Source organism: Ornithorhynchus anatinus, chromosome 11 (assembly GCF_004115215.2).
Source record: "Ornithorhynchus anatinus isolate Pmale09 chromosome 11, mOrnAna1.pri.v4, whole genome shotgun sequence".
Lineage (NCBI taxonomy): Eukaryota > Metazoa > Chordata > Mammalia > Monotremata > Ornithorhynchidae > Ornithorhynchus > Ornithorhynchus anatinus.
The window spans coordinates 34714134-34839603 of NC_041738.1; the positions used below are offsets into that span (position 1 = coordinate 34714134).

Below are 125470 nucleotides of genomic sequence, written 5' to 3' on the forward strand. Positions count from 1 at the left end.
AAATACATAATGGGCAATGACCATTTAGAATGCAGATGGAATTCTATTCAATAAAAAAAAGCCTGCAACTCTAATGTGGATATGTTCCGGCCCTCTGAAAATCAAAGGGCCTAATTTTAATAATAACGATAATAATCATAATAGTTGTGGCTTTTGTTAACTGTGTCCTTACTATGTGCCAAGCACTCTACTAAGAGAAGTAGTGGATAGAGCAAGGGCCTGGACGTCAGAAGGTCATGGGTTCTAATCCCAGCTCCATCGCTCATCTGCTGTGTGACCTTGGCCAAATCACTTCACTTCTCTGTGCCTCAGTCGCCTCATTTGTAAAATAGGGATTGGGATTGTGAGCCCAGCGTGGGACGGGGACTGTGTCCAACCTGATTCGCTTGTATCCACCACAGCGCTTAGTACGGTGCCTGGCACATAGTAAGCGCTTAATGCCAGAATAACGATAATAATAATAATAAGCGCTCTTAGGCAGAAGGGCCAGAGAGGGGGAAACTGCAACCTCACTGAAGGCCTGTAAAATTAATTCATTCATTCAATCATATTTATGGAGCACTTACTGTGTGCAGAGCACTGTATGAAGTGCTTGGGAAAGTACAGTACAACAATAAACAGTGATATTCCCTGCCCACAATGAGCTTACAGTCTAGATCAGGGAGGACAGACATCAATACAAATAAATAAAACGACAGATACGTATAGAAGTGCTGTGGGGCTGGGAGGAGAGAAGAGCAAATGGAGCAAGTCAGGGCGACGCAGAAGGGAGTGGGAGATGTTCTCTCTCCTACTCTGTCTGAGAACTCCATGAGGGACTGGGATTGTGTCCAACTTGATTAAGTTGCATCTACCCCACTGCTTAGAACAGAGCTTGAAACATAGTAAGCATTTAACAAATACCATAATAATAAAAATTATAATCCATCCGTGTATTTCAGAATATTTACACCCAGCAATAGGCATATAAAGCTTCTAGCTTAGGGGGCCTTTCCTAAACAGGAAAAAGTCTTTCTTCTCTGCTCCAAACTATCAGCTATCTCAGTGATCTGTGCTTACTCTGGTTCTTCCTCTTCCTCCTCCTCCTCTTCCTCTTCTTCCTCTTGCTCCTTCACTTCCTCCTCCTTTTCTTCCTCCTGCTCCTCTTGTTCCTTCTCTTCCTCCTCTTCTGCCTTTTCTTCCTCCTTTTCCTGCTCCTCTTTCTCTTTTTCCTTGTCTTCTTTCTCCTCTTCCTCCTCCTCCACATTTCCTTCTTCTTCCCCTTTTTGTTCTCCTTCCGCCATCAGTTCCTCTTCCTTCTCCTCTTGAATCCCAGACAACTTTCTGAAACAAAGGGTCAGTGATAAAGAGACAGCATTTTCTCATAACAAACAAGTATGTAGACTAACTCAAACCCTTTTTTCTTTCCAAAAACTAAACCTCTGATAAAAATTCCCAGCTCTGTAAGTAGAAGAAACACAGTTTACCCCTGCCGGGTCTTCCTGTACCTTTCAGGGCTAAATTCAAATCCTTGACTCTCTTTCTTCTGCCCTAAATTGTTACTTTTATTGCAAGAAAATCTTTATAGCAAGATTTGATCAATCACAGGCTTTCCCTATCAAAATTATTTATCAATCACTAGTATTTATTGAATGCATACTCCTTGCAGAGCACTTTATTATGGGAAGCAGCATTGCCTTGTGGGAAGAGCACAGGCTTGGGAGTCAGAGGTCATGAGTTCTAATCCCCCTCTGCCACTTGTCTGCTGTGTGACCTTAGGCAAGTCACTTCACTTCTCTGTGCCTCAATTACCTCATCTGTAAAGTGGGGATTAAGAGTATGAGTCTCATGTGGGAAAGGGATTGTGTCTAACCTGATTTTCTTGTATCTACCCCAGCACTTAGAACAGATACCATAATGATTATTATTATTATTATCAGAAGAGTGAACTAGGGTAAGCAGACACTATCCCTGCCCTCAAACAACTTACATTCTACTGAGTTTGAATTTTTGGAATGTTGCCCTCATGCTTATTCAAAAATGAAGAGAAATAATATTGGCTCCTTTAAAGTAACCCTAAATCCAAGGCTCAGGAAAATAATCCTCACTTGATACAAATGGCAGTGTTTTTGCACCTAACAATCAATCAATCCATAGTATTTATTGAGTGCTTATAGTGTGCAGAGCACTGTACTAAATGCTTGGGAGAGTACAGTAGAACACTTCTCATTTTCTAAAGCGTTTGCGTGGCAGTGATTTCCTTCATCCCTAAAGTGAGGAATCAGCTTATCTTCAGGTTGAGGAAATTAACCCAGAAGAAAAGGGGATTTATTGCCTTCATACAGCAGGTCGTAGCTTCACCAGAACTAGATCGGGGCCTGCTGGCTCTCCACCCTATGAGCTTTCCTGCAGACCAGGCTCTCTCCTCAACCCAAATGACGTAGCAGCTCAGAGGTGATCTATAGGACCTGCGTCTCTCGAAACCGATGCCATGAAGTCCTGTTAAAGGATGCCAACAACAGAGCAGTCTTCTTCTGAACCACACCGAATTGAAAAGTAGCACGGCCTAATGGATCGAACACAGGCCTGGCATTCAGAAGGACCTGGGTTCTAATCCTGGCTCTGCCACTTGTCTTCTGGGTGACCTTTGTGGAAAGTCGCTTCACTTCTCTGTGCCTCATTTACCTCGTCTCAAAATGAGGATTAATAATGTAAGCTCCACGGGGGATGTGGACTGCGTCTAACCCTATTAGCTCATATGTACCCCAGTGCTTAGTACAGTGCCTGGGACATTGTGAGCACTGAACACGTCATTAAAAAAAGAGAACACCTGTAGAGGTGATGCTCACAACAGTCAGAAGAATGAGTTCTTTCTAACCTTGCATTTTGCCTTATCTAAACACTGGAATCAACACTCAGTGACCTTTCTCTTCTTACCGGCTTGTTTCCTCATCCACTTCCTCCGCCTCTTCGTTATGCGGAGATGCCTCTTCAAATATCCACTGAACCACAGCATCCTCTTGCAGGTCTTCCAGCTGCCCTTCATCCTCCCAATTCGAATCCACATCTTCCACCACGAGGTCTGCCTCTGCCTGATCTCCAGGAAGGATGCTGACTGTAATAATAACAATAATAATAATAATAACACTTATTACTCTGTACCAAATGCAAGGCCAGAGTCAAGATAATCAGATCTGACACAGTTCCCATTGCCCAGGGAGCTCCTAGTCTAAGGGGAAGGGAGATAGGTATTTAAACCTCACTTAACAGCTTAGGACACTGAGAAGCAGAGAAGTCAAGTGACTTGCTCAAAGTCACGCAGCAGGCAAATGGAGGAGCCGGGATTAAAACCCAGATCTCCTGATTCCCAGGCTTGGACTCCTTTCACTAGACCACTATGCTTCTCTTACAACAATGGCAGAGAGGAAGGAGATCTGGAGAGAAAGAATGTTCGAAGGAAATTCGGACCCCCATCATCAACAAACATGGCTCTATAATGTCTGATGGACTGCTGTGAGCGAAACTTCCAAATTTGGGGCTTTCCCCTGAATTACAATAAACAGTGATGTGCCGTCGACAAAGACGTCAGATCTTCTCTATTTTCAATCGAGTTTATTGCAAGACAAATTTCCTAGATTCAGACTAGGTATAAAAAAATGGCAAGATAAAATCACAAACGATGCAGTTCTGGAAGTACTTCGTACAATGCTCTGCGCAGAATAAGTTCTCAACGAATACCACTGATTGATCGGAATACAATCAGTCTCCTAAAGCATTGAAATGCCTCTCACCAAAATAATACAGTTATATTGGGTGGGACATGTGGGGAGAATGAGCAACGGCCAAACCCAAACACTTGCTCTATGGAGAGCTGAAACTGGGAAATCAGAACAAGCAGGGTAGAGGTAAGGACATGGTAAATCAAAACAGAGAACTGGGAAACCAGGATGGGAAACCAGGGTGTAGGATATCGGCTTCCTTAGGAGGTTCCTGTGAGGTCAGCTATGAATGGAGTGTAAGATGGTTTAAGACTTTGAAGAAATGTTTTTCTATTATCATATTTTCAGGGTATTTGTTAACCACTTACTCTGTCCCTGGCACTGTGCTAAGCCCTGGGGTAGATACAAGATAATCAGGTTGGACACAGTCCATGTCCCACATGGGGCTCACAGTCAATCCCCATTTTCCAGATGAGGTAACAGGCACAGAAGTTAAGTGACTTGCCCAAGGTCACACAGCAGGCAAGTGGAGGAGCCGGGATTAGAACCCAGGTTCTAATCTGACTCTTATACCTGTGCTCCTCCCACTAGGCCACTCAGCTTCTCAAGGTTTCTTGTAGGGTGTCTTTATCACACTTTCTTTCCAATGTGTAAATGACAACCCACATTACAGCAAAAACTGGTAACCAAAGTTGACTACAACTGGGGCTCCTGGAGAATGTCAGAATTATGAAGACTAAATTTTGAAATGAAGAAAATTTATTTGAATTTCTTCTTTCATGGATTGAAGGCACAGGTCCTCCTAGAGGCTTTCCCTGACTAGGCCTTCATTTCCTCTTCTCCCATTCCCCTCGGCGTCACCCTCGGACTTGGATTGCACCCTTATTCACCCTTCCTTCGGCCCCACAGTATCTATGTACCTATCCATATTTATTTATTTATATTAAAGTGTGCGTCCCCTCGAGACTGTGAAGCACTGCGGGCAGAGAACCTGTCTACTGATTCTATTGTATTCTCCAAGTGCATAGTACAGTGTTCTGCACACAGTAAGCGCTCAATAAATACCACTGATTGATTGATGCATGGATGTTTCTAAAGAGGGATTCTTCTTCAATCAATCAATGGTAATTATTGAGCGCTTACTATGTGCAGGGTATTGAACTGAGAAGTTGGGAGAGTACAAAACAACATAATTAGCAGACAGATTCCCTGCCTATATTTTCCCTCCCTATTAAACCTTGTGATTAACAGATAGTAATATTTCATTATTACAACTACTGAAAACAAATCCATGAGCCTTGGTCTGTAAGAGAATAACAATATATGCCTCCAGTATTGCAATTATTGAGTAGTCCTCACTGGTGGGAAAGAGACAAATAAGGAGCACTAATTGGTATTTATGTTGCTAAGAAGGCATTACATTTACAATCCTTCAGAGGAAGGATTGTATTCCTTTCCTAAATTAGAAAAGGGTTGCACTTTTTTGTTCCGCAACGCAGATAGCAGAAAGTCTCCAGGTCAGCTGCCCATCCTGGCTCAGCTCTGCACCATCACTGTGTGACGGTGTTCGAAACTTAAACTCCAGGCCAGAGAAGGGGGGACACTCTTCCCCTCTATCAGAAGTATCAATCGATGGGTATTTATTGAGGCGTTTACCCGTGAGCAGAGCACTTTACTAACTGTGGGAGGCCAATAGAATGGAGTTGGCAGATCTTGCCTACAATGAGCTCACAGTCTAGCCTCCTTCAATTCATCACACCCTGCCTTCCCTCTCTGTCGTGGGAGGGGGAAGAGTGTTAAACCATTCTTTCCGATTCCTTTCTAGTTAGTTATTGGTTATTCTGGAGACGGAGAAGGCCTCATCTCCGTGGGTTGGACCCACAGTTCATTCAGTTGTATTTATTGAGCACTTACAGTGTGTCGAATACTGTACTAAGCACTTCGGGGTCGTATAATATAACATAAGCAGACACACTCCCCGTCCACAGTGAAGCTTATTCCTCAGGATTGGCTGCTGGACCTGGAATTTGGAAGAAGCATCGATCCATCAAGCATTTCACATCTGTCAGTTTTATAAAGATTTTTATTAAGTGACTAATCACAACCACCCCCCCCCCCCCGTGAGGGGGAGACAGTTCCGTTCCTGCCATTTTAATGATGGAGAAACTGAGGCACAGAGAAGTGCAAAATTTGTCAAAGGCTGACGTTTCGCTTCGGGATCAGAACTCGGATCTAAAACCCAGGGGACTCTAGAGGAAAGCTACGAGAGGAAGTCTGGTTTTCGGGAAACTGGAGCCCTTTGGTTTCACCCTCCCCCATCACGTTTTCTCTTCGGTCTGGTGGCGTTCATCTAGTCTTAGAAAGGGGTTGGCCCCCGTGCCTTCTTCTCCGTTGTTTCGAGCCTCGAACCGACTCCCTCCCTGAAACAAAAGGAGAAGATGGAAAGAATCACTAAGATGTTGGCCGGACGGCGATGGGAAGGGGGGAGAAGATGGGCCACTCTATTCACCTTCCGTACGAGATCCCGGAATCACCTGACACAGCCCAGTGGAGAGAAGACAAGGGCCTCTCCTTCCAGGATGAACACAGAGGCCCCAAGAACGTTTTGCTGAAAGGGAACCAAGAATACGAGCCAGAAAAACCTCTGGTGAAGGACCACAACTCCGAACAATACAACAGCGGGAAGACCAAATTGGCTTTTCGAGGGAGGTTTGGTCAGAGCAGGAGTCTCAGAGCTGGGGTTAAGAAGGGCTAAGGGCTTCAGTTGGCAGCTGGGACGGAGGCTGACCTTTTAAGAGGACCTGATGAAGGGTGGTACTGTCATGCAGTGTAAGAATTGGGGCCCTGGAAGTCGGAGGACCCGAGTTCTAATCCGGGCCCCGTCACTTGTCTACTGGGTCACCTTGGGCAAGTCAGTTAACCACCCCTGCCTCAGTTTCTCCATCTGTAAATAGGGATAATGATACCTGAGCTCAGTGGAAAGAGCCCGGGCTTGGGAGTCAGAGGTCATGGGTCCGAAACCCGACTCTGCCCCTTGTCAGCGGTGTGATCTGTGGGCGAGTCACTTCACTGGGCCTCGGTTCCCTCATCTGTAAAATGGGGATGAAGACCTGTGAGCCTCACGTGGGACAACCTCATTCCCCTTGTATCTACCCCAGCGCTTAGAACAGTGCTCTGCACATAGTAAGCGCTTAACAAATACCAACATTATAGAGAAGCAGCGAGGTTCAGTGGAAAGAGCACGGGCTTTTGGAGTCAGAGGTCATGGGTTCGAATTCCCGCCTCTGCCCTTGTCAGCTTGTGTGACTGTGGGCAAAGTCATTTCACCTCTCTGTGCCTCAGTTACCTCATCTGTAAAATGGGGATGAAGACTGTGAGCCCCACGTGGGACAACTCGATTCCCCTGTGTCCACCCCAGCGCTTAGAAGAGTGCTCTGCACATAGTAAGCGCTTAACAAATACCAACGTTATATTATTATTATATTGCATTGCAGGGGTGTTGTTGAGGGCTGAATTTAAAATAATGGCATAAGGTGCTTTGGTAATGAAAGCACCAAATAGAACTCGGAAGTAGCATGGCCTAGGGAAAGATCAGGGGCCTGGGAGGTTCAGAGGACCTCGGATACTAACCCTAGCTCTGCCACCTGCCTGCTGTGCGATCCTGGGAAGTCACTTGACTTCTCCGTGCCTCGGTTTCCTCCATTGTAAGATGGAGATTCAAACCTATTTTTAATGGTAATCGTTAATCACTTACTGTGTGCCAGGCCTATTCTAAGCATTGGGGTAGATACAAAGGCAATCAGTTTGGACACAGTCCCTGCCCACCCTGGGCTCACAGTCGCCCCTTTCTTAGACTGTGAACTCCATGTAGGACGGGGATGGTGTCTTCCTGATTAAGTTGTATCTTTGTATCTACCCCAGCGCTTAGAACAGTGCTTGACACATGGTAAGCACATGACGAATGCTATATATTACAATAATGATCTCTCTTTCTAACCCCAAGGATGGAGCTCTGCCATCACTGGCCGTGTTTTTAACTACCAAAGTTACAATCATATAAGTACTCTGGCCTGATTTAGTGAGTCTTCTGGCTTTTCTGCTCAGGGCCAAAGTTGTAAGATAAAAGAAAACTCCCATAAGGCTACTCATTACAATGTTTGTTAAGTGCTTACTACGTGTCAGGCACTGTACTAAGCACTGGGGTAGATACTAGCAAATCAGGTAGGATATAGTTCCTGTCCCACATGGGGCTTAATCCCCGGTTTACAGATGAGGTAACTATGGCCCGGAGAAACGAAGTGAGTTGCCCAAGGACACACAGCAGACAAGTGGCAGAGCCGGGATTAGAACCCGGGTCCTTCCGACTCCCGGCCCCATGATCGATTCCACCCGGCCACGCTGCTTTCAGCCTTATGGAAACTGGTTTTTCCTAAGACAACTGTAACAGCCGTGCTCTCTGTCTCTCCGGGAATCATTCAATCGATGGTATTTATTGAGTGCTTGCCGTGAGCAGAACACTGTACTGAGCGCTGGGGAGGACAATATAACAGAGCGGATCGACGCATTCCCTGACCACAGCAAGCTAGAGGGAGGGGGAGATTGTTGAACAGAAGCTCGTGCCGTCCTCCCAAGAGCTCACAGGATGCCTCCAACGGGCAGAGGAGGCCAAAAGGAAATGCCGATATATTTCTGGGCTTCTATCGACACTGCTATTAAGAATTACTTTAATAGTTATGGCATCTGTTAAGCGTTTACTAGCGCTAGGCACTGTTCTAAGACTAGGGTAGATACAAGCAAATTAGGGTGAATACTTCTACCCCCACCGTTTTGAAACCCCTGTGAGAAGGACTCACGCTCTAAGATTTCCCCGAAGCGGCAAGCACTCACCCCCGACCTTTCTATCGGCGTATCTCAGAGATCAACCAGAAAGGCAAGGCTCTTTAATCCAGTTTTGCAAACCAAGTTGGGACAATCTACCAGCCTAAATATCGTTAGCAGCCCAACCTCTCCTAGGGGAAACCCGGGAAATTAAACGAATGAAATCGGTATTCTCGAGTACTTGCCCGGGGCAAGCAGTTATTTGCAGAGCCGCCGTCCCAGGTTGCCCTTTCACGTGAACCTGGATCACACGGATCTCAAATACGCTCAGATTGACACAGCTTCCGGCCCGCCCACCTCTAGGAAGGAATCCAATTGCCTGACTGCCTGAAGGCTCTCTCTCAACTTGGGCAGACAACTCGGGCAGACAGTCAAATCCTCTCAGAGGCCTGAGAGAGGAAGCAAGAAACACGAATTACTTACTAGATCGCCCAGGGCACAGGGCTGCCGCATCCACCGCCTAACAGAGACGAGAAGAAAGGAAAGCGTCGGTGTCTTCCTCGGCTATCCCAGCCCCGTCCTTTTCCTCTCCTGAGGTTCTGTGGAGAGGCCAGCTCTCCCGCTGTTAGCTGCTGGATCTTGTGGTCTGGGAGCCATTAGATCTCCTCAAGACCGCCTGAGGTCTTCACAGACAGAGATGAGTCTCTATGAGATTGGGGCTGGGGCTTGCGCTTTGGTCGGTTAGCTGGTTGGTCCGTCTCCCTTCAGGCTCCCTCAGAACACCTCATCTCTCCATCTCTGATTTTTGATCCTCGCCCTGTCCCCCAGCATGAGGGTGTTGAATGTGGGGAGCAGTCCAGTACTCCTATTTTTCCTCCCTACTGCCTCGCCCAAGCCCTTAAACCCACCCACTGAGGACTCATGCACAAATCCTTAGACTGGGTGACTTCCCTTATCTGAAATTTATTTCAGTGTCTCTTCCCCACTAGATTAGAAGCTCCTCGAGGGCAGGGATTGTGTCTACCAACTGTAATAATAACAATGTAGGTATTTGTTAAGCGCTCACTATGTGCAGAGCACCGTTCTAAGCACTGGGGTGGATACAGGGTAATCACGTTGTCCCACGTGAGGCTCACGGTTAATCCCCATTTTACAGATGAGGTAACTGAGGCACAGAGCAGTTAAGTGACTTGCCCACAGTCCCCCAGCTGACAAGTGGCAGAGCCGGGATTCGAACCCGTGGCCTCTGACTCCCAAGCCCAGGCTCTTTCCACTGAGCCACGCTGCTTCTCTAATGTGATCTCCCAAGCACCTCATGCAGCATCTGCGCAATGACTCTCTCCCTCTTCAAAGCCTTATTGAAGGCACATCTCCTCTAAGAGGCCTTCCCAGACTAAGCCCCAATTTTCCTCATCTCACACTTCCTTCTGTGTCACCCCGCTCCCTTTGCCCTTCCCACCCCACAGTTCTTATGTACATATCTGTAATATTATTTATTTGTAAGGACGTCTGCCTCCCTCCGCCCAGAACGTGAGCTTGTTAGGCACAGGGATTGACACTAGTGTTGTAGTGTACTTTCCCAAGCACTTAGCAGAGTGCTCGGCAGACAGTAAGCGCTTAATAAATACGACTGAATGAACAAATGAATGAAAATAAGCGCTCCATACATACTGTTGATTGACTGATTGCACTCTTCCTCCGCTAAGGACTCATATACATGTTCTTATATTAGGCTACTTCACTTATCTGAAATATATTTCAATATCTCTCTTCCCCACTAGATTATAAGCTTCTTGAGGGCAGGAATCACGCCTGCCCGCCGTATCGTACTTTCACCTCATACAATGTCTGCACAAAATAACCATTCCATAGAAACTATTGTTCGATTGACAACTCCCTTCCTCCTCACATGAAGAGCCCAGCAAAAGGCCGAAGACGGGGCCGACTCCAGGAGGGAAAGGGATTAAACGTACGGCTTCCTAAGGGGCCTGAAAAAGCGGGCAGGCTTGGGTTCTCCCAAGGTGATATATACTCTACCACGCTTTCACCTTGGGGATTTATACTTTCTATCCCACCTGCGTGATTCAAAACAGTCTGTGGCTGCCGGGACACGTCCCCGGACCCCCGACTTTCCCAGAGGCAACGGTAGTCATTCAGCACAAGGACGTTTCCTGGAGAATCCTGGAGGGACTCGCTCGGGTCAGAGCTGCGATGCTCCCACCATGACCGACACGGCCCACGTCAAACACCGCACTTCTGGAAAGGGCAAAGAATGAACTGGGCATAGGGCGCTGGGTGCGATTTACAGATCCACCCGGCGATGGATCTGTGAGACCCTTTAGGGCCCCCCCAGACCTTCTTCCGTCAGTCGGTTGCCCCTAGGATGGCCTGTCCCCAAATCCAGGGTTCAGTCCCCCCCGACGCCTCAGCCCTGCATTGGAGCAGGAGATCAAACAGAAGGAACTCAGGTCCAGGCCCACTTTCAGGTGGTCCTGGCTCTGCAGTTTAAGTAACCCCCGGCCATCCGTACACGTGTGAAAAGTACCCGGGAGCACTCCGTAGATACTACCGATTGACTGACTGAATGCTCTCCAACTGTGTGCTACCGCATCCGTTAGCCAGTTCCCTATTTTTCCCAGTGCCTCTTGTACTGCTGCATCTCCCCATCCAAGCCACTCTGAAAACCCAGCTCTGGAAGCGGGAGGAGGTTTCGGGTCCGGACCTGCCTGCATTTGGCTTTCGTGGGACCAGCCAATTCCCTCAGACTCCGACCTCTTGACCCGGACGGCCGTCAGTGAATGTTTGTACCCTTCGTTTGGGCCCGGCCCTTGGCTCAGTCTCACCAACCCGAAGCCTTATTTCAAAGCCAGGCTGTACTTGCTGGGTCCTGTTCTGGATCTCTACCACCCCGCACCCCCAACCCGGCTCCTTAGGGTCATCCTTCCACGGGGAGAGAGAGGTCAAGGACTCAGGGGTCGACGTGCCTGAGGAGATGGATGCTTGGACCTCTTCGGTCTCCGGCTGCCTGTCCTGCCTCTCGCTGGGAGGTGGCAAAGAGCCTGTCTCCTCCACAACCTGTGCAGCACAAGGGAAGGGTTCCCAAACCACGGGTGCTCCTCTGTAGCCAAGGACAGCGGTCTCACTAACCCCACAACATTTCAGCTGACACCCTTGGGATCCTGCCCAGGCCTGGCCCCACCCGACAACAAGGGTAGGATTTCCCGGAAGCCACAGATTACGTTTAGATTGATTTTCAGTAACGAAACCTGTGCTCCGAGCTGCTCTTCCTCCTCCTTCACCCTCAGGACGGGCTGGGGGATCACCATCTCCAGCTGCTGCTTCAGCCACCTAAAAACCCTGAGGGACAGATAACTCCCGTTAGAGGTGGCTCCGCCGAGTGGCTTCGTCGTGTCCTTCTTTCGCCTTTCTCTTGCCGACTGAATCCTAGATATCCTGGATTTGGGGTCCAGGTAATTGATGCCTCCATGGAAGCAGGGGGAATGGAGTGCATGACCCCACCTTGCCCTCCCTAGGCTACGTTGCCAAACCTGTCTGCTATAGTGTCCGCTAGCCAGTGCCCTGTTTTCCTCAGTCCAAAAGAGGGGCCAGCTAGAATAGAAAGAAGCAGGTCAACCAATTCTTCCTGTCAGATGGAGCTCTTTTCAATCCAGATGATGGACAACAAAGGCAGGTCTTGACTGTCTAAGATATTGGAACATCTGCGGAGCTCCTGTTTCCTTTATTACCACCCTCCTGGTAGTCCAGTAGCTTAAGAGGGGGTCCCAGGCTAGGCCAGACTTCTCCCATGAGGTCTGTGGGCCCCAAGATGGCGGGGATGGTTTAGGCCAACACAGCCAACCCAGTCACACTCAAGCAGGGCAGCCCATCTCCCCCCCCACTGGAGAGTGGGGTCGGCTCAACGTGTTTGGAGCCCCGACCGCTTCTTGGTGGGGCTGGGGCTGACACGAACCTGGTCGGGGAGGGAGGAGGAGAAGGGAAGAGGAAGAAGAGAAAGGAGGGAGAGATGCAGTAATGCCACTCCTTGAACTGCTCCTACTCCACAGCCGTCAACCAAATCTGAAATGATTATATGCAGGAGTGCAGGACAAGATGGTTATTTAACAGTAATAATGATAATGTCGGTATTTGTTAAGCGCTTACTATGTGCAGAGCACTGTTCTAAGCGCAGGGGTAGATACAGGGTAATCAGGTTGTCCCATGCGAGGCTCACGGTTAATCCCCATTTTACAGATTAGTTAAGTGACTTGCCCACAGTCACACAACTGACAAGTGGCAGAGTGGGATTTGAACCCATGACCTCTGACTCCCAAGCCCTGGCTCTTTCCACTGAGCCACGCTGCTTTCTCCTTATTTCTTACTGTGGTCCCGGGGGACCATGACCCATCCTCAAAACCGGCTCTCAGGTCACTCATTCGTATTTGTTCAGTGCTTACTGGGTGCAGAGCACTGTACCAAGCACTTGGGAGAGTACGGTATAACAATAAAACAGATACATTCCCTCGGGTCTTTCAGTTGCTTCAGCGGCGGGGCCCACCTGCAGTCATGGCCTCCAAGCAGCCTGTATCAAAGTGTCCCTGCTGGGCAAGTAAATCCTTTTGGGGTTTGGGCAGGCAGGAGCCCCTCCTGGATGTGGGCCAGAATCAGGCCAGGAAAGACCCGGGCCCAGACTGACTGGTCTCTGAAAAGCCAAATAAATGCAGGGCTGCGCCCCGAGAGTAATTTATTAAAACTCCCATTATCCTTTCTGGCCTATTGTAGCGAATGAGTGCCAAACACATGGCCACATTCCCATTCACAGTGTTGCAAGCTGGCTACCTCCTCACATCACCTCCATTGAATGTTTTTTTCTTCTACTGTTTCCTTCTTTAGCAGACCACTGTGCAGTGTTGAAAACTTGACAACTCAAACCCCCCCCCAAAAAAGACCTGAGAGAGAAGCAACATGTCCTAGTGGAAAGAACAGAGGCCTGAGAGTCAGAGGTCCCGGGTTCTAGTTCCAGCTCCGCCACTCGTCTGCACGGGGACCTTGACTAAGTCATTTAACTTCTGCACCCTCATTTCCTTATCTGTAAAATGGGAATTCAATTTCTGTTCTCTCTTCTAGGGACAGGAACTCTCTCTACCCCCAGCATTTAGGACAGTGCTTGGCATTTAGTAAGTACCTTACAGATACCACAGTTATTATTTAGAGAAGAACTATCCAAGTGAAGGACTTGCGTTTACCTGACACCATCCACCCCTTGGGGTGGAGAAGGGGAAGAGGAGTCCGACTGGCTTTCCGGGGTCAGAGGCTGAATCAGCTCAGGCGGAGTAGGCTGGGCTGGGGGTGGGGGCGTCTCCTGCAACGGAGGTGCTGCTTTGGAGTAAGAACACGGGACCAAAGATAATGGAAAAGATTCCTCGAACAATCAATCAATCACTGGTATTGAGTGCCTATTCTGCGCAGAGTTTGGAAGAGTACAGTCGACACATTCCCTGCCCACAAGAGCATTAACCTGAAAAGTCAGTCAGCCACCACGTCCGACTCCCAGAATTTACTGTTGTCGCCCCATGTCGGGCACAGAGGGCCCAAGTGCATCCTTCCATCTGAGCACCACCCCAAAATCCTCCAGCTTTGACCCACATGCCAGCCGGAGTTGTCAGTGAAATGTGATGGGGGGGTTGACCTACCGTGCCTAGAATGTTTCCCGGTAGTTTGGGTGGATTTGCCTCTTTATCTGTTGTCAAATTGTACTTTCCAAGTGCTCAGTACAGTGCTCTGCACCGGTAAGTGCTCAATAAATATGACTGAATGATGAATGCATTTATTGAGCGCTTACTGTGTGTAGGTACCGTACTAAGTGCTTGGGAGAGCACAATATAAAACATAACAGAAGCATTCCCTGCCTGCAGTGGGCAGTTCAGCTTGCAGTCTAAAGGGGAGAACAGACATTAAAAGAAATAAATGACATCCCTCCAAGGTGCAGTCGCACATCGCCTGGGCAGGAAAGGCTGTCCAGGGATCACCTGCTTCTTCCTCCGGTCTTCAAGCACAACCGCACATCGACCCTTTCTGACTCGTGAAATTCCCATTTCTAAAGACTCCCCCCGCAGAGTAGCAGCCGACAGGAAAGAGAAAAGATCCACTGAACGACGGAGTCTTGACAAGTGAGCAAAATAGAACCATGAACTGGAGGAAAAGGGAGGAAAGAAAATGGAATTCAAAAGCCCAAAAGAAAAAGGACAGGACTGGGAGTCAGGAAGTAATAATAATAACGATGGTATCTGTTAAATGCTTACTATGTGCCAAGCACTGGGGTAGATACAAGCAGCGTGGTTCAGTGGAAAGACTCCGGGCTTGGGAGTCAGAGGTCATGGGTTCGATTCCCGGCTCTGCCACTTGTCAGCTCTGTGACTGTGGGCGAGTCACTTCACTTCTCTGGGCCTCAGTGACCTCATCTGTAAAATGGGGATTAACTGTGAGCCTCACGTGGGACGACCTGATGACCCTGTAGCTACCCCAGCACTTAGAACAGTGCTCTGCACAATAGTAAGTGCTTAAAAAATACCAACAGTATTATTAATCAGGTTGTCCCACGTGGGGCTCACAGTCTTAATCCCCATTTTATAGATGAGTTAACTGAGGTACAGAGAAGTTAAGTGACTTGTGCAAAGTCACACAGCTGACAAGTGGCGGAGCTGGGATTAGAACCCAAGTACTCTGACTCCCAAGCCCATGCCATTTCCATGGGAGACTGATCTGTGCTTCAATTTCTTGATCTGTAAAATGCCGATGAAATACCTCCCTCCCTCCCCATTAGACTGGGAGTCTTGTGTGGAACAAGGATTGTGTCTGATCTGATTGTATTTATCCAAGTGATTAACACACACAGTAAGTTCTTTAGAAATACTACAGTTATTATTACAGAAGTAGGAGGAATGCAACTCAACTTGATTAAAGTCTGGTGCTCAAGGGGTCAAACACATCTGAAGCGCCCTCGGCACGAAAGAGCAGGTGGGTGTTGGGAGACGGCAAACCGGATGGGACCCGACTCGTCAGGGCAGAATGGGGAATACGGGGCAGAGTGACAGTGTCGCCTTTCGGAAAAAGCACCTTGAAAATAACGTTAGTCATCCAAATCGTGGCCTCCTCAGGGTGGGAGTTTTTGTCAAGCAAATCCAGAGAAACCAAGGGGCATAAGAAAGACTTTAGGTCAACAGGGGGATTAAACCCTGGTTGGACTAACTCAATCTTGGCATTTTCAAATGAAAAGATTTGAATCCCATCTGGATGGCTTCTAGGCTTTCGTTTGACTTGGACACTGGGGGTCGGACCAAATGACCTTTGGAGTTCCCTTCCGGTTTTGATTTCTATGATGAGGGAGAGCCCGAGCTGACCCCCAGGAATGGCTGTTAGTCTTTCCCAACAGACATCTGCTTCTCCTCGGAGCGGCAGGACTCGGCTAAAATTACCTTGTACCACAGCTGTTTCTTCAGGCGATTTTCTCACTTCCTGCATTAAAAAAACAGAAGCGGACGGTGTGACCTGGGGGCTGTCCTGCTTTACCTAAAGGCCACGGCAACTTGGAGCCCTCCGAGAGCCACTGGGGGTGTTTCCCAGCCTGCGTTCTCACGTTCTCACCCCACCTTGGCTGAAAAAGCACTGACACGGAACAGAACACATGGAGCGGGCAGGGACAGAGGGCAGTTCTAGATAGAGCACGGGCCTAGGAGTCAGGAGGTCATGAGGTGTACATCCCCTTGATTCTATTTATCGTGATAATGTTGGCCTGTTTTGGTTTCGTTGTTTTGTTCTGCCGTCTGTCTCCCCGGATTAGACCGTGAGCCCGTCAGTGGGCAGGAATTGTCTCAATCTGTTGCCGAATTGTACATTCCAAGTGCTTAGTACAGTGCTCTGCACATAGTAAGGGCTCAATAAGTACTATTGAATGAATGAATGAACGGGTTCCAATGCCATCTCCACCTCATGTCCGCTGTGTGACCTTGTGCAGATCACTTTGCTTCTCTGTGCCTCAGTTATATCATCTGTAACATGGGGATTGAGACTGTGAGCCCTATGTGAGACAGGGACTGTTCCAACCTCATTTGCTTGTATCGACCCCAGTGCTTGGTAGAGTGCTTGGCATATAGTAAGTGCTTAGCAAATACCACAATTATTGCTATTACCTCCCAGACCTTCTTCTGGGAAAGGGGTGAAAGGACCTCCTGACCAATTTCATACCTCCCTCCCCCAAGACAAGCTCTCAGAAAGAATCGCTCACCCATCCCCAGACCTACACAGCCTCAGCATTCCTCAGGCCTCCTAAGCTTCGACTGTAGTCGTGTATTTGAGCCCACTAAGCGCTCACAAATGTTCTTGGTTCAAAAATCTACCAGCCGGTTTGTTGTTTTTTTCCCAAGGGCTCTGCGTCCTCTGAGGCTCAGCGGTTGTTTTCCCGTCGGCACTTTTGTTGACCTGAACAGAATCAGGGTTTCTCTCTTGGTTGGAGCGGAGTCCCGTTGGGCTGGAGCCAACCCCCTCTGACAGAGGAGGAATCTGCCTTCCCTTAGAGAGTAGCCTGCCTTCGCTCCTCCGGCGCCTGGGCTGTGGAAGGGTGACAGCCCCTCCAAAGGGCCTGAAAACCATGCAACCCGACGAGAACAAGCCTACAGCCATTTTTGCATCACATGAAAGAACCGCGGGAACAAGGTGCTCCTCTCCACACACAGTGGCATCTCCAGATCTACCCCTGTGGGCAAGGAGACAGCAGATTCCAGAGAACAAGAACTCCTTGATTTTTTTTAAGGTGTTTGTTAAGCGCTCACTGTGCCAGACACTAAACGAAATGCTGAAGTAGATACCAGCTAATTAGGTTGGACACAATCCATGATCCACACGGTGCTGACCCCAGTCTTAACCCCCACTTTACTGGGGAGGGAAATGAGTCACAGAGAAGTTAAGTGACTTGTTCAAAGTCAGACAAATGGCGGGGTCCTGCCCAGACTCTGCTAGAGGCCCAGGGTTTGGGGTTAGAGCCTCACCCCATAATGGCCACCGATCCTCATATTAGTTGTAAAAGTGGTCATCTGCCCCTATTTCAATCAATTATATTTATTGAGCACTTACTGTGTGCAGAGCATTGTAATAAGCTCTTGGGAGAGTACAATGTAACAGAGTTGGTAGACATGTTCCTTGCCCACAAGGAGCATACAGTCTAGATGGGGAGACTCCTATTGATATAAATTAATTACATTTATGTGCATAAGTGCTGTGGGGCTGACGGTGGGGTGTATAAAGGGGGCAAATCCATTTCAAACCCAGCAGGTTAGAGGAGCAGAGGGTGGATCTGATCAGGCACTTGCCAGGGGCACAGAGTTGGGGAGTGGTGGGGTGAGGTGTAGTCACAGCCCCCCCTCAAGTTGTCCTCCAAACTTCTGCCCACCAAGGCACTGAGTAAGTGGCGGGGTGGCGACTTGTCCTAAAATCAGCAGTGAATCATAGCAACTCCCTTGGGATGCAGATTTCCTGGCTTCGCCAGAGCCTAATGACTTGGAAGCCCCCAGCCCCAGAAGCCCCCACTCCCCTTTAATTGTATTCCAAATAATACATATATATGTGTATATATATGTAATGGTATGTATTGTATTAAAATGGTATTTGTAAAGCGCTTGCTAAGCACCGTTCTAAGCATTGATGTAGATACAAGATAATCAGGTCCCACATGGGGGTCACAGTCTAAGTAGGCTCCTGCCCTCTCCTGGTTTTCCATGGCACTAGAGTCTAATAGAAATGAATAATAATAATAATAACGTTGGTATTTGTTAAGCGCTTACAGGTGCCGAGCACTGTTCTAAGTGCTGGGGGAGATACAGGGTAATCAGGTTGTCCCACGTGGGGCTCACACACTTTTAATCCCTATTTTCAGATGAGGAACTGAGGCACAGAGAAGTGAAGTGACTTGCCACAATCCACAGTGACAAGTGGCAGAGCCGGGAGTCGAAACTCATGACCTCTGACTCCGAAGCCCAGGCTCTTTCCACTGAGCCACGCTGCTTCTCCTTTTATGAATGAAAATAGGCACACGGATGAGGCCGATACAAATGATGTGGCCCAAAATAATTTAAGAATCAAATGGGTTTTGAACCATTTTAAGACTCTTGTAGATCCTGGAGTCTCTTGAAAAATCATTTATCCCTCGGACAAGCTTTGCCTTTCACCCCATGAGTTCGGCGCCCTCTTTGTCTACTCACCTCGGGCTTTTTCAAGGGCTCGGGTTGAGGAAGCATCTTATCCAGCCTCTGCACCAACCAGTCCACGATTTTACGGCCGGTCCTGGAGAAAACAGATCTGGTCATCCTACCCTCTACGCCCGTTCCACTGCAGGTTTGAAGTTGGCCTAGTCAGCCTAACACCTTCCCGGGTTCGTGCTCTCTGATCATTGGCTAAGAGTTGACTGGCTCAGGGGATACCAGTTGATGCCATAGATTTAGAGATCAGAGTCCTCTCTCCCCCATAAGAAGGGACTCTTTGCACTTTAAGCTTGGCCTCTTAAAGGACGACGCAATGATTGTCTGCAAAAAGAATGAGCAGTTATCCAGTTACTTGGCTCCATTACAACGTGGAATCTAAATGGAGCATTCAGGCCAAAATATAATCCACTTTGGAGACAGAATATCCGTGTGCTCTCCTAGAACAAATCAATGTTCCGTTTTACCTGTGCTATGGAGACGCATCCAATATGTTTTCTGACCGTTATTGGAGTTGTATCCTGCTCAGAGAGGCCCTATTCCTCCCTTTCATATCCAACAGGCAAAACAGTTGAAGCGGCTTGACTCAGTGGGTAGAGCCTGGGGGTCCGAAGGACCTGGGTTCTAAACCCAGCTCCACCGCTTGTCTGCTGTGTAACCTTGGGCAAGTCAGTTCACTTCTCTGCGCCTCAGTTACCTCATTCATAAAATGGGGGTTAAGACTGTGAACAGGGACTAGTCCCAACCTGATTAACTTGTATCTACCCCAGCGCTTAAAACAGTTCCTGGGCACATAGTAAGCATTATAAATGGCTATTTTTAAAAAAAATCAAAACCCAGCTTACAGAGGTTCTTGGGGTTTTAATGAGCAACACCCTTGCAAGGAGGAAAGGGACGCAGAGACTAGTGCCCCCCAGATTTCAAACCTCAGCCCCACGTCTACAACGAAGCAGGCTGGCAGACTTTTACCCTCTGTCTTGGGCATCGCTGGAGTTGTCCGCAGATGGGGTAGACTCGATGTGCACTTCAGAAGCTGGAAGCTCTTGGGAGAAGGGAAGTAAAATATTGCAGTGGATTAGGAGTTATGAGGTATGTCGGTAGAGCCGTTTCTTCCAAAGACAAGGGAAAACAACAATATAAGATGAAGTATAGGGGTGACCTTCAAAGCCCTATTTCCATCCATGAACCTAGAGGAACTCTTTGTGTGACCTGAGGATCTGAGCCAAACTCAACAAACCAAATCAAACCCAAGAGGAGAAACTGGTACATTTTTAAAGGCGTCTTTGGACCCAGAAGTTGCTCTGGCAGGAATGAATGGGAGGCTAATTCAGCCAAAGCCCGAAACCTTCCTCCAGTTCCAGAGCCAGGGATTCCACTGAATGGAAGAGGGACACAGTCAGCTGTTAGAGGGAAGTATCAGGCTGGGAGAGGATAAAACCCATTACTAAGGCCGAGTCCTCGCTCCACTTACTAAAATTTGGGCCTCTAGGAGTCACCTGGAAGGCTTTTGGCTCAGTGCCTGGGTCTCTGCCCCTGGGGTAATAGTAATAATAATGACTGTGGCATTTGTTAAGTGCTTACTATGTTCCAGGCACTCTATTCATTCATTCATTCGAATTTATTGAGCGCTTACTATGTGCAGAGCACTGTACTAAGCGCTTGGAATGGACAAATCGGGCAACAGATACAGGTCTCTGCCCTTTTGACGGGCCTTACAGTCTAATCGGGGGAGACGGGCAGACAAGAACAATGGCAATAAATAGAGTCAAGGGGAAGAACATCTCATAAAAACAATGGCAAATAAATAGAATCAGGGTGATGTACATCCCATTAAACAAAATAAAATAAATAGGATGATGAAGATATATACAGTCGAGCGGACGAGTACGGTGCTGAGGGGGTGGGACGGGAGAGGAGGAGGAGGAGAGGGAAAGGGGGGAGAAGAGGGTTTACCTGCGGAGAGGTGAAAGGTGGGGGTAGAGGGAGCAGAGGGAAAAGGGGGGGAGCTCAGTCTGGGAAGGCCTCTCGGAGGAGGTGAGCTTTAAGTAGAGATTTGAAGAGGGGAAGAGAATCAGATTGACGGAGGTGAGGAGGGAGGGCGTTCCGGGACCGCGGGAGGACGCGGCCCGGGGGTCGACGGCGGGACGGGCGAGACCGAGGGACGGCGAGGAGTTGGGCGGCGGAGGAGCGGAGCGTGCGGGGTGGGCGGTGGAAAGAGAGAAGGGAGGAGAGGTATGAAGGGGCAAGGTGATGGACAGCCTTGAAGCCTAGAGTGAGGAGTTTTTGTACTCTACTATTCAGAGGGCGCATCCTTTACCTTTGTTCTCCTCTCCCTCTTCTTCTACCTCTTCCTTCTCCTCCTCCTCTTCCTGGATGATCTGGACTTCAGTCTGAAAACAACCCACCCATAAAAACTGATCAACACCAATGGTCCCGGAAACATCTTACAGCGAAGCAGGTGCCCGGACGTCAACCGTCGGGATCCGGTACCTGATCGGGGACGTCGATGCCGGTCTCGCCGCTCGGGGCCACAGACCGGAGCGGCGTCAGGCTGTGGATTGGCTGAGGCACCACTTTTCCCAGGCTCCTCATCAACCAGTCCAGGACCCACCCTGCGGGACTGCAGACGGAACAGAACAAAAGGCACCGGAGCAAAGGAGATAGATGGCTTTTCTCGTCTTCCTTTCCGTTCTCCTGCACCCCCAGTCTCTCCCATTACCCATTCATTCACTCAGTCGTACGTATTGAGCGCTTGGTGTGTGCATTACTAAGCACTTGGGAGAATACGATAATAAACAGACACATTCCCTGCCCAAAATGAGCATACAGTCTAGAGGGTGACACAAGCATCAATATAAATTACAGATATAATACATAACATTGAGCACCTAGTGTGCACAGACCATTACTAAGTACTTGGGAGAGTACGATATAATAATAGACACATTCCCTGCCCACAATGAGCTTTACAGTCTAGAGGGGGAGACAGACATTAATATAAATAAATTACAGATATAATAAATAAATTACTGATCCCTGTCACTGCTCCTGCTTGCTTCTTACTCCCAGTCCAAAGTACTGAACAATCCTCTCCCAGTCTCAAGATGCCACTTCCCTCTCCTTGCCAGCATTAGTTTTTCTGGGAAAGTCCTTTGGTCCAAGACAGGCTTCCTGAAGACTGCCTGACCTTTGATCCCTTGAGAGAGGGTCACCCCCGCCAGAGTCTTGTGCCTGTCGTTCTGATTTCCACAGCCTGGGCAAGGGTTGGGACTCACTTAGAGGTTCTGCCCTGTGCCTGGTACCTGTGAGAGGTCAGCTGGCATTCCCAAGTAGCCCATGCCATCCTCCACTGCAGGATGAGCTTCCAATTCCAGAGAGATTCCATCTGTGGATACTTGTCTGGTCCCACTCCCTCTCATACGGTCAGTCCCTGGAAAGCAGCATCCTCCCTTAATTCTTAACCCAGGCCTTCCAGGGACTCGTGCCCACCCTGGGAAGGGCAGAGAGGGCGAGTGGAAGGCACACACCTGTTAACTGGAAACGCTGCCATCCGGCCTGGGTCCGAGAGCAGGAAAATCTCCGTCTCTACAACAGAAACCCCAAAGCCCCACGGGTGAAGCCAAACGAGTCAGGGTCAAATGAATCCCAGCCCACGTTTGCTCCCAGCATCAAACAATCAGTGGTATTTATTGAGCGCATTCTGGGTGCAGAGCACCGTACCGTGCCCTTGGGAGAGTAAAATACATTAGAGTTGGTAGACATGATCCCTGTCCACAAGGAGCTTACAGTCGAGAAGAATTCACCTCCCTCCCGGAGCCATCTCCCAGGTGAAAAATAATTAAATTCAGTATTCTGTCTCCTTGCTCGGCAGACACTGCTACTCACCGTTGGTAAATGGGTAAGTGGCATTCACGGGGTTACAGCCCGGATCGCCCAATTTCCTGCCAGTCCAACCCCCCATATAATCATACAGTGCTTGGCACATAGTAAGCACTTTACAAATTCCTCAATCATTGTAACTGTCATCCAGCCCATCCTCGGCCTTGAACCCAGTTGATTCCTGTAGACTGTTAAGTCCTTGTGGGCAAGGATCATAACTACCGACTCTGTTGCATTGTACTCTCCCAACCTTTCAGTACAGTGCTCTGCCCACAATAATTATTATAATTACTATTAATAATAATACTAATAATAAAAATGGTATTTGTTAAGTGCTCACTATGTGTCGAGCAGTGTGCTGAGCCCTGGGGTAGACACAAGGTAAGGAGGTCAGTCCCTGTCCCAATCTAAGGACTTGACACATAGGAAGCACTACATAAATATCACTAATACTAGGGAGTCAGAAGGCGTGTGCTGTGTGACCTTGGGCAAGTCACTTAAGTCCTCTGGGCTTCGGTTATCTCATCTGTAAAATGGGGATTGAGACGGTGAGCCCCAGGTGGGACAGGGACTGTGTCAATCCGATTTGCTTTTTTCCACCCCAGCGCTTAGTACAGTCCCTGGCTAATCACAGTTCTTAATACCAGTATCACAGCTACATCCCCCCCCCTCCAACTCTACACGACAACCAGGAAGGGATTAGGATCCATCCCACTGGCCCCGTTTCCTTGTCTTCCCTAGACCCAGTCATCTGCACCCCAGGTGACTAAGCCTGCGGCTGCCCATCTGTGGACCGAGAAGGCAGCCAGGTTTGGGCTAGATGTGACCACCCCAGGACAGCTTATCTGAACGGTCAGGGTCTGGGGCAAAGCCCAGGACCAGAACTCAAAACTTCTGTCTCCCAGCCCAGTGCTCTTTCCCCTAGACCACCCAGCCTCAGAGGGGCAGGCGGGCCCGGACACCACCTGTGAGTAGACAGAATCCTAGCCCCCCAAATGCCCTGGACTGAGAAACAGAGGTCGCCCTGCCAATCGCCCCCCAGCCCGCTGATCCCATTTGGGCGCCGCCCCAGAAAGCGGGAACCACCCCGGGCCCCTCGCCTCTCCGGCCTGGTCTTGTTCGGGCGCTGCTATTTTTTTTCAGGAACTCACCTTCGGGACTCTTACAGCTGGGAGGCATTTCTGCACATCTGGATTTCTCTCCTGGGGGCTTGGGAGATGAGAGTACAACGCGAAGTGAAAACCGACGACCCCGACACAACCTCACAGCGTGACGACACCGAGCATCCTGAGATAGGGGCTGAGAAATGCTAGCCGGAGGGTCCCCTCACAGGATTTCCGCTTCCTTCGGACTTGGCCGTGGATCCATCCCTACCTCACCCCCCTTCACCCCTCCCCCAGCCCTCCCGGTGCCCATATGCCCACTGAGCCACGGGGCTTCGATACTGCCTCACTGTGTTCAGTACCCGGCACATCCTAAGTGCTTAACAGATACTATTTTTAAAAATCCTATACTTTCCCGAGTATGAACGCTAACGACTCTTTCGTTGCTGGGGCAAAGAGATGGGAGAGGGGACTTCAGAAACCCTGGCTTGGTTCAATCCTGCTTTCATCCCCTTTCCGCTCGATCCAGGCCCGAGATGTCACTCCCAACCTCTGCCTGGGATTGGTGGCCACCTGGGGTTCAGGGCATCTGTTGGGGGCCACATTGGGCTGGGAGCATCCACTCCGATGGAGGCCCCCTGGCCTCGGGTTGAGCAGGAGACAATTAAAGGTGGGTGGTGGTGGTGACGGCCTGAGTTTACCCCAAATCCCCACCGCCATGGATTCCTCACCCCCGATGAGGCCTCGGGGTCTTCAGGAGCTGCTGTCGGTTGTGCGGCCGAACTGGGCTCCCACATCTCCGCCTCATCCGTCTTGGGCTTTTGGGAGGTGCCTGGAGGCTGAGGGACCACTCTCTCCACCCAACTGAACATCTTAATCCCTTCAAGGAAGATGATTTCGGTCTTTAGTTCTCTCCATGACCCCCCCACACCAGCCCATCTCCTGTGGGGACCCCAGGCCTCTCACAAACAGCTCAGAGAACGTCTCACCTGGATCGGGTACCCCCTCGGAGCCGTAGGCCTGAGGGATAGCTGGCTTTGAATGAGGACCACCGAATCCATGAGCAGGAAAACCCCACTGGGAACCAGGCCCAGGAGACTCCCAAAATCCACGGAGAGGCAACTGGCTACTTCCTTGGATGGCTAATGCTGCTTTCTACCAACAGGCCCTCTCAGGTCCTGGCCACCCAGTGCCTCTGCCCTGTACATTTTGTAGTCACAGTCCAACTTCCCAGACTTCCTTCCAAACCCCCCTGCCCTCCGTATTCTGGCCCCTGGCAGTCTTTCCGGGCTCCGGGCCTCTTGGCTCGTTGCTCTTCTCCACAGAGGCCTAATTACTGCTCAGCAGAGTGAATTAATTACCCTGTCAGGTTCCAAACGAGGCTCTCATTAATGCCATCCAATTAGGCACCTGGTTTCTTTGATGATGGTGTCACACCTCTGGCTAATTCGCTTTCTTTCCAGCCTAAGGTTAAGACTCTAGCCCGTCAAAGTCGGGCTGGGCTCCCCTCCTCCCAACCCAACCCGTCTCTTATGCCCGGCCTTCTCTTCCTCCTCCTGGATCTCTCATCTCTTATGAATTTGCACCCAAATTGGAGCTTTTTGGTCTGGTGCCTCCACGTGAGGCAGGGAAATGAAAGGTCACCCAGCTGCCCTTGGAGCTGCACAATTCCCCTGAAGAAGCGGAAAATTCAGGTGGTGGGCAGGTAGAAAGAAAAAAAGCATTACTCTAGACTATAAGCTCACTCTCGACTGTAAACTTCCTCTAGACTATAAATTCACTGTGGACAGGGAACATGTCTACCAACTGTAATGGCATACCCTCCCAAGCACTCAGCACAGTGCTTTGCACACGCCGTGTTCAATAAATATGATCGATCGATTTGATCATCATGATGGCAGCAGATTAGATGGAGGGCCGAGGGAAGGTGGAGAGAATCCCAGATTTCACAAGTGCAAGTTACGTGCTAGGGCTATGCAAATCCCTGGGACCCGCTTTCCAGAATTCCTTTTCCAGTCTCCACCGGAAGACTGAGGCTCCCCGGGACAGGGGTTGGCCCTCGCTTGTGGCCCCCTGACAGTGTGCAGAAGACTGTACTAAGTGCTTGAGAGGGTATACAACATAACCATCAATCAGACACATTCCCTGACCACAGCGAGGCAGGGCACCTCTGTATGCAGCCGGATGCGGCTCTAAGAAGAGACAAAGAGGCCTCAGGATGGGCCCCCTCCACTCTCCCCTGTGTCTGGTTTTAGAATTCCTTTAAAGAGGTCCCAGAACACATACACACACTGTTCCTTGCCCACCCAACCATCCCCGGGGAAGCTCATCCCACCCCCCGTAGCCACTCTCGGCCCGGGAAAACAGAAACGGCAGCAACAGCAGCGGTGAAACCTGGGAGCCAGAGGACCTGGATTCTAATCCCGGCTCCACAACGTTCCTGTTGTGTGACCTTGGGCAAGTCACTTTGCTTCTCTTGCCTCGGCTGCCTCATCTGTAGACTGCGAATCTCACGTGGGACGAGGACCGTGTCCGACCCGATTAGCTTACGTCCACCCCAGTGCTTGGCACATGGTAAATGCTTAACAGATACTGCAATTATTATTTTTATTCTTAATTATTGAACCCCTGCTTTGCCCAGAGCTCACTACTAAGTGCTTTGGAGCTAACGCAAGGATTGCTGCCCTCAAGGAGCTTACCCTCTACGGTGGGAGGCAAACAGACAGAAATTGCCAAATATCCCACGGCCACAATAGATGCAGCCTGTTTAAAAAGCACAAATAAGTGTAAGAGAAGCAGCATGACCTAGTGAATAGAGCAACAGGCCAAGGGGTCAGAAGGACCTGGGTTCGAACTCCGGCTCTACCGCTTGTTTGCTGTGTGACCTTGGACAAGTCACTTAACATCTAGGCTGTAAGCTCTGAACTGTAAGTTCACTGTGGGCAGGGAATATGTCTGTTCTATTCATTCTTTCAGTTGTATTTATCGAGTACTTACTGTGTGCAGAGCATCGCATTAAGTAAAATACAATAAATACATTCCCTGCCCACAACGAGCTTATATTGTTATGTTCTAGTCTCCCAGTCTCCCAAACACTTAATACAGTGCTCTGCACACTGGAAGCAGCTCCATAAATATTGACCGACTGACCTCAGTTACCTCATCTGTAAAATGGGGATTAAGACTGTGAGCCCCACGTGGAACATGGACTCCGTCCAACCTGATTATCTTGTATCTACCTCAGCACTTAGTATAATGCCTGGCACATTCATTCAGTCGTATTTATTGAGCGCTTACTGTGTGCCGAGCACTGTACTAAGCGCTTGGGAAGTACAATTCAGCAACAGAGAGAAACAATCCCACCCAACAACGGGCTCACAGTCTAGAAGGAGGGTAAGCGCTTAACAAATGCCATTAAAAAAAGTAGCTAAGAAATTATTAACAAATAACACTCAGGTGCTAGAGTGACCGATGGGCTGGCAAGGCCTGGAATGAGGAAATTAGGGAGGAAATGGTCATGTGAATGGGGCGGCTTTACAGAAAGGTTTGGAAGCAAGGCAGGGACATAGATTGGCAGACCTGAGTGGGGTGGAGTTATAAATCTCTTTCTCTAGACCTGCTTCTGTCACCGCGACCAGGGATGGGATGGGCCATGGGGTGAGACTGAAGGACATGGCTCTCTTTTCCTCCTTCTGCTCCTGCCTTCTTCCTGCCCCCCGGGAGAATAACCCGAGCCCGCTCAGAGTTTACCTGGCATCCCGTCCTCTTCTGTCCTGCTCCCAGCCCCTGGCCCGCCCCGGTCGGAGTGGCTCTCTGCAATCCCCTCAGCAGCTGGGGGAGAAGATTAGTGGGGAGCCCGGAACGCGAACGGGATTAATATCTGGTAATCCAGGGCAATGGGACTAAACCTTCTGTTAGCCCACAGCCGAGCTCCAGCGCCTGGCACCGGGAGCCGAGGGGAATGGGGGCACTGCCAGCCTGCTGAGAACGGGGGCACTGCCAGGCTGCTGAGGTGAATGGGAGCACCGTCAGGCTGCTGCGACAAAAGGGGCACCGCCGAGTTGCCGAGGACAGAGCACTGCCCGGTTGTTGAGCCTTCACGATTTAGAGATAGAAACTGTCCAGTTCTCCCAGTCAAGATGTCCAGCGATGGAGACGGGAATGTGTCACCAGTTTTACCAGTAGCTGAAATCCATTTCTGCTCCCTGCCGGGATTATCCAAGGGGATGAGGATAGGGAGTTGTCACAGAGTTTGGGAACGGGAAGGTACTCGAGAGGGATGTGACCCTCACGCCTCGTTGGAAATCGGGGTGGTCGGGGAAGACGGGAACGTCGCCGCAGCTTCGGGACAGAGGAAGGAGCAGGCGTGGGATAAAGTTAGACCTCCTCCTGAGTCTTCCTCTCCATCTGCAGGGTTGGGTGAGGAATAGTTGTGGGAGAGGGGAGAAAGACGATCTTCAGAGGTGGCAGGGTGGGGAGGAGGTGAGATAACCTGTCACTGAGTTTATCCTGGCCCTGCTGACCCAGCAGCCTCCATCCATCATCCCTCTGCCACTGGGCCTGCAGAGTTAGCAGGATTGGGGGCAGCGGCGGTAATCTCCTAAAATGTCCTTCGTACGCTTACCAGTGTAGCAGAGACTGGTTTCGTTTCGTTTGTTTCTTTCAGGTTTTTTTGCTGTTGTTTTTCTAACAGGATCTGCTAGGTATTTACTATAATAATAATGTTGGTATTTGTTAAGCGCTTACTATGTGCAGAGCACTGTACTGAGCGCTGGGGTAGATACAGGGTCATCAGGCTGTCCCAGGTGAGGCTCACAGTCTCAATCCCCATTTTACATATAAGGTAACTGAGGCCCAGAGAAGTTAAGTGACTCGCCCACAGTCACACAGCTGGCAAGCGGCAGAGCCGGGATTCCAAGCCATGACCTCTGGCTCCCGAGCCCGGGCTCTTTCCACTGAGCCACGCCGAAGGATAAAATCAGAAGGCACCGTTCAAAGCACTGGGGTTGATGCAAATTAATCAGGATGGGCACAGTCCATGTCTCACAGGGGGCTCACGACCTTAATCCCCAATTTAGAGGTGAGGTAACTGAGGACCAGAGAAGTGAAGTGACTTTTCCAAGGTGACACAGCAGACAAGAGGCGGAGTCAGGATTAGAAAACAGGTCCTCCCGACTTCCGGACCTGTGCTCTAACCACTCGAGAAGCAGCTTGGCCTAGTGGCTAGAGCACAGGCCTGGGGGCCAGAAAGACCTGGCTTCTAATCTCGGCTCCACCTCTTATCCCCGGTGTGAACTTGGGCAAGTCACTTCACTTCACTGGGCCTCAGTTACCTCATCTCTAAAACGGGGATCAAGACCGCGAGCCCCAAGTGGGACGGGGACTGCGTCCAACCCGATTTGCCCGTATCGATCCCAGCCCTTAGGAGGGTGGTGCGGGGCACAGAGTAAGCGCTTATCAAACACCACCATGATTATTATCATTCATTAGGCCGCACTGCTTCTAGTGAGCTTGGGAGGAATGGAGAACGCAAGCTGCGGTCTGGTAGCAACGGGAGGGTGAGACGGAGTGTGGTAGGAACGGAGCGTGCGAGCTGGAGTGTGGTAGGAAAGGAAGCGTGAGGCGGCGCCGGTCCGAGGCCCCAGGAAGGGGGCTGCCTCATCGAGAGCAGCAGCGGTGTTATTCCGCGCTATCGTTTCACTAGTCACTCTCTGTGCCACCCTTCCACTTGGATTTGCTCCCTTTATTCACCCCTCCCTCAGCCCCATAAGACGTATGTACGTATCTGTAAGTTATTTATAGTACTGTCTCCCCCTCTAGACGGCAAGCTCTCCGTGGGCAGGGAACCTACCAACTCCATTGTGTTGTACCCTCCCAAGTGCTTAGCGTAGTGCTCTGCCCACAGTAAATGGAATTGATTGATCGATCGGTGTAGAGCTGACAGCACAGCCCGCTCCGGGGCCTGAGGTAACCCAGCCCCACGCCGTCGCCCACCGGCCCGGCTCTGGCGTCAATTCAACTGCGTCGATTCAGGGAAACGTCCCTCCATTGAGCGGATGCCGGAGAGCGGCCAACAGGGAGGTTTCCCCGGGAGGCCCCAGCGAATCTGTGGAAACCGAGTGACAGCGAGCCCCCGCCGCTTTCCCGGGAATCCTGGGGGAGGGCACTAGACCCGGCTCGGGCTGCAAGTGAGCCTGGATCCAGGCACTCCTTCACTCTGGCCCTTGGATTTCACCCTTTCACTTGGATTTGCTTCTATCTTCACCCCTCCCTCAGCCCCACAGCGCTTACGTATTTATTTATTCACAATAATAATCTATCTCCCCCTCTAGACTATAAGCTCATTTCTTCACGGTATCTGTCGAGCGCCACGTGCCAGACACTGCACCGAGCGCTGGGGTAGTTAGGAGCTCATCGGGATAGACCCAGTCCTTGTCCCATGTGGGGCTCACAATCTTCATCCCCATTTTACAGATGAGGTCACTGAGGGACAGAGAATAACAATGTTGGTATTCGTTAAGCGCTTACTATGTGCAGAGCACTGTTCTAAGCGCCGGGGTAGACACAGGGGAATCAGGTTGTCCCACGTGGGGCTCACAGTCTTAATCCCCATTTTCCAGAAGAGGTCACTGAGGCACAGAGAAGCGAAGTGACTTGCCCACAGTCACACAGCTGACGGGTGGCCGAGCGGCGGGATTCGAACTCGTGACCTCCGACTCCAAAGCCCGTGCTCTTTCCGCTGAGCCACGCCGCTTCCCGTAAAGCAGAAGTGAAGTGAAGCGACTTGCCCAAGGTCACACAGCAGACAAGTGGGGGATTAGAACCCAGGTCCTTCTAACTTCCAGGCCAGTGCTCTTTCTACCAGGCCATTCCGCTTCTCGTCGTGGGTCAGGTACATGTCTACTAACTCTGTTATTCTCTTCTCCCCCAAGGATAGTACTCTGCACGCTATAAATGCGCAAAAATATGATTGATTCACTGGGGAATAGCTTGGGTTTCCGGCTCCCGGACTCTCTCCACGCTTCAGCATTCCCCGCTACTATGCAGACCCTGCTTCTCCCTACAAAACTGCCCCCCCCCCCCCCGGCTCCCTGACTTCTATCCCCCCCGGGAAACGAACAGGCACTTCCGCGGGGAGCTGAAGCAGCCCCGGGGGCCTTTCTTTCAGCCCCACTGAATGGGGGTCACCGGTCTCCCGGTAGCTGCAGGGGCACGGCTCTGGTTCCTTAGCAACGGTGCCCTCCTGGCCTGGCAACGGCTCTGGATTGGCGCTGCCTGTTGCCCTGGCGATAGGGGACCAGTAAACAGAAGGGCCGAGAGGCCGAGCCCGGGGGGAGGAAGCGCTCACGGTGAAAGATCCAGCCCGCGGAAGTAGGTATCGGCTCATCCGGGCGAGGCCCTAACCCTTCCACGGGCCCTTGGCCCGCCCCACGCTCCTCTCCGGCCCTTCGCTCTCTTCTTCTTCCCTCTCCGCTCGGCCGGTCTGAGAAAGGTCCCATTCTCTCTGGGCTCCAGTGTCTCTCCCTAGGCCCCGGCATCTCTCCCTGGGCCCCAGGGTCTCTCTGGAGAACCTCAGCCTCACTCACCGGAGCTTCAATCCCACTGGGCAAAGTCCGCCCCGACTGGTCAGGGCGAGGGGGCAACGAGAAGCGGTGTGGTCTAGTGGAAAGGGCACTGGCCGGGAGTCAGAAAGACCTGGGTTCTAATCCCGGCTCCGCCGCCTGTCTGCTGGGTGACCTTGAGCAAGTCACATGACGTCTCTGTGCTTCAGTTTCCTCATCTGTTAGATGGGGATGAGACTGGGAGCCCCACGTAGGACAGGGATTGTGCCCGACCTGATTATCTTGTATCTGCCCCAGTGCTTAGTACGGTGCCTGGCAAGTAGTAACCACATAACGAATACCGTTTAAAAAAACCCAACTTCCTCCAGACTTGGGGTCCCTCCTGAGTCAAAGAACAAAGGCAAAGACTGGAAGCCTCCCAGATCCCCAGAGTCTGGGGTCTGAGGCCAGGGAGAGGAGAAGGCGGCCTTTCAGGGCTGACTTTCTCCCCTCTAGCCGTGTCTGCCGACCACAGCCAACCCACATTCCGTGAAGAAACTGCCCAAACCCACACCCCTTACCGGCGAAACATTTCCAGCTTCTCTTCAAACCCGGCCAGTCCTTAGAGAAGTAGGGTGGCCTCGTGGGAAAAGCCCAGGCACGGGAGTCAGAGGAACTGGGTTCAAAACCCAGCTCCACCACCGGCCTGCTGTGTGACCTTGGGTGAGTCACTTAACTGTTCTGAGCCTCTATGCCTCCATTTTCTCATCTCTAAACTGGAGATTCAGTGGGTGTTCTCCCTCTCCTGATTATCTGACTTGATTATCTGGTTATTATCTTACCACAGGGCTTAATATAGTGCCCCAGCCATAGCAAGAGCTTAACAAATGCAAGTCCTTGTTGTAGGCAGGGAACAGGTCTATCAACTCTGTTGAATTATTTTCTCCCGAGCACTAAGTACAGTGTTCTGCACACTTCAAGCGCTCAATAAATACCACTGATGATGATAATATCACAATTATTATGAGTGGGAATATTTCAAAATTGTCCCAAGGCCACGGGTTTGAGCCCAGGTAAATATTGATTAGCAGGTAGATTGCTTCCTTCGGCAAGCGGCCCGCCAGTCGGGAAGGTTCTGTAATGTTCCTCTCCCCTGCCTATTTGGACTCGGGGGACTCCAGAAGGGTTTCTATACTGGATGGTGTTTTCAGCCGCCCTGTTCTTTCTGTCTGATTCCTGGCTGGTTTGGGGAGAAATTGGTCAAGAGGCGCCCGGTGTCCTTGAGTGTCATCAGTGGGCACCTCGGGAGGGCCCCAGAGAAGCCCGGAGGCCGCGGGATGGCACCAGGGTCCAGAAATTGGTAAAGAGGTGCCCAGTGTCCTCGAGTGTCATTAACAGGCACCTCGGAGGGCTCCGGAGAAGACTGCAGGCTGCAGGATGGTTCCAGGGGAACAGAATTGGTCAAGAGGTACCTCGTCTCCTCGAGTGTCATCAGTGGTCCCGGAGAACCTTGGAGGCATCAGGATGGTATCAGGCAGCAGAAAAGCCCAAAATACATCCAGGCTTGTTTCCAGGGAGTCTGTGATTCAGAAATGTCAGTCCCGGTGCCCCGGGCACCCCCCCGGCCTGCTCCCCGACCGATGTTTGGGTCCAGGGGCATATTCACCCTGAGTGGGGGGCTGACGGGGTGGTGGGCGGGCAGTGCAGAGGCTGATCCAACGAGATTTGGCTGGTCCCTTGGGCAGGGCTTGGGGAGAACTCACCATAAGAAGCGAGTTCCACTTGTTCACCATAAGAAGTGAGTTCTCCTCCACTTGTCTGCCGTGCGACCTCGGGCAAGTCAGATCATTTCTCTGGACCTCAGTTACCTCATCTGCAAAATGGGGATTAAGACTACGAGCCCTATGGGGGACAGGGAGTGTGTCCAACCTGATTATCTTGTACCCATCTACCCCGGTGCTTAGAACAGTGCCTGGCATATAGTAAAGCGCTTAACAAATGCCATTAAAAAAAAGGGGGGGGGGGGCTCAGCTGCCGGCTCTGAGCCCGGGCCGCCTCACGGAAACCTCTCCAGGAGAGTCAGCGTGCCCTCAGATCGGGAGAGGCAGGTAGTGGGGTTGAGAATCCCAGGCCCGGGCCAAGGTGGTCTCCAGGGGTATCTTCAGTCCCCTCGGCTGGGGCAGGGACTCGTTTCTTCCTCGCCCCCCAACTTCTTCCTACACTAATGTCCTGCAAAAAAGTCCTCTCCAAACACGCACCTGCCTCGGGACAACAGATCCCTTCCAACGCCCTGGACAGGGAGTGCGGGTGCTCTCAGGGACTGGAAGCAGAACCCCGAAAGAGCAGGGGGTAGCAACAAGTAGAGACATTCTGGGGTGAGACAGGGAGCATCAGAAACCCGGAGGATGCAGAGCGACGGGGAAATCTGGCTTCTGAAAAATCATGATCCCTTCAGGCGGAGAGGATTTGGGACACGCGATTGAGCAGATCAGGTCCGGGGTCATGCTTACCTGGAAGGAGAGGATGATGATGATGACGACGTAGACAGTATGAACAGGAGACTAAATTCCCTTTTGACTCTCCACAGAGTCTTCTCTGCCCTAGGAGCAGAGACAGTTGACGTTCTGGGCTCGCTCACCGGTATGACCAGTGGAAATCAGTCCTCTCCTCCATGGCCTCACTGAAAGAGCAAGGTCAAGTCCCTCCAGACTGCAAACTTGTGGGCAGGAAATGTGTCTATTGTTATAGTGTACCCTCCACAGTACTTAGTACAGTGCTCTGCACACAATAAGCGCTCAATAAATATGGCCGACCGACTGAGAACCGGGGGCGGGCTCTGTCCAACCCGCTCTCTGCCCTTGGCCTTTCCAGTCACGGCCCAAGTCGTCGACCTGGCTTCTCTGGACGGCGGATCGGCCCAGGCCGCCTCCGCCCCGGCCGTCGAGCTGCCCGGAGAGCGGAAGAGAGTGATGTTGGCTGGGGTGAAGAGTCAGCTCTACCACCCATCCTTGCCTACCCTGAGGCAGATGGACATAGACACGGCCAACTCCAGGCTTCCCGATGAGCACTGTAGGACCACCACCCTCCTCACCAAAGGTAACCCCAAGTCAATAGATGTGGGGCTTCCCTCAGGGTGGGAGCGGGCGAAAAGGGCTCATTTGCTTCGTTCCCTTGCGGCACGTGCAAAACACGGTGATGACAACAATGCTTGTTAAGCACGTACTACGTGCCGAGCACTGTTCTAAACGCCGTGGTAGATACAAGCTAATCGGGTTGGACTCAGTGACCGTCCCACATGGGGCTCACGTTCCTAATCCCCATTTTATAGATGAGGTCACTGAGGCCCGGAGAAGTGAAGTAACTTGCCTAAGGACACGCAGCAGACACGGGATTAGAACCCTGGTCCTTCTGACTCCCGTGTTCTATCCGCTGAGCCGCGCCGCTTCAACTCCCATCTGCCCTCTCCCTCGGAGGACGGGTTTTGAACAAATGACGTTAGACCTAAGCTAGGGGAGGGGATGGATGGTTCAAAGAAAAAAGGCCTGTGAGCTGGTAAATGTTTTGCTCTCTGCAAGGCTGGTCTGATCTTGCCTCCTGGTACTGGTTTTTTCTCCAAGTAGCCAGAAGGCCGGGAGCCTTGGGAAGAAAGGCCCGGGTTCAAGGGAGTTTTATTGCATTTGACATTTAATAGAGCTTCCTGTCCCTTGTCTGGCCTTCCACCTTCTGGGACTTCAACCAATCAGTGGTATTTCAGTGCTTAATAGGTGCAGAGCACTCTACTAAGCACTTGGTTTTCTCCCTAATCCCTCCCCCCTTGGATTTTCACCCCTCCTCTCCAGGTTAGCAGGTCCCTCAGTCCTGTCACTCCCCCAATTCCTTCCTGTTACATCCCCCTCCGATTTAGACTGTGAGCCCCGTGTGGAATGGGAACTATATCGGACCTGATGATCTTGTATCTACCCCAGTGCTTAGTACAGCACTTGGAACCCAGGAACTGCTTAATAAATACCACAATTATTATTATTGGGCCCTTATTAACGGGGCTGGAGCAAATAATACTCAGATCAGCCTCTGCTGTTTTGTTGGAAGAGTCGGTAGCTCAGGAGCTTTGAGAAAGGGGGCCGTCGGCTTCCCCGGGAACCTGGAAAATTGGCAGATGAGATGAGTTCTGGGTTTGCCTGTGGCCTCTGCTCCCCGCTCAGATGAGGGAGTCCGAGCCGCTAGGCCCGATGCAATCCTCCTCTGGACCACCAGCTTTCCGGAAGGGCTGCCAGGGGAATACAACCAAGGGAGGAGCTCGGGTTGGCCGGCTCCTGGCCTCCCAAAGCCCCTGGCAAGAAGAGGTAGAGGGGTGAGGGGAGTAGGAAAGGGGAACCTGGGGAAGGAGACTCTCCCCTGCTCTTTTTCTCCTGTCCCCTGCAGGGGACTTTGACCAGGCCCACTTCACACTCTTCGAGGAGCCCGAGAAGCGCCTGGCGTGCTTGGTGAGATGGACCTCTCTGGCCCCGGCCAGCTCCAGGGACAGGGCGGGGCCCCCGGTGGGATGGATTCAGGTCTTCGGGGAGACGATTAGATGAGGAGTCTGACCTCCTGGGCCCTCTCCCTGCCTCCCCAAGGACTCACCCCGCCCCTTCTGGGTGCCTCGGCTTCCCGGTCGGTAACACGCGAGACATCATTCCCGCCGTTCCCTTCTCCTTGGGGCCCGGGGGGAGGATTTCCGGGAGACTGTCGGGGGAAGATCCTCCGGGGAAGGGTCCAGGCGAGCGGCCCAGGAGCAGCCCTTTGGCGGCTGGAGGCGCCGTGTCCATGCCCCGTCAGACCTCTACGTCTCCACTCCCCTCCTGCTCCCGGGGGGGGTCTATCTGGGGCTCTCGAGGTCTCTGTGGGCCCCTCCCCGTGGGTCCTCCCGATGGGATGTGGCCAAGGCCCCGGCCCCTTCTCGGAAAGGTAGGCCGAACTCACCCCCGACTCCCATTTATTGCCCCCCCGCAGGACGTGACCAAGACAGGCCAAAGACTCACTGAGAGGTACCGGGAGGGGAAGCTGGCTCCTCTACACCAGGCTAACTGGCCAAAACTCACCCGGGCCGTGGAGGACTATTCCCGCTTCATCTCTGCAGGGGGAAAATTCAAGCTGCCCAAAGTGGAGAGGAAGAGTCGGTTGGGGGTGTGGGGGGTGGGGAGTCTCGGAGAGTGGCCTGGGCGGAGGGGGTGGGCCCGGGGCCTTGCCCCAGAGGGATGTTGGGTGGGCGGATGGAGCCTTCTCCCAGGGTCAGGCCCTGTCTTTTCTCCCCAGGCCCAGAAGGCAAGAGGGGGAGGGAACGCCTTTCAGGAGAGGCACGGGAGTCTGGCTTTGGTCCCCATATGGGACTGCCCACTGGGCAAGAACGGTCCCATGAAGCCTGGGGATGTCTTGACAGCCTCATCTCCTCAGGGGCAAGACTTTCCCCCTCGGGTGGAGCCTTCGACACCGAATCCCGTCTGGCCAGCGGGCCGGGGCAGGAACTCCACGGAGCCTGCGGCCACGTGCCCCGAGAGCCTGGACGGGCCCTGGGCAACCCGGCTACTCTTTCCAGGACAGACCGCGCCCCTCCCCCTGCAGAGAACCTAACCCGGCTCTTCCCGTCCAGCCCCCCGCTAGCCGGCACAGGGGCCGTTGCTCCTGCCATGGACCCAGAGCGAAGCTCCCCGGCAGGAGGACCGCCGGGGCAAGGGGACCCCCGTCCTCTCCCTCACTTCCCGAGAGCCCCCTCCCTGGCCTCTGGCTTCCCAATTCGCCGTGGACTCCTGGAGGAGGAGGGGTGGGGGAAGCAGGAAGGGAGAACGGGAAGAAGGAGACCCTCCCCTGCTTGCGAACGCGTGCGATTGCGTGCACGTTTCTCTTCGCAGTCGAAGGATTCAGCTCTTACGCCGTGCGGTACCTGAAGCCAAATGTCACCCAGAGCTGGAGGGTAGGACCGTGACCCCCCGACTCCCCAGCTGGGGGGCCGAGGGCCCCCGGAGAGAACGCGACCCACCGACAGCAGGCGGGAAGCAGGTGGTGGGGGTCCAGAGCCAACCCAGGAGCACGGGGCGGGGCAGCAAACAGGCCGATAGTGGGGTGAAGTCGCAGACCATTTCTTCCAGGGTCCCCATCGCCCCCGGTCCCCAGGGAGAGGGGGAAGGAGAGGAGTCTCCCCGGATCATTATCTCTTGGGGGGGGGGGGGATAAGTCTGGCTCCCCGTCCAGCTCAACGTCTTTCTCCCCAGCACCGCTGACCGGGATCCACACTGGATTCTACCTCTCCTGCCCCCCCAGTCTCCCGCTCTCCGCTTCACCAGGAGGCTTGGAGGCCGAGGGGGTTGATGGGGGGCAGCGGGGGGGGGGGGGGGGGAGCCAGACGACGACGGTCCCCGGGCCAGACCTCTCCCCGGGAGGAGGCGATGGCCAAGGTGGGGAGAAGAGTAGAAGCAGCACGGTGCAGTGGATGGAGCACGGGCCCGAGAGTCCGAAGGTCGTGGGTTCTAATCCCGTCTCTGCCACCTGTCTGCTGTGTGACTTGGCGCGAGTCACTTCTCTGGGCTTCACTTACCTCATCTGTAAAATGGGGATTGAGACTGGGAGTCCTAAGGGGGAAAGGGACTGTGTCCGACCCGACTTGCTTGTATCCCCTCCGGCGCCTAGTACAGTGGCTGGCACACCATAAGTGCTAAGGAAATACCACAGTTATTATTATCATCAGGTGAAAGTTGAGGACATTCAGGTGGAAGTCCCGCCACTGACACCACCCCAGGGCCAGGGCACAGAGAAGCAGCGTGGCTCAGTGGAAAGAGCCCGGGCTTTGGAGTCAGAGGTCATGAGTTCAAATCCCGGCTCTGCCACTTGCCGGCTGTGTGACTGTGGGCGAGTCGCTTCACTTCTCTGTGCCTCAGTTACCTCATCTGTAGAATGGGGATGAAGTCTGTGAGCCCCACGTGGGACAACCTGATTCCCCTGTGTCTACCCCGGCGCTTAGAACGGTGCTCTGCACATAGTAAGCGCTTAACGAATACCATCATTATTATTATTATGAGCAGGGAGGAATGGTCGGGCTCTTTTTAATGAGCATGAAGGCTTTCTCCCTGGTCAGTTTGTTCCCCTGGGTCCGAATCCCTGCCCCCTTCCCCACCCCCCCCCTTGACCTCTTCCTCCTTCCTCCCGCCCTAGTACTGCCTCAATCCGAACTCGTGCCTGAACAGATACGGGCCACAGCCCCTGGCCAGCGACAGCTTGTAAGTGGTCCCGGGTCCACCGCGCGTTGCGGGGCTGGGGCGGGGAGGAAGGGGTCCCACAGCCCTGTTGGAGAGCTGAGGGCAAGAAAAATCCCACCGGTCTTACTCCTTCCCAGCTCACTCCTGGTTCCTTTTCCCAACAGAAATGTGTTCCGCCATTTCGGTTCGGCCTACAGGTACGAGGCTGGGCGCTCTACCGGACCCTCGGGCACCCAGAACCCCCCTCCCCACCCACCTTCGAGTCCTGGGTACCCCCCACCACGGAGGGAGGGGCAGAGGAAGGGGAAACCAGCGACCTGCGAGTCCTGGAAGGAGAGGGAGGGAGGGGCAGCAGGGGAACCGATCCTTAAGGAGGCTGGGGTGAGGGAGCCCGGGAACGGGGAAGGATGGGGGTGCTGACCTCCTCGGCCGGGTCTCCGACTTCCAGGTGGATGCTCCCGGCTGGGTGGCGGGAGGGAGAGTAGCAGGGGGTCACTTCCGTTCGGACCCCGTCGAGGCTCTTCCTGGCCCCGGGGGATCGCTCAGAAAAATCTGTTTCCCCTCCCCAGCCACTCCAGGTTCCTCTTGCCGTGGCGCTAACGTGCAGAGGAACGGATGAGGGGTCTCTGACCCGTCTCCTCAACCTTGGGCCACCTGAATCCTGGAGAGGGGAAGGAGGACCCCGGGCAGGGGACGTAAAGGGGAGGGTCCCCACACTCCGAGAAACCTTGGACAAATAAACTCACCGACCTGACTGGCTATGTGGGCTTGAGAGAGGAAGAGGGGGGTCCAGACTGCCAGAAACCCTTGCTCGGGTTGAGGGGGGTGGAGGGGCGGGGGAACTGTCAGTCATAGAGTCTTACCGCTCACTAAATCCTTGAGCTGGAAGAGGTTTAAAGAGGTCAACCAGTCCAGCCCCCTGCCCCCCGGCTAGTGAAAAGTCTAAACCCTCCACCTGGTCACCTTTTTTTCCTAAAGACCCGGAGGGCCGGAGATTCCGCCTAGCCCTGGGAGCCCGAAGGATCTGGGGTTAGGAACCCAGTCCTGCCCGGTCTCCCCGCCTTGGCCCCTTCCCCCAGATACCAGAGGGGCTAGCTGCAGGTGCCCCCATGTTGCCCTGCGGAGATGCCTGGGTGACACCAAATCGGCAGGCGGGGAGGACTTGGGAAGCAGAGAGTTTGCTCCTGCGCCTTAGTAGGTGCTACCTTCCCCCTCTGGTCCTCCTGTGCCCTGCCCCTTCCGGTCCTGGCTCTCCTGTGCCCTTCGCTGCCCCTTCCGATCCCGGCCCTCTTGTGCCCTGCACAGTCCCTTCTGGCCTTGGCCCTTCTACCCCCTGGGCTGCCCCTTCCGATCCCGGGCCTCCAGTCCCCTGGTCGCGCTGGACAAGGGAGGATGTAGCCCAAGAGGGAGGAAGGGTAGAGCTGGATGAAAATCCGAAGGGGCTCTTTCCCCTCCTCTCCCTCATCCGGGGAAGAGCGCGCCCCGTCCGGGCCCACTTCTTCGGCCCGCTTTCGTCTTCGGCTCCTTTTCCCTGCTGCTTCCTCCCACAGTTCCCCCATTCCCACCCCTCTTTGGGTGAGGGTGGTTTCCCCCGGGCTGGAAAGCGTCACCCCGGGGGCCCCGGAAGGCCATCCAGGTCGGGAGGGCGGGGAGAGCTCAGAGCAGCAGGAGAGGTGGAGGGGCTCCCATCCCGGCTGTGTCCAGTGGTCCGGGCCCGAGGCTCGGGGACGGGGAGGAATCAGACATCCCGGGGAGGGGGGAGGAGCTGCCCTATAATCGTTGACGCCTCCTCCGATGGATAAAAAACACAAAACCAGGCTCCCCCTTCTCAAGCCCCAGTTTTCTTAAATGAAAGAGAGAAACTGACCCTCGGACCAGATTCACACACGCTCACACGCTCTCTTTCTCTATCATTCTCACTCAAACACCCACACCCACACCCAGAGCGATAGGCACACGGATACACACAGCACAGGCCTAACGAGGTACAACACACACCCCAGCCAGACACAGCAATAAGCAGACACACGCACACCCCAACCCCCCACCACAGGCCCAGTGAGGTGCCACACACATCCACGACAGACTCAGCGGCAGGCAGACACGGACACACGGGACAGTCACAGACACACATACACAAATAGAGCACGGAGGCACTTGAGGGAGAAGCGGCATAAAGTAGCGGATGGAGCACAGGCCTGGGAGTCAGAAGGTCACGGGTTCTAATCCTGCCTCGGCCGCTGGTCTGCTGCGTGACCTCCAGCGAGTCACAACTTCTCTGTGCCTCCGTTACAAATGGGGATCGAGACCGTAAGCCCCACGCGGGACAGGGACTGTGCTTGTATCCACCCCAGCACTCAGTACAGTGACTGGCACAGAGTGAGCACTTAAATACTATTATTATTATTATTATTAATAGACACAAACAATAATAATGGTATTCATTGGGCGCTTACTCGATGGAAAGCACTGTATTGAATATTGGAGTAGATACAAGATGATCAGGTTGGTCCCTGTCCCACACGGGGAACCTAGTCTAAGCAGGAGGGAGAACAGGTTTTGAACCCCATTTTACAGATGAGGAAACTGAAGCCCAGAGAAATTGAAGCAGTGTGGCCTAGCGGACAGAGCACAAGCCTGGGAGACGGAAGGACCTGGGTGCTAATCCTGGCTCCCCCACTTGCCTGCTGTGTGACCCTGGGCAAGTCATTTCACTTCCTCAGTGTTTCGGTTACCCATCTGTAAAATGGGGATTAAGCCTGTGAACCCCATACGGGACATGGACTGCGTCCAACCTGATTAGCTTGGATCTATTCCATTCCTGGCATATAGGAAGCGCTTAACAAATACCATAAAAGACAGGATCTAACGCGGGAGTTGGGGCGACGCCAGGCACAGCGAGGTGCAGTCGACACAGGCACAAACCAGACGGACCCACAACGTACGGAGGACAGACACTAGTCAGGAACAAGGATGGGCACACCCACTCACAAACACGCACGACGGACTCGGCGGGATGCAGACGGACACACACGGACACACACCGGACAGACACAGTGACCCTACACAAGACAGACGTTGGTCAGGAACAATGACGTGCACACACACAAACGGGATGGACACAGCGGGGTGCAGATGGACACAAACCGCACAGACGTCGGTCAGGCACGACGGTGTGTAAACAGCGAGATGCACAAAGACGCGCACACGCACAGAGGATCGATGAGGAGGGATCCTCGGGAGGCTTTTCAGCCCTGGGCTCGCTGTGCCTTTTCGTGACCGACGGCCTCCAGTCGGAGGCCAGAACAGAAAGTTCGTTTCGGTCCCCGATGTCTCGGAAGATGAGCCAAAAGACCCTCTAGGAAGAACAGAGAGGGTGAGCAGAACCCAAGTCCCTTCCCAGCCCCGGCTGACCTGCGGGCAGATCAGCTTTCCGGCAGAAGAGACTTTCAAGTAACAAGGAAACGGCTGTTGTGGTCGGAAGGAAGCTGCTGAAGGGTGAAAATCCTGTTCTCCCAACCCAAGCCTTCCCGGGGAGGGACACGTTAATGTCTGTCTTCCCCACTAGACTGTAAGCTTGCTGTGGGCAGGGGATGTGTCCGCCAGCTCTGTTGTATCGCACTCTCCCAAGCGCTTAGTTCAGTGCTCTGCGTATAGTAAGCGCTCAATAAATACCCTTATGTGCCCGCAAATGATTGAATTAACCAGTCTCGGGATCCCAGAGTCTCCGACGACTGCTGACCAAAAACCCGGTAAGAGAAGGGAGGAATCAACACATTTAAGGGAGAGAATGACGGGGTTGGGGAGGGCCACGGCTGATGAAAAACTGAGCTGGAAAGAAGTGGGGTCTGAAAATAGCCCTAACACACTGCAACGTTGCAGTTTACTTTGTTGGGAGATGTTATTATATATTATGGTGTTACAATAATATAATAATAATAATGGCCGTTAAGTATTTACTATGTGCCAGGGACTAAGTGCTGGGGTAGATATATTATGATCGGGTTGGACGCAGTCCCTGTCCCACCCTAGGGCTCACTGTCAATCTCCATCTGACAGATGAGTTACCCGAAGCACAGAGAAGCGACTTGCCCAAGGTCACCCAGCAGACAAGGGGCAGAGCCGGGATTAGAACCCAGGTCCTTCTGACTCCCAAGCTCGTGACCGTTTCTCAGCGGGGAAGACGGGCAGCACCGGAGTTCAGGAATTGGCCACAGTCACGGGGTGAGTCGGCGGGCCACCCCTCGGGGCAGAGACCCCGTGTCCTTTCCTCCTTCCCCGGACGGTGTCCTTCCCAAGCTACAGCCCCCCGCGGAATCACCGTCCCCCGGCTCGGAGCGAAACCCTGGGAGGAAGAGTCGTCTACAAAGAGGCGCCGTCATTTCCCAGATTAGATCTGGCCTTTTTCCCGCTATTGTTCCCGACTTCCCAGCAAAACCCCTGAGCTCTTAGGTCGCCCGAGCCACGACGAGAATGATCCGGAAAGAAGGAGCAGCCGGGAGGAAGCGCCCGAAGGAGCCAGTTTTGCAGCTATTCACGCCGAGGGGGCCCGTTGCAACTGCTGTCGACCCCTGCCCGCGTGCAATCCTCCAGTGGCCCGCGGGTGTGGCAGGGACTGTGAGAAAAAGGACGGAATAAAGGGGCGGGGGCCGGGGGGGGCTAACGTATTTTGGGGCTAGGCAAGCTCTGGCCACAAATGGCTCGTGGCTTAGGGGACAGAGCGTGGGTCTGGGAGTCAGGAGGACCTGGGTTCTAATCCCGGCTCTGCCGCTTGTCTGCTGTGTGACGTTAGGCAGGTCACCTGACTTCTCCGGGCCTCAGTGGGGATCAGGAGTGTGAGCCCCACGTGGCACGGGGACCGCGTCCAACCTGTTAACCCCAGCACTTAGAACAGTGCCTGGCACACGGTAAGCGCTTAAAGAGTACCATTATATTAACAATAATGATTTTAAAGGAAGGACACGGTGCTATCCCCGTCACTTCTGGAAAAGGCTCTCCGAATTCCTCGCCTCCGGCCCAGCCTGCCCCACATCCTCCTCCAAACGCAGAAACCGCTCTGCCGGGACCAGCCCGGCTTGTTGCAGAACGGCCCCGGGAGATCGCCCCCGGCCCGGCCCCACTTCCTCTCCCCACGGGGAGTGGGGCTCTTCGGAAGAGTTGCTCAATCTGCTCAGAAAGGCCGGCTTTGAACCCCAGGCCCCGCACCTGTCTCCGGGGAGGAGTGGAGAGATGGGGCCGCCTTTCAGGGGGCCCGGAGGGAGTCCCGGCAGGGTCTTGCAGCGGAGCAGAGCAGCCCTCCTCCATTGCCCGAACCGCTCTCTTTTTGGCCCGAGGCTCAGGCCAGCCCGGGAAGCCCTGCCGAGAGGGTATTCGGCTACTGCAGGAAGCTGTGCCGCGCGGGTGCTTAGGTAGCGCAAAAACCCGTGGGTGGCTGGGGACAGCGCGGGGAGCCCCGCCGCACGGACGCTCGAGGCCGGCGCGGACAGCCCCTCCGCGCTGCCGTTGGGGGGTCGGCTCGGGAAGTCCTGCGGCGCCGCTGCTCCGGGCCGGCGAGGGGAGCCCTGCTGTGGAGTTGCCGGAACCTCCTGGCCAACGGTCCCGGCTCAGGGGCGAGTCGCCACGTGGGTCGAATCCGGGGAGGTGTGATGTGTTTGAGTTTCCATCCCCTTAGAGCCGGGGAGAAGAGGCGGAGGGCAAATCGGGCCCCGAGCCCGGGTGCTGATGCCCCACTCAGACAGGAAAGGAGAATCCTACGGTGCTGTCACTTACGCACACCGATCCGCTCCCCCGGGAGGGCACGGAATTAAACCATTAAGGGCTCTGCGGCACTACGGGCCAGAAGCCCCGTGGCCTAGGGGTTAAAGCACGGGCCTGGGAGTCACGAGGACCTGAGTTCTCCTCCAGGCTCTGCCACTGGTCCGCCCTGTGACCTTGGGCAAGTCACCTCACTCCTCTGGGCCTCAGTTACCTCATCTGTCAAACGGGGATCAAGACTGGGAGCCCCACGTGGGACGAGGCCTGTGTCCAACCCGATTAGCTTGTATCTACGCCAGAGCTTAATACAGAGCCTGGCACAGAGAAAGTACCTAAATACCATTTTCAAAAAAAGGCTCAGGCGGCAGAAGTCCCTTTCCTGGGCAAGGCAGATTAGGACAGAATGGGTGGCTGCCGACAGGGGGACAAGGAAAGAGAACGGACAGAAGCAGCGTGGCTCAGGGGAAAGAGCCTGGGCTTGGGAGTCAGAGATCACGGGTTCAAACCCCGGTTCTGCCACTTGTCATATGTGTGACTGGGTCGCTTCACTTCTCTGGGCCTCAGTTCCCTCATCTGTAAAATGGGGATTAAGCCCGTGAGCCTCACGTGGGACAACCCGATTACCTCGTATCTACCCCAGCGCTTAGAAGAGTGCTCGGCACATAGTAAGTGCTTAACAAATACCAACATCATCTCCTCTTCCTTGATGCCGACGACGGGCGGGCATCAGGCCTCGCCTCCTGTTGAGACAGACCCCCTCCGCCCTCAACAGCTCAGTCCCCCGAGCAAGCGGTCCGGGATCGGAGGGGGAGCGGAGCCGGCCCCGGGAGGCAGGGAAGAGGAGGCAGGGAAGGGCTGTGTCTACCCCAGCGCTTAGAACAGTGCTCGGCACATAGTAAGCGCTTAACAAATACCAACATTATTATTATTAAGAGGGGGAGGCGCCCAAGGGGTCTGTAGGATTTGGGGAACAGCTTCAAAAACCCAGGAAGGAAGTTGGAGCCATAAGAGAACCAGGACGCAGCAGGAGAGGCTGGCAGGTGGAAGTCGGCTGGGAGGAGAAAAGGGATTCTGTGGATTTCAGCTCTTTTTGACCACCAATGTAACGGGGCACTCTGCGGGACTGTACTCTCCGAAGCGTTTAGAACAGTGCTCCGCATTCAGTAATAATAACGTTGGTATTTGTTAAGCGCTTACTATGCGCCGAGCACTGTTCTAAGCGCTGGGGTAGATACAGGGGAATCAGGTTGTCCCACGTGAGGCTCACAAGTTAATCCCCATTTTACAGACGAGGTACCTGAGGCACGGAGAAGTCAAGTGACTTGCCCACAGTCACACATTCAGTAAGCGCTCGATGAATACTTCCGGCTGACCGACGAGCTCTCGGATTCCCAACTAGCGCAAACTGAGGGATACCGACGCTCTTCTGCCTCCAGCTTCACAGCCGCTGGGGAAGAGGTGGACCCGGGCTCTGCCTTTCCGTTCCTGAGGAGTCTTGACATTTACCATCCAAATCCCTGGGCGGGGGCAACACTTGGTAAACTGGCACGAGGAGCGGCTGAGCCCAGCGGATAGAGCCCGGGCCCGGGGGTCGGAAGGCCCTGGGTTCCAATCCCAGCTTGGCCACCTGCCGGTTGGGTGACCTCGGGCAAGTCATTTCCCTCCTCTGGGCCTCAGTTACCTCCTCTGTAAAATGGGGATTAAGACGGTGAACGCTACGTGGGACATGGACCGCGTCCCACCTGATTAGCTCGTATCTACCCCACAGCTTACTATGCGGTGGCTGGCACCCAGCATGTGCTTCACGAGTATTCTTAAAAAATAAAAAATCGGCATTAAGCTCTGGAGTCGTATAGGTTCGGAGGTTCCCATGAAATGGAAGCCGGCGTAAGCCTGTCTCCCCTTCTTCTCCTTCCTTTTGAGAATGAACCGCATATATTTAGCTTTCCTTTGTGGTGCTCGTATTTACATATCTACACACATATATACGTCCACTGGACTCACTGTACATTCGCATCCAAAACGGCTACCTAAAACCGAGTCGTCCTTTGAAAATTCAAATGATCACAGCTTTTATAGAAGATTCGAGATGACAGGAGATTAAGCTATACAACTTTATGAATATTAACCAACAGCTTTTAAAAAGCCAAATGGAAAAAAATAAAACCCAATAAGAACAAAGAAGCAGACGGGAAGTTCTGTAAGATCGGGATCTATGTCTTTCGAGGCAGCATTAAGTACAAAGAGCAAAACAGTCAAGACCCAAGGAGAGATCCACCTCGGTGGGGGAGGCGGGAAGCCGGCGGGGCCGGGGAGAGCGCGGAAGAAGAATTTCCTTAAGAAGCTCCTTAAGGATGAGGTGGAATTGGATCAGACTCATCCGACCCCTTCTTGAAGATTTGGTTCTCGTCCTCTCGCGAGCACCCTGCTGAAAGAAAGGGAAGCCCTTCTTACCGAGCTTCCGTCGAAGCCCCCGGGGCGGTGGAGGGCGGGGGCGGAGGGGCGTTCTGGGGAGAAGCGGGCGGGCGTCAACCGATCTCTCGGCGGCCGTCGGTCTGGGGAGTGGTCCGCGGTTAAGGCGGGAGAGGGTGGGGCGGAGGGGCCGACGTCGCTTTTCTGAAGACGGGAGCCCCCTCCCCCCACACCCGACCACCTCGGGGTGGGCCGATTCCGCGGGTCGTTGGGAGCGCCCGAGGAGAAGCAGTAGGAGCGAGCCAGCGCGGCTAGACCCTCCGCCCCGGGCCCCCGGCTTCTGGCCGGAGCGAGCTGGGTCACCTGCCCGCCCGGCCCAACGGTCTCCCGACAAAACCGGGGGTGGCCGTGGTCTCGCAACTGGAGGCGAGGGACCGGGGGCGGCGGCTGAGGTGAGGGAGGAGGTGGCGGATTCCTCCCCTTCGAGGCGACTCGATGAGGCCATCCGCGCAGAGCACCGGGGAGAGCCCCCGGGGAAAGCTGGCCACCCCGGACCCATCCGGTCACCTCTCGGCACCCAAATCCGGACGAATGGCGAGTCGCCTTTCCTCCCCTCCACCGAGCGAACGAGACCGCTCTCGGTTTCGTGCCCCCGTACGCCCTCCATCCGGTGCGAGCGGAAACCCTCCGACGCCGCTAATTAATTAAATCAACGGGAAGGGCTCTCCTGGCTCCCGTCCGAGAACTCTCCGCTCCTTGCAGCGTGCGGTGTTTGAGCCCCGCGGTCGACCCCCGCAGAATGGCCTCCGCCGGATAAAATCGCCACCTCCCCCGCCCCCCGGCCACCCCCTCTGGCCTCTTCTTCGGACGGTAGCTTATCGTGGCACCAGAGCCGGGGAGACCGGCTTGGAAATGGGGAAAGGATCTCTGAAACCCCAAGGAGGGGAGGCCGCTGCCGTTTCTCGCTGCTCTTTCCGTCCAGAAAAGGCTGTCGACCCTTCCCCTCCCGGCCCGACAGAAAAAAACCCAACCTCCTCTGCGGGTGAGCCGGTACCTTCGCCAGGAGAGAGAGGGCCGCTGCCGGAGGTCTCCTGGCCCTCCCCGTCCGCCGGGAGTCGGGGCCCGCCCCCCCTCCCGCCCCCACCTCCGTCCCCCGGCGAGCGCCCGGAGGCCCCGCGAGCTTCCTGCCCCCCACCCGTGCCGCCAGCCCCGAGGAACCGGTCCTCGCAGACCCGTCTCGTCGACGTCGGAACTGAGAAGAGAAACCCGGAAGAGCCCGTCGACGGGCCGCAACGTCCGCTTCCCGGGGCGGGGCGAGAGCCGGCCGGGTCCGCCGCGCGGCTCTGAATCTCCGCCGCGGAGGGGCGCCCGGCGGGGAGGACGGACCGCGGGGGCCTCCCGAGCCGGAGACCCGCCGGACTCAGCTCCCGTTCGGCCCGGCGGGTGAGGCGGGGAAGCCGCCGCCCGCCTCATCCCTCGCCCCCCGGGGCCCGGACCGGGAGCGGGGCCGTCCCGCCCGCGATCCGGCCGGCTCAGGGCAGGCAGGCGGCCACCTGGTAGGCCCCCTCGGCCGAGTGCTGCACGCTGTGCTCCTGCAGCAGCCCGAGGTCCAGGAAGCGCTCCCCGCACCACATGCACTTGTACTGCTGCTCCCGGGCGTGGACGCCGTGGTGCTTGTTGAGGTGCTCGCGCTGCTTGAAGGCCTTCTCGCAGGAGGGGCACTTGTAGGGCTTCTCGCCCGTGTGGACGCGGCGGTGGCGCTGCAGGTCGGAGGCGTACTTGAAGCGCTTCTCGCAGTCGGGGCACTTGAGGGGCTTCTCGCGGGCCGGGTCGCAGCGGTGCTGGACGAACTCGGAGGAGGAGAAGAAGCGGCGCTCACAGAGCGTGCACCTGAGGGGCTTCTCGGCGCAGTGGGCCAGCTGGTGCTTCTGCAGGGCCGAGGCCCGCTTGTAGGCCTTGCCGCAGACGGGGCACTTGAAGGGCCGCTCGGCGGCCTGGGCGCACTTGTGCCGCAGCAGCTCGGACGACTGGTCGAAGCCCTTCTGGCAGACGTTGCACTTGAAGAGGCTCTCCAGGCCGTGCACGTGCTGGTGGTAGACCAGGTGGGCGGGCTGCCCGAAGCCCTTCTGGCAGAGGTCGCAGCGGAAGGGCTCCTCGCTCTTGTGCGTCCGCCGGTGACGCATCAGGGCGTACTGCTGCTTGAAGCTCATCTGGCACAGGTCGCACTTGAAGGGGCGGGCCTCGCTGTGGGTCCGCTCGTGCTGCCGCAGGTCCGAGGGCCGCCGGAAGGCCTTCTGGCACTCGCCGCAGCGGAAGGGCCGCTCGCCGCTGGGCGTGCAGGGGTGGTGCAGCAGCTCCGACGACTCCTTGAAGTGCAGCTCGCAGGCGTCGCACTTGAAGAGGGGCTCGCCCGAGTGGGCGTCCATGTGGCGCACCAGGTGCGAGCGGTGCTTGAAGGTCTTCTCGCACACCGGGCACTTGTAGGGCCGCTCCGAGCTGTGCGTCCGCTTGTGGTGCACCAGGTGGGACGACTGGCTGAAGCTCTTGTCGCACAGCGTGCACTTGTAGGGCTTCTCGCCCGTGTGGACCCGCTCGTGCCGGGACAGCTCCGACAGGTGCCTGAACGGCTTCTGGCAGACGGGGCAGCCGAAGGGCTTCTCGGCGGGGTCCGCGGCCGCCGCCGGGGGCTCCGCCTCGGCCGGCTTGTAGGTCTTCTCGCAGACGGAGCACTTGGCGGCGCCGCCGCTGTGCACGCTGTGGTGCTGGGCCAGCGAGGTCAGCAGCGAGAAGCCCATCTTGCAGACGCCGCAGACGAAGGGCTTCTGCTCCGCCTGGACGCACTGGTGCTCCAGCAGGTCCGTGGCCTGGTGGAAGATCTTCAGGCACTGCGTACACTGGAAGGACCGGTCGTGCCCCGGCAGGCACTGGTGCTCGTGGGGGTCGGACAGGTGGGCCAGGTCGTGGCCGCACACCCCGCACTTGGGCGGGCCGGGCTCCCCGGCGGGCTGCAGCGGCGGGTGCGGGGGGTGGGGGTGCGGGGGGTGGTGCGGGGGCGGCGGCTGCAGGCCCGGGTCGGGCTGCAGGAGGATGCCGTACACCGCGCAGCCCAGGGCGTTCTCGGCCGGGTTCGGGGGCAGCGAGTGCTCGGCCAGCACCGCGGCCGCTCCGGGCGCGTGGTGGGCCGGGGCCGGGGGCGGGGCCGGGGCCGGCGGGGCCGCCGCCGGGGGCGGGGGCGGGGGCGGCGCCCAGCTGTCCGACATGCCCGGGAAGGGGAACGCGCCTCTCGACTGGGACGGCTTCGGTTTCCCCGCCGGGGGCCCCCGGGCCCCGACCGGAGGCCGGGGGGGTGGGGGGAAGGCCGTCGCCCTCCCCGTCGGGGGGAAGGCGCCCCGCTCCTCCTTCGACCGGTCCTCCGGGGTCTCGGGCCCGACCGACGCCGTCCACACCGACCCCAGCCTCGGTCGGCGGGATCGCCCCCTTCCGCCGTCGGCCCGGGACCGGGACGCGGAGACGGCCGGCCTGTCTTCTCCGGGGGACGGCTCTGCGGGAGGGAGGGAGGGAGGAGAACGTTAACCATCGCCGCGGCAGCGGGGAAGCTCCTACTGTGTGCCGGGCACCCTACTGAGCGCCGGGGTGGAGGCGAGCCAATCGGGTGGGACGCGGTCCCCGCCCCACGCCGGGCTCAAGGTCTCGATCCCCGTTTCCCAGATGAGGGACGGGGCCCCGGGGAAGCGGAGCGACTTGCCCGAGGTCGCGCGGCGGACGGGTGGCCGCGATCGGGGCCCGGGACCCTCTGACTCTCAGCCCCGTGCCCCGTCCGCTACACCGCGCTGCTTCTCCACCCCGGGTCAACTGGCGGAGGGGAAGAGACGTGGGATGAACCCGTCGGTGGCCTCCTTTCGTCCGAGGGTTTGGAAGCAGGGGAAAGGTCGGCCCGAATCCCGCCCGCCTCCGCGTCCCCTTCTGGGGCGAGAGCGACCCCGGACGCCGAGCTCGGCTTCCTCCGTCTTTCAGCCGCCGCTCTTTACCGAGCGCTCGCTGGGTGCGGGCCGCTGTACCGGACGTTCGATTTGCCCCCCCCCGCCCCATCTCCGACTGGCGTGAGCGTCTTCCGCCTCGCTCGGCCAAAGTGCCGGCTCTGCCTCGAACGAGGCCCTTATTTCCCCACCCCTACCCGGCGGGAAGGGAGTCATTTCCCTTCCAACCTTCAGGCTCCTTCCGAGTCATTGCTTCACGGGGTCTTCTGCTAAGCGCTCCGACCTCATCCCGCTCCAATGTTCTCCCGACCCTCTTCTAACCCTTCTCACGCTGGAAAGGAGGGACCCGACGGGCTCCCGCCGGGAGCCGCTCGGAGCTCGTCACCGTCTGGGGCGCCGAGGGCCCGAAGTGGACGGGCTTGAATGCCCACGCGTGGGAGGTCTGAGGGACCCCGTCTCTTCCCCCCATCCCCCCGCCCCAAAAATACTTTGCTAAAACTCCACCGTCTTTCACCTGTGGGACGGGGACTTTACCCCGGCGCTTGGTACGGTCCTGGGCACGGAGGAGTTTAACAAAAATACACGCAACAGTTATTATTATTAATAACAGAAACAGAGGAGCTCTCTGAAAACCATCACTCCTCCCAGGGTCAGTCACTCACACCATTAGCCTCGTCAACTACTATTCCTGTCCCGAGAACACCATTCCTCTCCCAAGAACGGAGACCGGTCTCCCGGGACCGTGAGCCAACGGGGCCTGAGCCGGCTGTTTTTTGGTGAAAGAGCACATCCCGGAACTCTGTCCCCACGGTGATCGTTCCACACCGAGGGAGTCCCCGTCCTACCCGGGGCTGGGATTCTTCAGCCAGGCTCTCCCACGCCAGCATTATTTACAGAGCGCTCACAGTGTGAGCAGAGGACCGTACCGAGCGCTTGGGAGAGCCCGCCAGAACGGAGTTGGCAGACCCGTTCCCCGCCCCCAAGGAGCTTTGAGTCTACTCACCCGTACCCACTTCTCCCTCACCCGCCCCACCGGAAAGCCCCAATTCCTCTAAGGGTATGATCGGCGCGCGCCCCTCAATTTGGGCATCGGCTCTCCGCTCAGATTAGACCCGGTAGTAACCGGTTTCGCTTTGCTAGGGACGTGAAAGCAATTCTTCTCATTTGCCTAGATGACTTTAGAAATCAATAAGCCGGGTGATTTCCCTATAAATCCTTAAAGCAGTTAACCCTTCTAAATAGATTCTTCCTCAAGTAAGCTACCACCCTGCCTTGACTTTAACTCATCCTCTACGACTTTCTGCTTCCTCTGCGAGCCGGCCCAGCCGAGACTGACTTCAGCTCACCGCTCTGTGGCAGCACAAGTCAACGACGGTATCGCGGAAGGACTCGTCAACCTGAAGACCGCACGCTTTGACGGTCTTGGCTGGTTCTTCCAGTTACACGTTTCTCTACTTTATAATTCCCGGAGCTTTCCCCTTTAGACGTCAGCCTCACCTCCTGTCATCATCGGTGGTATTTACTGAACGCGTACTGCGTGCAGAGCCCTGGACTAAGCGCCCGGGAGGGTGCGATCCGACAGAGTTGGCGGAAACATCCCCGGCCCACAACCGGCTTACCATCTAGAGGAAACCGTATGCGGTTCGGCTACTAAGACACGACCACCGAATGGCAAGGGGACGGAACGGAGGGAGAAGACAACTCTGTCGTGCAGAGACGCGTGGCAGGTGTCTACGTGAGGTGGAAATAAGTTATCCATAATGCAAAAGTCCTCCCCGGTGGGAGGATAATTAAAAGTAATGTTTTCGCTTTCAAAGCCCTCGCTCCTAGGGTTGGCTCCGGTACCGACATTCTCCTCTGCTTTGAAAGGTCTGACATAACCCTGAGGTTATGCATATTTATTCCTTATAATAAACATGTCAATTCAAGGTGCATGACTTCCTGAGGAACGGCTACTTGAGAGATGCCCTAAGGTGAGAGGTAAACCTCCACTGGATAGTTCTTAAAGGTAAAACAAACACACACACAGTCACTGATTTTCTCAAAGTGAAAACCGATCCTCCTCTCCGTCCCCAACCCAGCTGACGGGCCATTCGGATACAGAAACGGGGAACGGGGAAAAACGGGAACGGGGAAAAACAAACTGTGTAACTGAGGTCACACTAAAAAGAGAAAGAGCAAGTAGAGGAAGGGAAGGGGGGTGGGGCAGGAGAGATAGGGAAAAGCCCCAAGAAGTGACCCCTATCCTGATCCATCCCTAAAACCATTCCCTACATAAGAGAAGGTGGAGAGCCGGGATCCCTCATCTCAATTTGTAGGTGCATCTCTGGTTCATCCACCTTCAGGAAGGATTCCTCATTAAGAAAATCCCGGCAGGGACAGGGGTTGACTTCAGAGAACCGTTTAAAACTACGGACCCCTTTCTCAGCCGGGGCCGGGAGGAAGTTCCCGGAGGGACGGCAAGTTTCTGGGTGACAGCGGAGGCCGGGAGTGACGGGTAGCAGCCGTGGGGGAGAGGATGAAGGGTAGGAGGGATGGAGAGGGAAAGTGGAGGGGTCGATGAAGGGGGGACCGATGGGGTGCGGCGGGGAAGCCCTGGAAAGGGGGGGGCCGTTCCGAGGATGGGGAGGGGGCCGGAAGAAGTGGAAGGGGAGAAGGAAAGGGGGAAGAAGAGAAGGCTGGGGGGGAGGGGACGGAGGGGAGGAAGGAGGCCGAAATGAAATGGGAAGAGAAGATGGAAAGGGCCCCTGCTGGGGGGGAAGAGGGGGTGAAGGGGAGGAGGGAGGCAGAAGTGGAAGGGGAAAGGAAGGGGAGAAGGAAAGGGGGAAGAGGTCCCTAGCTTGGGAGGGGAGAAAGGAGACAGAAGCGGAAGGGGAGAAGGGAAGGGATCCCTGGCTTAGGGGAGGAGGTAGGCAGAAGTGGAAGGGCAGAAGGGAAGGGGTCCCTGGCTCAGGTGGCGGAGGGATGGAAGGAGGCAGAAGGGAAGGGGTCCCTGGCTCAGGGGGCCTAGGGAAGGAAGAAGGGGAAAGGAAGGGAAGGGGTTCCTAGCTCAGAGGAGGAAGGAGGTAGACGTGGAAGGGGAAGGGGAGAAGGGAAGGGGTCCCTACAGCTGCTGCTCGCCACTCCCGGCCTCTGCTGTCACCCAGAAGGGGAAGAGGGGAAGGGAAGGGGTTCCTGGTTCAGAGGAGGAAGGAGGCAGAAGTGGAAGGGGGAGAAGGGAAGGGGTCCCTGGCTCAGGGGGCGGAGGGAAGGAAGGAGGCAGAAGGGGAAAGGAAGGGAAGGGGCTCCTAGCTCAGGGGAGGAACGAGGCAAGTGGAAGGGGAAGGGGAGAGGGGAAGGGGAGGCGGGAAGGGGTCCCTACAGCTGCTGCTTGTCACTCCCGGCCTCTGCTGTCACCCAGAAGGGGAAGGGGAGAAGGGAAGGGGTTCCTGGCTCAGGGGAGGAAGGAGGCAGAAGTGGAAAGGGAAGAGGAGAAGAGAAGGGGTCCCTGGCTCGGGGGCGGAGGGAAAGGAGGAGGCAGTAGTGGAAGTGGAAGGGGAGAAGGGAAGGGGTCCCTGGCTCGGGGGAGGAAGGAGGCAGAAGTGGAAGGGGAAGAAGGGAAAAGAAGGGGTCTCTACAGTTGCTGCCTGTCACTCCCGGCCTCTGCTGTCACCCAGAAGTAGAAGGGGAAGTGGAGAAGGGAAGGGGTCCCTGGCTCAGGGGGTAGAGGGGAGGAAGGAGGCAGAAGGGGAAGAGGAGAAGGGAAGGGGTCCCTGGCTCAGGGGGCAGAGGGAAGGAAGGAGGCAGAAGGGGAGAAGGAAAGGGATCCCTAGGTCAGGGGATGGAGGAGGGGAAGGAGGTGGAGGGGGGGAAGGGAAGGGGTCCCTGGCTCAGAGGATGGAGGGGAAGAAGGAGGCAGAAGGGGAGAAGGGAAGGGATCCCTGGCTCAGGGGGCAGAGGGAAGGAAGGAGGCAGAAGGGGAGAAGGAAAGGGATCCCTAGGTCAGGGGATGGAGGAGGGGAAGGAGGTGGAAGGGGAGAAGGGAAGGGGTTCCTGGTTCAGGGGAGGAAGGAGGCAGAAGTGGAAAGGGAAGAGGAGAAGGGAAGGGGTCCCTGGCTCAGGAGGTGGAGGGAAGGAAGGAGACAGAAGTGGAAGGGGAGAAGGGAAGGGGGTTCCTGGCTCAGGGGATGGAGGGGAGGAAGGAGGTAGAAGGGGAAGAGAAGGGAAGGGGTCCCTGGATCAGGGGATGGAGGGGAGGAAGGAGGTAGAAGGGGAGAAGGGAAGGGGTCCCTGGCTCAGAGGATGGAGGGGAGGAAGGAGGCAGAAGGGGAGAAGGGAAGGGGTCCCTGGCTCAGGGGGTGGAGGGGAGGAAGTTGGCAGAAGAGGAGAAGGGAAGGGGTCTCTGGATCAAGGGATGGAGGGGAGGAAGGAGGCAGAAGGGGGAGGAGGGGAGGCAGAAGTGAAGCAGGAAGGGGAGAAGAGATGGGGGAGAAGGGAGGGGGAGATGGAGGAGGAGGAGGAGGAAGAGGAGGAGGGTCTGCAGGGAGACGCCTTCCGGCCCCCGGGCTGGGGCCCGGGCCCCGCACGGCCCCGGACGGCTCCGCCTCTCACCTGCTTCTCGCCGGACTCCGGGGAGGCGGCGGCGGCGGCGGAGGAGGAGGAGGAGGAGGAGGAGGCGGAGAGGAGGAGGAGCGGAGGCAGGGTCGGCGGGCCCCCTCCCCTCTAGGCCGGCTCCATCGGCGGCGCCGCGGCCTAAGGGCCCCTCCGGATCCCCGGCCTGTCGTAGCGCCGGCCGCCGGGGGCGGGCCGGGCCGGGCCGGCGGAGGGGCAGCGACGAGGGCGGAGGGGGCGGCGCGGGGCCCGGCCGGCGGCTCCAAGCCCCGGGCTGGAGTGAGCGGCGCGGCCGAAGGGAGGCGCGTCGGAGCCGGCCTGCCCGAGGACTGGCGGGCGGAGGGAGCGGGGGCGGGGCCGAGCCGGAGCCGGAGCCCCGCCGAGCCCGCCCGAGTCCGCCCGACCCCAGCCGAACCCCGGCCGAACCCACCCGAACCCCAATCCGAACCCGAACCCAGCCCGAGCGACACCGCCCCCTACCGGGCGCGCAGCCACCGGCGCCGGGCCCTGCTCTCTCTCCCTCTTCATTCATTCATCCAGTCGTGCATTCATTCAGGAGGATTTATTGAGCGCCTGCTAGGTGCAGAGCACTGGACCGAGCGCTGGCAATGGGCAGCTCGGCCACGGAGAGACGGTCCCTGCCCGAGGACGGGCTCACAGCCTAAAAGACGGCAGGGCAAAACAGACACAACAGAAACGAGACAACTTTATCACGATAAATAATAATAATGTTGGGATCTGTTAAGCGCTTACTCTGTGCAGAGCACTGTTCTAAGCGCTGGGGTAGACAGGGTCATCTGGTTGTCCCACGGGAGGCTCACGGTCTCAATCCCCATTTGACAGATTCATTCATTCATTCAATAGTATTTATCGAGCGCTTACTAGGTGCAGAGCACTGGACTGAGCGCTTGGAATGGACAGGTCGGCAACAGATAGAGACGGTCCCTGCCCTTTGACGGGCGCACAGTCTAATCGGTAATGTTGGCATTTGTTAAGCGCTTACTATGTGCAGAGCACTGTTCTAAGCGCTGGGGTAGATACAGGGTCATCAGGTTGTCCCACGCGAGGCTCACGGTCTTCATCCCCATTTTACAGATGAGGGAACTGAGGCCCGGAGAAGTGAAGTGACTCGCCCACAGTCACACAGCTGACAAGTGGCAGAGCCGGGATTCGAACCCATGACCTCTGACTCCCAAGCCCGGGCTCTTTCCGCTGAGCCACGCTGATAAATGGAATCAAGGGGATGTATACCTCATTAACAAAATAAAGAGGGTGATAAATAATATATACAAATGAGCACGGTGCTGAGGGGAAGGGGGAAGGAAGTCAGTCATTCAATCGTAGTTACTGAGCACTGTACTAAGCGCTTGGAAAGTACCATTCGGCAATAAAGACAATCCCTGCCCACAATGGGCTCCCAGTCTAGGTGGGGGGAGACAGCAAAACAAAGAAACAGGCATCAATATAAAGAAATAGAATTATAGATCTACACATAGAGAAGCAGCGTGGCTCAGTGGAAAGAGCACGGCCTTGGGAGTCAGAGGTCATGGGTTCGAATTCCGGCTCCGCCCCCGTCAGCCGTGTGACTGTGGGCACTTAACTTCTCGGTGCCTCAGTCACCTCATCTGTAAAATGGGGGTGAAGACCGTGAGCCTCACGTGGGACAACCTGTATCTCCCGCAGCGCTTAGAACAGTGCTCTGCACATCGTAAGCGCTTAACAAGTACCAACATTATTATCACATAAGCGCTGTGGGGTGGGAAGGGGCCGGGGGGAAGACCAAGGGGAGGGAGTCGAGGAAAAGGGGGGCTGAGTCGGGGAAGGCCTCTTGGAGGAGGTGAGCCTTCAGTAGGGCTTGGAAGGGGGAAGAGTGATTGTCTGGGGGATTTGAGGAGGGAGACGGTTCCAGGCCAGAGGGAGGACGGGGGTCAGCGGCGAGACAGGAGAGACGGAGGCCCAGTGAGAAGGTGAGCACCAGGGAAGTCGAGTGTGGGGGCTGGGATGGAGGAGGAGAGGAGGGAGGTGAGGTAGGAAGGGCCCAGGTGACGGAAAGCTCTGAAGCCAAGAATGAGTTTTTGCTTCCTACGAAGGTTGATAGGCGACCACTGGAGATTTTTGAGGAGGGAGGGTGACAGGCCCCGCAGGCTAGGTCGGAGGGCCCGACCCCAGAAGGGCACCCGGCACGCTCACTCAGGCCGGCCCGCCACCCTGGGGGAAGCCATCCCCATCTGGGCTTTTAATCCTAATAGTGGTATTCGTTAAGCGCTCTCTATGCACCAGGCACTCTACTGGGTGCTGGGATAGATATAATCATCATCTTGGTATTTGTTAAGCGCTTACTATGTGCAAAGCACTGTTCTAAGCGCTGGGGGGGATACAAGGTGATCAGGTTGTCCCTCATGGGGCTCCCAGTCTTGATCCCCATTTTACAGATGAGGTCACTGAGGCCCGGAGAAGTTATGTGACTTGCCCAAAGTCACACAGCTGACAAGTGGCGGAGCCGGGATTCGAAGCCATGACTTCTGACTCCCAAGCCCGTGCTCTTTCCACTGAGCCACGCTGCTTCTCATATAAGGGATTGGTGCGGTGGATAGAACATGGGCTTGTGAGTAAGAAGGTCATGAGTTCCAATCCCAGCTCCGCCACTTGTCTGGTGTGTGACCTTGGGCAAGTCACTTCATTTCTCTGGGCCTCAGTTCCCTCATCTGTAAAATGGGGATTGAGACCGTGAGCCCCACGTGGGACAGGGACTGTGTCCAACCCGATTTGCTTGTATCCACCCCAGTGCTTAGTTCAGTGCCTGGCACATAGTAAGCGCTTAACAAATGACGTAATTATTATTATTATTATTATGTGGGATAGCCCCGGCCTGGGTCGCTGGGATGCTTGCGTTCAAGGTCTAGATCTGTAGCTGGGGTCCTCGGGGACAAATACCAACATTATTATTATGAGCCCCTGCTCTCTGAACCACTCCATTACCCTGGGCCTAAGATGGGGGAAGGCAGTGGTTTGACCTCTCTGTGACAGGAGCGGGGCCAGACTGGGCTGCTCCCTGACCCACGGCGGCTGTCTCTGAAAAGGAAAGAAAGGGGTGATGTGGGGAAAGGGGGATAAATAGGAAGCAGCTCCTCCTCTTTCCCCTTTCCCATCCTTTTCCTCTCCACTCTATCCCGGGAGGGAGAGGATGATAAAAAAGGGGGGAAGGGAGGGGAAAGGAGAAGAGGGGAGAGGGAGGGGAAAAGGAGAGAAGGGAGGGGAAAGGAAAGGAGGGAAGGGGAAAAGAAGAAAGGGAGGGAATGGAGAAGGGGGGAAGGAGAAGAGGAAAGAAAAGGGGGAGGAAGAGAGGGAAAAGGAGAAGAGGAGAGAGAAGGGAAGAGGAAGGGAGGGGAAAGGAGAGAAGGGGAGGGGAAGGGAGAGAAGGAGGGGGGAAAGGAAAAAAGGGGAGGGGGAAAGGAAAAAAGGGGAGGGGGAAAGGAAAAAAGGGGAGGGGGAAAGGAAAAATGGGGAGGGGGAAAGGAGAAGAGGGGAGAGGAAGGGAGGGGAAAGGGGAAAAGAGAAGAGGGGAGAGGAATGGGGAAAAGAGAAGAGGGGAGGGGAAAGGGGAAAAGAGAAGAGGGGAGAGGAAGGGAGGGGAAAGGGAAAAGGAGAGAAGGGAGGGAAAGGAGGGGAAAGGAGAAAAGAGGAGGGGAAAGGAGAAGAGGGGGAGAGGATGAAAGGGGAGGGGAAAGGAGAGAAGGGAGGGAAAGAAGAGGGGAAGGGAAAGAAAGGAGAAGAGGGGCGAGGAGAGAAGGGGAGGGGGGCAGCACTCCGCCTTGCCTCGGCCCTCCCGGGGCTCCGTCGGGCCCGGAACTCAATGTGCGGGCTCTGGTTTCCGCGGGGACCGGAAGGAAGGACGGACGGCCGCTCGGCCAGCGGCAATGGCGGCCGTGAGCGCGGCGCTCCTGGTGGGCTACAGCAGCAGCAGCGGCGGCAGCGGCGGGTCCGGGGATGAGGAGGGGGATGAGGCCGGGCCCCTGCCCGTGTCCGGGCCCCTGCCCCGGGGGCGGGAGGGGCGGGAGCGGCGGCGGCGCGGGGCGGAGCCCGGGCCCGGCAGGTAAAGCGGCCCCCACACCGGAAGTCACCTTCCCTGGCCCCGCAAGGGCTGCCGGGAAAGGACCATCCCTCCTCACGGTCATGTGGGCAGCCGTTAAGCGCTTACTACGTGTAAAGCGCTGTACTGAGCGCTGGGGGGATACAAGGCGATCAGGCTGCCCCGTGTGGGGCTCGCTGTTTTCCTCCCCGTTTGACAGATGAGGTCACTGAGGCCCAGAGAGTAATAATGTTGGTATCTGTTAAGCGCTTACTAGGGGCAGAGCACTGTTCTAAGCGCTGGGGTAGACCCAGGGGAATCAGCTTGTCCCACGTGGGGCTCACAGTCTTCATCCCCATTTTACAGATGAGGTCACTGAGGCCCAGAGGAAGGGAAGTGACTCGCCCAAGGTCACACAGCAGACAAGTGGCAGAGCTGGGATTCGAACTCATGACCTCCGACTCCAAAGCCCGGGCTCTTTCCGCTGAGCCAAAGTGAAGTGACTCGCCCACAGTCCCACAGCTGACATGTGGCAGAGCTGGGATTCGAACCCATGACCTCTGACTCCCAAGCCCGGCCTCTTTCCACTCAGCCACGCTGCTTCTCTATTGCTCGACCCTCCTAGGACACTGTACTAAACGCTTCGGAGGGCCCAGGGTTGGTAGACTCGGGCCCTGCCCACCACGAGCTCACAAGCTAGAGGGGGAGGCAGGCGGGAATATAATAATAATAATAAGGTTGGTATTTGCTAAGCGCTTCCTATGTGCAGAGCACTGTTCTAAGCGCTGGGGGAGATCCAGGGTCATCGGGTCGTCCCGCGTGAGGCTCACAGTCTTCATCCCCATTTTACAGATGAGGTCACCGAGGACCGGAGAAGTGAAGTGACTTGCCCACAGTCACACAGCTGACAAGTGGCAGAGCCAGGATTCGAACCCATGACCTCTGACTCCTTGTCATTATGGCATTAAGCGCTGACTATGGGCCGAGCACTGTTCTAAGCGCCGGAGTTGAAAGAAGGTAATCGGGTGGTCCCACGTGGGGCTCAGTGGAAAGAGCCCGGGCTGGGGAGTCAGAGGTGGTGGGTTCTAATCCTGGCTCCTCCACTTATCAGCTGGGTGACTGTGGGCAAGTCACTTCACTTCTCCGGGCCTCAGTGACCTCGTCCTTCAATTGGGGATTAAAATTGTGAGCCCCACATGGGGCAACCTGATCACCTTGTATCCCCCCAGCGCTTAGTACAGTGCTGTACACATAGGAAGCACTTAACAAATACCACCATCATTATTATTATTATTCTCATCTTCCAGATGAGGTGACTGAGGCACAGAGAAGTGACTCGCCCAAAGTCACACAGCTGATAAGCGGCGGAGTCGGGATTAAAACCCACGACCTCTGACTCCCAAGCCCGGGCTCTTTCCACTAAGCCACACTGCTTCTCTAATGTAATTATAGTTCTATAATTACTATAGAGAAGTAACACGGCATAGTGGGTAGAGGACGGGCCCGGGAGTCAGCAGGTCATGGGTTCTAATCCCGCCTCCGCCACCTGCCTGCTGTGTGGTCCCGGGCAAGTCGCTTCACTTCTCCGGGCCTCAGTTCCCTCATCTGTAAAATGGGAGATCGAGACCCTGAGCCCCGTTTAAACCGTGAGCCCGTCATTAGGCAGGGATTGTCTCTATCGGTTGCCAAATCGTACATCCCAAGCGCTTAGTACAGTGCTCTGCACATAGTAAGCGCTCAATAAATACCCTTGAATGAATGAATGAGGTTCTGGGTCCAACCCGATTTGCTTTTATCCGCCCCAGCGCTTAGTACGTGAAGGCTTAGCAAATACCGCTATTATTATTATTGATAAATAACGGAGGTGGAGCCGAGCGCGGTGGGGCCGAGGGAGGGGTGGATGAAGGGCGCAATAAAGGAGAGAGCGGGGAGGATTCTGGAGGAGAGCGCATGCGGGCAGCGGGGCACGGGGGCACTTGCCTGGACTCTTGGTCACTCAGTCATATTTATTAAGCACTTATTGTGTGCAGAGCACTTTGCTGAGAGTTTGGGAGAGTATAGTGCAACGATCAAGACAATCCCCGCCCACAGTTAGGTCACAGCGTAGACGGGACATCGTTACCAAAAAATACCGACAGATGTGTGCCTAACCGCTGCGCGAGGTGGGAAGGGCAAAGGGAGCAAGTCAGGGGGATGCAGAAGGGAGGGAGAGACGAGGAAAAAGTGGGGCTTGGTCTGGGAAGGCCTCGGGGAGGAGGCGCGCCTTCGGTTAGCGGCGCGGCTCGGTGGAAAGAGCCCGGGCTTCGGAGTCAGAGGTCACGAGTTCGACTCCCGGCTCTGCCGCTTGCCAGCTGGGTGACTGGGGGCGAGTCACTTCACTTCTCCGTGCCTCAGTTCCCTCATCTGTAAAATGGGCATCAACTGTGAGCCTCACGTGGGACGACCCGATGACCCTGGATCTGCCCCAGCGCTTAGAACAGGGCTCTGCACATAGCGCTTAACAAATACCAACATTATTATTATTAAGTGGCCCCGGCGGGGGCGGGGGGGGGGGGAGGGGGGGGGTGTCAGCCAAACCCCCATCCCTGGGACGGTCCAGGACAGGGACGTGGAGGGGTTTGGGGAGCAGCTGAGTTGGCAGGTTGGGGACCCAGGTGCGGAGGCGGGGAAACTCCAAAGCGTAAAAGCCGGGTGCATTTCAATTGCTCTTCCCCTCCCCCCGGCTTCAAAGCCTGACGGAAGGCTCATCTCCTCCAAGAGGCCTTCCCGGACTAAGCCCCACTTTTCCTCATCTCCTGCTCCCTTCCGTGTTGCTCCTTTGGCTCCTTCCCCCTCCCAGCCCCACAGCACGTAAGTACATTTATTTGTATCGATGTCTGTCTCCCCCACTCCAGACCGGAAGCCCATCGCGGACAGGGAACGGGACTGTTTATTACTGTGCTACACTCTCCCGAGCGCTGGGACGGTGGTCTGCACACAGCAGGCGCCCATAAATACGATTGAGAGAGTGTGGCGGCACTGGCCGCAGGAGCCTGTGTGTGCATTCGTTCATTCGGTCAGGTTTATTGAGCGCTTAGCGTGCGCAGAGCACTGTACTAAGCGCCCGGGAGAGTACGGCGTAACAATAAACAGACACATTCCCTGCCCATAATGAGCATATGTGGGGTCGGCGCCTGCGGGCAGCGAATGCCTTTCTCCTCGACTAATAATGTTGTTATTTGTCAAGCGCTTCCTATGTGCAGAGCACTGTTCTAAGCGCTGGGGGAGATCCAGGGTCATCGGGTCGTCCCACGTGAGGCTCACGGTTAATCCCCATTTTACAGTTGAGGTCACTGAGGCCCGGAGAAGTGAAGTGACTTGCCCCCAGTCACACAGCTGACAGGTGGCAGAGCTGGGACTCGAACTCATGACCTCTGACTCCCAAGCCCGGGCTGTTTCCACTGAGCCACGCTGACCGCCCTTCACTCCTCGTTATCACGGCTCTGCGGAGGGAGAGAAGAGAAACAGCATGGCCTGGTGGATAGAGCATGGCCCTGGGAGTCGGAAGGACCTGGGTTCTAATCCCAACGCTGCCACTTGTCTGCTGTGTGACCTTGGGCAAACAGCCTCTGGGCCTCAGTGACCTCATCTGTAAAAGAGAGATTAAGGCCGTGAGCCCCATGTGGGATGTCGACCACCTTTCGTTCATTCCGCTGTACTTATTGAGCGCTTACTACGTGCGAGGCATCGTACTGAGCACTTGGGAGAGTTCAGCCACTTGTCAGCTGGCTGCCAAGCAGCGTGGCTCGGTGGAAAGAGCCCGGGCTTGGGAGTCAGAGGTCATGGGTTCGAATCCCGGCTCCGCCGCTTGTCAACTGTGTGACTGTGGGCGAGTCGCTTCACTTCTCTGTGCCTCAGTTCCCTCATCTGTAAAATGGAGGTTAAGACTGTGAGCCCCACCTGGGACAACCTGATTCCCTTGTGTCTCCCCCTGCGCTTAGAACAGTGCTCTGCACATAGTAAGCGCTTAACAAATACCAACATTATCATTATTATTAAGTCACTTAACTTCTCTGTGCCTCAGTCACCTCATCTGTAAAATGGGGATTAAGACTGTGAGCCTCCCGTGGGACGACCTGATGACCCTCTATCTCCCCCAGCGCTTAGAACGGTGCTCTGCACATAGTAAGCGCTTAACAAATACCAACATTATTATTATTATTTAGTGCAATAACAGACACATTCCCTGTCCACAGCGAGGTTAGAATAAGTTTTTATCTACAGTGCCCGGCCCATAGTAAGCGCCTAATCTCCCCCGATTAGACCGTAAGCCCGTCAAACGGCAGGGACCGTCTCTCTCTGTTGCCGACTTGTTCATTCCAAGCGTTTAGTACAGTGCTCTGCACATAGTAAGCGCTCAATAAATACGATTGAATTAACAAATAGCATTTCTAAAGTGCAGCAAATTTCAGACATCAAGTATCCCGGCCCGCAGCTACTTCCCCTCCCACATCTGTCGTGACGGACGAATCAACAGGCGAGCGATGCTGACAGAGACCCAAGGGGTTCAGTGACCAAATGAGCAGGCTTATACTCATGTCGCGCAGCAGGAACCCCCCTCGGCTGCCCGTTCCCGACAGCGTGTTAAACATGTTCCGAGACCAAGAGGGAGACGGGGCCGTGGATGACGTCACGAAGCACGGAGGGCGAGTGCGCACCTTTCCCCATGAACGAGGCAACTGGGCCACCCACGTTTACGTGCCCTGTAAGTAACGCCCGATTTTTGCCTCGGGGCCTCCCGGGCGCGAGACTTGCAGAGCCGGGTCCTGCAGTCAGGGGAGATGGCGGAGCGCGTCAGCCTCCGGCAGATTCAGAAGAAACTCCCAGTAGGCTGGGCTCCGGGTGTCTTTTCCGAAAAGACGGTCCCGACCCCGCTGTGGAGAACATCGCCCTGGCTCACGAGCAGGAGGAAGAGCCACCGGGACCGCGAGGAGATGGGCTGCAGATGAGTAGGTGGAAGAGCCGAAGGAAGTGATATCTGGGCGTGTTGGGTTTGTCGAGAGCCTTTCCGGGCTCGATGTTGAGGGTCGTCCGGCCAAGTTCAACGGGGACGGGGTTTAGCCTCTAGGAACTCGCCAAGACTCGGGCCCTCTCGTTCCCTCCCTCTCCTGAGGGGAAAGGAAACGTCAGCCTCTTTCATTTCCGAGGGAGCTCAGGGCCAGGGTTCACCCCCACACATCGATTCCTCGTGACCAGAAAGAGCTCAGGTGCTGTGGCCTCTCCCCCGCCTCCAGATGAAGCCAAGGAGGATTTCTTCGAACTGCTTGACCTGCTGGTGTCCCGGGCCAAAGCCTCCGTGCCCCACGTGGTGACGATGGAGAAGTTCCACCTCAGCCTGTCTCAGAGCGTGGTCCTGCGATACCACTGGATCACCCCCTTCGTGCAGTCCCTGAAGGAGCGGGTGGCTTCCTTCCACCGGTGAGGGACGTCCCCCCCCCCCCCCGACCCCCAGCGCCCCCTCGGCTCCACCCTTGCCCCCCCCCCTTCCCTCCCGCTCCTCCCCTCCGGGCCCGAAACCCCCATTAAACACCTGGCGGATAACAGAACACGACGACCTTGGCTCCCACGCAGAGCTCTCCTGCTGCTCGCCCAAGTAGGGAAGGGCTCAGTGGAAAGAATATGGGCTTGGGAGTCACAGGTCGCGGGTTCTAATCCCGGCCCCCGCCACTGATCAGCTGTGTGGCTTAGGGCAGGCCACTACTCTGCGCCTCAGTTTCCTCATCTGTAAAACGGGGATTAAGACTGCGCCCCACATGGGACAACCTAATTACTCTGTATCTACCCCAGCGCTTAGAACGGTGCTCGGCCCATAGCGAGCGCTTAACGAATGCCATCATCATCATCGCCCAGTAAGCGCTCAACAGATACGATTGATTGATGGCTCTCCTTTCTTCCCCACATGTGGTGTGATGGAAGCGAGGTAGAAGTTAAATTTAGGGGTAAGGTCACTGGGCCTTTGGGAAATGGTCCCCCTTGGAGGCCTGGAGGGGAAGGAGTCGGGAAATGGGAAACGTGCCTTCCTTCCCAGCCTGTAGGAGCCAGTGGGACCCAAGCGCGCTGCTGATTCACCGAATGACCTTACCTCACTGCTTACCTACAGTCCAGCCCGCGCATTCCACTCTGGCTTGCTCTCTGTGCCCCAATTCTGTCTGTCTGGCTGCCGGCCCCTTTCCCACATCCTCCCCGTAGCCTAGAACTCCCTCCAGTTCCATACGTGCCAGACCATTGCTCTTCCCCACCTTGAGAGCATTATTAACATCACATCTCCAAGAGGCCTTCCGGATTAAGCCCTCTTTTCCCCGACTCCCCCCTTCTGCGTCTTTTAAGCGTTTGATCTATTTGCCCCACCCTCAACCCCCAGAGCACTTAAGTACATATCTTTAAATTATATATTAAAAATGGTTTATTTTGATTTCTGCCTCCCCCTCTAGACTGTAAACTCACTTTGGTCAGGGAATATATCCACTAATTCTGTTGTACTCTCCTGTGCTTAGGACAGTGCTCTGCACATAGGTGCTCAGGAAATACCTTTAATTGACCATGGATGTGTGGCAAAAGGATGCTCTGCAACGGAGCTGTAAAATGCTCCCCCCAAAGTTCAGAGTCTGGGTGTCAGTGAAAAGCGAGATTGCAGTCCAACTCGCTAAAGCTTGTTGGCTTGCAAAAATTATTCACAGAGATGGAAAGTGGAAAATATTCTACCCGGTTTAATGTTTCTTAATCAGTCGTATTTATTGGGCATTTACTGTGTGCAGAGCACTGCTAAGTAAGTGCTTGGGAGAGTTCGGTATAACAGAGTTGGTAGATACGTTCCCAGCTTACAGTCTAGAGGGACTCTCTCCAAGAGCATCACTTCCTCTGTCTCCACACTGACTTCCACACTCTGACTCTAGCTCCCTTTTCTAACTCTGCCTCTTCCTTACCAAAATTCCCTTTTGCAAACTTTCTCTTTGGCTTTGCCAAGAACAAAAACTCCTCCCCCGTTGCCTCTTGGGGAAAAAAAAAACAAACCATTTTTCAGGGTGAATCTCTATAGGTTAACCTTTGGGTCATCGGCTTTTACCTAATCTAATTCCTATTAGAAGCTAAACTTTCTCTGGCCTCAGAGGTTGTTCTAGTCATAGGTCCTAACTTTGCTAAAATGAATTTAGAACTAGCAAAGGACCAGTAAGAGACAGTACCCACAGAATCAGCTGTTTTAAAGTGCTTCTCTCTGGTGAAGGAAGATCAAAGAAGTGTCTTACAAAATATGTCCTCCCCATGCGTCTTTCTGCATCCCAGTTTCACTATCCGCGAAGTGAGATGTTGAAACGTAGCTGCCAGCAAGGGCGTTGAGTGAATTGATTGTGTTTTCACTGTGGCTGTGGGACTGCCGTTTGTTATCAGTTAAACGTTTCTCCCGAAAGCTTAATTCCTAACCAAATATGATGTTCTTGTACATTTTAGGTTCTTCTTTTCAGCTGACCGAGTGAAGATTTATACGAATGAGGGGAAAACCAGGTGAGCCTTTATGTCCGAAGAGTGCTGCTCCATAAATAGAATAAGGCAGCCTCTCTGCTTCCTTACCAGGGTGCTAGATTTCACAGCTGTTAAGGGCATCTGAATTTCCTCACGTATAAAGTCTTCAGTCTTTTGCGTGATTCTAATTTTACACCATGCTTCATTTCCTGTTCATCACCACTTACACTTCGTGTCCGTGTGCTTGCCCTGCTCGCTTATTAGACTGTAAACTCCTGGAAGGCAGGGACCATGTCTTTTTCGAAACTCTGAAGAGCCAAGCACAGTTCCCTACACTTTGTGGATGCTTAAAAACCAAGACTTTCTGTGCGAGCCTTTCTCTGCTGTTGGATTCTGAGCCAGTCTCCCTCTCCTGGGCCCGAGCCCGATTTGCCCTTTGTTTAGACGCTCTAAGAACGGGACTACGCAGTGGCCTCCCTGTAAACTTAAGGTTTCCACCCTCTCGATGCCTTTCTCTCTCCGCCCAGAACCTTCATCGGGTTAGAGGTCACTGCTGGGCATACCCAACTCCTGCGGCTTGTCTCCGAAGTGGACCGAGTGATGGAAGAGTTTGATCTCCCCACTTTCTACAAGGTAAAAACCTTTCTCCCTTCATCTGAGGAGAGCCCCAAATTGGGGGAAAGATCACCCCCAAAAGATGCCGTAGTAATAACATGTGAAGTAATGTGGCCTATTGAAAAGAACACAGGCCTAGAAGTCAGAAGACCTGACTGGGTTCTAATCCTGGGCAACTTTGACCTAGGGCAACTCACTTCAGTTCCCTGGGCCTCCGTTTCCTCATCTGTAAAATGGGGATTAAGACCGCGAGCCTCGTGTGGGACATGGACTGTGTCCAACCTGATGAACTTGTATCTACCTCAGTGTATAGTACAGTTCCTAGCACACAGTAAGCGCCTAACAACTGCGTTTTAAAAATAATAATACTTGTACTAAGCACTTGCTCTGTGGCAAGCGTCGTATTAAGCACTAGGGTAGGTACAAGATAATCAGGTCCCAGATGGGGCTCGCAGTCAAAGTAGGAGGGAGAACGGGTATTGAGTCCCCATTTTGCAGATGAGGGAACTGAGGCACAGAGGAAGGGAGGTGACTTGCCCAGGGTTACACAGCAGACAAGCGGCAGGGCCAGGATTAGAACCCCGGTCCTCTGACCCTCAGGCCCGTGTTCTTTCCCTCTAGGCCATGCTGCTTCCCAACAGAGAGACAAACTGCGGACCATATCTAGACCCCCCTAGGGGACTTTCGCACTCTCCAGTGGAAAAATGTCACTAAATTGAAAGCAATTTACTTTCACAAATCATTTGGGATATTTTCCGACAGGCGTATTATAAGTGGGGGGAGTAAAGTCTGAGGTCTTGGTTTCTCATCAAGTCTCTTTCTGAGCCCAAACACCGAACCCGTAGTAGGACTAGTAAGTGGTCATCTTTGCTCTGGGGTGGGTTTATGCATTATTTCCACTTCCACAGTCCGTGTATGTGCGCTTTCCCTTGCTCTCTTATTAGACATATGAGAACAGGGACCATGTCCTATTCCTTTTAGGAATTCCGCAAAACTCGAGAAGCAGCGTGGCTCAGTGGAATGAGCCCGGGCTTGGGAGTCAGAGGTCACCGGTTCGAATCCCGGCTCTGCCACTTGTCAGCCGGGCGACTGTGGGCAAGTCGCTTAGCTTCTCTGTGCCTCAGTTCCCTCATCTGTAAAATGGGGATTAAGACTGTGAGCGTCACGTGGGACAACCTGATTACCCTGTATCTATCCCAGCGCTTAGAACAGTGCCGTGCACATAGTAAGCACTTAACACCAACGTTATTAAAGAGCCCAGCACAGTTCCCTACCCTCCGCAAATGTTTAAAAACCAGAAACCCTCCATTCAACCATCCGTTCAGATGTATTTAATGAGCACTTACTGCGTGCAGAGCACTGTACTAAGCTCTTAGAGCTTTTCTCCCCCGTCTGATTCTAAGCCAGTCTGGGCCCTCGCCAGGCTTCTCCTTTGTGCGTCTCGGATGCTTGTTTTTAAGCACCTCCACGGCGAGGTTTCCTGCAATCCCTGAACGGCCATCCCGTTTGATAGTCATAATGGTATCTGTTAAGCGCGTACCGCGTGCCCAGCACTGTCCTGAGCACGATGCTACGTGGGCGTTTCCCTCTTTCTCCTCCACAGGAGCCATCGTTCCACATCAGCCTGGCCTGGTGCGTCGGAGACGCAACGGGCGAGCTCGAGGGGCAGTGTGTCCGGGAGCTGCAGGTAAGGTCCCGACCAGGGGAGAAGGAACCCAGGTAGGCGCTCCCGGCTGTTTCTCAGAGCGGTTGGGAATGTAGAGTAAATTGTCTCTGAGAGGACGGGGAAGTCTACAGCCAAGGCCCGGGCTCGCTCACCGAGAAGCTGTCCAGACGGTGACGCCACGTCAGTCCATCCGTGGTATTTATCGAGCGCTTCCTGCCTGCGGGGCACTGAGCTGAGGGCTTGGGAGAGGACAGTTTAACAGAGTTGGTAGACACGGGTCTGGCCCCCAAGGAGCTGAGAGATTAGATGGGGAGACAGATCTATAAGTAAATCATTGATAGGGGAAATGCGGGGGTCGCGGGAGGTTTAAGGATATGCACATAAGTGCCATGCGGCTGCGGGTACTTAAGGGGCATGAATCCACTGGCATAGGCTCTAGAGAAGGCAGGGGCGTGAATAGGGAAGATTAGGCGTTAATCAGGGAAGAACCCTTGGAGGAGATGTGATTTTTTTTCCACCTTCCTGGACTGCCAGCTCTCATTTGATTCCCCTCTAATGGAGGGGGAAAACGGGGGAACGCGAGACAAGGAAGGTCGGTTAAGGCCCGTCTGGACCGCCAGGAGGAGGAAGGAGCCCCAGAACCCGTCTGGGTGGTGGGAACGGCTCCCTGGAGGCTGGAGAGAGAAGCAGTAGAGGGTAGAGCACGGGCCTGGGAGAGAAGCAGCGTGGCTCAGTGGCAAGAGCCCGGGCTTGGGAGTCAGAGGTCATGGGTTCGAATCCCAGCTCTGCCACTTGTCAGCTGTGTGACCGTGGGCAAGTCACTTCACTTCTCTGGGCCTCAGTTACCTCATCTGTAAAATGGGGATTAACTCTGAGCCTCACATGGGACAACCTGATTCCCCTGTATCTCCCCCAGCGCTTAGAACAGTGCTCTGCACATAGTAAGCGCCTAACAAATACCAACATTATTATTATTATTCTAATCCCAGCTCCGCCACTCGTCTGACCTTGGGCAAGTCGCTTCACTTCTCCGAGCCTCAGTTACCTCATCTGTCAATTGGGGATTCAGGGTGACAAGGGCTGTGTCCAACCTGATTAATTTGTAGCTACCCCAGCGCTTAGCACAGTGCCTGGCACATAGTGAGTGCTTAACAAAAACCATTAAAAAAAAAAAGTATTACGAACCATGGGCATCTCAGCTGGTGAGAGCATAAAAATGGGCTGTGGGTAATTACTCTCGGCTAATCGAGAGTTACCCTGGAAGAGGCCACATCTGACCCCTCCCGAGCCGCCTCTTCTTTGCCAGGCCCTTCCCCTAGTCTTTTCTCCGCCACCCAGAGATCGATGGATCAATCAATCAGTGGTTTTTATTGAGCACTTACCATCCCAACTCTGTTACATTGCACTCAGCGTGGCGTCGTGGATAGAGCACAGGCCTGGGAGTCAGCAGGTCATGGGTTCTAATCCCGACTCTGCCACTTCTCTGCTGTGTGGCCTTGCGCAAGACATTTCATTACTCTGTGTCTCAGTTACCTCAACTGTAAGGGGAGGAGGAAGACTGTGAGCCCTGTGCGGGACAAGGCTTGGTACACCGTAAACGCTCAATAAATAAGATTGAATAAATGAAGTGAATGACAGGGACCGTGTCCAACGCGACTTCTTTGTAACCATCCCAGCGCTAGGCACGGAGTAAGTACTTAATAAATACCATAATTATCATTATCACTCTCCCAAGCGCTTAGGGATTTTTCACACAGTAACCGTTCAGTAAATAATGTGCAGAGCCCCGTCCCAAGCGCTTGGGAGAGCGAAGTATAGCAGAATTAGCAGATACCGTCCCTCCCCGGAACGAGCTTACTTGTGTAACGTGCCCGTGGATGAGAGGTTGATCGTAGGGGCCGGGTCGCTCCCCGGAACCCTTCCTCATCAACGCCACCGCGATCCTTTCAGGATACCGTGAACGGGTTTGAAGATTCCTCCGTGTTCCTCCGCGTCCCGTCGGAGCAGATCCGCTGCAAATCCGGGAACAAGTTCTTCTCCTTCCCTTTGAAATGAGAGCCTCGACATCCTCGGGCCAGTCCGAGCTGAGGAATCGCCGCTGTGCCGGGCCAGGCGGGAGCTCACCTGGAAGACGGGGGGCGGTGCCGTTGGGCACCCCCCAACGGGGGGTGAAGAAGCCTGTAGCTCCACACCTGCGCCGTTGGAGTTGAGCATCCGAGTGTCCGAGAGGAGGACCGGAAGATTTTTCCCGACATGGTAGTTGGGGCTGTTTCCGTCCCTCCGTTCCCACCTCCGCGGGGGATGGACGGGTGGGGTGGTTTGGGGGGTCCGCAGGGGGTGGTTACCAGAAGGCTGGGAGGGGGGAATTTTTCCAGGTCACCGATAGAGGGCAGAATGTCCCTTACGATCTTTTGTCCCTATAGGGCGTCTACACTACTGGACTCCCTGGGGGTCTCCCTCTAAGCGCCCCCCTCTCCCCACCCCTGTCAGACCTCTAGTCAGGACTCCCTTTACTCGTTTCCCCGCCCCAACTCATTCTCCCATCCCACGCTTTTGGCTCTGGAACGATAAAAGCACCGTCTTCCCCACCAGCGTCTTCTCCCACCCGTGGCTCACGCCGTCCCAACGCAAGGACCCAGGGGTCTGTTTTTCACGGCCCTTCTTCCTGGTGCTGGCCCTTCGTAGTCACCGTGTAAGAAGCGTGAATTAGTATCGAAAAAAGCGGTGGGTTGGTTTGTGGTTCTGTATTTTCTTCCAACCACCCACGTGCCTAGGGGAAAATCGGTTAATAGCTCCTTTCTGGCTCGATTGGTGGGAAGAATCGGTTTAGATTTCCACAGCCCCTCAACCTATGATTTCCCATGTCTGTTTTAAAAAAATTCAAAGAAGCTTTTTTTTTTTTTTTTTTGCTGCTTTAACAGGCTATTTTCCTTCCTTTGTCTCCTCCCACCCGCTGTGGAGCGAAACTTTACATAGAGCTACGGCTGGTGAAAAGGCAAGTAGGCGACTTCGTTCAGCCCCGGCGACCGTTCGGGTTTCTGAGGAGAGACTTTATGAGACGTGTGGCTCATAAATAAAGTTTTCTATTTGTTTTCCATTGCAGCGTGTGCTTCTCGGCCCCTGAAAGGATAAATCCCTTTTTCCCCGATCTGAGCAGGTCAGATACGCTGGGGGGAATTGCATGGCCTAGGAGCCCTAGTTCCCATCAGTCGATCAGTGGTCTTTCTCAGACACTTAACGAGTGCTTTGGAGAGTAAAGTAGGTACTCTCTGTACAGTGCTTTGCACACAGTAAGCGCTCAATAAATCGATTGGATGAAAGGTGCTTACAGACTAGAGGGGGAGAAAGACATTAAAATAAATTACAGATAGATATATACGTAAGTGGTGGGGGTCTGGGGGAAGAGCGAATATCAACATCCTTGAGGGGCAGATCAGGTGATGCAGAGCGGAGGGCTTAGTCCCCAGGCTCCCTCTCTGGCCTCTGATTTCCTCTTTGTCTCTTTAACCAACAAAAGCAGAATGGAGTCAGAGAAGCAGCGGTGGTTTTCCTATTAGCTCGTCCCTAGACTGTAAGCTCGTTGTGGGCAAGGAACATATCTAACCACTCTGTTACATTGTACTCTCCCAAGCGCTTAGTACAGCACTCGCCACCGATAATGACGTGGCTTAGCGGAAAGAGCACGGGCCTGGGAGTCGGAGGTCGTGGGTTCTAATCTCGCCTCCGCCGCTTGTCAGCTGTGTGACTTTGGGCAAGTCACTTAACTTTTCTGTGCCCTAGTTACCTCATCTGGAAAATGGGGATTATTCATTCAGTAGCATTTATTGAGCGCTTACTACGTGCAGAGCACTGTACTAAGCGCTTGGAGTGTACAAAGCGGTAACAGATAGAGACGGTCCCTGCCCTTTGACGGGCTTAACGGTCTCATCGGGGGAGACGGACAGACGAGAACAGTGGCAATAAATAGAGTCGAGGGGAAGAACATCTCATTAAAACGATAGCTAATAAATAGAATCAAGGTGATGTACATCTCGTTGACCAAATAAATAGGGTAATGAATGAATACATACAGTTGAGCGGACAGGTACAGTGCTGAGGGGATGGGACGGGATGGGGGAGGAGCAGAGGGAAAGGGGGGAGAAGAGGGTTTAGCCGAGGAGAGGTTGGGGGGCGGTAGAGGGAGCAGAGGAAAAAGGGGAGCTCAGTCTGGGCAGGCCTCTCGGAGGAGGTGAGCTTTAAGTAGGGTTTCGAAGAGGGGAAGAGAATGAGTTTGGCGGAGGCGAGGAGGGAGGGCGTTCCGGGACCGCGGGAGGACGCGGCCCGGGGGTCGACGGCGGGATGGGCGAGAACGGGGGACGGTGAGGTGGGCGGCGGAGCGTGTGGAGTGGGCAGTGGAAAGAGAGAAGGGAGAAGAGGTGGGAGGGGGCAAAGGGATGGACAGCCTTGAAGCCTAGAGTGAGAAGTGGGATTAAGCCTGTGAGCCCCATGCGGACAACCTAGTTACCTTGTATCTACCCCAGCTTGGCACACAGTAGGCGCTTAACAAATACCAGCATTATTGTTATTATTACGGTGACGATGACGATATCAGGTTTTCCAAATTCCTAGCTCTCTCCCACCCTTGGTGGCCCTGGTCTGCAGTCAGTCATAATTAGTGAGCGCTTAGTGTGTGCAGAGCACTATTAAGCGCTTGGAGAGTATAATATAACAATGACCACAGTGAGCTTTCAGTCGAGGGAGCTTACAGCTCTGTCTGAGAATTCTCTACCCCAGCTTTTCTCAGGCCGAAAAGTGGGAGGGACGCTTGATCCTCCACTGGTGGTGAGGGAGGCCATGCTTTCGTGCACCACCGTGGCTGTCCTCCTCCAGTTCTCATACACCTTGCCCCAGGTGGGTTCATTCATTCAATAGTATTTATTGAGCGCTTACTATGCGCAGAGCACTGTACTAAGCACTTGGAATGGACAAATCGGTAACAGATACAGGCCCTGCCCTTTGACGGGCTTACGGTTTAATCGGGGGAGACGGACAGACAAAAACAATGGCAATAAATCGAGGGGATGAGCATCTCATTATAACAATGGCAAATAAATAGAATCAAGGTGATGTACATCTCATTAGCAAAATAAATAGGGTGATGAAGATATATACAGTTGAGCGGACGAGTACGGTGCTGAGGGGAGGGGAAGGGAGAGGGGGAGGAGCAGAGGGAAACGGGCTGGGGGGAGGGCTGCCAGCTGGCCAAACATGGACTGATGATGATGTCTGCTTATATCCCCACCTACCCCAGCTTCCCGGGATGCTGCTGACCGCAAACTCCCCCGCCTCTGAAGAGCCACCTTCATCCCAAGGACTGTTACAAAAGTAGGCACCATTTTAGGGACACGCAGGAAATCCCAGAATGAGGACACCACCTTTTTTTTGATGCTATTCGTTAAGCGCTTACTATGTGCCAGGCACTGTACTAAGCACTGGGGTAGATGGAAGCTAATCAGGTTGGACACAGTCCATGTCCCTCATGGGGCTCACAGTCTTAATCCCCATTTTACAGATGAGGTAGCTGAGGCACAGAGAAGTGAAGCGACTTGCCCGAGGTCACCCAGCAGACGGGCGGTGGAGCCGAGATTAGAAGCCAGGTCCTTCCGACGCCCGGGCCCGTTCCCTTGGATATTTAAGGCATTGAAGAAAACCAAAGTCTTCAATTATAATAATATAATTAATAGTAATATACCCAGCATCAGCGTATAGAACGCCACGCAGGCTAAGCAGTGGCGATTTCACCATTGCCCTCGGGTTTCCCGTTGAGATCAAACCAGTCACCCGCTTTGTCCGTTTCTGCCTTTCTTAACCCCCCCTACGTGACTGGGATCCCGTCTGGGCTGAGGAGGGGATTAAAGCAGAGTGGCACGTCTCGGAAAACTGGGCCAAGATGAAGAATATGAAGTTCAGTGGGAAAGTAGAAAGTGGCTGATTGAGGAAGGAAACGGGAGACTCTATCAGAGAGGGTGGGGAGGTCAACTGGTCAGGAAGGAATCTCACCTTGTACCCAATCCAGAGGTCCTCTCGACAACAGGCTACACAGTAACCCCCGCTCCAGCTACATGGCCTAGAGGAGAGACCGTGGACCTGAGAGTCAGAAGGACCTGGGTTCTAATCCTCGCTCTGCCAGTTGCTTGCTGGGTGACCTTGGGCAAGGCACTTCTCTGTGCCTCGGTTTTCTCAACTGTAAAATGAGGACACAATTTTATAATATGTAATACATACTAATTTTCTTCAAGGTGACATGTTTTTCTTCCCTATTAATTCTCTGCCCTCCCAAGTTCGTAATTTCTCTAATGGCTGAGTTTGGCCTGTTCACTCCTTACAAAGCCCTTGAATACTTTCCTTATGCAGTAGGTTGTTAGCAAGTATGTACTTAAATCCTAGCCTCGACACCTCTGTGCATTTATTTATATAGTCAAATGATTTATTCAGCTATTTCTTCCTGATACAAATGTATTACTTCCTGTTCTATCCGTGTTCTTCTTGTTCCCATAGTCTGGCCATCCTATTAGATATCTCATATTTGGGAGGGGACTCTGCCCAACGCAATTTGCTTGTATCCACTCCGGCACTTAGTACAGTGACTGGCACGTAGTAAGCACTCAACAAATACCACAGTTATCTATCCCACTGCTTAGTACAGTGCCCGTCACATTGTAAACACTTAAATACCATTTTAAAACACAACACTGCACCTTATGTTACACCCGTTGGGTGCTTGGGTCCCGAATCTTGAATCCCAAATCAGCCCCGGAGGTTGTTGAATAGTTAGGTGGGCCGAGCAGGGATCTAGGAATTGAGAGCCGGGATTTCTAGTAATAGAGAGCCTGGGTCCTAATCCCAGCTCTGTCACTGGTCTGCTGTGTGACCTTGGGCAAGTCACTTGTCTGGGCTTTAGTTACCTCATCTGTAAAATGGGGATTAAGACTGAGCCCCACATAGGGTATGGACTGTGTCCAACCTGATTTCCTTTATCTACCCCAGCGTTTAGTACAGGGCCTGGCACGTAGTAAGTTCTTAACAAATACCGTTAAAAAAAAAAAAAAGTAAGAGTGGTACTCGGCCAAGCGCTATACTGTGCCCTGAGATAGATACAAAATAATCACTTCACGGTCCCTGTTCCCCATGGGGCTCAATCTAAGGAGGAGGGAGAACAGGTATTCCAGACCCATTTTACAGGTGAGGAAACGGAAGCCCAGAGAAGTGAACTGACCTGTTCATGACACACAACAGGCAAGTGGCGGAGGCGGGATTAGAACCCAGATGAATTGTACATCGCCTTGATTCTATTTAGTTGCCATTGTTTTTACGAGATGTTCTTCCCCTTGACGCTGTTTAGTGCCATTGTTCTCGTCTGTCCGTCTCCCCCGATTAGACTGTAAGCCCGTCAAACGGCAGGGACTGTCTCTATCTGTTGCCGACTTGTTCATCCCAAGCGCTTAGTACAGTGCTCTGCACATAGTAAGCGCTCAATAAATACTATTGAATGAATGAATGAATGAACCCAGATCATCTGATTCCCAGGCCCGTGCTCTTTCCGCTAGGGCTTGCTGCTTCTCTCCCTTCTGCCGCCGACAGTGTTTACGTTGTATCTCGGGGCGTGAAATTCTTACTGGGCAAACAATGGGTAGCCTACACCCGCAAGGTATCAAAATCTTTTGGACTTTACACTTGTCTGAAAAATAGAGGATAATTGAGACAGTGCATTTGGGGTATACAAGTCACCTAGATAGTGAAAATCCCGATTTGGGCACGGAGCCAAGTGTCATTCTAGCACCTTGTTTTTCCAGGCAGTAATAATTTTTTACAAGTCCTTCGCACACAGATACGTCAAGCCGTGCTGACCTTACACCACACCTGCTTGCCAATAGTGTTTTGGAATCCCCGAGACAGGTTCCGAACCTGTTCGCTGTCATATCACTGCTTGAAAACAGGGAGAGACTTGCGAAACCTATTCCCAACCTATCCATCCCCAGCCGGAGGCCCCGCTCTTAGCATCGCTCTGTATCTACTAGATGATAGGGAGAGGGAGGGTTAAGAAAACATTTCCTAAACTTCGGAGCCCCAGCCGAGGAAGACGCCCGCGGGCGTTTCCTCCTGTTATGGATAACTCCCAAGGGACCAGAGTCAAAGCTTATCCTGGGAGAAGATACTTGGCCCCCGGACAGACGGAAGTTCAGAGTTTTCAAGGTCGTGGCGGTTACCTAGAGAAGACGTCTCTGCCCTCGAAGGCCCCGTGTCATGCTAATAATGACGATGGTATTTGTTAAGTGCTTACTATGTGCCAAGCACTGTTCTAAGCGCTACAATAAATGCAGGGTGATCAGGTCATCCCACGTGGGGCTTAGAGTTTTCCACCTGCTCTCCCAGAGGTCTTGGAGGGGAGGGAAGACAGGCCCGGTACAGATAACTTCCCGGGGACCCGAGTCAAAGCTCGTCCTGAGAGGAGGGGAACCTTGGCCGCCAGATAGAGGTTCAGAATTTAACTCCCAAGGGACCAGAGGCTGAGCTCGTCCTGGGAGGAGGAGGAGGAGAAAGAGGTAGAGGAGGTTCAGAGTTTTCCAGGTGGTGGCAAGCAGCTAAAGGGGGGTTAAGGTCCCCGGGCTCCAAGGCCCCGTTTCATCCACCTGCTCTCCCCGAAGCCCTGGGGGGGAGGGAAGACACGGGGCGTTTCTTCCTGATAGGGATAACTCCCAAAGGACCAGAGGCAAAGCTCGTCCTGGGAGGAGGAGAAAGAGGAAGAAAAGGTGGAGGAGGAAGAGGAGAAAGAGGTGGAGGAAAAGGTGGAGGAGGAGGAGAAAGAGGTGGAGGAGGTTCAGAGTTTTCCAGGTGGTGGCAAGCAGCTAGAGGGGTGTTAGGGTCCCCGGGCTCCAAGGCCCCGTTTCATCCACCTGCTCTCCCCGAAGCCCTGGGGGTTGGAGGGAGGGAAGACACGGGGCGTTTCTTCCTGATAGGGATAACTCCCAAGGGACCAGAGGCAAAGCTCGTCCTGGGAGGAGGAGAAAGAGGTGGAGGAGGAGGTTCAGAGTTTTCCAGGGGCTGTTGGGTCCCCGGGCGGCTCCGTCCCATCCACCTGCTCCGGCGGGGCGGGCCGACACGTGTCTCGCAGGCCGGGAGCCGCCAGCGGCGGGACGCGCGGCCCCTTTAAGAGGGTCCGCCGGGGGCGGGGCTGGGGCTGGGCAGCGGGGGTCGCGGCTGCCCGGGGGCGCTCAGACCGTAGCCGCCGCCGTCGCCGCTCCCCGGCTAGCCACGGCCCAGGCGGGAGCCGGGCCCGGGGACGGTCCGGGAGCGGGCTGACCGCTCCTGCTCCTGGCCAGGCCCTGCCCAGCTCCCGCGCCCTGGGCATGGCTAGGGGAGGCGAAGAGAAGGCTGAGCCAGTCCCGGCCCCGAGGGCAGACAAAGGCGGCGCCAAGAAGAGGAGGAGGCCGTGGTAGCCACCCCCAGGGCCCGGCCGGGACGAGCACCGGGACGAGGACCGGGACGGCCACACGCACCCATCCCCCGGGCGCGCTGCACTTGGCGCCCCTCGGGCAGCGCCCCCGGAGAGCCCCGCCCGACGCCCTCGGACCCTCGGACCATGAGCGGAGGGACCTCGGGCGGCCGGGGAGACCCCGGGCAGCGGGCCGGGAGCCGGAGGCCGCCGCCGCCCGGGCTGCCCACCCTGCTGTCGCCCCTGCTGTCGCCCCTGCTGTCCCTGCTCATCCTGCTGGGAGGGGGCTGCGGCCGGGCGGCCGGAGACGGACAGGTCGACGCCGAGGTAGGGACCCGGGTCCCCCCCCCCCACACACACATCCCCCTGCCCTCCCTCTCCCCCCGTGGCCACCTCCGGGGGAGGAGGGCACCGGGCGCCCCAGGGAGGGAAGCCCGGGGGGGGCCCCAAGTGCCCCAGCCCAGCCTCACCTCCGGCCCGGGAAGGTCTCGGGACACGTGCTTCTGCCCCACCACTTCCAGTCCACCCTCGGATGGAGAAAGCCGCCGGTGCCTTGGAATTTACTTGGAAAAGCCCCCGCGGCCACCCCGGGAGGGGAAACTGAGGAATCCGAGAGGGGACGTGCACAGCCTTGGCTACCAGCAGCCGAGAAGGAGTGGGCTGGAGATCCCCGGGCCTTGCCCCAAACCCCTCAGGTGGACCTGGGAGTTGGGGTGGGCTTGGAAAGGCATATTAGAGCTGGAAATCTCCAGGCCTTTCTCCAAACCCCTCAGGTGGCCTTGGGGGGGTCTTGGAAAGGCATATTATGGCTACAGGGGCACTCTCTCTCTCTCTCTCCCTGGGGCTGGCAGCAGTCCCCACCTCCGAAAATCACCAGATATACTCCAGAGGCCATTGACTTTAAAGCTCTCCATCACCTCCCCCCTTCTCCCTCACCTCGCTTCTCTCCTACAACCCAGCCGGCACACCTCGCTGATCTGGCACTAACCTTCTCACCGAGCTTCCATCTGGCCTGTCTCACCGCCGCCCCCCGGCCCACGTCCCACCTCTGGCCTGGAACGCCCTCCCTCCTCAAATCCCCCAGACAATCAGTCTCCCTCCCCTTCAGAGCCTTACTGAAGGCACATCTCCTCCAAGAGGCCTTCCCAGACTAAGCCCCACTGGTCCTCTTCTCCCCCTCCCTTCTGTGTTGCCCTGACCTGCCCCCTCTCCCCACGGCGCTTATGTATATATCTGTGATTTTGTTTATCTTGATGTCTGCTTATTCATATTGATGTCTGTCTCCCCCCGCCAGACTGAGAACGCATTTTGGGCAGGGATTGTCACTCTCTGTTGGTGTATTGTACTTTCCCAAGTGCTTAGTACAGTGCTCTACACACAGTAAGCACTCAAGACCGAATGAATGAATCAATCGGTGGTGTTTAGTGAGCACTTTCTGTGCATTGGGCACTGTATTAAACCGGTGGGAGAGTGCAACAGAGTTAGTAAAAAATGATCCCTGCCCACCAGGAGTCATCTGGAATTTCCCCCACTCTGAACGGATTCCAGAGTTCCCCAACCCATTACTTTCCAGTCTGAATGGCCACAGAGTGGTTTTTCCCCAAAACACCAACCGTGACTTCTCATATGTTCTTTACCCTAGTCTTCCATGGGGCTGACCCACCCCTACACACATTCCTCTCCCTCTCGGGGCTAGCAGCGTTTGAGCTCCCAAAGCTGCACTTTACTAGGTGCTTATGGAGCTGGCATAAGTCAAGGATGCAGCCCCTACCCTTGGGGAGTTTGGTGTGTAACGATATACATGTAGCCGTACGGTAAGGTTCACCCGTCCCATTGGGTGAGAACCAGGAGTGGGAGAGGGTTACCGGCAGTGGAACGGGGTTGCTCATATAGAGGCAGAGGACCGGAGGGAAATGGGAAAGATGATGGAAGTCAGGCATGTTTTTTGCCCTTTACTGTGCTAAATACATCGTGGGGAGTCTCTAGACTGAAAGCTTCGTGTGGACAGGGAACAGGTTTACCATTTCTGTTGTACGGTGCTCTGCACACAGGTGTTCGGTAAATACCCTTGGCTGATTGGGGTAGAGTGGGTGGGGGGGGGGGGGGGCGTCTCTGGCAGTGCAACTATGTTGGGCTCTTTCTTGTCCGGAGCAGAAGAGGAGAGTAAAGCAGGATGGGCACTGAGATCCACTGGTCCAAGTGTGAGTTGCTTTTCTGCAAGCCAGGGACCGGTGGAACCTGCTAGAAGCATATCAACTTACGAATGCCCAGAATTCTTTCCCTGCCTACCTCATTTTCACCCATCCCAGGGAGATCGGCATTTTGGGGCATTGCCACCCCTTTTTAGAGATGGTAAAGCGAAACACTGGGAGTAGGGGGAGGGGCTCTGCCCGGAACACCATCGTTCAGTGAATCAGATTCATGGACCTACAAGCACTCGGGCCTCCCACACTAACCTGAACTAGAGTCATCTGGCCACGGGCCTGGCCGAGCTCCCGCACCAAAATAAGACAGGCGAGGTGAGGTGGCGGGCTCATTTTTTGGTCTCCGGGACCGCAACCTTCGGAAAGTGAGACACTTATGGTGCCGCCAGATAATCCTGAAAAATATGGAGCACAAAAGGGACATCTCTATGTCCTAGCAGCCTCCCGGGGTGGCATAGTGGATAGAGCATGGGCCTGGAAGTCAGCAGGGTTCTAATCCCTGCTCCGCCACGTGTCTCCTACGTGACCTTGGGCAAGTCACTTCACTGCTCTGGGTCTCAGTTGTCATCTGTAAAATGGGGATCGAGTCTTTGAGCCTCATGTGGGACCGGGACTGTGTCCAACCCGATTTGCTTGTATCCACCCCAGCGCTTAGTACAGTGCTTGGCCCACAGTAAGCGCTTAATACCATAATCGTTATTGCCGCTCTAGGCTGCGAGCGCGTTGTGGGCAGGGACTGTCACTGTTCTTTGTTGTATTGTACTTTCCCAAGCACTGATCACTCTGTGCAGAGTAAGCGTTTCATAAATACGAATGAATGACTGAATCCCGCAGGTGCCGCAGGGTGCTCCAGTCCCTCTGCTTTTGCTCCCTAAGGGTCAGCGAGCCCAGCCCAAACTCCCACACTCCCCTTACTGCAGGGCCTGGATTTTCCCCCCAGAGTCCCGTTGGCATTTTCCTACCCCGTCTCTTTTCCTGCTCGGCGATGGTTCCGACCCACTGCTTGGAAAGAAAGTTAGTGGCTGTGAAGCAAGAACCACCCCTCCCCCTTCTGGGAGAAGGGAACTTGGAGCTAAGCCCTTGCGTGAGGATGACGAGATCTCCTCTGGTCAGCCTTGGGAGTCAGAACCCAGGTACCCAGCCTCCCCATCTTAAGTTTCATCTTGGGGTTGGTGAGGGCAAGAGACAAGAACCGCTTCCTGGTGCCGTTTCCCCAGCCGATGCCGCCCTAGAGAGGTTTTGGGAGTTCCGGTCCTTGGAATGATTGGTGTCTTTCTAGTTCCCTGGGGGTGCTCCCTCGTCCCGTTCCTGCCCCTGCCTGCCGGCCGCCCTCAATTCCCCTCCAGGAAGCCTCGGACCGGGCTTCCCCGCCCCTCCCTACGCACCCCCCAAAGATTTTTCCGACCGAGGCCAGCTGGTCTCCGACCTATTTTAACAACGGCCTCTTGGGAAGGGCAGGGAATTCCTCCTCGGCTCCGATTACACGGCCGGCCCCCACCTGCCCTGCCCTGCCCTGCCCAATCCCAGTCCCAGCCTGCAGCCAGCTGAGGCGGCGGAGCAGGCGACGAGTGGCAGGGCTGGTCCCCAGAGGGGAAACTGCAGGCCCTGGCCAGGAGCAGCTCCAGTGGCCAGTCCCGCCCCCTCAAAGGCACGCCACGGGCACTGAAAGGGAATCTCTTTGCTTCATATGGGCGGGCCATTAAAACCCGCCAACTCGTCAGCCCCTTTTCGTAGCGGGGAGCAGTTACGAATGATGCAGCAGAGCGCCACGTGCCTCTTGGGGGCATGAGACTCGAGGCTCAGCAGGAACACCCGTATCCCGAAGGCGTGGCCGTCAACCTGACCCCCACCCCAGACCCCCGTCTCTCCCTCCCGTCGTAGCACAAGGAGCCCCACTCTTAGAGGGCCACCGGAGAGGATCAATCCTTCCCAGTTTCCCGATCGGTGATATCTGAGCGCTTAGTATGTGCAGAGCACTATTTTAAGTGTTTGGGAGAGTACAATACAGAGTTAGCAGATATTCCCCGTCCACAGGAGCAGAAGGAAGCCCTCCCTCGTGGAGTGGTCCAAGATACCGGCAGTCAGCATTCGGTGGCTACGAATTCCCTAACGAACTCTGGGGCCTGGACATCACACCTGGCTGCCTGTAGACAGGGAGGGGAGGAGAGCTGAGCTACTTCCAAGACTCTCCAGGTGCCAAGAACAGCAATGTCACCACCCCCACCTCAGAATTGGTCTCCTTCTTGCCAGCTGGGACTGATAAGATTCAGATTCCCAGAATCTAGGAGCTCACATTTCCCTCCCTGCGCCCAAAACTTAACTGGAAACGCCCCCCTCACCTCGCCACCTTTGTATGGGACACGTTAATCCCTCTGTGCTCCCTGGCTCCCTGGTTGGAGGCCTTAATTCTCAGGCACGAGCAGGAAGGGAAGCCTCCCCTCTCACCCGAGACCTTGCCGGAGAGGTTCGCCTGAGCCAACGTGTTCACCCCACCCCGCGGGAACACATGCTTGACTAAACAAAGAGAAGGGCCTTGCTAACCCGAGCCTGGAGGAGAAACGAGGGGAATTTCGCCGAGGGCTGGCGGCGGGGATCACGGGAGCCATTTGTACCTGGGATCTGGAGCTGGGAAAGTGATGAAGGGCTTGCCCGGGTCAAGGGCTCCCCCTCCTCCAGCTTCCGGATCCTCTGCCCGGGCTCCAGGGTCAAGGTGGGGCAGAGGTCTGGGCTGCTTAGAACTAGGGTCCGGGCCGCCCGAGTTGTGGATTCTGATGGGTGTCCCATCCTACCGGTGGCTACCTCTCTGGCCATCTGCTGCCCGCCCCCGCACTGCGTTAGCCAGCCCGGCCACGGAGAAAACAGGCGGCTTGTTGGACCCAGCTCTCTGCCCTAGCTTCTCTGCCCACCCAGGATACTCAGATCACAACAAAACAGGCAGACCTGTGGGTTCGGCGTACAGCAGTGCCAGAGTCATCGAAACCCAAGCCTCTCCTAACTACCCTACTTTCACGCTGAAATTGGATTATTCCATAGAAATCTGGTTACAAGCCAGGGTTGTAACCCCCCCCCCCGGGGGGTGGTTTGGAGAATTTTGAAAGTTTGAAAAGTTAAACTCTGAAGTCATAACCTCAAACGAGCGCTACCCTCAACTCTCCCTAGATAGCCCACAAAACGTGCCCACCAGCTAGGCGGTATTGAAGAGAGGTATTTTGCGGAAGGTCAAGGGTTTGGCCCAAGAGTGGCAAGGAAGGAACCGTGCCCAGAGTTGAAAGATCCTTCTTGGAAGAAGGACCTGATTGATACCGGTGCTCGGTGTGGACTTTGTAGAATAAAGTCAACCTCTTGAGTTGTCCTTAGAAGTAAGTGGGTAAACGTTGCCTCCCGAGGAGCACCTTAAGGGACAACCCACCCCCATAAGCAGGTGTGGAGATTACAGAGCACTGCTCTAAGGTTCCCTGGGGAGACCAGAAGGCCTGGGCTATCCGCAAGCGGAAATGAGCCAGCCCTGATCCTGACCCGTGGTTTGAAATGTCTTCAGTCATCCTGTCTTGAACAAAAGGTGGATTCCTTTTCTCCTACCCCTCAGGCTTCCCCTCCTCAACTGCTCCAGGATTTGATGGTATCTATGTATTTACTGTGTGTAGAGCAACAACAACAATAATAGTGGTATGTGTTGAGCGCTTATTGTAATCATTACAGTATTTGTTAAGTGCTTACCCTGTGCCAAGCACTGTTCTAAGCGCTGGGGTAGATACAAGTTAATCAGGTCGTCCCACGTGAGGCTCACAGTCTTACTCCCCATTTTACAGATGAGGTAACTGAGGCCCAGAGAAGTTAAGTGACTTGCCCACAGTCACACAGCTGCCAAGTGGCAGAGCTGGGATTCAAACCCATGACCTCTGACTCCCAAGCCCGTGCTCTTTCCACTGAGCCACTCTACGTATGTTGCCTATGATTGTCCTCTGCAATATACACATTTGTTCACATCGGAGTTAATCTGTCTCATCTCCCTCCCATTCAACTGAAACATGCAGAGGGCAAGATTGGGTTTAATCGATTTGTAAATCTCCAAGTGCCCAGCCCAGGGCTACTGCTCCTATTTTGATAATGGTAACAGTGACTTCTCCCACTTATTAGTCATATTTGAGCACCTACTGTGTGCAGAGCACTGTACTAAGCTCTTGAGAGAGTACAAAATAACAGTTGGTAGACACATTCCCTGCCCACAATGAGCTTACAGTCTAGAGAGGGAGACAGACAACATAAAATCAATAACAGATATAAACATAAGTGCTTTGGGGCCGAGGGAGGGGTGAATAAAGGGAGCAAATCAGGGTGATGTAGAAGGGAGTGAGAGAAGAGGGAATGAGGGCTTAATTAAGGAAGGCCTCCTGGAGGAGATGAGCCTTCATTAAGGCTTTGAAGGTTGGGAGAGTGATTGTCTGCGGATATGAAGAGGGAGGACATTCCAAGCCAGAGGCAGGATGTGGGCGAGAGGTCAGTGGTGAGATAGATGAGATAGAGGTAAAGTGAGTAGATTAACATTATTACTATCATTCATTATAACTGGCTGGCCCTGCATACAATCGGATGCCTCGTAGAGGAACAGGTTGATGCTCGAACAGGCCTGACTTAGTGGAAAGAGCAGGGGCCTGGGAGTCAGAAGACCTGGGTTCTGAACCTGGCTCTGTCACTTGCCTTCTAGGTGATCTTGGGAGAACCACTTCATTTCTCTATGCCTCCATTTCCTCATCTGAAAGCGGGGATGAATTACCCGTTCTCCCTCCCGCTGAGATCGTGAGCCCTTGGTGGAACTGGGACTCATTATCTACCCCGGCACTTAGTACAGTGTTTGGCACATAATACCCCAATTGCTATTATTAATAACTTAACCTAAGTCCTCGTTCACATAGAGTTTATGAATGCGTGTTATACCCTCCCAAGTGCTTAGTACAGTGCTCCGCACACAGTAAGCACTCAATAAGTTCGATTGACTGAATCCAAGGAAACAGAAACTGGATTCCCCCTAAAGTGGAAGTAAAGGACATTAAGCTCTGCCACCTCCCCACCGTGCCGTATCAGATCATGCCAGGCTGATAATAGTTCACCTTTGTCCCCCAGTCAGGTCTGAGTCGGAAAGACCCGGTCACCAAGGGCCCAGAGGACATCGGTGTTCTTACCGACCTGGCACAGGTTAGGAAGGAGGACTGGCCGGTCTGGCTGCGGCTCTTCTTGGCTCCCTGCGTAGCTCGTGAGCCTAAGCTTTATATTTCGCTGCCCAGTGAACCCGGGCAGGGAGGGGGGTGGGCGCACACGGTTCCCTACCCCCTCCGCAACTCACTGCCCGCTGTTCTGGTTCTGCGGCTTTTGGTCTGTGGCTCTTTCATTTGTGAGGCTTGGCCACCTGCGGCCTAGGATGAGGAGAGGAGGAGGAGCTGATCTGTGTTTTGGCACTGGGAGGCTGTAGGGGGATCAAGGACTTGCCTCCAGAGGAGGTCAAGAGTGAGGCAGCTGTGGCCCAGGCTCGTCAGGAAGAGAGCCTCCACCGGCTTAGCTCTCGTGCCCCCCTCAGAGGGGCTCCTCCTTAACCCTCTCTCCCCCACCCTCAGTCCCAATGGGTTCTTGGGGAGAGCCCATCTCTCAATGTGGACAGCTAGGGGAGGCTGTGCACCAGACAGAACCCAAGCATCATCAGGGTCACTGCACCCCCACGGCCGTGACCTCTCATCCACACCCGCCCCCTCCCGCTAGCCAATCGAGCCTCCCTAAACCAAGGACAACTCGGGCAGCAATTCTAACCAATCCAGGACTAACCTTCAGTTAAAACCCCATCTCCCTCTCAGCATGCCTCTCCAAACTCGTTGAGGGTGCCCTATTCCACCTGCCCAAACCCAGCATTCCCCAGTACCAGAAACAGGGCTGCCCAGTGCCCTGGGGGTACAGAGGAGTGGAGGGGTGGTGGTGCAGGGTGGGGAGAGAATATTAGCTGGAGGAAATGATGATGCCTGGGCCTGTAAATCATCTGTCTAGACTGTGAGCACCTTGTGGGCAAGAGTGTATCTGTTTTTATATGGATCTCTCCCAACCACATAATACAGTGCTTTGCCCACAGGAAGTGCTCAGTAAATACAGCCGAATGATCCCTAAGGCCCGGAAGCAATCAGCAGTTCCCTCAAGGGTTGGGACTGTAGAGCATCCTGATCCCAGCTTCCGTCCCTGATGTCACAGACGTGAACGGAGGGCAGTGAGAGGAGGCTTCCTAGGCGAGGAAAAAAACAGATGACTGTCTAGTTCAGTGATTCCCCACCATAGCTGGGGAGTGTTGGTACTGGCTACACATTGCACGACTCGGCAAACATCTCCACCCATCCAGTGGGTGGGTGCTACCCTGTTCCGACCCCATGGGACAAGGGGTGTATTTACTTTGAACTAGATAAAAGCCACTGCAAATACCAGGAACCTCTGGCTGGGCCAGAAGGGCTCAGGGTCAAGGTGAAAGTGCTCTGTAAACACTCAGTGCTGGCACCAGAAGACCACCGCATGCTCTTATACTCTTTGTGAGATTTTTAATATATTTTTTTTTTTAAGTGAGTGGCAGAACCTGAGACCTCTTTCCCCACTTGGCCTCCCTCTGTCCCCTCTACTCTAGTCTTTCCTGCTCCCGTGACTATATTGGTTCCAAATTCTTATCGTCAGCCTCACCAAAAACATTGCTGAACTTCCTGATCAAACCAGGGTGGGACTCCATGCCAAGCAGCATAACAGACGTAACCCCTGCCCTCTGTCAGTTAACCCACTAAAATCCCCCAACTCCCCTCAGGTCCTGCTGCCCTCCGTCCCCAATTTTTTGGGGTCCTTCCCTGCTCCCTGGCAGGCCTATTGCCGGTCTCCCACCTGTCCGGCAGTCACACCTGAGCCCCGGCTGCCCTAAAACAGAGCAAGGGTCCGATCCTGCCCCCTCTGAGCCCTTGGGGCCGTGCTCAGCCGAACGGGCTAGGCCTACTCTGGACCGGCTGAGAGGCTCTGCCGTGGGCCGACCCGCACCCCTTGCTGCCCCTCCTCCCAGCAACCGAGAGAGCTCTAGACTGCTGTAGGTGTCGAACTCCTTTGTGAGGAACGCCCCTCTCCTCCTTCCCTCCCCCAGCCAGGCCTGTCCAGAGCAAGGCCACCGACCGCACCCACACTGTGGCGAGTCAGAGCAGATTGAGTTGGAATGTCCTTATCGTCAGGCTAGAGATAAAAGCCCCAGCCACAAGCGGGTGGGCTGACGGCGCTCACCACGTCAGGACATCGACAGGGCAGTAAGGCCCCTCAGCTGTCGGGTTCGAGCGGCCCCCTAGTCCTTTGTCTCTGCCTGCCGCCAGAGAGGAGACGGAGCCGTCCACCCGGCCAGGAGCAGCCCCTCAGTGTGATAATTGGATTATTAATTTATGCTATCGATCCAGCGTCTTTCTTCCCAGACACTTGCTCTCTAGACTGCTGAGCAGCCCTCCCTGGGGGGCTCCCAAGGCGAGGGGGGGAGCGCCAGAGAGATCGGGTCCCGGCCCGGGTCCGGAGCAGAACAATAGTCAAGTTGAAGCCAGAGCCCAGGACTCCTGTCATGTCCTTCCCTCCATCCTCTCCAGTGCCCAGACCTCCAGCTCCCACCCTCTCCTTAAAGGAAGACCTCCTGGAGTTCCTCTATTTCCCTATCCCTGGAGACAACAGCAGACAGGCACAGTTCAGCTGAACAGAAGCCTAAAGTTGTCCTGGACATAAAATTGAATTGTACTTTCCGAGCGCTTAGTAAAGTGCTCTGCACACAGAAAGTGCTCAGTAAATACGATTGATTGAATGAATAAAAGCTCTATCAGCGGTACTGTCCCTCCAGCTTCCAGGTCCCTCCTCACCTACATGGGGAAAACCAGGGCTGCTTTGCTCGCAGACGGGGAGAAACGTGAGTCGGGGCGGGGGTTGGGGGTGCAGGAAGAGACCCTGAGCTGAAAACCCCAACTTCCAGCGTGCCGTTGCGGTCTGAAGCCATCTCCGCTTCCAGCAACTTCCAAGAACCAGAGAAGCACCCGGCCCCTTCTCCTCCCCGACAAACCGCTCCACTTCCTGTGCTGCGGCAGCATCAATTACCGTGATTGCATCCTTCGGCCCATCGGCTGACCAACAGCAGGAAAATCGGCCAGTCGGTAATAGGGAGGGAGGGAGTTTGGAGGAGTTTGAGGCCGAGACCTCAGTTGTAAGCAGGCTAAGGTCATCACACAGAGAAGCAGTGTGGCCTATTGGAAAGAGAGCATGGGCCTGGGATCTAGAGGACATGGGTTCTAATCCCCGGCTCCGCCACTTGTCTGTGTGAACTTGGGCAAATCGCTTCTCTAGGCCTCAGTTACCTCATCTGTAAAATGGGGAGTATCACTGTGAGCCCTATGTGGGACAGAGACTGTGTCCAACCTGATTATTCTGTGTCTACCCCAGTGCTCAGTACAGTTCCTGGCACATAGTGTTTAACAAATACCACAAAAGGCAGGATCTGATGGAGGATGGGGGCCGGGGAGATGCTGAGGAGCTTCGGTTTCCTTATCTGCAAAGCGGGGATGAGATAGACCGTGAGCGCCACGTGGGATGGGGACTGTGTCCGATCTGATGCCCTTGTATCTACCGTAGGGTTTAGCTCCCATTAAGCGCTTACTAAATGCCATAATCATTTCCCAGCCCACTGCTGGGACCAAACACCATAGAAATACCCAGGGAGTTCAACTGGGATTCCCTCAGGAATCTGACACTGATGGATTTCACATCCCCTAAGGATCAAACCAAAGAAAATGGCCTTGCATTTAAAGCGGGGGGATTTCAGTTCAACCTAAAGGAAATAAATTGAGCACTCTGGATGCAAACAGGGCAGCTACAGAAGCGATCCAGAAGTAGATTGTAAGTTCGCCGTGGGCAGGGACATGTCTACCAACTCATTCAGTCATTCAATCGTATTTATTGAGCGCTTACTGTGTACAGAACACTGAACTAAGCACTTGGACAGTACAGTTTGGGAACAGAGACAATCCCTACCCAACAATGAGCTGTTGTATCACACTCTTCCAAGCGCTTAGTGCAGTGTGTTGCACACAATAAGCACTCAATAAATATGATTGATCCTTAAGGAAAAGGGAGACCTTTAGTATAGAGCCAGAGGGGCTCCCACTGGACACTTCCAGCTCAGAAGGTGGAGGATTTGATGGGGCGGAGATTGGTTCCTCCAAAACCGGCACCAGGGTTTTGGGTGTCTAAGGAAAGAGACATTGGGCAGATCTCTCCCTCTGCTTAAGAGATGAGGGGACCGACAGAGACCCGATCTAAAGGACCCTCTTCAGGGAGGAGAGTTTTTCACAGCCTGAGCCCTCCGACACCCCCAGCTCAAGAACAGAGGCTTAGCCCACAGTTAGTCTGGCAGGAACGCTCAGCACCTTCATTCAATTTTCTAATCTCAGGGAAAAAAAAAAAAACCTCGCTTTCTGATTGCAGCTGTTTAAGCACATTTGCATGATCTTGGGACACTTCATCATGGATATTCATGAAAAGGCCGCAGGGAGGAGGGGAAAAAAAAGAAAGAAAATTGAGCCTTGCCCGGCGCCTGCATCGCCTAGTCCAGCGTCTGTCTCCTTCGCCATTGATTTATGCGCACCTGGCACACGGCCACCCCGGGCTACGTCTGAAACGTAACCTGGGCCGATTCCAATCCATCAGTTTTCTTGCTCTGTCTGGGGCTCAGCTGGTCCTGGCCCCGTTCCAAGCCCCATGAAAGGCCCGGGGTTCAGGGGCCGGGCAGAGTCCAGGCAGCATCCCTGGGTAGACGTTCTCCCAGTAACCCCCCGGGAGCACTCAGATCCTCTAGGGGCCCCTGAAAGGAGCACCTGGATTTCCTAGCCCACTACAGGCCAACGGTCACCCTGGCAAGGGGCCCTACCGAAAGCAGGGGGCCGAGTGGAAAGAGCGCAGGCTTGGGAGTCTGAGGACCTGGGTTCTAATCCCAGCTCTGCACTTGTCTGCTGTGTGAGCTTGGGCAAATCACATCACTTCTCTGTGCCTCAGTTACCTTATCCGTAAAATGGGGATTAAGACTGGGAGTCCTATGTGGGACAGGGACTATGTCTGACCCGATTATCTCGTATCTACCCCAGTACTTAGTACAGTGTCTGGCCCACGGTAAAAGCTTAACAAATACCACAGTTGTTATTATTATGAATAACACTTCTCCCCCAGAGCAGGGCCAGACCTGTGAGCTTTTGGCTGAGATATCAGGAAATGCCACCCAAAGCAGGTCAAGACCACCCACCCCACACCCTGGTCTCCTCCCATCTCTCCTGGGCAAACGCTAGTCATCGACAAACCCACCCAGCCCACCTTCACACTCTCCAACTTGTCACTCAGTTCCCCTGCTGGGTTGGCTTCTAGGATTCCAATGGAAAAACCCATCCTGTCTCCCTTACTTACTTTCCTTACTTTCCTTAATCGAGGTCCTCCCACAGAGCCTCGTGGAAAAAAAAAAAAAAAGCTCAGGACTAGGAACCAGGAGACCTGGGTTCTAGTTCTAGCTCTGCTCCCAGCCTACCATGTGACCTTGGGCTAGTCACTTAACCACTCCAGACCATGGCTTATTCATTTATAAAATAGGGCAAATAGATAATATCGATGTTAATCGTAGCATTGTCTATGGATACTATGGAATAATCTATAAGTATAGACAGATAATGTGCCTAGGGTGGGGGAGGGATAGCCACCCACCCGCATGCCCTATATCTCCCCCAGCACCCAGTGTCATAATTGCATCATAGATCAGTGCTGGGCCCAAGCACCGTAGAAATAGACAGGTAAAGATAGGATCCCCTCAGGCCCCAACTCCAAACATCCTCTCTCACCATCAGATGAACAGAAATCCCAGCTCCACGGGACACTAAGGAATCAAGACATCTAACCCCTGTCCTTCTAGTGAGTGCTTCTGCCTAAACAGCTTTGTACTTCATTTTCCCCCCCTGAGAAATGGGTACAATCCCAGCTCACCTGTCAATCATACATGAGTGCTTCCTGTGTATAGAGCACATGTTTGAAAGAGTGCAGTGTAACAAGGGACACATTCCCTGCCCACGGTGGGCTTACAGTCTGGAGGGGGAGACAGCCATTAATATAAATAAATTACAGGTAGGCACATAAGCACTCTGGGGATGGGAGAGAGGATGAATAAAGGGAGCAAGGCAGGGTGCCGTAAAAGGAAAAAGAGGAAAGGAGGGCTTAGTCAACTCACCTCTCCAGGACCTGACCGAAGAGCTAAATTTCAACTCCACGAGAGCACAGTATGGAAGGACTCCCTCCAACCAACATGGCAACTTGCCATTCTGGGCCTTTTGTAGCCTTGAGCTCTGGCAGTTTCCCTCCTGCACCCTCCCAGCCACCCCCTCCTCACCTCATCAGGGGCTCTCCAACAGCTGTAACCTATGAACTCCGACAAGCCCCAGACCTGCATCAGCTAATGGCCATTCTCCTTGAGTGGTCCCTGGAGAGAGGTGTCTGCTTTCAGAGTTGCGCCCTGAGATGAAAGTCTACGGTGCAGAAGCGTCTTGCTCTGCACCATAATTCTTCATCCCCCGAGCCAGGAAGGACCTGCTGTTAATTGATTGAATCCCCCTCCTCCCCTTTCATCCTCCTGGAAATATTTTCAGTCAGTCGCCGCGCTTCTGGAGATCGTGCTAATTCGGCTGTTTGGGCGGAAGGCGGAGAGACTCCTTGCCTGACGCCCAGTGCCCTGGGCTCATTACCGGCTTTCGGGAAGTGGGAACTCGTTTGCCCACCATCCCTTGGCATGCCCATCTCTCCGAAACTTCTGGCGGGCCATTGTTCATTAATGGTTTGTCTGCCTCCCCCCTCGCCCCGCAGTGTAAGTGGCTTCCTGTGATTCACTAGGGGTCAGCAACCATACAGATCCTAATGGTATTGATCGCTTTTCGCAACAGAGCACAGGAGCGAGCTTCGGGAGTGAGGGGATGATTCTTAGATCCGCCATCAGCTTGCTGGGGTCTTTGCCCCGAGGGTTTCGTCACCTAGCCCGGGTATTTCTTGGGCGCTCACTCTACGGGGCGGATGAGGTGATGCCCCCATCCCTTCCCCTAGCCGTTGGAACCGTATTCCCAGATTTGCTCATCAACGGTCTCCAGTCAGGACAGGAGAGACCCCAGAATGGCGCCTTTCTGATGTGTTAGCCTTTGCAGCCTGTGCCCTCACTGTCCTCAACCTCTTTAAAATCATTGCTCCCCTTCATCCCCTTGCTCACAACACTACGTGAGAGAAAGAGTGTGTGTGTGCCGTTAATAATAACGATAATAATAATAATAATATGTGGTATTTGTTCAGCACTTACTCAGTGCCAGGCACTATACTAGGCCCTGGGGGTAAACACAAGCAAATTGGGTTGGACACAGTTTCCGTCCCACGTGAGGTTCACGGCAGTTATCCCCGTTTTACAGAAAAGGTAGCTGAGGCACGGAGAAAAGAAATGACGTGCCCAAGGCCGCACAAGAGACAAACGGTAGAGCCGGGATCAGAACCCAGGTCCTTCTGACTCCCAGGCCCATGCTCTATCCACTAGGCCATGCCGACAGTTCCATGACGGAGTCATAGCTGGGTCTGTCCTGTCAATCGATCAATCCATCCACCGATAGTATTTATTGAGCACTTACCGTATGCAGAGCAGCGTGGCCTCCTGGGTAGACCATGGGGCTGGGAGTCAGAAGGATCTGGGGTCTAACCCCGACTCTGTCACGTGTCAGCTATGTGACCTCGGGCGAGTCATTTCATTCACTGTCACACTTACTGAGCGCTTACTGTGTGCAGAGCACTGTATTAAGTGCTTGGAAGGTACAATTCGGCAGCAGATAGAGACGATCCCTACCCAACAACGGGCTCACAGTCTAGAAGAGGGGAGGCAGACAACAGAACAAAACAAGTAGGTAGGCATCAGTAGCATCAATATAAATAAATAGAATTATGCATATATACACATCATGAATAAAATAAACAGAAAAGTAAATATAGTGAAAATAATAATGATAACGGTATTTGTTAAGCGCTTACTATGCGCCAAGCACTGTTCTAAGCGCTGGGTGGGGATACAAGGTGATCAGATTGTCCCCAGAGGTTACGTAGCCAAGGGGAAATGAGCACACTGGAAGAAAATGGTTTATCACATTTTTTGTAGAAATCAGAAATGGTAAACCATTTAACAACTTTGTTTTAAAATAAACGAAGTTCTTTTCCGTTCAATCTGCAGAGAATACGTTTAAGAATGCCTTCAGTGGAGTATACATAGAGTTTTAGCTTCTCCTTTCCAAAGAGTAACAATTCCTAGCGGTTGCTTTTTTTTAACTTGAGAAGCAGCACGGCCTAGTGGAAAGGGTCCGGGAGTTAGAGGACCTGGGTTCTAATCCCGGCTCGGCCACTTGCCTGCCGTGTGACTTTGGGCGAGTCACTTAGATTCTCTGCGCCCCAATTTCCTCATCTGTAAATACCTGGTTCTCCCTCCGACTTGAGCTGCGAGCCTCATGTGGAATAAAGGCTGCGTCCAACCTGATTATCTTGCATCTACCCAGGTGCTTGACAAAAACGGGGCTTATGCGCTTAAACTCCAATATTAATATTAATCATGTTGGTATTTGTTAAGCGCCTTCTATGTACGGAGCACTGTTCTAAGCGCTGGGGTAGATACAGGGTAATCAGGTTGTCCCACGTGAGGCTCGCAGTCAATCCCCATTTTCCAGATGAGGTAACTGAGGCACAGAGAAGTGAAGCGACTTGCCCACAGTCACACAGCTGACAAGTGACAGAGCCGGGATTCGAACTCGTGACCTCCCCCAAGCCCGTGCTCTTTCCACCGAGCCACTCTGCTTCTCTAATAATTCTCTAGTAATACTATCACTATTATTAATGGCCTCAGACTTGGATGGTTAGGTGTGGATAGTGGAGGAGAGACGGTGGACAGGGTTAAGGTACTAAGTACCTCCAAATTCTACTCAGTTTGTGCTGTTCTCACCGGTTGACCCAAGGCCAGGCAAATGCATCTGTTGAGCGCTTACTGCAGGCAGAGCAGTACTCAGGGCCGGCGGAAACACAGAGTTGGTAAACGCCACATTTCCGGACCACGAGCTCACACCGGAGAGCCACGTTAGCCCGCCAGTAACCTGCTCCGCTGCTCTCCTCGCAACCTCCCGCCCGCCATCCTATGTCCTTGATCCCATCTCGCTACACCACCACAGCACAGAAGACAGAAACGGCCGCAACATGGGGCTTGAGCAAAATGTGGAACACGGGGTAGCCCGAGTCAGTTGCTCTAGCTGTTGTGGTCACTGCAGCTGGAGTTGTGACTGTTGGGCTGTAGGCCGTAAGCTTGTCGTGGGCATGCGTCCGTTTTATTGTTGCATTGTACTCTCCCAAGCACTTAGTACAGTCCTTTAAACACAGTAAGCGCTCAATAAATGATTGATCCTGATTGGACTCTGAGCTGTAACCAACCCAAACCTTCACTCCCCTGGCCCCAGGATCCAGCCTACCGCTTTTGGAAGTCTTTTTTTTTTTATGGTATCTGTTAAGGGCTTACTACGTTCCAGGGACCGCACTAAACATCGGGGTAGATACAAGCTAATCGGGTTGGACGCAGTCCGTGTCCCACACTGGGCTCGCAGTCTTAACCCCCATTTTTACAGATGAGGTAACTGAGGCACAGAGAAGTTAAGTGACTCGCTCAAGGTCGTACGGCAGACAAGTGGTGGAGTCGGCATCAGAACCCAGGTCCCAAGTTGCATATTGGTCATTTATGTTACCTTAGTGTTTTTACTATTTCATCCCTTGATTCTATTTAGCGTGATGATGTTGTCCTGTTTTCGTTTCGTTCTGGTTTGCTCGGCCGTCTGTCTCCCTCGATTAGACTGTGAGCCCGTCGTTGGGCAGGGATCGTCTCTATCCGTTGCCGAATTGCCCATTCCAAGCGCTTAGTACAGTGCTCTGCACGTAGTAAGCGCTCAATAAATACTATTGAACGAATGAATGAATAATCCCCATTTTACAGATGAGGTAACTGAGGCGCAGAGGAGTGCAGTGTCTTGCCCAAAGCCACACAGCTGACAAGTGGCAGAGCCGGGATTAGAACCCATGACCTCTGACTCCCAGGCCCGGACTCTTTCCACTGAGCTACGCTGCTTCTCTCTATATAAACACAGGTGCTGTGGGGCGGGGAAGGGGATAGAGCAGAGGGAGGGAGTCGGGGCGAGGGGGAGGGGAGGAGGAGCAGAGGGAAAGGGGGGCTCAGTCCGGGAGGACCTCCTGGAGGAGGTGAGCGCTCAGGAGGGCTTCGAAGGGGGGAAGTGGGCTAGTTTGGCAGATGTGAGGAGGGAGGCCGTTCCAGGCCCGAGGTAGGACGTTAGCCAGGGGTCGACGGCGGGACAGACGAGAAGGAGCCCCCGTGAGGAGGTTAGCGCTTCACTTCTCTGTGCCTCAGTTACCTCATCTGTAAAACGGGGATTAAAACCGTGAGCCCCACGTGGGACGGGGACTGTGCCCAACTCGATTACCTCGCGTCTACCCCGGCACTTAGTACAGTGCCTGCCACGTAATAAGCACTTAACAAATACCATAATTATTATTATTATCACTGTACTAAATACTTGGGAGAGAACAGTGCAACAGAGTTGATAGCTAGGTTCCCTGCCCACAAGGAGCTTACAGTCCAGAGGGAGAGACCGTCTTTCCCTTTAGGCTGGAGGTTTTTCGAGACGGGAACCCTGTCTTCGATTTCCCTTGTCACGGCCAGCGCGGTTACCGTTGCTGAACCCGGAGAGGGGCTAGGGGAAACGAGGGGCCGCGGAAGGAGGATGCTGACCTATCAGCCGGACAGGGGACTGGTCGGGGTTGACGCGCTGCCGTCTTGCCGTTGGACGTTTCCCGGCATTTGGTCCGGGGGCTGCCACCGAGGGGGCCCCGAAGGACTCCCGGGGAAACGGTGGGGTCCCTTGACCTCGTGCCGTTCCCCCCTCCCACCGCCACCCCTCCGGATTCTCGCTTGGGGCTCTGAGCGGACGTTGCTTGTTCTGGCTCCTGTCCAGCCCTGAAACTGGTTTTCGTGCCAGAAATGCTTAGCGCTTTGCCTGGGGAACCGGGCGTGGGTGAAGGAGAGGTCAAATTGGCCTCCCGGATTCACTGTGGATGATTTCCAAGAGGAGGGCTCTGAAGGGTGAGTCTTGCCGTCCACGCGTAAAGTGCGTAGAGGAGGCCCCTCCCCTCATCTCTGCCTCAGGAGATCTGCCAGTTGGAGGAGGAGGAGAACGGACATGGTAAATACGATGGTAAATGTCCAGTCGGGCCTTCACGTAGTCAGAGCCCCCGGGCAAGCACCCCGACCGTTCTAGCCACATCCAAGCGCCCCGACACGCCGGAGCTGGTGAGGCGGGAGTGCTGGGGCGCGGCCGTCCGGGGGTGTCACTCTTTTACAGAGGTAGTCCCAGCGAGCAGTGACTCCTTGCAAAATCATCAGGCTGCTCTGTGTGCTTGCCCCAGGGGTGAGCTTAGAGCCCCCGTCTGTGGCCTTGGCCGGTTGAGAGCTCGCTTTCTTCCACCTTGCCGCCCCCCCCGTCCCTGGCCTTCGGGACCCCCCGGCGAGCCGGGACCCTCAAGCCGGAGGAAAGTGGACCAGCAGAGACAAAGCCTAGTCTCCCCACTCCCCCAGTGCGCAGCGCTCTCATACTCTCAGTCGAAGGGAGTCTTGGGAGGATGATAACACCCACAGTGGTTTCTGGCGGGTTCAGGGTCCTTTGAGGTGAGAGTGACCCCAAGAACTCTGAAGGGCCGTTCAGCCTCCAAGGTTCAAGGAGCCCCAGAACAGAGCGATAAATAAATCGTATTTAGTGAGCGCCTACTTTATGCGAAGCGCTGTACTAAGCGCTTAAGAGCGGCAGCCGGCCAGAACCTAAGACCGGCCCTTTTACTTCCCCCACAGAGCTGGCTGCGTTTGTACGGCTACCTCCCCCAGCCCAGCCGCCAGATGTCCACCATGCGGTCGGCCCAGATCCTGGCTTCCGCCATCTCTGAGATGCAGCGCTTCTATGGCATCACGGTCACGGGGGTCCTGGACGAGGAGACCAAAGAGTAAGTCCCCTGCCCCCCCCCCCACCCTCGACCCCGGGGCCCAGGGCGGTGTCCACACCTGGTGAGGGAGTCCTGGGAGGGGGCAGGAAGTCGGTCAGTCAGTCGTATTTTTTGAGCGCTTACTGTGGGCAGAGCACGGTATAAAGGATTTGGGAGATTACGATATAACAGCAAACTGACACATTCCCTGCCCACAACTGGCATTGGCCCTGCAGCCTGTTGCAATCCCCGAATCTCCATCAGCTCTGTAATCCCCTCCTGTCCCTCCGCCCTCCCCGGGCAGCTCCGATCCAGTCAGCCCCACTGCCTCCCAGAACCGGTCGTCCCCAGTTCTAATCCAGCGGCGGCTGTGGCATGGGGCCCACGTGGGCCAGTCCCCTGTCTCTGAGCCCTCGCCCAGTTCCCTGTTGCTCCTGTCCAGCCGTCTCGCCCATCCCACTCCCGCTCCTGGCCGGCGGCCCTAGGATCTGGCCCGCTGCTTGCTCTCCCCGCTGCCCTGCCGGTTCCAGCTGCAGCCCGCCCCCCCCTCCGCCCCTCTTCTCCTCAGCTGGATGAAGCGGCCACGCTGTGGGGTTCCAGACCAGTTTGGCGTGCGGGTGAAAGCTAACATGCGACGGAAGCGGTACGCCCTCACCGGGAGGAAGTGGAACCACCGTCAGCTGACCTTCAGGTAGCCGGCCCCACCCAGCCCTTAGCGGCTCCCCACGTGGACGGGAGAGGGGACTGAGGATGTAGCTCGGCGGGTCCACGGTTGGCAGAGGGGGGGGGGGTCTCGGAGTGGCTCTCTCTAGCCTGGGCTTCTCACCTAGAAAAGCCCCCGCAGTCCTCACCTCCTCTCCCTCTCCCCCAGCGCCCAGGTCCCAGATGCCTCGGGTCCTGACTTAATTGCTTCCTTTCCCACACTCCCTTCAATGGCCTCACCACGGCCCGCGTGAGAGCCGGGCCGGACCCCCCCTCTCAGAGACGCTGTCGCTTAGCCTGGGCCTCCGGAAGCCCCAGGGGGTCTGAGGGAGGTCTTTATGCCTCAGCTCTCTCCCTCCCTTCCTTCCCTGAAGCCCCCCGCAGACTTCTGCCCCCACTCCGAAGGCCCCCACCACCTCTCTTCCCTCCCTTTCCTTGAAACCTCCCTCAGATCTCCTTCCTTCTGCCCTGACGTCTCCCGCAGGCCCCTCTCTACCCGCCCCAGAGCTTCCCACAGACTTCTCGCTCCCCTTCCCATCCCCACCCTGTGTCCTCCAAGATGCAAAGTCTGCAGCCCGCCGTCGCCTTCCCTTGGGCCTTTCTCTCCTACTCATACCTGAGGCGGGGAGAGAAGAATCTGACTAGATCCCCACGCTACCCGCCGAGCTCCTCCCAGAGACCCAACCAGGTGCCAGTCTCTCTCCCCCGAATCCCGCCCCAAAGGCCAAGAAGTGGGGCGGTCAATCCGTTGATAATATCGACTGTACTCAACGTCCACTGGCCTAAGCCTTTGGGAGGGTGCTAGAGAGTGAGTAGACAGGATCCTTGCCGCCAAAGAGTTTACCGTGACTGTGAGCCCCATGTGGGACAGGGTTTTTATCCAACCTGATTGTCTTGCGCCTACCCCAGCGCTTAATACGGTACTTGGCACACGGTAGATACTAAACAAATACCGCCGATATTATTAGTGGGGACATTTGGCCCCGGGGCCCAGTACTCGAAAGGGAATGAACGACCCCTGGGACCAGCCGGGATCCCAGAGTAGGATCGCTTGGGTTGGACCTCGGAGCAGAACCAGCGGAAGGTGCCCGACTCCCAACTCTTCCGTCTCCCTATCGGTTACCCCAGCCACTGGAGAGGGGGACGAGAACTGGACTACCAGGCTGTGCCGGGAGCCGGGGTCGTTCGGGCAAACCCTCACCTCTCTCCCTCTCCCAGATGGGGAACAACTCTTCCCACTGCCAAAGAAGCAGAGGCACCTTTTCTGTCCCAGTGCCAGTGATTAAAGCAGCCTCTGTCTCGGCCTAAGCCGGGGATCGGAGGGTTGGGGAGCAGGGCGGTCCCAGGGTCCCCCACCCGTGGGGGGTGGGAGGGAGTCGGCCCCATGCCTCGGCACGGCCCGGAGGGCCACATCTTCCCTAAGGGAGCCTTCCCCTCCCGGCCGGGGGATCCCAAGATGGAAGATGGCCTCCTTCTCCTCCAGGGAGCCTGCGGGGTGGGGGTGGGGATGGCAGCAGACTGAGTCTCCCCCACCCTTGCTCCGCTCCCCAGCATCCAGAACTACACGGAGAAACTGGGATGGTACCAGTCGTACGAGGCGGTGCGGCGGGCCTTCCGGGTGTGGGAACAGGCTACGCCCCTCGTCTTCCGAGAGATCCCCTACGAGGACATCCGGCTGCGGCGGCAAAAGGAGGCCGACATCATGGTGTTGTTCGCCTCTGGTTTTCACGGTGACAGTTCCCCCTTCGACGGCGTTGGGGGCTTCCTGGCCCACGCCTACTTCCCCGGCCCGGGCATGGGTGGGGATGCCCACTTTGACGCTGAAGAGCCCTGGACCTTTGCCAACACCGACGTATATGGTGAGCGTTTCCGGTACGGGAGGGGGTTGGGAGCAGGGACTGGAGAGGAGGGAAGGAAAAGCAGCGTGGCCTAAAGGATAGACCACGGGCCTGAGAATCAGAAGGACCTGGGTTCTAATGCCGGCTCCGCCCCTTGTCTGCTGTGTGACCTCGGGCAAGTCACCTCACTTCTCGGGGCCCGTTACCTCATCTGCAAAATGGGGATTAAGACCGTGAGCCTCATGGGGGACATGGACTGCGTCCAACCTGATTACTTTGTATCCACTCCAGGGCTTAGAACGGTGTCTGGCAGTCAATCAGGCAGTCAGTGGTATTTATCGAGTGTGCAGAACACTGTGCTAAGTGCTTGGGAGAGTACGATATAACAGTATAACAGACATATATAGTAAATGCTTAACAAATGCCTTAAAGGAGGCAGGATTCCTGAGTCGGAAGGCCGAGAGCCAGGTGGACGCCGTTTTGAAAGATGAAGATCAGTAGCCGGGGGCCTGGAGTTGGGCAGTTTGGGTCGCAGATTGTGGTTCTCCCCGACCCCTGAGCTCTTGGACAGGCTTGAGCTGAGGCAGAGGGAGTGCCCCAACCCAACGGTCAAGTGAAAGAACAGCAAGAGAGAGACTTTTCAGTTTCCCCCCTTTTTCAACTCCAGCCGTGGCTGAAGATACGGGCCGGATCTAATGTCAATTTGAAAATGTTCTACAGAATAAATTTTTTTATTATTTTATTTTGCTGGTCAAGCACTTACTACGTTCCAGGCACCGTAGTAAGCGGTGGGGTAGATATAAAGTAACTAGATCGGACACGGTCCCCGTCCCACATGGGACTCACAGTCTTAATCCCCATTTTGCAGAGAAGGTAACTGAGACGCAGAGAAGTTAAGTGACTCGCCCAGGGTCACAGAACAGACAAGCGGCGGAACTGGGATTAGAACCCAGGTCCTTCCGACTCCCAGACCTGTGCTTTCCTTATGGACCCTAATAAAGTCACCCTCGCTGGTCTGCAGGTGATAAGGAGATTTGCTCCTGCTGTTTCTTATCCCATTTCAGCACGGAAGGGTGGAAAAATGAGACCGAGATTCAGCCGGCGCATTCTCTCTGCAAGCCTAAATTTCCTTGAGTTTCCCAATTGGCCAGGGGGACCGCCTGATTGACGGTCGCTACCTGAGCGGTCCGGAAGGCCCTTCCAGAATTCCTCCCCGTCCATCTTGCCTGCCTGGATCCCGGGGAGGGGAGGACGCACGGCATCGGCACGGCGGCGGGGAGGGAGGGACAGGAAGACTCCGCCTTAGGGGTGGCAGCCGGACAGTGTCCTGGCAGCAGGACTCCCGGGGTTGGGGCCAAGGCAGGCCTAGCAGGATGAGGCTCTAAGCACTTCCTTCCGGGGCCAACTCCGCTAACATTAGCTTGGCACTTAAAGGAAGGATGGCTCCTCTCAGGAGGGGCAGCTACAGCCTCTAATCGCTGGGGTGGCCCAAGTTCCAGCTGGAATTGGAGCATCTGCCTCGCCCTGTCCATCTCCCACAAGTCCTGGGAGGGTTAACGGGAAAGCCCAGCCCCCCTCCCACCCAAGAGCAGAGGCAGAGACGAGGCGGCGAGGGGGGAGACCACCCTCACCCTCACAGCTGTGCTGCTGATCCCAAGTCCCCCCGTTTTGGGGGTTCTGTTCCTTAGCAGGCTCACCCCCCAAACCCACACACCCGCCCCTGGTCCTGCCTCTCTGGAACCACCCTCCTGGGCATGTCGCCGTGAGGTATCCTGAAGTCGAGAGGCTCCAGGATGGGGAGAGGCAGGGTCAGGGCTATTCTTTCCCCTGTAACCCAGCTGTCACCTCCCTGGGAAGGTCTTCCCTCTTGGCATGGTGGGCTCTAGGGAGGAGGGGATGCCCCCTGGACGGCCAGGGGTGACACCCAGTCTCTGCTGCAGGTAACAACCTCTTCCTAGTAGCCGTCCATGAACTGGGCCACTCTCTGGGCCTGGAGCACTCCAACAACCCCAGCGCCATCATGGCCCCCTTCTACCAGTGGATGGACACCGAGGACTTCCAGCTGCCCGAGGATGACCTCCGGGGGATCCAGCAGCTCTATGGTCAGAGTCCCTCCCACCACCTTGGGTCCCCTGGCCCCACAGTCCCTCACCCGCCCCCCCCCCCCCACCTCGCCTCCAGGCCTAGGTGGGGTTGGGCTCGTTCGCCGGGATCCCAGCCGTAGCCGAGGCCGGTGGAAGGCAGAGTTGTCCGAGGAGGAGCTGCGGGTATAACCCGCCGCCCTCCCTGCCTTCCCTCGGCCACCCGACGGACGCGGTCTGGCTTCCGGGCGGCGACTCCCTGCCCCGCTCGGCGTTGGTCTCTTGGGGACGGGGGTCTCTTCAGCTTCTCGTGGGCCTTCTCACCTTCTCTCCCTGACTCCTCGGATCCCCAGGAACCCCTGACGGCCAGCCCCAGCCCACCCAGCCCCTCCCGACAGTCACCCCGCAGCGTCCCGGCAGGCCGGACCACCGCCCGCCCAGGCCACCGCCGCCCGGGGGAAGACCGGACCGGCCCCCGAAGTCAGGCCCTCCCGCTCGGCCCCGGACCACCGACAGGCCCGAGCAGTACGGGCCCAACATCTGCGATGGAGGCTTCGACACCGTGGCCATGCTGCGGGGGGAGATGTTTGTCTTCAAGGTAAGAATGCCACCCGTCCTCCCCGCCCCGGGGCTACCCTTCCCTCTGGCGGCCACCCTCACTCCCTGCCTCCTCCATCCCTCTGACTTCTTCGTCTCGACTGCCCCTCGGCTTCAGCCTCACCTAGATCAATCCATCCGTCCGTGGTATTTACTGAGCTCTCACTATGTGCAGAAGACCGTACTAAGCGCTCGAGAGAGTACGATACGGCAGAATTGGCAGAACGCTCCCTTCCCATAATGAGTTTCCGGCCATTAATGGGAGTAAGTTATTTATAATATATATAATTGAAAGATATATACCTAGAGCCTTAGGTCTTTTCTTTCCTCATTTCCTCCCTCTGCTCCTCTTTCCTTTTCCCCACCCTGCCTCTTCCCTCCTCCCTCCCTGTCTTCTTTGTTCTACCTCGGCTGGCTTTCCCGTCTGCCGTTCTCCTCCCCATCCCTCCGCCTCCACCCTCTCCAGTCAGTCTTTTTCCAACCTCTTTCCTGTGCCCTTCCCCCGGCTCTACCGCACCTCCCCATGGGGACCCAGAGCTTGGGGCCTCCAGCCCGAGCCAGCTGCTACTCGCTCCCCAACGGGCCCTTGAGGATGGGAGTTTTTCCCACCCCCCCCCAACCACCCCCAGCTGTACCTCCACCGGGTACAGTCGTGTCCGAATGAATTAACTTGTGCCCACCCCGGTGCTTAGAACAGTCTTTGATACATAGTGAGCACTTAAAAATACCATGCAAAAAACAGGGCCCAGTTTGCGGAGCAGCAGAGAGGGTCCCTGCCGGCGGGGGACGGGGCAGAGGGAAGAGTCCGTCATTACCCCACACCCTTCTCTCCTAGGGCCGCTGGTTCTGGAGGGTCAGGCACAACCGGGTGCTGGACAACTACCCTATGCCCATCGGGCACTTCTGGCGGGGGCTGCCCAGCGACATCAATGCTGCCTACGAGCGCCACGATGGGCGCTTTGTCTTCTTCAAAGGTGAGGCGGGAGGCCTGCCTGGCCCTTCCCGGGCCAGGAGAGAGCCTGGGCCGGGGGCAAGGATAGGGGCCGGGGGTCAGGGGTCAGGGAGGAGCCCGTGGAGGGGAGGACTAGCCAAGAAGCGGCCCAGTCCTCACTCATGTTTTCCCCGTCGTGACCTGGCTGATGAGATCATTTCCAACCTGTCGATGTAAAGGAAGCTAGTGTCAGCGGGAGAGAGGGATGAGGCCATGGGGAAGGGAGGGAGAGACACAGTCACCAGAAAGCTGGAGGCATCGCTCCGCTCATCTGTGGATGCTGGTTGTGTGGGACGAAGCTGTGCGCTGCCAACAGCCGACCCTCTCCCCTGATCCCACCCCATCCTCCTCCCAGACCTGAGCCTCATTTTGGCCCCAATCAATCCATCAATCATATTTATTGAGCATTTACTGTGTACAGGGCACTGTACTAAGCACTTGGGAGAGTACAAGTGCTGGGAAACAGCATGGTATAGTGGAAGCAACGTGGCGTAGTGGACAGAGCACGGGCCCGGGAGTCAGAAGGTCAGGGATTCTTATCCCAGTTCTGCCACTCGTCTGTGTGACCTGAGGCAAGTCACTTCACTTCTCTATGCCTCAGATACCTCATCTGTAAAATGGGAATGGAGACGGTGAGCCCCGCTCGGGACAGGAACTTTGTCCAACACGATTTGCTTGTATTCACCCCAGCGCTCAGTGCAGTGCCTAGCATGTAGTAAGTGCTTAACAAATGCAATAATTATTAATCATCCTTACTATTATTACAACACAACAATGTAACGGACACATTCCTTGCCCACAGTGAGGTTACAGTCTCCTCTCCTTTCCCTGCCGAACGACCTTACCAGATGCCCTCAGTATTCCACGGGAATTTCCAGGGTCAGGAGAGGGGCTTCTCTTTGCCGGGGAATCGTGACCCGATTCTCCAAGATCCTCTTGGAGCCTGTGACTTAGACTGGGGGCCCTGTATACCTAGTACAGGGCTTGGCACATAGTAAAGGTTTAAAAATTCACACGATTTTCATTACGACGATGATTGTGATTTGCGGATCTGGGTACGGTTGCCCCTATTGGTAGAGAGAGGAGGACTCTGGCTGCTCTAGTCCTGCCGGGCGCCGGTGCCATCAGCAAGGGGGACAAACACTGGGAGCCTCCGTAGGGAGGGAGAATCGATCGATCGATCGTATTTATTGAGCGCTTACTGGGTGCACTGTACTAAGTGCTTGGGAGAACAGTGTCAAGGAGCCGAGGTCCGGGCCCGTCCGTTGCATCAGGGGTGGGGAGGGAGATGGGGCAGGGGGTGAAGCGCGGGAAGACCAGGAAGGGGGCCGAAAGGGCATCGGGGAACTCCTCAAGCCGGGGTGCTGGGACTTGCTCTCTCCTCGCTTCCCAACAGTCCCTGCGTCTTCCTCTTTTCAAAACCTATTAGTCTGGTCAAGAATGAGAGCAGAAATCCCCTCCGACATTGCCAAATCCCCTCCTCCCCCCCGCCCTAGCCTTGGGACTGCAAGCTTCTCCAAGGAAGGGACCGTGACCCACACGTACACACACGCACGCGGGCTCCTTGACCCACTCCCTCCCGAGAGAGGCTCTCACCTCCCCCCCACCCGCCGCCTCAGGGAGCCCCCAGCCCCTCCCAGCTCAGATCGCCCACCTGCCCGAGCCCTGCCTCACTCGTCTCTGGTCCCCGTGCAGGGGATCGGTACTGGCTGTTCCGCGAGGCCAATCTGGAATCTGGCTACCCGCAGCCGCTGTCCAGCTATGGGGTGGGCATGTCTTTCGACCGCATTGACACCGCCATATGGTGGGAGCCCACCGGGCACACCTTCTTCTTCCAGGAGGACAGGTAAGCGGGGGGCTAGCTCCTGGGGTGGGGGGGGGTGGCCTTCCTTGGGAGGGTGACGGCGAGGCTCTCGGGACGGGAGCGAGGGGCTCTCGGATAGGGAGGGAGAGGCTCTCGGGATGGGAGGAGCGGTGGGGGGTTCCTGGGATTGGGGGGGCAGTGAGGGGTTCCTGGGGTGAGAGACTCTTGGGATGGGGAATGAGGGGCTCCTGGGATGGGGGATTGAGGGGCTCCTTTTTTATGGTATCGGTTAAGCGCCTACTACGTGCCAGATACTGCCCTAAGCACTGGGGTAGATACAAGCTAATGAAGTTGGACCCAGTCCATGTCCCCCCACAGGGCTCACCGTCTTAATCCCCATTTTACAGATGAGGTCACTGAGTCACAGAGAAGTGACTCGCCCAAGTTCACACAGCAGACAAGTGGCGGAGCCAGGATTAGAACCCAGCTCCGCCTGACCCCCCGATCCCGTGCTCTATCCGTTAGATCGCGCCGCTGGGCCCGGGGGGCGGGGGGCTCCCAGGATGAGGGATGAGGGACTCCTGGGTATTAGGCTTCCACCCCCAACCCCTGTTTCTTTCCCGAGGGTCTGGGGCAAGGAGCAGGAAGGAGAAAGAGCAGCCAAAGCCAAAAGGCTCCACGCCGGTCTCCTGATCGGGGAGAGGGGAGGTCCAGGAGCTCCAAGGAGCTAGAGTTTCTTCTCCCCAGAAGTCGGGATTCTGGCATCTAACGCTTTCTTCTCCACTTCCCGGAACATCTGGCCACCCGAGAAACAGAGTGGCTTAGCGGTTAGGGCCCGGGGCCGGGAGGCAGAGGGACCTGGGTCCTAATCCCGGCTCCGCTCCGTGTCTGCTGTGTGACCTCGGGCCGGCCGCTGCCCCGCACCTCAGTTACCTCATCCGTAAAATGAGGATTACAACTGTGAGCTCCATGTGGGACAGGGACCGTGTCCAACCTGATCCACTTGGATCTACCCCAGTGCTCGGCGCATAGTAAGCGCTTAACAAGTCCCATTATCATTACCTGCCACGGTAGCCAGTGGAATGGCTGCCCCTCCCTCCTTGGACCCGTCTGCATTCCTCTTCCCCAGGGAGTCTGGAGTGAAAGCTGGGACTTTTAGGGGGCTTCTGCTAGGGGGGGGTTCTCCCAGCTTAGGGCCCACACCCCTCCCCGTCTGCAGTCCTGCAGGGGAGCTGAGACTCCAGGGGAGGTCGGGCTGGGGATGGGGGGCAGAGGGCAGGCTTAGTGGTGCGGGGATTCTGCCCGCAGGTACTGGCGCTTCAATGAGGAGACTCACTCGGTGGACCCTGGCTACCCGAAGCCCATCAGCGTCTGGAAGGGGGTCCCGTTGTCCCCTAAAGGCGCCTTCCTGAGCCCAGATGCAGGTACCCAAGCTCCCCCGTCCCCCGTCGCAGTGCGGGGAGGTCGCCTAAGCCAGGGCACTGCTTCTGGGGGCCTTCCTTCCTCCCCCGCCCCCCAGGCCTCGGTGTTTCCATTAGTCCCGCACCCCACCGGAGACAGTCTGGAGGGACCGAGGCCCCGAGGGGGGAAGAACCAGCCCAGGGTCCCGTGTGCCAACAAGAGGGGCAGAGATGATGGAGGCCGTGTCCCCAGACCACGGGCCTGGGACGCAGAGGAGCTGGGTTCTAATCCCGGTTCCTCCGCTGATCTGCCGGGTGACCTTGGGCAAGTCACTTGACTTCTCCATCCCTCGCTTTCCTCATTTACAAAATGGGGAGTCGCTGTCTGCTCCCTCCTACTTAGATCGTGAGCCCCAGGTGGGACCCGATTATCTTGCGTCTACCCCAGCTCTTGGCACACTGCGTGGCACGCAGTAAGCACTTAGCTACCACAATTTATTATTATTAGAAACGGGGAACGCTGCTTCCCTGCCGGGCTTCAGACCTCTTTTGCGCCACTCTGAGCCATAACAATAATGATGACGATCGTATTCGTTAAGCGCTTACTGTGTACCGAGCACTGTGCTAAAAACACTGGGTTAGAGGCGAGATAATCGGGTTAGACACCGTCCCTGTCCCACACGGGGCTCGCAATCCAAGTGGGAGGGAGAACAGGTATCGAACCCCCCTTTTCTAGATGAGAAAACCGAGGCACCGGGGAAGGGAAGTCAACTTGCCCAAGGCCAGCCAGCGGACAAGTGGCGGAGCCGGGTTTAACACCCAGGTCCTCTGCCCCCGGGCCGGGGCTCATTCAACTAGGTCAGGCTGCCATCTGAGTCTGCCACTTTTAGGGGCCGGGCAGTCCCGCCCTGGCGGTTTCGTGCCGGGGGGACGGTGTGCGAACTGCTCCCCACTGAGCTGGGAGAGGACTCGCCCCCTCTTCTGTCCACACCGGAAGTCCCCAAGGCCAGAGACGTCTGCCCTAGCAGAGCGTGTCCTCCGCCTGCCTGCTCGCCCGCCCCTCACACTCCTCTGCTTCTCTCCTCCCCTCTCCGCCCGCAGCCCACACCTACTTCTACAAGGGCACCAAGTACTGGAAGTTTGACAACGAAAGGCTGAAGATGGAACCCGGCTACCCCAAGTCCATCCTGCGGGACTTCATGGGATGCCACGAGGCGGCGGCGGACCCCGACGGCGGGCGCCGTTGGCCCGACCTGCACCGCCCGCCCTTCGACCCCGACGGCGGCGGCGGCGAGGGGGACGGGGAGGGGCGGGACGCCGGCGACCCCATCCCGGGAGAGGAGGAGGAGGAGGAGGAGGAGGAGGAGCGGGAGGAAGAGAACGAGGTGGAGGTGGAGGAGGAGCCGGAGAAGGACGGGGGCGACGGAGACCGCCGAGTGGTGGTGCAGATGGATGAGTACACGCGGACCATGAACGTGATCGTGGTGCTGGTGCCCCTGCTGTTGCTGCTCTGCGTCCTGGGCCTCATCTACGTCATCGTCCAGATGCAGCGGAAGGGGGCTCCCCGGGTGCTGCTCTACTGCAAGCGCTCCCTGCAGGAGTGGGTGTGACCTCCGACCCCACCCCGGCCCCCCTCCCCTCCACGTGGTGCTAACCCATAGAGCTAGACGGCGGTCTCATCCCGCAGACCCCAAGACGACGCTCCCCACCCACGCGGTCCGGCTCGGCTCGGGCCCGGAGGCCGGCCGGGCCCCGCTCCGGACGGGGCGGTCCCGGCTCTGACTCCCGCCGGCCGGGCGGCCGCCTCCCCGGCTCTCGTCTCCCAGCACCCCGCAGCTGGGCCCCGGCGCCGGAAGGCGTGCCGCGGGGTGGATTTAAGAGCGTCGCTCCCGCCCGTCCTGCCACCAAGCGCTGGTGCTAACCCGAACCCAGAGAAACCGCCCCCCTTCCCCCCTCACCCTATAGTCTATTTATACTGAGATTTAAAAACAATTTTTTTTTTGCACATCGATCCGCGTCCGCTCGTCCGGGATGCCCCCCCCGGTGTTGTCGCACGAGGGTGGCAGCCTCTCCCTCCGGCCTCCTCTGGGGAGCCTCCCTGCCTCCCTCATCCCCGCCTCACGTGCGCCTTGGGGTTTCCCGCGTCTGGATCAGTGGGTGGTGATGCCGACGATGGCAAGGGCAGGGAGCGGGCAACTCCGGCCCCCTCCACCACAGAGGCTCTGTCCTGGAGAGAAGGCTGGCGGGGACGGGGGGGACCACGGCTTCTCCACAGCCGGTCCCCGGGCAGGGGTGAGGCCGGGTGTCCCCCCAGGCCCGGAGCGCCTGGATCCTTAGCGAGCCAAGGGGCCGAGCTTGCTCTGCTCTGGGAGTGCCAATCCCTGAGGAAAGGATGAGGGGCAGGGCCCCCCACTGACCCGGGCGTAGGCGGTCACTCAATCCCGGCCTTCCCTCCCCGACCCCCTCGGGCCGGGAACCGGACCAACCTCCAACGGGGCTACATTAATCGATCAACCTATCGGCGGTGTTTATGGAGTGCTTACCCTGGGCCAAGCACTGTCCTAAGCGCGTGGGAGAGTACAGTATAAGAGAGTTGGTAACACAATCCCTGCCCTCGAGGAGCCTATAGTCTTGTGGACATTAGCAGTGTCCTCCCCTCCCACTCCAGGGTGGTTCCCGCCAATCAAGCCCCGCCTGTCCCTCCTGGGATAGACGGAGGTCTCCGGCTATATTCCTCCCCCACCCCGGTCCATTGTGCATGTGTTAGGTGAGCCCCCGGGGCTCTTCCACAAGCTGTACGAGCCCAACCATCCAGTGGTCACGAATGCCCACCACCCTGAGCTCTGTGGAGGAACGGTGCTAAATACATTTAACGGAACAAAACAAAAAAAAGACCGAGGGGAGCCACACCGTTAGTTGACCAAGGGGCAAACTGGCCAAAAACGGGGTTAGAATAACGATCCTAGAACTGGAAGGGACTCGGTGAGGTCATCGGGTCCAGCCTCCCGCTTCCGGTCAGGTTTCTCATCTCAACCTGGAGTCTCGGCAGGAGCAGCCGGCTCGAGATCCGGTCACCCGCCGGGGAGCCGTGGGAAGGAGGAATTCGGGCCGACGGCGTCGCGGTGGCCGCCCCCGGCCCCGGGCGGAACACGTCTCTCCTTTCTCGACGGCTCCCGAAGTCCCCTTTGCCGGCGCCCCCCCGGCGTCAGGGCCTGAGCCGAGCCGGGTGGGATGTCCTGGTCCCTCTGCCCGTCTGGGTCCCCCAAGTTCTGCCTCCGACCTGGGGACCCCACGAGGGATGGGAAGATGGGAACCATGACCGAAACCGCCGGAGAGAGGGAGGACAGGGCAAGGCTCGGCGGACCAGAGGGTAGCAAGATCAGGGGTGGCCGGTCAGCACCCCGGGGGGTTCCGGGCGCCGACCTCCCTCGGTTTCCCCTCAGGGAGGCCCGGGCCAGATGGGGGCCGGCAGCCTGCCCCGGGGGCCGCCGGGCCTCGAGGACAGAGAAGATAGCCTGGGGCTTACATCGTCTCACTTGCTTCCCGTTCCCCTTTGGGAACTGGGGAAGGGAAGGGGAGCTGCCTTGGAGAGGAGCGTTCTCAGTTCCTCCCGCCCTCCCCGGGTGGGAAAGTCAGGCTGGAAGTCTAAAGGCGCGCTTCTCTGTCTCTTCCCACCTCATCCCCCCGAAAGGGGCCGGGCAGCCCCTGCTGCGGCCTGGCCCCGGTGTGCTCTGGCCGAGGGAGGAGGCCGATGGAGGAGAGGCCCCCGTGGCCCATCCGGCCCGGAGAGCCTCTTCTCCATCCATTTCCTCCCTTCCCCTCCCCCTTCCCTTTCTGAAACAAACAAGCGGGGAGCGGTACTGCGAATCCACTCCTGGAGCTCTCCGCCCCAGCCCGCGGCAGCCCCCGGAGAGGCCGGGGCTTCCGGCGGCAGGCCAGGAGGGCCGCGTCCCACGGCCCGGCGAGGAGCCGGGGGGCCGGGGAGGGTGGACTTGTCAAAGCGAACCTTAGGGGTAACCCACAGCGGGGATTTTAAGCAGAAACGTTACAACGTGAAAGCTCCTCAGACGGGGCCACCTCCCCCTCTCAACCACTGACCTTTTCCCTGCTCCCGGCCCGAGGCGGAAATGGACAGGATAAGGTCTCTCCACCCCTCTGGAGAGCGTGGAGCCTCTCCTCTGACCTCCTAGGTGCCGAGGTGTCCCAAGCATCCTCTACGGCCCTAGCGCCGGGAGGGTTAAAGGCCCCCGTGTACATTTCTGTAAATAATCCGCGCTTATTAAATTGTACATACGGCGTCCGAGCGGCTCGGAGTGGTTTGTCGCCAGGCCGGGGGGACGTGGGGTACGGGGGAGATGGGAATCGAGTGTTCCGAGTCCTTGGCCCTCTCTGGTGGACCGACACACGGGCCCTGCCCGGGAGTGGGAAATGGAGACGGTTGGCCTCTCCTGCCCCGGCCGGTTGATGGCTGGAGCCTCGGGCCTGCGGACTTGAGAAGGGCTACGCTCGTCCCCCCAGCCTGGGAGAGAAGTGGAGGAAGGCACGAGCAGTGGGGCCAGCAGGCCTGCTGGAAGGGCCAGAGAACCGGAGCCCCCCCCCCAGATCATTCAATCGTATTTATTGAGCGCTTACTGTGTGCAGAGCACTGAACTAAGCGCTGGGGAGAGTACAAAAAAAGAGTTGCTAGACACATTCCCTGTCCACAACAAGCTTACGGTTTAGGGGGACTGTCTAACTACACTGGTACGGGCCCTAGACCCTTAAATCAGGTGCTTTGATATTAGGGCATTACATGCAGGCTTTGGATAATTTAGAGAACTCCCAAATAAAAGTCTGATTTAATTCTTGAAAATTTTAGGTTTGGTTTTTCTAACGAACATTAAAAAACAGTCCATGCAGAAAAAAAAAATACAGGGAAAAAAATCCCCAAGCCAGAGGGACCGTGGGCCAAATCCTGAGGTTCAGAGGCACAAGCCCAACGGGGTGGAGTTGGGGAGGAGGCTGGGAAGAAGAGATAGAGCCGGGGTGATTTTCTGTCCTCCGTGGGATAGGGCAGGAGAGCCCCTCTCCTGCCAGCTTCTAGAGGGAGCGGTGGAGGGGAAACAAGCCGTGGGTGAGCCCTCTCACGCCCCTCCTACCCAACCCAGCTCGGCCTGTTCCCCAAGCTCTCCGGATGGCACCGGCTTGGGAAGAGAGAACTGGGGCAGGGGGGATGATGGCAGCGACCGTGTCTAATTCCTACCTGTATATTCCTATTCTCACTGTGTGCGGAGAGTGCTTAATAAATACCATTACAACTCCTCCTCCTTCTACTATTACCCTGCAGGTGCAGGCCAGGGTGGGGCGAGTGAGCACTAGGCCTCGCTGGCCACTGCCCAGAGCCCAGGCCTCACTCCCTCCTCTACGCACGGAATCTGGTGCCCCGCCCACAGCCGGCTCTCCATAAATGCTACTTGTTAATTGAATGATTGATGGAGCTCTCTTTCAAGCCTCCTGCCATATCTTCCCACATTCGGAGGGATCCCAAGGTCAAGGAGCAAGCCCCACCCCAAGGTCACCGTGTGCCAGCCCTCCGTCTTCTGGGAGACACTGGGGACTGCAGCTTCGCTGGGAGCAGCTTCACTCCCTTCCAGTCTGACCGGGGAGCTCCCACTTGCTCCTCCGGGACAGAAAGATGGTGGGGCCACTGTTCTGTGGCCCCCGAGGGAGCGGGGTGACGTAGAAAGAAAGCCAGGCCGTGCGGGTGAATCCTAAGCTGCCACATAAGCTGGCCCGGATGGCCCAGGAGGAACGAGGGCCGAATGAAACGGGGGCCATCTGGGCTCTGGGTGAATCTGTGGCCTCAATAGAGTGGCGAGAACAGAATCAGAGAGCTGGGAATGAGAGCCTTCCCTTCGCCTGCCCTTCCTCGGGGAGCGTGCGGAAGGAAGTGCCGCCGACCGGGCCCTTTCATGGCCTACGTTGCTCAGGCTTCTGCAGCCTCCTGTCCTCCATCCGGCCTATGAAATCTATCCGTCAGAGCCCGGAGATGGGAAGGCCGACAGGGCTGGTGTCAGAGAGAGTCTCGTCCTGCCTCTTTCAGGCCCTGGTTTGCCTAAAAGCTGACCGGAAGCAATCAGTGAATCGGTGGAAGTCGCGGAGGACAGTCTCCTCTGCTCGTCGTTGGCAGGGAGTGTGTTTCTTAGCTCTGCTGTACTGTACCCTCCCCAGTGCTTAGTACAGTGCTGTGCACACAGTTAGTGCTCAATAAATACTACTGATTGGTAGACAGTTGTACTCTCCCAAGAGTTTAGAACAGTGCTCTGAAACCAGTAAGTGCTCAGTCCATATCACTGACCGATTTTTGTCCTCCCCCAAGCATTCAGTACAGTGCCGTGCACATAGTAAGCACTTAATAAATGCCATTGACTGATGATTGCTTGCTGTGTGCAGAACACTATACTAAGCCCTCGGGAGAGTACAGTATAATAGAGTTGGTAGACATGATTCCTACCCTCAAGGACCAGAGATGCCGTAGCGGGGACAGAGTAGGGGGAAAGGAAATAGAAACATCCTTCTGACAGCTTTCACCTTCATCATTTTGCCTTTCCCCTTCTCTCCTGCCACAAAGAAATCATTCAATCCGTGGCATTTATTGAGCGCTTAGCGCGCAGAGCGCTATACTAAGTGCTTGGGAGAGGACAATACAACAGTCAGAAATCATGATCCCTGCCCACGGTGTTCATGGAAATAGGCTTCAGGAGGAAGGTGCTATGTCAGCGTGGCCTAATGACAAGGGCACAGGTTTGGGAGTCACAGGTCATGGGTTCTAATTCCAGTTCTGCCACTTGTCTGCTGTGTGACCTTGAGCAAGTCACTTAACTTCTCTGTGCCTCAGTTACCTCATCTGTAAAACGGGGATTGAGACTGTGAGCCCCATGTAGGACAGGGACTCTGTCCAACTTGATCACCTTGTATCTACTCCAGTTCTTAGAAGGGTGCTTGGCATATAGTAAGCGCTTGACGAAAACCATCATTATTATTATTGTCTCCAGGCCCAAAGTCAATCAGCCTTTAACCACCTTTGCTATTCTGGGACTTGACATGGGTCAGCCTCGAGTGGCTGTCCGAGAGTAGCCGCCCATCTGGTTTTCTTCCAGACAGCCTGGCATTCGGCTGGTCTGTTCCCTGTCAGATCATGTGCCGGGGAGTCATTCGAAAGGGGTCTGGTGTTCTCGAGGACCATCCGTGGCCCTCTAGGTCAACAGGAAGGAGAAACAGTAGCCGGGGAAGTGGAATCCCCAGTGCTCAGCCAATCTGCAGGGAAGAGGGCCATTTGGGGTCAGAGACTCTGTTCCAATCTCCCAAAGCTGGGGTCCCTCCCAAGTCCCCCTCTGAAGCCCCACTCTCACCTCTTTCCCTCTTCCTTTTCTTCTTCATCGTATTTGTTAAATACTCGTCTCATGCTGTCGGGTCGTCTCCGATCCACAGCGACACCACCAACGCACCTCTCCCAGGACGCCCCACCTCCATCTGCCATCGTTCTGGTAGTGGATCCGTAGAGTTCTCCCGGTAAAAATACCGAAGTGGTCTACCGCTGCCTCCTTCCGTGCAGTAAAATCGAGTCTCCGCCCTCGACCGTCTCCCGTGTCGCAGCTGCCCGGCACAGGTGAGTTTTGACTTGTAGCAGATTGCCTTCCGCTCGGTAGCCCCTGCCCAAGCTAGGAATGGAAATGGTACGCCTCTGCTCGACTCTCCCTCCCGTAGTCGAGGCTGGTAGAGTACTGGAAACTCTCCAAGTGCGACCCTGAGCGGGTTGTTAAGCACTTACTATGTGTCAAACCCTGTTTCAAGCACTGGGGTAGGTACGAGTTAATTAGGTCGGACACAGTCTCTGTCCCGCAAGGGGCTCACAGTCGAAGTGGGAGAGAAGACAGGTATTTAATCCCCATTTTACGGTTGAGGGAACTATTCCTCAACTCCAGACCTCTAGACCTGATGCCCCTAAGGATTTGTTTGTGGGATCTCAGCCACAGAACTCAGCTGAAGGGAGAGGCCGGACACTGAAAATAAAAACAGCGGACCCACAGGTGTCCCACACTGGAAAGGAGGGTCAGGCCAGCTGAAACCCAGACTGCCTTGCTCCACAGTCCCGGGTCTCATCAAAGAACCCAACCCTCTCCTCCTCAGGGCAGAAACCCCTTATGATTTCTGAAGAACGTTCTAGTTTTCTTCTGTTCTTCACAAAGCCCCGTTTAAGGGGTTGAGTTTTCTTGGCCTAAGCTGAAGCCGGAGACGTTGAACCCAAACGTTACTTTCCTGGTCGCTCCCAATTCCCACCCAGGATGTTCATTCCACTGCAGCTCTCGCTGACCTCTTGCAGCCAGGATTCCCCCTCCGATCCCCCCCACTTCCTCCGTCTCCCCCTATTTCTCATTCCTCCGCCCTCCCCCTTCCTCGGGGGGCGGAGGGGGCTGGAAGCGGATCGGCGGCGTCATCACATTCTCCCGAAAGAGCAGATCCTCTGCCCAGAAACCGCCCCAACCCCAGCAGACACCAACAGACCCTCCTTTCATGGATGTCCGGGGGGAGGGGGAAGAGACCTACTCCTTATTTCCATCTTCCCCACTGCTTTGCGCAGAAAAGACTTTTTGTTGTCGGGCTACACAGCTCCTATTCTTGTGCTCACGGGGACAGACCCTGCCATTTCCCGTCCTCATAGGCCAGTCTGCCCGAGGCCACTGATTTATCTCTGCCGAACCAACAATCCAGAGCTTCCTGTGCCCAGGAGTTCATGGCCTTTTGGAGCTGGGCCCCGCCATCCATCCCCCTGATTGAGCCCCAGCTGGCTGGAGGCCCAGCCCTGGTTAGCTTGGACCCAAAGAGGTGCTTGGTTGGCCACAGCCCTGGGTCCAGGAGAGGTTGGACCATCGCTCTAGAATGGCTCCCGTCCTGGGGTATCCTTACCGGTGTCATGGAGCAGCAACTGTAACCGAGGGGAAGGAGGGGGGACGAACCAAAAACATCCAGGCCCTGGGACGAGGGACGGAAGTGAGGCGCGAAGGTAAAGCGAAGAGCTCAACAGTAAGCGTGCAGAGCTCCTGACTGCCTGGTTAAGTCACTGTCCAGATCCGTGCCTCAGTTCCCTCAGCTGCTGGATGCACCCTGAGTTTCCTGTCCGATGTGGCCTCGGTTTCCTCACCTGTCAGATGTGTCCCAAACAACTTGGGGTTGGGTACCGCCGTCGCCGAGAGCGGGAGTATTCCGAGGACTGCTGGAGCTTGCTGGATTTCCCTCGGTCAAAGTCCCGGAACCGTTGGGGATGTTAAAAGAAAGGCAAAAGGGAGGGAAGGAGTCCAACATCTTTCCTGCCCTATCTCTTCCCGGCCCAGCCTCTCCCCTCGACAATCTCTTCCTCTGCTCCAGAGTAGGAGCCCTGACTTTGGCTCCTACCTGGCTCAGCCCTCCTACTCCCTCACCCAGTGCATGGACTCCCTGACCCCCGACTTTAGCCATTTCCTCTCCGCTGGGCCAACTGACAGGTCTGGTCCCTGACCCCCGGAGGCCTGAGGTTAATGGTTTTGAAATTCACTCTAGTTTGACCTCCAGTCGGAAGGCAGCACTTTAACTGGGGTCAAGAATGGGAAAACCCTGGGGGAGGGGAGCTCCGAGGCCTCCTGCTCCCAAAGGGAAGAAATTTATAAGTGGGCTGAGCCCCGTGAGCTGAGATCTCAGCACCCCCTTCCATCCCCCCAACCCCTTGCCCTCCTTCCTTCCCGGCTCTACTAATGGAGTTGCTGATCCATCCTTGGAAATAGTCACCTGTCTACTCAGTGCAGAAGGCCCGTGATGATTCTGGCCAGCTGAGGCTTATTCTCCATCCCAGGACATCAGGAAGGAGACCTCCTGGTTGCCTTCATCACTCAGCTCCCTGGAAACAGGGGACTCTGTCCAAGCCCCTTCCAGCTGGAGGAATCTGTGGTGATATGTCTGTTCTGGTTGTCAGTCTCAGGGGGAGCTGGGGGAGGACCCTCCCAGGTACTGGAAATGATCCCCCGTGGCCCACAGGCTTCAGGATGAGAAACTGATTGGCTCACACAGGCTGCCTGAGGTACATTCTTCAACCATTCCCTCACAGCTGCCGTGCTTTGGCCAAGCCCAGTTCCTAGGGAGCAGGTGGTCACGGGGAACGGCTCCTCTTGCCGTCCTAATGCCCTACTCTCCTCCCCAGTAGCGTGAAGCCAACCCCTCCCCGGCTGAGGGCATTCTCCAGGCATTTCCACACCCACTCTCGCCCCAGCTCTCATTCTCTGCTCCCACGGGGGGTTGGGGGTCGTGGAGAGGGGAGAGGTGGGTGGGTGGGGGGGGGGGGTGTTTCTCCCAACTCCTCTGGCACATTTTCCAGCTGGCCCAGCCCCAAACAGAAATAACTCACAGAGCTTAGCTCCTGGCACCTTCTCCTGGGCTCCACACACCCTTAAAGGCTTGGGGGGAGCAGAATGATTTTAAGCAGTGAGACTGACCACTGGGGTGGGAAGGAAAGGACACCGGAAGCTTCCTCCTGTCCTGGCCCTAGGGCACCCTGCTTATCTAGTCAGGGTTAGAGCTGTAATAATGATAACTTCAGAAGTCATTAAGCGCTCGCCATGTGCTGAGCCCTGTGCAAAGCACCGTTGATACAGGATAACCAGATCAGTCACAGTCCCTATCCCACTTGGGGACTCCGAGTCTAACGGGGAAAGAGAACAGGTATCAAATCCCCATTTTGCAGATGAGGAAATTGAGACACAGGGAAGTTAAGTGACTTGCCCAAGGGCACACAGCGGACCCAGGATTCAAAGCCAGGTCTCCCGATTTCCAGCCCCCTACCCTCTCCATTAGGCCCTCCCTGTGATCCCCCGTTTAGACTGTGGGCCCGTTGTTGGGCAGGGATTGCCTCTATCTGTTGCCGAATCGCACATTCCAAGCGCTTAGTATAGTGCTCAATAAATAGTAAGCGCTCAGTAAATACGATTGAATGAATGAATGACAAAATAGAGGCTGGAGAAGGCTCCTCCCCCGTCTCTGCCGGGTCAGAAAGCAAGATTCGAACCTGCTTCTGTGGCGCAGATCCTGGCACCTGGAGCCCCGTTCTCTGTGACCCAGGCTGCCGTCCAGACCCGCTGTAGTTCCTCCACACCATAATTCACTGAACACTGGCATCAGTGGCCAAAACTGTTTCGCCGTTACAACAAAACAGAGTTTTGTTCCGGGAAAAAGCTTGCTATCTGCCACAGGGCCCAGGGAAAGACAGGGGCGAGTGGGGTCCAGCGGCCAAGGATGAAGTGTGGCTCTTTCTTCGGGCTCCAGAGAGGGGCAGAGCCCCAGTTTGATCCCAAGGGCCCAAAACCTCAACCCAAGCACCACCCCCTCTGCCCCAGCCAGGGAGACAGCCTGGGCTGCCCCCATACCCCAGGCATCCTGCCCACCCGCTCTCCCCGCTGCCAGGACCTAGGGGCCAAGTCTGTGTGATTTTAACTTGTTTTTCCCCCACCCGACGAGGGCAATCATAATATTAAAAATAATAATAATAAGTATTTTTCAAACCCTTACCCTGTGCCAAGCGCTATACTAAGTACTGGATTCAATACAATCAGAGCAGGCACAGTAACTGCTCCGCTTGAGGCTCCCAGGCTAAGGGAGGGAGAGCAGATAATGAGTCCCCATTTTACAGGTGAGGAAATTAAGGCCCAAGGAAGTGAGGTGATTTGCAAAAGTTTCCACAGCGGGCAAGTGGCAGGGGCAGGATTAGAACTCAAGTCTCCTGACTCCCAGGCCCACACTCTTTCCCGGAGGTCACAGTGCTGCCCTCCGATAGCCCAGGGGAGACTTGGTCAGCCAGTATCATCATTCCCGTCATCATCAGTAGTGTTTATTGAGCACCTACCGTGAGCAGAGCACTGTATTAAGTGCTTGGAAGAAACCAGAAGTGCTAGAAGACTGAGCCCCTCCCCTCAAGGAGCTTCCAGTCTAGCAGGGGAGATAAATACTTACAGAAATCACAGGCCAGAGGAGCCGAGGACCAAAAGGGTGTATAGAACTTATGGGCATAGGAGATGTGAGGGGCTGTGGGAATTTAGGTGGCATTCATTCAGTCAATCATTTTCACTGAGCGCTTACTGTGTGCAGAGCACTGTACTAAGCGCTTGGTAGCGAAGGACCAGGGTGGAAGTTGGTGGATACAAGGGAGGAAGATGAGCGATTCCTCAGGGAAGCCTCCCCAAGGTGATGTGCCGAACAGATACTAGCATTATTATTATTATCATTATGTGCTCTCAGAAGGACTTTGAAGATCGGAATAGCTGAGGCCTGTCGGAGATGAAGGGAGTGGAAACAGGGTGTCCTAGTAGATGAAACCTGGTTTTAGGCGTCAGAGGACCAGGGTTCTAATCCCAACTCCGCCCCTCGCCTGCTGTGTGACCTTGGGCAAGTTCTCTTCTCTGTGCCTCAGTTTCCTCATCTATAAAATGGAGACTCCTTTCCCCTCCTCCTTAGACCTTGATCCCAGTGTGGCTCACTGCACTGCCCCGAGCTTGGCACATAGTATGGACTTAACAAATATCGCATTTATTATTGTTAATATTGTTAGTAAGGGGGAGGGGGTTTCAGAGCAGGTTGAAAGCTTAGGATCCCGGCCAACGGGAAGTGACGACCATGAGCTCAGAGAGAAAGTCACGGTCGGCGGGAGGGGAGAGATTCTGATCTGCCCAGGGAATGGGGAAGCTGGAGAGGGGTCAGGGTCAATCTTAACTTGGCAGGAGTCAGGGTGAGAAGGATGGGAGGAGTAAATGCCCCGAAGGAGGGCCCCTTCCCTACTTGGCAGGTCCTTGCGCTAGCCACTCTGAGCAGCACCACCAGCAGATGGTCACTTAACCAAGCAACTGTTTCTCCCGGAGGGGCAGCCGACTCGCTGCTTTCCCCTTCCCCTCCTCAATAGGCCACAACAAAGAGCATCCTCTGTCTCTTCCATTTTCCCGCCAATCCCAGGAATCCTTGCTCCCGGACACAATGGTCCGCTCTGTCCTAGGCTATGTTCATCGCCCCCCCCCCCCCCCTCTGCTTTCCCCACAGCCTTCTCTCTCGCTCAGCCCCCTGCCCGGCTCCCCAGGCCCTCTCCGGTTCCAGGTGGACGGTGCCCAAAAAGGAGACAGTTATCAATCTGTTCGCCGCTGGATTCCCTCCGGCGGGCAGGTGGAAAGGAGACCGTTACTTTCAGTTAGCCCTCACCGGCTGCAAGAAGAGAGGGAGGAAACGAGAGCAGAGGGGAGGAGAGGGAAGGCGAGGGGACAATGGGAAAGGAGGGAAGGGAGGGAAGAGAGGAGAGAAAGGGGAGGAAACAGGAAGGGGAGGAGAAGGGGAAAAAAGGAGAGGAGCGGGGAGGGAAGAGAGGTTAGGAGAAAAAGAAGATGGGGAGGGGAGGGAAGGGGAGGAGAGAGAGGAAGAGGCTTCAAAAGCCAGGCCGGCCCTCTGCTGCTGTTGCTGCTGCCGCTCCATGGCGTGTGGCACTGCTTGGCACCCAAAGGTTCTGAGTGTGCTGGCACAGTGGCAGTTTTAGGCTTGGGATTGGAGCAGGCAGCGGCAAGGCAGACTGGAGAGCTCCGCGGGGTCCTGTTCTCTGCTCAGCCAGACTCTCCCTCCCTCCACCACTTCTCTGCCCTCCGCCCTCCCTGTATCAACCTCCCCAAGTGGGCTGGGTATCGTGCCCAGAGGCGTGGAGGGAGGCGGGGGGGGCCCGGGCCGTCAGCCTATTCCGGGGAGTCACAGGGCAGCGGTTCTCCAATGTCCGCTCCCTGGGAACCTCGCAGAGCTCCCTGACCTCCGGGGCCCCGCGGCCCTCCATGTAATGGCCTTCGTTCAGCGCTTACTATGAGCTAAGGGCTGGGGAGGTTGGGAGAGTGTCAGATGAGACACAGTCGACGGTCCCACAGTGTAAGAGGGTGGGAAAGAAAGTCTATGTCCAACCTGATTTGCTGGTATCCGCCCCAGGGTTTAGTATAGTGCCTGGCACATAGTAACACTTAACAATTACTATTATTATTATTATCTTATGCCTGCTTTGCAGATGAAGAAACTGAGGCCCTTGGGGGGGGCGTTAAGTGACTTATCCAAGGTCACACATTGACAAAACTGGGACTAGAACCGAGCTCTTCCGGCACCCAGACCCGTGTTCTTTCCACCGGGCCGTGCCGTCTACCACAGATCCAAGTCCGCGTCTGGGCCGCCCCTTGGCATCCCAGCAGATCTGAAGACCAGTCCGGGAGGAGGGGGGCGGAGGGAGGAGGAGGGCAGGAGCGGGACACCGGGACCGAAGAGGACTAATTGAGCGCCTTCGGAGAGCCCCAGCTTGCGGCTGCTGCTCCCAAACTGCTGATAAGAACTCTGCCAGCCTCAGAGACCCTGGCAGAGCTCCCCCAGAGCTCACCGGGGAGCTGAATTCCAGTTTGACAGTCCCTGCCCCTCTGGCACTCGTCGACTGTCCATGACGGTCGTGTACGGGGGCCTGAATCAGGTCTGCCCCGATTTGGCGGATAGCTTCAGACAGACTGCCCGATCTGGGCCTTCTTGCGGTCCTCTCTCCCCGGAGAGAGACACCCCAGGCTCCCCAGGATACCCTTTGAGGGGCTGTCAGAGGAGGGAGTTGATAGATCGCTCTCCCTACCATTCATTCAATCATACGGAGTGCTTACTGGGTGCAGAACACCGTACTAAGCACTTGGGAAAGTACAATACAACAATAAAGAGTGACAATCCCTGCCTACAATGAGCTCACAGTCTAGAGACGGGGAGACGGGCATCGATATAAATCAATAAAATGACGGATATATACGTATGTGGTGTGGGGGCCGGGAGAGGGGGAAGCACACAGGGAGCAGGTCAGGGTGAAGCAGAAGGGAGTGGGAGATGAGGACAAGTGGGGCTTAGTCTGGGAAGGCCTCCCGGAGGTGATGGGCCTTCAATAAGGCTTTGAACGGTGGGGAGACTAACTGTCCGGCAGACTTGAGGAGGGGAGGCATTCCAGGCCAGAGGCAGGACGTGGGCCAGGCGTCGGCGGCGAGACAGGCTAGATCTAGGCACAGTGAGAAGGTTAGCAACAGGGGAGCGAAGTGTGCGGGCTGGGTCGTTGGAGAGAAGCGAAGTGAGGGTGGAGGGGGCAAGATGATGGACTGCTTTCAAGCCGACGGTGAGGAGTTTTTGTTCGATATGGAGGTGGATAGGCAACCGCTGGAGATTTTTGAGGAGGGGGAGGTGATATGTCCTGCATGTTTCTTTAGAAAGATGACTCAGGCGGCCGAGTAAAGTATGGACTGAAGTGGGGAGGGGCAGGAGGTTGGGAAATCAGCGAGGAGGCTGATGCCGTAACCTAGGCAGGATAGGACGAGTGATCGCATTAACGCGGTAATACAATCAGAGCGCCCGGGGGCCAGGCAGCTGGGTGGTCCTGGCACGGAAGGGGGCAGGGCAGGGTCGGGCAGCACAGAGCCTTGGGCTCAGCAAGGAGAAGAATGAGGAAGGGGGGCTGGTGACACAGGAAACTTGAGCCTCCTCTCTTGGCAGCACACTCCCGGCCACCCCTGCCTGGCACGTTTTTTTAGCATTCCCTCCTGCTAGGTGATGTTCTGCCTCAGAGCGCAGAGAAGCTTCCGGGCCCAGATCTAGGTCCAGCAGCCAGGAGTCACCCTAGTCAATCAGAAATACCATCTTCCAGCCTGTGACTACAGTGGTGGAGTCACGGCAGCTGGGAGCCCTAGGGTGGGAAGCGGGCACCGTCCACAACTCACACTCTCTGTCTCTCTCTCTCTCTCTCACCCTTCCCATCCCCACCCCCTAAAAAGATCCCAGGCTTGGGAGTCAGGAGACCTAGATTCTAATCCCAAATCCACCACTTACCTTCTTTTCGACTTGGACGAGTCACTTCACTTCTCTGTGCTTCAGTTTCCTCGTCTGTAAAATGGGGACTCAGTACCTGTTCCTCTTCCCCCCTAGACTGTGAGCCCCATATGGGACAGGGACTCTGTCCATCAGGGCTTGGCACCTAGTAAATGTTGAACAAATGCCAAAGTTATTATGATTCATTCCACCCCAGGATGCAGGCTGCAGGGAGTCCAGGCCATCGTAGAGCCAGCAAGGACTGGGAAGTCGAGCTTCCCACACCCACTGGAACCCAGGGAGGTTGGGAGGGGGGCCGAGGCTGCAATAGGAGAATGCACTAGCCCTCACTGGGGCCAGACCACCTGCAACAGAGCAAGGTGTGATCCGGGGGGGGGGGGGCGGCTGCTCGGACCGCCTTAATAATGTTGGTAATAATGTTGGTATTTGTTAAGCGCTTACTATGTGCCGAGCACTGTTCTAAGCGCTGGGGTAGATACAGGGTCATCAGGTTGTCCCACGTGAGGCTCACAGTTAATCCCCATTTTACAGATGAGGTAACTGAGGCACAGAGAAGTGAAGTGACTTGCCCACAGTCACACGGCTGTCAAGTGGCAGAGCTGGGATTCGAAGTCATGACCTCTGACTCCCAAGCCCGGGCTCTTTCCACTGAGCCACGCTGCTTCAACACACGCTTCTGCCCGCAAGAATAAGACGAAGATCTGGGGCCACGCTAACAGCAGTGTAATAAGAATACTTTGAATTGAGAGTCCTTTTCTTTTTCTTAAGCACTTCCACATCGGTGACCTCATCCTTCAGGAAAGGCAGGATGTCGCGGGACCCCATTACGCGGGCGAGGAAACCGAAGCCCAGAGAGGTTAAGTGACTTGCTCAAGGTCACGAGCTTGATCAGTGGCCAGACCAGGATCCAGTTCAGGTTTCTGGTCTCAGAGGCCAAAAGAAAGAATAGAAGCGGCAGGGCCGGACAGAAGCAGCGTGGCCTAGTGGATAGAGCCCAGGCCTGGGAGTCAGAGGGACCTGAGATCTAATCCTGGCTCCAACACTTGCCTGCTGTGTGACCTTGGACAAGTCACTTAACTTTTCTTTGCCTCAGTTACCTCGTCTGTAAAATGGGGATTAAGACTGTGAGCCCACAGGGACTGTGTCCAACCCTATCATCTTGTATCCACCCAGTGCTTAGTATAGCGCCTGGCACATAGTAAGTGCTTAACAAATACCACAATTATTATTATTATTATTATTATTTCCTGTCTGCAATGAACTCACACATCTCTGTGTGCAGAGCACTGGACTAAGTGCTTGGGAAACCAAAGCTAGAAACAAAGAGCACAGAACAACTTTCCAACTATAGGCTTCTGCTGCCAGCCAGGGCTCTATAGGTCAAGAAAGTTAGTCACCAAGCCTTGTCACAGGTCCTTGTCACCGGCCCCCAGCTGGTCCTGCTCAGTAGCCCGTTGCCCGGTGTCCGGTTGGGCTTTACTCACCAGGGCCCTGGGTTTCAGCTTCTCTCCCAGGAAAAGGGGGAACAGGAGCAGGACTGTGGGCACACTCTGGCTCGCACAATTCTCAGTTGCTGCTGCACCAGCCACAGATCTCTATTTAGCACAAGTTCAGAGGATTGTCTGCTTCTGGCAGCACCGTCCCACAGGCCTGGCGCATCCCCCAGGATCCATCTTCAGGAAGGCCAGGACAGAGGGAATGGATTACTTTGGGGCCAAGCCACCTTCCAGCAAGGCTCAGCCAGCCCTCCTTTCCCAGTCAGAGGAGAAGCCGTATTTTACCTTCCGGAGCGGGCAATTCCTCAGCCTTCCATGGCCACCCAGACATCCCCCGGGGAATTTCTACCCCTCACGACCTGTAGGGAAGGACCTGCTGGAGCTAAGGCAGGGGGAGAAGGGGACGCATACTGGGATCGGGAGTCGGACCGGACTCTTATCATAAATGTGGGGTGGGAAGGGCATGAAGCAACCCATGGGACCCAGGGGATCCCTAGGAGCAAGGCGATAGGAGCCGAATCCTATCCAAACATGATGACGGGGGGCTACAGGGTGTGGTGATGTTGGCCGCATTTCAAGGAACCAGGAGCCAGAGTTCTTCAGGGGCCAGCCCTGGTGCCCTACCCCTCCGCCATGTACCCCGACCTCCTCATCTCCTTCCTGACCAGTCCTCAAAAACCATATTAAAGTGTGTCTACATTGCACACAGGGCTCTATGCAGTCAGTCAGTTGCATTTACTGA

General features: G+C 55.3%; 5 protein-coding genes across 9 annotated transcripts; 3 read left to right on the forward strand and 2 right to left on the reverse strand.

Moving 5' to 3' along the window:
• Positions 1–8991: 8991 nt before the first annotated feature.
• Positions 8992–25479, reverse strand: LOC114815194 (cyclic nucleotide-gated cation channel beta-1-like). Its single transcript, XM_039913626.1, has 12 exons — positions 24735–25479; positions 24477–24625; positions 23794–23851; positions 22291–22348; positions 21254–21383; positions 21081–21153; positions 19733–19805; positions 18767–18848; positions 15914–16028; positions 13760–13889; positions 11783–11873; positions 8992–9036 (listed from the first exon to the last, which is right to left on the reverse strand). Exons 2-12 carry the CDS (start codon positions 24615–24617, stop codon positions 8992–8994), a joined length of 996 nt encoding a protein of 331 aa, XP_039769560.1. The 5' UTR covers positions 24618–24625; positions 24735–25479.
• A 5535-nt stretch (positions 25480–31014) lies between these two features.
• LOC100083789 (testis, prostate and placenta expressed) lies at positions 31015–39274 on the forward strand. Of its 4 annotated transcripts, none has more exons than XM_029074625.2 (9): positions 31020–31116; positions 33874–33979; positions 34158–34382; positions 35709–35770; positions 36279–36313; positions 37175–37236; positions 38472–38536; positions 38680–38712; positions 39085–39274. In XM_029074625.2, the coding sequence occupies exons 2-9, from the start codon at positions 33958–33960 to the stop codon at positions 39253–39255; spliced, it is 675 nt and encodes a 224-aa protein (XP_028930458.1). In that variant the 5' UTR covers positions 31020–31116; positions 33874–33957; the 3' UTR covers positions 39256–39274. The 4 variants fall into 4 exon arrangements, with proteins under 4 accessions (XP_028930460.1, XP_028930458.1, XP_028930459.1 ...); XM_029074626.2 differs by having other exon boundaries at positions 31021–31116; positions 36279–36441; positions 39085–39266; XM_029074627.2 differs by lacking the exon at positions 33874–33979 and having other exon boundaries at positions 31015–31116.
• An 8552-nt stretch (positions 39275–47826) lies between these two features.
• ZNF319 (zinc finger protein 319) lies at positions 47827–49878 on the reverse strand (the record flags this gene model as incomplete). Its single annotated transcript, XM_007656203.3, has 1 exon — positions 47827–49878. A coding segment is annotated over one exon (1665 nt), but the record flags the coding sequence as incomplete, so codon positions are not given.
• A 9426-nt stretch (positions 49879–59304) lies between these two features.
• On the forward strand, positions 59305–72192 carry USB1 (U6 snRNA biogenesis phosphodiesterase 1). Of its 2 annotated transcripts, XM_029076006.2 has the most exons (8): positions 59305–59341; positions 63904–64061; positions 64591–64774; positions 66803–66856; positions 67342–67447; positions 69033–69116; positions 71046–71351; positions 72017–72192. In XM_029076006.2, the coding sequence occupies exons 2-7, from the start codon at positions 63947–63949 to the stop codon at positions 71148–71150; spliced, it is 648 nt and encodes a 215-aa protein (XP_028931839.1). In that variant the 5' UTR covers positions 59305–59341; positions 63904–63946; the 3' UTR covers positions 71151–71351; positions 72017–72192. The 2 variants fall into 2 exon arrangements, with proteins under 2 accessions (XP_028931839.1, XP_001508138.2); XM_001508088.4 differs by lacking the exon at positions 59305–59341 and having other exon boundaries at positions 63689–64061.
• A 6156-nt stretch (positions 72193–78348) lies between these two features.
• On the forward strand, positions 78349–111626 carry MMP15 (matrix metallopeptidase 15). Its single transcript, XM_029075403.2, has 11 exons — positions 78349–78894; positions 97786–97934; positions 98482–98604; positions 100167–100474; positions 102394–102555; positions 102888–103132; positions 103967–104105; positions 105818–105968; positions 107235–107350; positions 108428–108642; positions 108730–111626. Exons 1-11 carry the CDS (start codon positions 78715–78717, stop codon positions 108934–108936), a joined length of 1995 nt encoding a protein of 664 aa, XP_028931236.1. The 5' UTR covers positions 78349–78714; the 3' UTR covers positions 108937–111626.
• Positions 111627–125470: the final 13844 nt, after the last annotated feature.

Coding starts and splice junctions, on each gene's coding strand:
- LOC114815194 (XM_039913626.1), bottom strand. CDS start 24,617: ATGTTCAGTTGGGTGGAGAGAGTGGTCCCTCAGCCTCCAGGCACCTCC. Junction 21,384..22,290: donor GCAGCGTTTCCAGTTAACAG/GTGTGTGCCTTC, acceptor TTCCGTCTGCAG/TCCCGCAGGGTGGGTCCTGG. Junction 18,849..19,732: donor AGCGATGCCCAAGACAGAGG/GTAAAAGTCTGC, acceptor TGTTTTCTCCAG/GACCGGCCGTAAAATCGTGG.
- LOC100083789 (XM_029074625.2), top strand. CDS start 33,958: ATGGCCTCACTGAAAGAGCAAG. Junction 34,383..35,708: donor CACCACCCTCCTCACCAAAG/GTAACCCCAAGT, acceptor TGTCCCCTGCAG/GGGACTTTGACCAGGCCCAC. Junction 38,537..38,679: donor CCCCTGGCCAGCGACAGCTT/GTAAGTGGTCCC, acceptor TTTTCCCAACAG/AAATGTGTTCCGCCATTTCG.
- USB1 (XM_001508088.4), top strand. CDS start 63,875: ATGAGCAGGCTTATACTCATGTCGCGCAGCAGGAACCCCCCTCGGCTG. Junction 64,062..64,590: donor CACCCACGTTTACGTGCCCT/GTAAGTAACGCC, acceptor CCCCGCCTCCAG/ATGAAGCCAAGGAGGATTTC. Junction 64,775..66,802: donor CGGGTGGCTTCCTTCCACCG/GTGAGGGACGTC, acceptor TGTACATTTTAG/GTTCTTCTTTTCAGCTGACC.
- MMP15 (XM_029075403.2), top strand. CDS start 78,715: ATGAGCGGAGGGACCTCGGGCGGCCGGGGAGACCCCGGGCAGCGGGCC. Junction 102,556..102,887: donor GGGGATCCAGCAGCTCTATG/GTCAGAGTCCCT, acceptor TCGGATCCCCAG/GAACCCCTGACGGCCAGCCC. Junction 108,643..108,729: donor GGGACGGGGAGGGGCGGGAC/GCCGGCGACCCC, acceptor GTGGAGGAGGAG/CCGGAGAAGGACGGGGGCGA.